The sequence below is a fragment of the Phoenix dactylifera genome, chromosome 12 (assembly GCF_051530095.1).
Source record: "Phoenix dactylifera cultivar Ajwa chromosome 12, Ajwa_hap1_PhDact_Kaust_v1.1, whole genome shotgun sequence".
Taxonomy (NCBI): Eukaryota; Viridiplantae; Streptophyta; class Magnoliopsida; order Arecales; family Arecaceae; genus Phoenix; species Phoenix dactylifera.
Window position 1 is genome coordinate 25,148,095 of NC_143201.1, and position 141,176 is coordinate 25,289,270.

Below are 141,176 nucleotides of genomic sequence, written 5' to 3' on the forward strand. Positions count from 1 at the left end.
CAGCCGAGCAAAAAATTTTCGTCATTAATATTGATGTCCATATAGCAAACAAGGAACACCACACAAGCTAATCCATATTAAGCAATGAACTTTTATGACTGATTAAAAACTCTTTATTATTTATACCAATATCCATGTAGTGAGCATGATCCAGTCAAAGAGAATGAAGATTTTTCTCAAGCCGTTCCACTCAAATCTATCAAAAAAAATAGAAATAAATGAAAGAAATGTAAAAATAGGGTTTAAGTCGTATTTTCTTTTATTAATAATCTAAACCTTATAAACTGAAGTACATAGCCTCTATTTATAATACTATTGAGATCCTCCCTTGTATAATTTGGGTTGGATTTTTCTTCTAATTTGAATAGAACTAGTTCTTCAAAAATAAATATGATCAATAGAGATAATTAAGAAAAAAATAAAATTCTATAAAAGTTAGTTCTTGACTTCACGTTAAGTTTTACTTATGCTGCTCTATCTAGTTCTTTATGGAATGGAGATAATATTTGATCAAAGTCTTTTCCTGAAGAAAAAAAAATTCGATTTGACCAGTCAGTTTCTGGCCCTAAATGATTGAACTTCTTAGGAGGTACATAACCTCTATTTATAATGGTGAGATTTGTCTTTGCATAATTGGAGTCGAATTTCTGTCTTAGTTCTAATAAGATTTACTTTCCTAAAAGCTAAAATTTTACATGAGATAGATCTCAACTTTTATATTAACTTTGTCTTTTGTTGTTTTACTTGATTTTTCTAAAATTCAGATATACGCATCAGTCAAAGTCTTTTCCAAAAAGAAAATTTTTGGTTTGACCGGTCTATTTTAGGGCCAAATGATGGAATTTAAGCCTGATCACTAGAAAACCATTTTTTGATTAAAAAAATTATAGAACTGAGGAGATATAGTATGAGATAATTAGTCCTGTATTCATGAAGAAATTATTAGATGGACAAAATCCAGTTGATCAGTCCAAAAGTTGGGGCACATGTACGGTGGATAGCAGGATAAATTCTCATATTTATTAAAAAAAAGTAATATGGCGAGAGACAATCGGGTCTAATCCATCTAATAGCTTCTCGTATTCATGTTGTTATTTGAGAGAGGTGGGCAAATGGTAACTTTTTTGTTTACTGCTAACTTGTACCAATCTAGTATGAGTATATCTAAAAAAATCAAAATACAATAAGTCACGAAATGCTGAGGCAGCTCGCTTTTGCTTGTCCAAAGAATGTAATTTGCAACAAAGAAGGCTAGCAGTCTGTGCAACTTCTTCGGCCTTCTTAAAAATATGCTTTGCTATGAAGATAAGATCACACTGGTGATACTTCAAATATTATGAAGCAAGGGATGGCGTCATCCAGCAATATTAGGGCACTTTCGGATCCAGCGGAGGCAAGTGGTAGCTCTCAGCCTCAGCCTTAACAAGAATCATCATATTCTTAAAACCGCGTGGATTTCTAGGATCGTCTAAAATCTCATCCCTTACGTTGAATATTAGAATCTATCAAGCCTTAACATCCAACGGCGGATCCAAAAATCATCGGAAGGCGAATTGAGATCCGAGTCCGTAAAGACCTCCATCTAATCTCCCGTGGAACAAGTTTCTACCCTGTTCTGTGGTCTGTTGGAGAGAGATGCGGCCTCGCGAAAGAGAGGAGGCTCCGCCGCTGGAACCCTCGCCGCCGCCTCCGGCGACTCGCACTGGAGGCGGTCTTAGCAGCATGGTGGTGCGGCCGTCCGACAGCAGCGGAGCGGGCGACGTTGTGGAGCCCGAGGAAGTCCACGCCACGAACGACCGCCGCGACTCGCCGCAGGGATTCCGCCGCCGGGGCTCTCCGCCCAATCTTCGGCTCCGGGGCTCCCCGCTGGATCCGCGCCGCCGCGTCTCGTCGGCGTACCGCCGCCACGGCAACTCGCCGCCGTCCCTTCACCGCCGGTACTCTCCGCCGCCTTTCCGCCGCCGCGTCTCTCCGTCGGATTTCCGCCGCCGCGGTAGTCCTACCGGCTTCCACCCCCGTTACCAGCGATTTAGTCCAGGTCTGTATCTAGTCTTCTCCTTCGGAAACCCTAGAGTTCAAGAGTTATGATGAACCTTGAAGTGATATGCTGTTTTATGTTTGTGATATCTGCTTTGTTTTTAGGTTTACATAAGGTTAGAGGTATGGTACGGAAAAGAAAAGGTGGATGCAATTTTTTTTTCCTCCCTAAAGTAAATCCTCTAAGAGGGTACAAATTGAGGGTTTCGGCAAACTAGGGTTTGAACATTTTAGATTTTCTATCCTTGGAATAATATTAAACCTAAACTTGAATCATATCTTAAAGAAGCCTTGGATCTTAATCAAAGAAAAGAAGCACTGTGGCCTCCTCCTCTATTTCCTTTCTTATTTTCAGAATGAACTTAACAAGCCGAGAAGTTGTAATTTTCGCAATATTTTTCTCAATCGATTACTCTTAAATAGACTATCTCCTTTCTTGGTTGTGCTGTTTGTCTTTTATTATTGCTATAGAGCTACAAGTGAAATGGTGAAGTTGATACATGAAAGTGGGGGAAAACAAAATTATGAAAGACAGAGAAGAAGAAGGAGATTGACGAAATCATGGTGAGGACGAACAACTGGGAAAGGCATATTTGAGAGCATTATCTGTCATTTATCTTATATTTCTAATGTTTCCATGATGATGTTCAGCATGTTTCCTCTTCAAGAGTAAATTTGGATTCCAAGTCTTGGTTTTCCTTGGAAGCATGTAGAGATTTGATAACACATTACCTGGTAACTGCAGTTTGTATTTCTTGTTTATTGCAAGAAACATATGCTAATTAGTTATGGATAACAGGTACAAAATGATTAGGTTAACACTTACTCCTTTAGTTTATTCATAAATCCTAGAAGTTCCTAGAAAAAAATAATCTTAATGGTCATATGATTCATGTCTTTCTCATTCCTATTTATCTTAGGCCATTAAGTAATATGGTCGACCGCATTATCTTTAAACTTGCTAATAAAAGCAAAGATGTGTTTTGGGCTAAACTGCAGTGGGTGGCAATGATATCTGCACCTTTTCTGTTGTTAGTTCAATTCAGACTAACTGCAAAAATATGAGAACTTAAGAGGGTTGCATTTATGCTCAGGATGACATTTAGTACTTTGGTTTAGTAGTTTTGAAATGGTGCATCTGTGTTTGCTAAATTTATAGGTGGTCTGTATCATTGTCTCGATAACTCCAAGTGTTTTTTAATTGAGAAGATGAATAAACCTTTAATTGGTAGATGGTCGGTGATTGTGCATTGTGTGAATTAAATTATTCAAGGTTGTTTTCAGTTTATGCTAATTGTACATTACTTGTGGGAATGAGTGATAAATGCATTCCTTACATCAAACCTTCTCTTTTCCTCTGTTTGCCTGAAACTTTGAATCTTGGTTGAACATTTGATATAGTAAATATTTTTACTGTCATGCAATGTTGCCCTGACCAGTAATATGTCACTGCTGCACGGAGACTGGTGCTAGGTTAAGAGTCATTCAGGTATTTTCAAACTTTGACAGATCATACTATTATCCATATCTCCTACCTCCGGCTTGTCTATTAACTCCCGGCCACGTTCTTTTTGCTTGATTGATAAGTTGAACATTAACATCTGAGGCAGCCCTAACTAGGAATAGCTGGTGAATGAGGATTTATAAAGCCAGTCGAAATAGTTGGGGCAGATCTGCAAGGTTGCAGCTTATATCTATTAATTAACATCTTATAATCAAATAAGCATGGTAAAATTCTATTGCTTAATCATAAGATTATACTGCACTGGTAGGGCATGAGCATGAACTTTTACATGAGTGTTATTCCACAGAATGCATAATATTCCAAGTTGTAAGCGACTTATCTTTTGTCTAAAACAAAATTTATGCATCATAGACAGATCGTAGACCTTTTTCTTAGTAATCTTATATTCTTTCTATTAGTCAAATGGCTAATGCCACATCAGGCCGTCCTTTATGCCACTCTGGTGCCATAGTGGCAGACAAACTTCAAGTAGATGTACAATCCCAAAATCAGTGCAAATCATCAAAGAAAGTCAAAAATATTTGATTCCCCTAGTTGAGTACACCAAAAGAAACATATCCCAGAACTCAAGCATGTTTAACTCTGTAGTCAATTGGAACCCTTAATTTTTCTCTAAATATTTGAGTAAACATTACAACAAAGGGAAACATAATATATTTTCTTTTTGGCATTAGGTTAAGCAGATATGGTAAACCTGTAGTTATTTGGGAGGGGACTGTGGCTTTCTTCTAGGGTGGTGAAGCAAAATCTATTTTTGATCCAGACCCTCATTATGAATCTAGTCAGTAAGTAAAGCTGCTCATTTGTTTCTTGCTCCTTGTCACGCAAACTACCAGCTCAGCTTTTGGTTGCAGACATAGATAAGAACTTGTCCTAGTACACCAAATGAGGGTTACATAAATATTTCAAGTTGGTGTACGAAGACTTAATAATAGAGAAGTTTTCACTACTTTCCCATCCCTGATTCATAGTCAGGCCGTTGGACTTTTTGCTTTGCTTCCTCGTGTCTTATGGTGGCTCACTTGAGACATCTGATTTTCTAATCACTAAATATTCTCTTCAGAGGCTTTTGACCTACCTTTACGTATTTGAGTCTATGTAAACACAAACTAGTTGAGGATAGCCTATAATGCTGGGATAATTTTTGAATGCTACATTTTAAATATTTTGATCATAAATTGAAGTTAGAACGGTTTCATTGTTAAAAAAAATAACAAAATGACCTGTGGCAAATGCTTAGGATGAGGGATTAATGATTTATTATGCAAGGATTCTGTTTTCCTTTCCCTTATTGTATGCCTTTTCCCTTCTCAGAATTGATATATTGCTTGCCAAGAGTGCTTCCTTGGATGCTAAAACAATAGTTCTAAGAATAGCATCTATGCATGCTATTCTTTTTTCTGATAATTTCTTTCACATTGTATTGTGGCTCGTATGCTTATGCATTTTGAGTGTATCGGCATATGCTCGCTATTTAACTACTTGAAGAAGTTTAGTGCCTTGTTTTCGTGTTTGTTATCTCCTGTGAAGCATTTTTGTACTTAGCTCTTACACAAGTCATGATAAAATAAACTGATTGGTGTGTTAGACCAATTTGATGACACAGTGGTGAGACTTATTATATATATGCCTCATGATCATGCATCTATGATTCATAACTAGGGCCTTTTGCATTGACCTCTTTCACACCTGTAAACACAACAAGTCTTCCTATATCCTTTGATTTTAATATTTGCATATAGTGAATTTGCAAAGATGAATCAAATGCCTGTATACAGTTTGTGCCAAGTGCTTTTTGTTTATTTATGCACTGACTTGAATGTTCAGTATAATGGTCAAGCACTACAAGCTCCAGAATATGCCAAATTGTGAATAAATCTTGCTGTTGTGCTGTAACAGTTTCCAAGTTGGCTGGCTTGGGTGCAAGATCACGGGTAATGAAGGCAGGATTTTAGTGTGGGTTAACATGCTGGAAAATGCTTTTTTTGGAAAATATGGTGGGTGGGTCATGTAATAGTAGTCTAAGGATGGATGTACTGGCTTAAAAAGACTGCTAAAGAATATTTGTGGTGACATACAATGTTCTTGATGGTGTTGCCATTTTGTGCTAAAAGGCATCACTGTGGTGTTCTGATCTTGTTGATGGAGCTGTATATGGACCCAGGTTTCACATCAGACCTTAACCAGTGTAATTCTACACAGCAAACAACATTACCAGCACATAATTTAGGACATTTTACAAGAAATTAGGTTGTGAGTTGGTTTAACATGGCAACACGATTTATGAATTGGTGAAGGTGGAGAGGAAGAGAGAGAGAGAGAAAGATGAATTGGTTTTTTGGGATTTGAGTTCTATTGTTTAAGTAACAGTAGCATGACAGACTCTATAGTGCATATCCTTGGAATGTTATTGAGTAGCAAGTAATGGTGCTCATGGGAATTATAACCTTCTCAGGCAGGCAAGATGGTTATTCTGAACTTCTTTTCTTGTTGCTTGTCAAAAATTTTGGATTATCAGGTGCATTATTTTCATCTTACAAAAATCTGCTTCCACCTTTATTCACATTTTAGCTTGGCATATCTTTTTCTGGTGTCTGGTAAAGGAAATAACAAGTATTTAGGGAATTTGAATGGTTAATATCTGTTGAAGTTACAGATAGTTGTATTGGTACTCTGGGTAAAGAAGCAGACATGTATATTGTTGTATGGAGAAAGGAATAATAAGTGAGTACTTATTATTGTTTGGATAAAGGAGCAAGAGGTGACTACTTGAAACAAATAACGGTTTAGGGTTGATGGCACTGCCAGTTTCAAGGTTTGGATGGGCAATCAGTTGCGACATGACACAGGCATTGAGTCAATACTGTGGGTAGAATCATGAAAAGTGGGTGCAGAAGAGATACTTTGAAATTGTTCGACCTCTGAATGGGATCATCGGTTATTCAATTATGCTGAGACATATTATAGAGAATCATTTCATGGCCTCTAATCAGCAAAGGATTCTGGCACAGGATAAATTTGGTAAAGAATTTATTTGTCAAACAAGGCTCATCTCCGAGATTCCCTTGATAGCTTACAGGGGATTCCCTTGATAGCTTACAGGGGATTCCCTTGATAGCTTACATGAAAATTGAATGGACCCTGTCATTAGTTGACTTGAAACTGCAAATTTAGAACCTTAATGCTTCATGAGTGGTCTCTTTCACTTGGTATCTTGTAGCTGGTCTTTTTGCTTACATGGTGCTGCCTGGTAGAGGATTAACATTGTTGATGCTTCAGTTACAAGACTTAGTTCATGCAGGGGATAAGCTTGATATTGCAATGTGCATCTAGGCATGGTCCCTAGGTTTTGGAGAAAGATTTTTTTGAGAATTTATCATTATTGGTAATGAATAATTGGCTCTGTAAAGCAGTCTATGGAAAGCCTATTGGTGTTGAGGTTAGAGAATGTTTCTTCAGTTGTTGAACTGTTGCACATACACTTTGAATTTCTCCTGCATCATTATTCTCACTGGGCCAGCTTGATGCCCTCAGCAGCAGGTGGTTCGTCTTGAACTTATATGAACAGCAGACTGCTTCTTGATTATGATATTTGGCATTTAGGCTAAACTTGAAGTCTATGGGGAATCTGGACCATGTCCTTTCTACTATATATGAAGCAAAATGGAATGCCAAAGCCATGTGATTGTGAGGATTATGGTAAATTTAACATCAATTTCTCTTGATACTTAGGTCTAAACTGCATAATGAGGTACAGAATAGATGGTTTTGGTTCTTGATTTACTGAATGATTTCAGTATTTACCTTCCATTTTAATTTGGTTACAAACCCTGTATATTGTATTGTTAGATATGAAACAAAGATGTCATGCTACTTGATGCATGTTTCTGCTTCTTCCTTGAATGGAGGAGAGCTTTGAGCGCAGTGAGTGCTCTTTTAAAGTTGTTTACCTGTTGGCATTGACTGATCTACAAAATAGATGGCTTCTAACAAACTTCTCTTTTCTGTTGTGTTGGTATATTACCATTTAAAGCTTACTGGTCTTGTCTTCAGGATATGCTATGCATGCAGGTTCTATTTCACCTCCACGCCGGCAAAGGCTGGATGATGCTCGTTATGATGTGGAGTTTGATGGCTCAGCGGGACAACGCTTTGGCCGTGGACTTCGAGGTGGCAGAGGAGGTGGAAGGTTTCGAGATGTTTCACCACCTTATGGACTTGGAAGGGGTGGCAGGTCATTTGGGAGGGGCTACAATGCATCTGGACGGGGTTTTCCACCCTTTGATGGAGAATATGTTCATAGAAATGATCCTAATTTATCTCCTCGGGAAGGTGACTGGATCTGCCAGAATCCCTCGTAAGTTTTTCTCCCATATACCCATGCATGCAGGTGCTCTTAAAAACAGATTCAAAGAGAATTGAAGGTTGTTATTCTCTTGATTATAATGATTTTTCTTGTTCAAATTCCTGTCCATTGGTGCTTTTTTTTTTAACACTTCTGGTTTCTCTCTTTTTGCTGTGTTTTTTGGTATTTCAGTTATTGTGCTTTTTTCATTTTCAGTTGTGGGAATCTGAATTTTGCACGGCGAACTTACTGCAATAATTGCAGCAAGTACCGCTTTGGACCTGAACTTCATAGTCACAGTCGCAGTCACAGTCGCAGTCCTCAGAGGGGTTATTTCAACACTCCTCCCCCTCGTGGGTCTCCACCAAGGATCTTGGGTCCAACCATTGATCGTGGCCTGCGGAGAGACTTGGTTAGATATAGATCCCCACCTCGTGGCTGGGACATGGATGGGCTCAGAGATTTTGGTGCTAGCTCACCACCCCCAGTTCGCGGGGGAAGGTTTGTGGATCACATGCGGAGGGAGAGACCTGATTACCGTGATGAACTCGATTATAGAGGGAGGGGCAAATTTAACTGGGCCGTGCTTGATGAGTTGGATCGTAGTGATCGCATGAGGGATGGGTTCATTCCTGATAGAAGAGGCTATGATCGACGCCCCCCATCACCCCGTGGTCGGTGGGGTCAAGATTCAAGGGAGAGAAACCGCTCACCAATGGGGAACAGGCCACTGAAGAGTTCTTTTATGGGCCGAGGTCGAGATGATCGACGCTTAGATGATTCATATGCAGGTCGAGGGCGGACTGATGATTTGAATGTGGGTCGTGGACGTGGTTATCGGCAGGGTGGTGATTCTTTTGCAGGTCCAGGCCAAGGTGATCGGCGGGGCATACCCCGTGGTAGGAATGATGACATGTACTAGGTGCCAGATAAACAAATGAATGGCATTCGGATAGGTAATTTTTGTGGGACCTGCTTTTGCTGAGATGACCCTTCATAAACTGAGACTTGGAATTTCTCCAGCTTAGCAAAGTTCTTCAGGCCCCTAGTATGTCCATTTTGGTGGTTGTAGTCTCTGTGGCTTCTTAATTCAGATTTTCTTCATTATGTAAGAGTTTTTGATGGGCTAAGGTTGAACAAAAGAGAATCATGTTCATGTTGAAATGGTCAGCTTAGTTTTTATCCAGACTTGAGGGTTTATCTAGTACCACCCCATGTTATTGATGGAGCTTCCTTCAGTTCTGCTTGATGTCTGTTCAGAACTTCAGATACTTCAGGTTGTTATCAAGGTAGATCTGTTGTTTGGCTTCATGCATATCTGAACAAGGCTATGCAAGATTAAGAGCTGCTATTAATGGGATCTCAAGTGAAGCATCACAGGATATGGGAGTTGGCCCGTGGTTGCTTTGGTTGCTCTGTTCGGTGCTGCATGTTTCCGTGGCCTTCTCTCGTCTTCTTCAGATTGGAAATTCCTCCCCGGACCGGCTTTTTAAAAACACTGCAGTTGATATTTCTAGAAAGAATAATCAGCACTGCTCATTGATTGAATGGTGGTCTTGTGGTGATCCTGGTTCTGAGGCAGTGATTAGAATTTCGATGCATGGGTGTCTTTTGCGTTGCCATTTCTATTCTAATCAACTGACTGTTAGCTTATGGATTCTTTTTCACTGTTTGGTAGTTTGCAGGTGACTTTCTATGTGCCGTTTTGGGTCTAACATTCCAGGGAATATGCAGCGAGTGAAATAGAAGTGCTTCTGTGGATAATGGGGGTGCATACCAAATGCAACAACCTTGTGAACGCGTATATCTCGTCTCTAATTAATTATCTTAAAGGTTCCCCTTTATGTTCATCATCCTCGGTTTGTTACTGCTCTAAGTATTTATGGCATTGAATATCTTTGATAAGTCATCCACTCATACCCTGCATGTAGCGTGCTTTGGAGATAAGTTATCTACCTTCTGTTAACCTGCGAGGACTTAATTATTGAAGGCTTCTAAAATACCAGGTGTAGGTGTCCATTGCAGAGTTAAGGACCGCTTGGTTTCCTTCGGGCCCCGCAGCTATCGCTATCCAATCTCATGCCCTCCTGAAAGGACTCTGGTCATCCAGAACAGTATTCCAACGTCTTGGCTGATGATTGCAACCAAAATTTGCACGATGTTACCTGATGAGCTTAAAACAATGACTGGTAGTGGATAACAGTGATCTGGTGTCATACCACTATTTTGAATTAAACCTTCTTTTTTGGTTCCCCAACTGCATCTCATTTTGACCACCTTCCATTCCTTTTTAATAAAATCTAAATCTGACACGAAACTCAATGTGCTTTTTTTTCCTCTACACTTGAGGTCCAGCCAAAAGCCCCCCCACCCCCCGGCGCCCAAAAAAAAAAAAAAAAAATCTTCTATTCCATGGTACGTGCCCTATTCCTCCATGTTATGCCTTTATAATTTTATCTCCCTTTAATGGCGTGTGGTCATGGCATTATAGCCAGAGTTTCACGAACCGGTCTATACCGGCTAGTTCGGACCGGTCCAGCCTATAACCGCTACATTGGAGCAGTGGAAACTGGTACAGGACGGTTATGTGCTGGAGACAGAGAAGAAGAGAGCGCGGGGAAGAGAGAAAGGGAGGAGACCTGTGGCTGCTATCGGAGAGTCGTGGAGGGACGGCGGAGGCTACAAAAGAAGGGAGACGGGGGAACCCGCAGGGATGCGGCAGAGGCCTTGATGCAACCTCGGCTTTCGTCGTGTTTCCGCAGGTTCTCCCGTCGCCCTTTCGGGCCTCCGCTGTCCCTCCGCGGCTCTCCGATGGCAGCCATAGGTCTTCTTCCTCTCTCTTTTTTCCGCGCTCTCTCTCGTTCTCTTCTCCTTCTCCGGCTCCGGTGAGAAAGAGCTAGTTGGTTCGTACCGGCCAGTTCCGGTACGAACTAGAACCGTATCGAATCGATAGATGAATGATATGCCTATCGATACTGGTACGACGAATCTTAATCGTAGCGACGTGGCATTTTCAAAAATAGAGCCATCCAATCACCTAGTGCCATTCCCATTCGGTTGCATCCCCGTACGCGGCCGGATGAGCGGGGATCCTTTTAGGAGCGCAACTCGTTTGCCAAGCAGTAATTTTAGCGGGAAAGCCCACTGATATCGCTAAACCCCTCTCGATGCTTGCGCGAGCCATCCAGAGTTCGTGATGGAATCAAACTCCACCATGTGATGCGTCTACCTTGTCTTTCTTGACCATCCCCCCTATTCTTAAATACCCATTTTAAACATACAAAACCGCTGTCCCCACTCCAATCCGACGGCCACCCACTGGCCACCACCCCCAAGCCTACGAATTCTTACCGTGTGATGCGATCTGGATACCCCATCCGTCCGATCAATTATTAGAATTTGATTTCAAAACTCGAGAGGGGGAGAGAAGAAAGGCAGGGGCCTTTCTTAGCTTCTCTTCCTTCCTTCCCCCACTTCTCCTCGAAATTTCTTCCCGCATAGCCCCAAAAATTTCATCTTTTTCGCCCTCCCCCTGATCCCCTCCCGGTCGCCGGATCTCCGCCGCACGATTCCCTCTCCTACGGCCGGGATCTCGTCCGGACTCCCCTGCTCTTCGCTCGCGCCACTCCCCTCTCCGTCGATCTCCCGGCGACCGCCCGACCGATACGAATGCTCCCGGATTCTCTTTAATTTCCCGCGCTGATGCTGGATTTGATGGTTCCTGGCGGGAGAGAGATCTCCTGATCGTATTCGTTGGCTTTTCGTTTCGATTTCCTGGGTGCAGGTTTTGGAATTCGGCCGCTGCGATGGAGCAAGGCATTAAATCCGCTGCGCCGATGCCGTCCGATTTCCCTCCGAAGAAGCTCGCCCGCCAGCTGGATTTCACAGCGGCGCACTGTGGATCGCTGGGGGCGGGGGCCCTCGAGCAGCAGTCGCCGTTGCTGCTGCCGGTGTCTCGCCCCTCGATTCAAACATCCGTGTGAGTTAGCTTTCTTGTGTTTTGTTTTTGGATACTGTAATTCAAAATTTGGGTTTTGATGCTTTTTTATTCCCATTCTTGGGTTTAATCGACTTCGGGTCGCCTTTTTTTTCATCTGGCTGTTTTTTTAATTTTATTTTAATATCATGATTGCAGTTCTCTTGATAATATTTCACTGTTTCTTTCGTCAAGTTCATTTTTCCCGTGAAATTTGACAGCCAGTTTAAATTTTCGTTTGGAGGTAATAAAGGGGACCCTTTATTTTTCATGTTAAGATTTTAAATTGAGGAGCAGCTGAGATTTGGAAAACTGTGGCCTTTATTATAAATAGAAAACTTGATGATAGTTTCCTCTAAATTTTTGAAATTGGGTATCAATTGTGTCACTACATCGGTTTCTTAGATACAAGGGTTTTAGCATATTTGGTAACTCTTGTATAGATGGTTTGATCTAAGCTTACTTATTTATGATTAACTTTCCTTTTTCTCCTGATGCCATTTCTTGTTTTAAATTCTGTTAATATCTCATCTTTACTTTAATTGTCAAATTGATTAGTTTTTCAAAGTTTAAATTTTGAAGTACTGTTTGACTTCATTGATTCTTCGCGAAAATCTTCATATAATTCAGTGCATATGTTCTTGGAAGCATGTTTAGATGTGGATGAAACTCAGTGAATTAACTGATTCTTCGATGACAATCGATGAATCTTCATAAAATTTTCTCCATGTGTTCTTGGAAGCAGCATGTTATGCATGAACGAAACTTGGTGCATTTTCTGAACTTATGTAGTTAGCAGCGTGATTGTTTATCCATATTCTACATAGTCAGTAAATATTAGAATTTGTTTTTCTATCTTCAGGAAGCTGGGGTCCCCAAGATCAAGGCCACTGCCAATATTTGAAGCTAAAGATGGTACTCCAAAGAAACAGAAGCAATGCAACTGCAAAAACTCAAGATGCTTGAAGCTGTAGGTTCTATGCTTCCTTTTTTTTTGTTTTTGGTGGAGATATTGCGTTTACTGTTTCAAATTTTCTTTCTTGGCTGCATCACTTCTCTATTTCATAGGCATGCTATGTGATCAATTTTGCTTTAAGATGCATTACAAATACAGTTCATTTATGAGTTAGCACATGCTTACTTGGCTGAAAGATCTCTGCATGCAATAAGTATACTATGATAAACTAATTTTTCTTATTAAAGGCTGTATCTGAGCCAACCTCATGCTGGAACCTAAGCTGTCATTTGCCTTTGAGGATCCTAAAAAGGTTTTTGACTTTTGATGCAAAAACTGACTTTGTGATGGCAAAAGCTAAGCTACACACAAACTGTTGGCAGTAGTTGAAGGTGAAGTGAGAAAGTAAACAAGATGGGAATTACATTGCTGTTTCTGGCTTGGGGAAGCTAGTTCTAAATTTGATTAATTCATAATAGAAAGGCTTATGTCTGATCTGATCAAGTCAGAGGCTTGTTACATCAGCAATGGATGTGTAGATATTGAGTTAACACTATGTAGTTTGTAAATATGCTTCCACAAAAAATTATATCTATTGACTTTTAGATAACTCCTAGTTTGATTGGATGAGTCATGTCTTTGGTAACGAGAACTTGTTGTACGCATGTGGATGTCAATAATATACAAATCTAATGATATGATCTGACCAGCCTTTCGGATTGGGTTGAATGCATTGGTGGCTACAAATCCAATGTGAGCTCGATGCATGGCATGGAGTGCTAAGACCTGACCTGTATTCTTTGCAAAGCTCTTGAAATCAACATTCAGGAGAAGTGCAAAGATGGAAAAACATGTCGCCAGTGGTGCAGGGTTACTTGTTTGCACCTACTTGGACTAGAACAAGATAATCTGGATTTGAGTGGGAAATAAAATTTGTCCCATGGTTCTTATTTGGGTCCTAAACCCAGTCTTTCTCTCAAATTTGGCTGATTTTAGGTCTGGAAGAAATGGGTATAACTGGACCCAACTAGACATGAATAGAAAAGCATAAATTTTTTGGTCTAGCTCATGAAAGTGAGGCTGCATCAAAAATTATCCTAACCCATTAAATCAATGAGTTGGTTTAGGTTTAAATTTGAGAAAATAAAACAATTTTGATTGTGTCTGGGACTTGTGGGTCATGTTAGAGCTGGACAGTTGGACCGAACCTGATTCAATTGATTGCCCTATTGCTTTTCTTTGGTGAAAGTGAGAATCGGAAATGAAATGGAGAAGGGGACTACAATTTTATGCTGCTGCAGTGAGGTGGAGAGCAAAGTTGAGAAGTGAGATTAAGTGATTTAGTATCAACTTTTTTTTTTTTTTTTTTGATTTAGCGTCTTTATGAGCTCTTAATATCGAAACTTTCTCTTTGGGTGTTTCCCACTTTTTCTACACTTTGGTTGCAATATTTTCATAGGATTTTCTTGTATTCTGTACCCTGAATTCCATGCATTTGATCCATTTGCTTAATTCTATTCAAAGTTATAATTCTTATCTACTTTCCTTTCTCCCAATTTAATTCTGATTATTCATGCAGGTATTGTGAGTGTTTTGCATCTGGGTTATATTGTGATGGTTGCAATTGTGTAAATTGTTGTAACAATGTTGAGAATGAAGCTGCTAGGCAGGAAGCTGTTGAAGCTACATTGGAGCGCAACCCAAATGCTTTTAGGCCTAAGATCGACAACAGTCCACATACAAACCGGGATAGTAAGGTATGCATTTATTCTTTTATTGGAACATATATTGGCTGCCATATTTGTCTGTTGTATGTATGCATGCCTGTATGTATGTATGTATGCATGTATCGTCTTATAGTATACATATCACTACATTACTCATAGTGTATATGTAGTATCTACATATGTAGTGGCAATTCACTTTATTGATTACTAATTGCAGGTTGGCAGCTTTAAATTATTGGTATGATCTACCTTTTTGCTTTATCCTTTGTTGTGTACCGTGTCCTGAGCAACAGCTTGCTCACCTTTAAGTAGGATAATAGTAGTATTGGCGATTACATGCATCGTAATTCGTGCATTTTCAAGACAATACCTTATGAAGGTTCAGGAAGCTGTTTATATCATTGCTTAAAAATATAAATATTTGAGGCTAATCTCGCCTCATGCCTTCATCGCGCTATTCAAAGATCCCTTAAGGTTCTTTACAATGAGTTATATCACATGAAGAAGCAAGTGAAAGCACACCCACCTGGTGTCTGGAGTTGCATCTTTTATGAGGTGCAGGCATAATCTTTGATTATTTTTCTATATCACCAATATTATTTCCTAACAATAGGCTAGACCTCAAATTTATTTCCTAGATATATCTTTTACTGTACAGAGCAAGCTCCATATTAAGTTCTTCGACTCTAATGTTTATCATTGCATTACCTAAGTATGACCTCCAGTCTCATCCGACATCAGAACTATCATATAAAGCTACCGAAAGCACTTTGATAGGAGATCACAATTAGGATCACGTATAGGGGCTAAGTCATCTATAAGTGCCAATAAACCTGTATGTTGTATTTAAATGCTTGATGCTTTAGCCATATTATGCCAATGCACACACATATAGATCATATATGAGAACTTGGTGTCAAATCCTATTGAGACATCCCATGGGACACCGGGATGGGGTACCATCCCAAGTGTCAGCATCGGACTGTCCCCCCATCATCCCAGTATCCTGATTGGCACATCCTGAAACATCCCTTGTCCCAAGTGTTGGGATGGGGCAGAACGGCAGTGCATGCTATTCGATGGAAAAATTGGGATGGCTCTGTTCCATATGATTTGAAACCATGCATGAAAAGATGCTATTCATCAAGATGAGAACCTTTTTTCCAAGTTGACATCATGATAAATTCAATTACTGCAAGCTGATGAGAATGCAAGGAGAGGAAAGGTGAAAAAAAACTGAGGAAAAATAACTCATATAGAAAAGCAAGCACAATTAAAAAGTAAGTTTCTTTTCATCTTTCTGGTATGCAAGCAGGAGATATAGCTCATAATTTGCTATTTCACTTGATCAAGAAATTGCTGTTTTATTGCCATGCTTTTGTTAATTTAATTACTGCCGTTCTCATTGCTTTTGAACTTATAATATTTTTTGTTCTGTTTGCATACTTGTAATTGTTCCTTTATATGCTAGGAGGAGGCAGGAGAACTGCCTTTGGTGGGAAAACATAATAAAGGATGCCACTGCAAGAAGTCAGGGTGCCTCAAGAAATACTGCGAGTGCTTCCAGGCAAACATTCTTTGCTCTGATAATTGTAAATGTATGGACTGCAAGAACTATGAAGGAAGTGAAGAGAGGCGAGCTCTTTTTCATAGTGAACAGGGAAATTCCCATTCGTACATCCATCAAGCAGCCAATGCTGCATTAAATGGGGCAATTGGATCCTCTGGTTTTGGATCCCCTCCAGCATTGAAAAAGAGAAAAAGTCAGGAGCTCTTTTTTCCTCCTACAGTAAAGGATCAATCCATTCTCAGGCTTCGACAATTCCCACAGGTATAATTCTGTAATTATTTCTTCCCCTGCTTTTTTTTGGGGGTACACAATTCCCCTGCTTTTCATAGTCACAAGTATTAGGTGTTTTGGCTCATAAAGAAATCCTTTAGCGCATATGCTAGCACCTCCTAATCTTTTAGAATCACCTTGCATTTATATCAAGTGCGCGAAGAGTACAACTCCCATTTAGTGCCCCCAATTCTTCGATATTGATGATAAAATTTTAGCGCTTACTGGAGCTTGAACAAAAATGCACAGTTTTTACTGTCACTGACAGTTTCTGATGCTTATTAGGCTAATCATATGAAGACATCTACACCTGCTTCTTTTGCTTCCACACCAGTAACCCATGGTATTAATCCTAATCAAGCAGGATCTTCTAAAGTCACATACAGGTGAGAAACTATCTTCGGATGATCTTAAGCTACTTAGTTCTTATAATTTTTGGTTTGACTAGTATTTCCATCAAGCCAAAGTTTTCATTTGTTTTTCTAAAATTAAGCTATTATTCATTCTGCAGGTCTCCTCTAGCGGACATTGTCCAGCCAGAGGATGTGAAAGAGCTTTGCAAGCTTTTGGTTATGGTATCAGGAGAGGCTGCAAAGACATTTGCTGGTAGGTTTGATAATAATATAACTTTTTATTTTTTTTTCTAAGGCACTTGGAGATGAGCACATCAGTTTTACCCGATCCTAATTGCCATAATAGATTTCCCTCTAATAACTTTAAATTAGATGTTTATTAAGTTGATAATATCTTCATAAGCATAGAGGAGTTGAAGAGATTGAAAAACTTGGAATTTTACTACTAAAATTGCTCATTTGTTTCCTCTCCTTTATATGGGCACTTAAATATTTCCATTGTTAATTATCTATCCTTCATTTCATTTTTTTCTCATGAAAAATTGCTGAGAATCAAGTGATCCCCCCTTTCTTTTTTCTTCTAATATGCAATCCTAACCTTTTTCTGTTGGTTTTCTTAAACTCTAACATTATCATTCTTCTGTATCATGTAGTGATTGGAAATAATTTATTCTTATAAGTCTTATTTCCAATTGTGAGTTAGAATCTCAAAAGATCTTCTATTTGCTTTCAAGCACTTGAATCAAGTTGTAGAGCTCGTGCTCCCTTAATTCCTATCTTTCTTTCTTTTTTCCCCAACTCTCAACGCTTTTATCTCAATTTCTTTGTATCTTCCAACTAAGTTTCACTCTTCGGCTTATCATCAACTCTGACAAGTTGGCTACACATTCAACTTTCAAGAGGGATAAAATGAAGAAAGGAAGCCTTTGTATTCATCTAAAAGGGACTAGTCATAGATTACCTCACATTAATAAGGTTCATAAAATGGTTATCTTTGTCACAAGAATGAACTTATTGACTATGTGATTGACATTCTATTGAGCGAGAATGAATGCTTTAGATATATATTTGGGGTTTTTTCTTTTTTTAAGCTAGCAACTACTAGGAACACATTTGATTAAAAAAAGACAATATTTCCAAGGGCTTTTTGCATGCATACCCTTACAAATATCTGAAATTACGTGTATACCCTCACAAATTTTCAATTTACATGTATACCTTTATAAATATCTGAAATTGCATGTATATCCTTGCAATTTACTATTATATATGCTTTTATAAATTATTTCATTTTGAATGTATACCCTTGCAGATTTACTATTTGCATTTATATCCTTATAAATTATTTTTTTTGCACATCTACCCTTATAGAGTTAAGGGTATACACGTAAATAGTAAATTGCAAGGGTATACATGCAACAAGAAATAATTTATAATGGTATGCATGCAAATTATAATTTGCGAGGGTATACATACATGTCAAATATTTATAAGGGTACATGCAAAAAGAAATAACTTATAAAGCACGTAAATAATAACTTTGCAAGGGTATACTTGCATTTCAAATATTTATGAGGGTATACATGCAAAAAGCTCTATTTCAAATATGGTTTTACTGAAGAGCTTAAAGCTTGTGGAAAATGGCTGCAAGTCACTTTAAATTAGATCAGGAGCGGCATACCTTCTTCCGTTTTCTTGTTTTTGGGGTTCTCCCTCTCTCTCTCTCTGGGTGCGCGCATGCGTGCGTGCGTGCGTGTGTGTGTGTGTGTGTGTGCGTGTCTGTGGGAGAAGGGGGGGGGGGGTATTGGGCATGGTGGGGTTTGTGAAAGGGGAGTAAATATCTTTAACAAACTATGGAGCCTGTATCAGCTTGTCAAAGAGCAAAGATGCACATCAAATAAGTAGGAAGAGACATTGCCTGCACCTGTGTGCTGAAAATAATGGCTAGGATGATAGTGGCTGCTCCAATGAAAAATCTTTGCGCGGAAGGTATACAAGGTAGAATGTCAAGGAGCAGAGATTAGGTTACTGATGTTGTCTCTGAATTGTGTAGCTTGCTCAAATCTGGGGCAGGTATTAGTTCTCTAGAGAAGTATAAGAGGATGGAAATGATAAGGTAAATCCAACATCAGCAAATTGATTGGTAGAAGTTATGTTTGCAAAAAAAAAAGGTTGTATACTGGAAATATGGCCTACTTGGCAGCAATAAACTTGAGAAAACTATGTGGAGAAGTTGAATATCAGAAAGCAAGGCATGGACATTGCCTCTGTGATTTAACTCCCAAGCCATTCAGATTGTTGATACCCTCAAGCATGTACAACAGGCCTCCACTAAACATGAAGAGGATGGGAGTAAGAAGGTAACTCCCGCACAGCTTAATTTAGTTCAGTTCACAGCAGAGTAACATGCCAAAACATGAGGATTGTGTCACTTGACTTTTGGAGTATCAAAGGATGGCAAGTCCTGGCCAAGAGATCGCTGAGGGGACCCATCTGCAGTGTGAATATTGTAAGAAAGAGAAGATAGGAAAGAAAGAATTTAGTGTAGAACTTTCAAATGCCATATGTAGAGGTCCTTAAGTCTGATGAACATGAGAATAATGAAGTGCTGAGGTACAATGTCCAAGACAAAAGGATCAGTACTTGAGCCATTCTAGATGCTTCGAAGGATAACAGCGTATGTAGGTAGTTCTAGTACATCTGGTCAGGCTGCTAGTTTAGCAAAAAAAACTGATGGGGTTAAGAAGAGGACTTGGAGAAGAAACTCCAAATCTAACAACAACAAGATGGAGTGAGGCATGAGTCAATCAACTACTTATGGTTGACCTCCTTTAGGGAGTCTACCTGCTTACAGGAAAACAAAATGAGAAACCATCTGGGAAATTCACCATTGATGACACGAGGCTGGGCAGAAATAGTCGAAATGGTCTTGCAGCCGATGGCAGATGCATATTGCATAGTCAGGTCTCGAAAGAAAGTATTTGTAACAATTGTTGGTTAGCAATTCACAATCACCTTGATTCATGATATGGAATCTTGATGAAAAGGTTAGACTCTGAAGTTTTACAATCTAGACAAATGTATGTCAAGAAGTTTGTTGGTCCATGTCCTACCCCATACACCATTAGCTGACAAACTTTATGTAAATGGACTTTCTATATACGGCCAGATGTGCAATCAACATCAAGAAACATCCTTTTTACCTCTGGCAAGCTATGGTTTCTGTTTTTTCTTCAATTTCTAAACGATATGCATGTGGGTATGTGTATTCAGGAGAGGTGCCATAATATTTGCTATCTGTGTGGGATGTGACATCTCTTTTTTGGGGAGGGGGTGGGGGGTGCATGCTGCTTACCTATGTATTTTTTTGGTCTAGCAAATCTGAGGACTACATATATGAAACTAGTTGAGGCAGTCCTGACTGATTCTTGGTTTAGTTGCCAATCAAAGTTTTCCTTAAAGAGTTATTATCTATAACTTAAGCTTGTGATAATTTGAGATAGACTTTGCTTTTTCTTTATGCATGACAATGCTTTACAAGAATTTTATTCTAATATTTCTAATTTCATTCTTTTGGAATCCTGATTTGGTGAAGATGTAATTTTAACATCCTATTTTATATGTTACAGATCAGAAAGCATATGAGGAAAGCCCAGCGGATAGGGAAGACCAAACAGATTGCTCCCTTGCCTTGTTGAACCAAGAGAGGGATGAGAACCGGAGTGAGCCAGATGTTCAGAAAGAACCAGTGGATGACTGTTCGAATGGAACTGATGTGGACAGAGCAAATATGGAGGAGTCTGAATCTGACCATGTCGATGTGCATAAAGGTTGTAGGCCTATGTCACCTGGGACACTAGCATTAATGTGTGATGAGCAAGATACAATATTCATGACATCCCAGAACAATAGCACATCTTCTAGATTTTCGTCCAACCAGAATGTTTCGGAGGTCTATGTGGAGCAAGAGAGGCGTGTGTTGACGGGACTCCGAGACTGTCTCCGAAAGCTCATAACTTATGGAAAGATCAAAGGTAAGCCAAACTACTCAGGAATATTCAACAGAAGTGATTACACGGATGTCCACTATTTAATTATTAATGCAAGTTCACTGGATCTCCATGGATGAGCCATTCCTAAAATGTGATGTCATTGGTTGTAATTATAAACTTTTCTTATGATTTTTGCATTGTGATCTTTAACAATTTCAGACGTGGTCTTTGCTGTATGTCATGAAGTGACCTGTAAATGAGTGAATTTAGGTCTATGTCATTCAAATTATCAATGGTGGCTGGTTAAAGTGAGAGTCTGGATATGAGCTTTATTGGTCTATCTAGTGCAATATGTTCATTATGATATAAATTATAACATTATTTAATGTTAATTCTTGAAGTGACTTAAAGTTTGAAGCTACCGAAAATAGAAACACCATTTGCATAATTGGTCATTCTTTAATGAATTAATCTGTTGTTAGTGCATCTCTTTATGTTTGTATTTTCTCTGTTATTTTTTGCAAAGAGAACTGATGTGTATTTCCATATATTGTTGCAGAAGCGCAGTACTCATCAATGGCCATGAAAATTGAAACATCCAACCACCAAGATTCAATCAGCAATGCTCCCATGCTGAGCAGTTCAGATGCAAGTATATCTATGAACTCAGTCCCTGCTTCTGCGAATTGTTCTCTGCCTCCAAAAGCAGGGCACCAATCTATAGCAAATGGCGACAGAACAACCAAGGTGGAGAATTCATAAATGTAGACGATAAAGCCCAAAGATGGAAAAGAAATTTCAGCTTCCATGGCAAAGTGCTGCATCCTTGTGTAATTTTCTGAACGCCAATGGATGTTGTTGGAAGCTTAGCATTGGTTGGTATTTTCTAGACCTCATTGCTTATTGAAGAATAGGTCAAGCTGTGCCAGCCCGGTCATTTTTTAACTGACTCATGATTAATGTGATCTATATATAATCATTCATCATGCTGCTATAGCGTAAAGCTGCATGGTGGGTTGTTCATGTCCGTTCATTTTTCATTTTTTTGTTGTCCAAAACCCTCATCACTTTCCGCATCGAATTAAAGGATGGTGAATAAGAAAAAATTATCTATTTGATGGAGGGAATTTTGATAAACAAGGAAGCAAATTTCTGAGGTTATTATTATATAGGGTCTCTCTCTGTTCAAGACGCGAGACGGATGCTTTTAAGCGCTGCAAGTGCACTGCTGTTCTGTATGCTTCATGGTTCTCTCTGTTCATATTATCAGGCTGGCTCGAAAGTGTTAATGGCAAAGTTGGTAAAGCCACTAGGGGTTGGATATAAACCCACTTTCACTCTAATGAAAGTAGGTGGGAAGCTCCAAAACGATATCAGGTGGGTTCAACTGCAAGATTAGTGAATTACTGAGAGTGTGGGTGAGCAGATTTATCACAAAAATGTTCTTTTGCATGCGCTATGGACAAAGTTATGTAAGCCTTAACGTGGTAGCCGGTGTCTTGAAGTAGCAGCCCATGAAGTACTGCCATGTGTGCACGTAGCCGTGCATGACCAGCCGCACACTGCCACATCATCTTGTAACCTAATATACATGTTCAAATAGAAAAATTACTTTTTTTTTCTCCGCTACTCATTTCATATAACTCTAGCGTGAGTACAGCCTGCTAAATCGTGGGAAAGTAAAAGATGCAAAGAAGGATGAACGTTTGATACAGACGTCTAAAGAAAATTCCCGGAATGCCGGACAACAAAGGAGGCGACTCAGTCTGCAGCCCTGTTCGTCTTCCTGAACACGTGTCCTATCTGAACATCACCTATCAACCGCGCCATCCTACGGATCTTCCGAATGAGGGGATGATCATTCCCAAACCGATCCACCCCTCGGAGCCAGTCGATAACCACAGATGTCTTCCTCAAGGCAGACCCACTCCACACCAAGTACCTGCCACGCATAGGACATACCCTCCCATGCTGCCCGCAGCTCTGCTCCGACTACTGTGAGTCCAGGCGTGCGCCGCCCTCCTGCTGCTAACATCCTACCAAAATAGAAAAATTTTTCACTATGCATTATATGGCCATGAACGCCGTGCATCACAGCTGGTCATTCCTATAATAGTGCATCAAGTTGAGCACCTGATGAATGGGGGGCTATAATTGGTTGATGCATGGTTGTGGTTGACGCAGTCTAGAAAATAACATCACTCGTTCAGATGCATGGGTGTGGGTGACGCAGTCTAGAAAAATTGCTGACCGGTTTTAAGTAAAAAAAAAGGCCAACCGTTAAAAGTTGGTAAAATATAAAAAGAATCCCTCCCGCGAGTTACTATAACGGTTTTATCAGGGAAGTGATGGCTACCGTTCCGCTTTCTCTCCCATCACATCCTATCCCACAACGGGCTGTCTCCTCTCACCTCTTCTTCCTCACTCGTAGGCTGCTTTCGCCGCCGCGTGCCCGCGATTCCACGAGCGCCTCCGGATCAACACCTCCTACCCTGATTCCGGCTACGCCACCGCCGCCGTCCGATTAGTCCGCGCTCAGGCTGCCGTCTCATCAAGAAGGGCCGCTCTCGAAGGAGAAGGTTGAGGTTGCGGGGGACGGGAACGTCGACGGAGTTCTAAACGGTGATACAATGATTTCATATATGACAATGCTGTCGTTCCTTTTTTTTTTCTTCTTTGGTATTGCATGGTTTTTGTTCTTGCACAAATTACCCTGGCAGGGAGCATAATCAAAATGACCGTCTGGTGCTGCATCATTCACAACCAAATCAATCCAATAAAGCATTATGGAATACTGGCAGATATGGGACTATAAAAATGGAGGATTATCTTTTTCAAAGGGAGGATGTTGATCCTTCCAGGATTAATGTTTCTGGTGAATCACCTGGCGGCTGGCTAAACAAGAGTTGAAACTTGAAACTTTAGTTGGTAGGAGATCCTGAAATTTCCAGACTGTACTGAAGTTCATTGACTTAAGACTGGCAGTATATTATAATTACAATATTTTTGGTATTATAAAATATTAATGTTACAACATAAAATAATCTATAACAGGTAATAGTTATGTCATTTTGCAAAAAATGGATAGTTTGTTCTAAATTCTAAGCTGTCTGAAAAACCAACCAAAGAACATCTTATCCGGGAATAAGATTGTTGACAGTCGATAGATACTAAGCACATCTAGGCTATTTTCTTATGCTCCCACCACACGCGACCATAGGATTGCTACGTTCGTGGAACGAAAACAACATAAAGTTCCATCATCCACTAGACGTGACATACAGCTAGACAAAGAGCAGATGAAGTATAATCTGATACATATACGAAGAACAAGAAGACAAGCTACCACTGATGGTCCACCTGTGCATTCATATGCATATGCCACTGATTAGAACAGGAATAGAGAGACATAATGCAATAATACAACTTTTTTCTTCAACAGACATCTAGGCAGTCAAGAAACATGTGTCACACACACACACACGAAGAGACTAGAGAGAGAGAGAGAGAGAGAGGTGGGGGGGGGGGGGGGGGGGAGCTGTAAACGGAAGAATTGAATAGATACACTTTATTGCTTACATTATTTTGCAGTAGCTGACTCATCAAATACCACAGACAGCAAGGAGAAACATGTTGAATTATTTGGTGCTTTTTATGGTCCAAGTGCTGATTGCGTTTGCATACTTGAAGCCAGAACAGAATCTATAGGCAAGCCCTTAAATCTTCTCCAGTGGTAGTAGAGCCAACTACATGCGCGATCTTGATACTTCCAATGGAGACATATCGTGCATGCTCTGTAGGAAGGTGGAAGAAGTTCATGAATTCATAATAGTGTAATGTATGTAGAAAGCCTAGAACCAACGATTGAATCACAACTCGACTAGTATAATTTGGTATCAGTAGTGACTCCAAGAACCATTACATCAGACATGTTATGTTATTTTATTTCCTATTTATGCAATAATAATGTGAGGAGAGACAGTCCATGTAGGTGTCCAGCCAGCACCTGCCGGTTGCAGGCTTTGCTCCCAACTAGTCTGATTTTTAATAGGGTGCTTGTGATTGTGCAGCCACCTCATGGAGGATTCTTTGTGATAAAATCATCAGTTTAGAAGTACATTTGTCATAAATACGTGCAAGTCATGCAGATTTCAGCAGCTAGTATAGAAATTATTTATTTCTAAGCATCCCAAAAAAATTGCTTCCAGAGGTGGGTGGGTGTACTAAGAGATTTAGTTTATAGTTGCCTAAGACACATTTATAAGAGGCCTAAAAGCAACATAAAATTGGGAGAAGATATCCACATCAACATGTCAATATTTCAGGGAAAATGAACATTCGCTGTAGCTTGAGCAACTTGAGTGGCAGAGTATCCTTCCAGGATTCTCAAGTAAAACTTCGATCTAATAAAAATAGAAAACTGGGGCTCATTTTGCTGAATGCTTAATTTATGAGTGTTTTTTAGGAAAAATTGGCTTGACATGTTCTGGAGTGAAACGTTAAACAGAGAAGAGCAGCTAATACATAATTATCATACAGAAAGCCTGGTAACATGTAAAGAATACAATGGAATAAAAAATGGGAAAAAGCTTCTTTTCTGCAGCCAAATCATCTCAAGTTATAAATGTAGGCTTTAAAACATACGCACAGGAATCGAAAAAGAATTAAGAATAATAAGAACTCCAGCAACTAATAGATACTCCGAAAAAAGCAGGAAAACTGGGAGAAAATATAGTGAAGTGAAGAGGGGTTGGACCAAAGGATGACAAAGTTCATACCAGTGGTAGGCCTTTGTTGGCTCTTTCCTCCAAGTAAGATGATGGTCTAAAGAAGCCACCATATATTTCAGCCCACTTTTTGAGTCTTGAATATATGTAACCAGCTCCAACAGTATCAGCCCAAAACACGATGCCACCCCTTCAAATAGAAGGAACCAAAAATCAAGTAATGTTTGTCAAAATCAATATGAACATAGTAATCCAAAGCCTACATAGAAATCCTAGGCCTACATATGTGCAAAAATATTTGCAGATACAACCAAAGTACAACAGCACAACTAATTAGAATCAAGCATGAATAATGCTGATTGGAACCTGAAAACATAAAACATGGGAGCATTATGCAACACATTCATGATAACATTTCAACATATTGGTGCAGATATTAATGTGGCAAATTACAATCTTGCTAATTCTGCAAAGGTTTGGAGATCATCGCAGCCTACACCATGGCAAAATCAATTGCAGAATACCAGACAGGACACCAGGCTCCAGAAGCAAAAATGAGTCCTGATGAGCTTAGCAGAATCAGATGCGATTATATGGTGACTACAAATCAACCCTTTCAATGCTGGATTACTGCATTACAAACCAGTGATCCAAATATTCAGTGGAGCCAATATGTGTGAGGAAAAATCAAATAGTTAAGGATACATGCTATTGCTAAGCATGTGCCATGCTACGGATAAGCAATGTGGTTTTTTCTTGCATATATTAACTGACCCATAACTACAAGGCCAAAAAGAACATCCACAAGCCTGTGTGAAATCTATACTTTCCCCTATCCTTACCCAATCCTCACTACCATATGATTTGTCTTTTAACTGCATTTAAGCACTTAGGTAAGTCCATTAATAGTTCAAACTACTTGCTGACACCTTCCTGATATTAACCACTGATAGCAGCTCAACACATACATCTCTGATATCCAGCACAGTGACAAGACTAAGCTCTTGAGGCACATCATCCCCATAGAGGCCACCTTAGGCATGTGGTGTGGTAGGAGTGCCAAAGACATAGCCTTCTGATGTTTTAAAAACATGTGGGTGGCAGACGGCTGATCAAGGGGCCACCTAGTGCCTAGGTGCCAGATTGGTGCCTAAAGGTCAAGAAAATCCAAATTTTCTAAAATTAAAAACAAATAAATAAAATGAAAACCTAAAAGAAATGGACTAAGTTCAACACATGAAACATAACATATTAAATAAAATATGGCATGTCAATTGGAACTATCAACTAGGCAACATCCACTGTTAACCTACAACATGATCTCTCCTCCATGCTCAAACAAGATGCAAAATTTTAAGGAGGGCACCTTGCCTTGTAGCCTGGCCAAGGTGGGCCATCTAGATGTGAAGCCAAATGAATTCATTATCACAAAGAGAATTATATGGCTCCAACCTAACTAGGTATAAACATTAATGATAACAAGCTCTTTTTCATTCTATGGTTATAGTAGTATTTTAAACTTGCTCACCTGGCCCAAACCATTTTTTTCAATGCCCTAGTCATAGGTCATTCATTAAATACTAGGTCAACTATGGCTGACTGATCCACCGCCCCTTTTCCATCTCCATATTCTCAATGTCCAGATTCCAAAACCCCCATCCTTTTCAAGACATAAGAAGAGAAGAAGAAAAGAACATGAGGATAGAGGAAGAAAAGGAGGACAGGATTTAGCCTAAAGCCCTTCTCACAAACATCTCCAGCTCTCCTTCCTGGATCTTGCTATGGATCCCTCTTTCTCCACAGATCTGGCGTTGATTGCCCTTATCCTCCTTAGATATGCGATGCTGACACTCCTCCTTGCATCTGGCAATTCTCTTCCTCCACCACCCAAAATCTGAGATGGTGGCCTTCTTCACGGATCTGACGAGTTTGGCCTGAAACCTTGCCAGACTGCCCAGATCCAACATGTCTGGTGACGACAATCTCTCTTCTCTACATCCCATGTGGACCTCCTCCCAAGATGGGAAATTGAAGAGGAATTGATCAGGAGAGGGAATATTGATCTAGCATTCTTTATTTATTTATTTAACCCTAGCATGTATAAAGCGGTTGGACCCAGTAGTTCAAACAGTTGAATTATCTGATTCACTGGGCTGAACAAGTTATATAATATTCCATCAAGTCCACTCGCTTCTGCCTTAAACACTGGTTCACTGCTTCTGCTTCTGCTTTAGAAAATCATCAACACTATAATAATAACTCAGCCAACCAAGACTGACCACCAGATGAGGTCTAAATCAGGTCGCACTGAGTTAAATTTTAAGGGAAAAATACATGATGTTTTACAGAAATGTAAGACCTGATTTGGACCCTAACATGATCCATGATAGTTTTGTAATTTGTGACTAGTTACTTTTCTGTCAGCCAATTTAAATCCTTTTGTTGAAAAATACATCTTTTTTCTTTAACAAAAAATTCAGGGTTCTGGAAAAAAGTTGAAGACCTGATTTGACACCAATGTGATCCATGGTGGTTTTGTAATCTGGAACTAATTAGTTTTCTGTCAGTCATTTCAAACTACCTTTTGTTGAAAAATACATGTTATTTCTTTAACAAAAAAGAGGGTTCTGGAAAAAGAAAGTTGAACCTAATAATAATTCAATCACTCAAAATTAGTCAGACATGAAAAGCAGGTCTTATCCCTTCTAGGTACTTACCTGTATCTCGGGAAACCCATTCCAAGAACAGATGCAATATCAAGGTCTGACGCTCGAACAACAACTCGTTCATCCATCACCCTACATGCCTCATTCACAGCTGGAAAGAAAACCATCTCCAAAATTTCTTGGTCACTCACAATTATAGGCTACAAGGAATATTAAATCATATCAGGCAAACTCCAATCACAAATATACAGGTTTATGCGAATAGCAACAGAAGAATAGGATGACAAAAAACAAGTGAAACCTTTCCACCAGGCATGACATTAGCACGCCTTCTAGATTCCTCAACAATAGCTTGTATGCTAGGATCAGGTTTTGGTTTGCTTCCCTTTTCATGAATGTAGAAACCCTTCCCGTTGCTCTTTCCTGTCGGCAAAAAGCTCCATGAAATGCAATTTCCATAGATTGGACTCTTGAGTGGAAATGTAAAGTTGCAAGATCCAACATACAGGGAAATTAAGATTCAGTTCTTACCATTTCGCCCATTTTCTACCAACAATTTTACCAGATCAGACCGAAACATACGACCCCTGAAGGCGGAATCATATATTTCCCCAACTGCGAAATGCAGTCCATATCCACCCAAATCCTGGAGTCTGTCAATGCAATTAAACACAGAATTTCAACATAGCTGGAACATCACCAATCAATTAGAGATCAGGTACATTATTCCACATGGTGCTGCAGAACCCACCGACATAGAATATATGTCAGGAAAGGTTAGCCTGCTGCATGGGACAGAACAGTTGATCTGGATCCCTAGAAGAATGCATGTACACAACCTAAACATGCTGCACTCGAAATATGGGGAAGGATACTTATTCTACATACTCTCCGTCAGTTTCTTTCCTTGGAACTACTACCATCACTAACAAAACAATGGCAGAAACATTAGCAATACATATGCATCCTTTGAAAATACAGGGCGCCATGTCAAGTTCAAGACCAGAGTACTATTTATAGAGAGAAAAGGACAGATGCCACCACAAACATATGAAACAAAGAATGTGTATAACTGAAAATACTGAACAAATGAATGAAAGCAAGCTAGAAGAGTAAGTACTACTTTGCAATGTAATGACCTCATGAGAGAGGAAATGAACTGACAAATACCAATTTCATCCAAACCCCCCTTTGCCTCGAGCACTGTACAAAAGGTAATTTGTTTTATTGTAGGCTAACCTATCATAGTACATAGCTAGTTTTTTTAATCTTTCATTGAATTCAGTGGTTCCTGCTTATAGGTCTACATGAAAGAGACAAAAATGAAGCAGAGGTGATAACTAATGGAATGGGATAACACATTCATCTGCCAAAGAAGCTAGGAAATGCTTGCTTTTGCACATGTGCCTTTAAAAATCTAATACAGAAGATGAGCACAAAAAAGATACCACTAAATAAAATGGCAAGAGGGAAAAAACCTGTGAAATCAAAATAAAGCCAAAAAAGGAAAGAGTGCATGAAAGAGCACATAACCAAAAAGAAAGCAAGATGGAGAAAAAGATTGATAGGGGAAATATATTGAGGATACAAGTTCAATTTATTTTGTAAATTCCAAAAGGAAAACACCTTTCTTTCAATAGTACTGATAAATAGCAAAAGGACAAATAATCTCAGAAGATGAAAAAAACTTTATCTTCAATAAAGTTTTCTCTGGAAAATAAAAGATAATGATCGGTCCTCTTCCATATCTTCTACAGCAGATTATTAAGAAAAACAATTGCTATCTCGTTTTCTTCTGTCCATCTAACATCATTGCAAAACCAGTATGATGGGTAGAGAGAGCTTACTGAAAAGGGCCCATTGGCATGCCAAAATTGCTGATCACTCTATCAATTCTGAACAGGTCAACACCTAGATGAACCAACATATTTGCTGCTTGGTTGTATGGAAAGAATGTGCGATTAACTGCAAAGCCAGTGCAGTTTCCAACTACAACAGGGACTTTCTTTATAGTCTTCCCAACTGTCATGAGATCAAAGATTACTTGTGGAGATGTCTTCTCTGTCCGAACAATTTCCAGGAGAGGCATCAAATGAGCTGGACTGTTCATTACATACCTCATCAGTACAAAAATGATGTTTTCCAATTGATAATAACCGCATGAAGTGTGCATAAAAATTTTGGCGCGATCCCAGTATAACTCACAATGGAGGTGTATTATGCAAATGATACGAACTCAGATAGACTGATCTCAAGTTTCTTTGCATATTCAGTTTTAAATGTGTAAGACACAAGAAAAAACACAAATTTCAAAACAAAGAAGCTCATTTAGTGGTTCAGAAGAGATGCTTTTATTTAACACTCAAATTTGAAGTGGTTTGACATTCCCGCGAAACTAAATAACAGATTACATGAATCAAGAAAGAGTGTTGTGCAGTAAATAACTTACTCTTCCGCAAGTCTTTCGTTAGTACCATGGCTACTAATGATAGCTTCTCTCTAAAACAGCTCTGGAACTACTTGTAAAGGTTATATGCATCTAGAAGATGCACCACTAGCTTGTATAGAGTAGAAGACAAGCTAGGCACCGTCTAAGGCCCGCCCTATCATGGATGTAGCTTGAGCTTGAATTAAAAACTTGAGGCCAGCCTATTCCAGCTAGACTCAATCCATTTAGAGCCCAACCATGCGAAAGACAATGTTACCTGGACTTGCACACTGCCAATTTAAAAACATGCTGACATGCATCGACATAATGTCAGGCACTTTAGATACCGAGGCTCTCAAACTGCAGATTTTTAAGATCAGGATCAACCTAAAATCGAAAAGACTTGGCTGAAACCTGGCGCCATGGGCCTCTGGGCCACCTAAGCCAAGCCCATTACTAGCCCTATTTTGACTCTTAAATTTGGATAGAGCATTAAAAACTTTTTAGTCATCTAAAAAACATGCTTAATACTCCTCCAGTAATATTTTGAGTCTTTTAAGTCATGAATATGTGAAACAAAAGCATAGATTAGTTACTTGAAAAGCCATTGTTCTTTAACTTATCATCATGTTCCTTTTCCAAACCACCTTACTTATTACTTCATCATATAGTTTACTACTTATGGTCAATTAAGGTTTCCAACAAATCTTGGTTTCTGGTATGGTACTTGTCTATTAAAATGAATCACCACTGATCTCTTAAGTTCATGACCTGAAAAAATGTGCCCCCAGAATCCGATCTTGAGAATGCGTTCTCTCTCCAACAATATTCAGATCAATCGAGGACGTGTTGGTTGCCAAAATGCATGTTGGAGGACACAACTTCTCAATATCAGCAAATATTGACTGTTTTAGTGAAACATTTTCAATAACAGCCTGCAGAACAAAAAAAGAAAGCTGTTAAAAATAGTTTTAGAGAAAGAATTTGGCAACACAATATAATAATTAACCACATCACATAATGACTGAAAATAAGAACCTTTAGCTAGCAATGCTTCTGTAACCTACGTAACCATTGTAACAAAACCCAAATTTCTGAAAGGTCTCTGAAGCAATATAGCTGCATATTTCATGTACACTGATATTTTTCAAGTTCTGAAACTGCTATGATTTAAATTTTAAACAGCCTCCATATTAAATCTAGCAAGCCAACAGGGTCTCTTGAACTATAAACAGAACGCTAACACCTGAAATATATAAATAAATTCAGTAATAACCGATAGAAGATCAGAAAATTATTTGCTATGATAAGTAGGCTTCTTTCATTCCATTTCATCAAACTATGAACTTGAATACAATTATACAGGAAAATTAGATGTAAATTACAGTATGAATAATCCAATAAATTGCCAGGATTAGTTGGAATTGAAACCTCTATAACCATATCAACATGCTTGAACTCTGAATAGTCCAATACACCCTTAAGAAGTGATAAGGCCTTATTCATCTTATCCTGTGTCAATGAGCCTTTCTTCATTAGACCTTCAAGATTGGCTGCAAGCAATAATATGGGCAGAAGTTCCTTAGAATAATGAACAGAAATCTGCATTGCATTTTAAAATACTATTGCTGGATAATCCTCTGCTGCAATCCTTACAGCTAAGGATCATAAACACACTACTTCGTGTAGAAAAATAGTTGACCTTAATGAGAGACAATTTGCATTTGGTGATAGTAACAGCAGAAAAAAAAAGGGAGGAACCATTAAGGTTTAACGCTTTACATACACACCTTCTATCATTTTCAGTCCCTTGTGCAGAAATTTGGAATCAATTTCCTTGAGAATGACAGATATGTTATTTAGTATAAGGGTGGTAGCTATGCCAGAACCCATTAAACCAACACCAATAACAGCAACCCTTTTTATCTGCCTAGGTCTGAGTCCAACATCAGTAACATTAGGTACCTGTCCAGACAATCAAATGAGTCCCAACCCAGATTCCCAAAATATTCAGACAAGCAAAAATTCAAGCACAAGACAAGATGATGACAAATAAAGCATATAGAATTTATCAATTGCATTGATAAGAAAAAAATATATAGATTTTTCAATTGTATTGATAGAAATAAAGCACATACATCTTACTAAAGAATGCTACATGCTGTAAAGGAAAAAAAAGGAACTGGAACACAGTTGAAAAAACAATGCATCTCAAGAAGAAAGATATGAGTTTTTTAGAGCGAAACTAAAAGTGCTTTTCTAGCACAAACTAGAAAGTGGCTTTTGAGAGAACAAAGGAAGTTTCGGCCACAACTATTCCTTTGAAACTGAAACTGATTGGTTTTGGCTGAGATCAATTCAAAACTGATCAAAATTTTTGGTGTGGTCTGTTTTGGCTTGGGAAGGCCTGCCTAGGCCCGATCCATTTGACCGGCCCAATCTCAGCCCAAAAGGGAGGCAAACCGCGTTTACCCCACGTACCAGCCGACGAAGACTCCTGAGACCTCTCCGGCGGTTTCGGCAGGGATGAGAAGTCCCAAGGTTGCGGAGACCCTAAGGCTCCTCTACAAAAGGCATCCCCTCCCCTCTATAGTCCTCCACCAATGATCATCGAGCCCCTTTCTCTCTCTTTTCCCAAGGTTGCAGAGACCCTAAGGCTCCTCTACAAAAGGCATCCCCTCCCCTCTATAGTCCTCCACCAATGATCATCGAGCCCCTTTCTCTCTCTTTTCTCCCTTTGAATTCACAGTTACCCATCTTCATGCCCGTCAGAGATCGAGGCTGGAGAGCTCGCCGGAGCCAATGTAAGCCTTCGTTTGCCTCATCTTTATTTTTCCCTTTGATAGATCTTTCCACTGGTTGAGAAATCCACTAGGAAACGGTGAAGAAAACCCCTCTTTATGCATCCCCTGTTCCGACCTTGTTTTTCTTCTTTCCGACAACCGCCACTGCCAACGTTCATCGCCAAGGCTTCGGCCGTTATCTCTGACCAAATGCCAGAGCCCCAACCGCCGGCAAGCTGACTGGTGCTTGGAGTTGATTGGATCAAAGACCCCCCGCTCAACCCTTTTTTGGGTTGAATCCAACTGGCCCGCCGCTCTCCGCTGCCCGCCACCAGCTACTTTCTCGCCGAACGACCATGATAAGCCACCAGTCCGCCTCCATCCTCTGTTTTGCCAAGAAAGAAGAAAAATGAGAAGAATAAGGAGAGAGAGAGAGCCCATCCTTCTCTCTATGGACCCCAGTGAAGGGTCCCACCTTCCTATCCTATAGATCCAGGTTGACTACCCCAAAGAGGCCCTGAACCGCCCAGTTGCTCGGGCAACCTATCTACCGATTTTGTAGTGTTCCTAAAACCCACTGATGAGGAATCATGTTGAACGACCTTGACCCCGATCGAATTCGTACCGCATAATTCATTATTCGGATCGTCTGAGCCTAACCCACCCGAAACCGTCGAATGCCATCATCCGGCTAATCGTCCATATTGCTTATTATTTTAATTCCATTCAAATCATTGAATAGAAATTAATGTCGCTTTTAATATTTTTAAATAGATTTAGCAGATTCGTCTAGCAAAATATGACAGTCTAAGGCGGAAGAGGTAAGTAGATCTTGCACTCCTTATTATTTTTTAAATTATCATATGTTCTATCCATATGATATTGCTAATAAAGATGTCATGTTTTTCTTATAATTATGGATCAAAATATGTATTATGAAAATCGAGCTTTATTATGAAAAATGGATCCATGAATGTTTTAAATAAAAATAGCTTTATTATGAAATATGAATCTGAGCATGCCATTTAGTATTTTTCATCTATTTACGCGTATGTTTTAAGAAAAAGATATGTTTTTTAAAGGCTCTGAGATAGATAAGTATGACCTTTAAAATTGAAAAAGATCGACATCCGAAGCTAGCATCCATACGAACACAGGCCCTGCCAGCGGGTATAAAGTTGGCATACGAAACATAAATCTATGTCGATTACAAACATGGGCCCTATCACGAGTACAAAGTATGGAAGCTTTTCTGTTTTGATGAGGTTTTGGATCCAATTTATGAGGTTATGGATTGGATTCAAAACCGGAAGCGGTAAGGCTTCGCCGTTTGAGAACACCGGGGGTTCGGGGGGTGGGCCCCCCGGCCTTTGACCATAGCACAAATATTTGTGAGCAAATATTTTGAATTATGATATGGCTGGCAAAAAATGATTTATGAATTTATTTACAATATAAACTTGGAACCATGTTTATGAAATATTGATAGTTTATGTATGCATGATTGGCTTTATGACTTGTTTTTATATATTATACCATGAAATGCTTTATTTTTGCAATATCTATTATTTTTTTAAATAATGCATTGACATGAAAAAACTTATGCTTGATTCGGTAAAGTAGTGTAAGATTTATTTACTGAGCTGTATAGGGTCAATAGGAACGAAGGATGGTCCAGGTTTGGAGTTCGCGCTAGCAAGCTTGGCAATTTTATAAAAAAAAATTAGTATTTTAATTGACTATGAATTTGTAGTTAATAATTTTCTGAATATTAAAGATTATGGGTTTGGTATTTATGTTTGAATTTAGACGCTCTGAACTAGTATTGGTTTTATTTAATGGATGATGAAATTGAACTTTTAATTATTATTTTTTTTGTGATGGATTTGGAAGCTAAGATGTAATGGTCGGCTTCGTGTTATCGTGGGTTCCACCCCTTTGTAATATGGCTGTGTTTGTCCCAGATTTAGGGCATGACATAGCTGGTTTCAGCCAGTTAGGGTTAGTTTTAGTTGGTTCTGACGGAGTTTCAGCAATTTCCATCAAAAGCAGATTTGTAGCTTTCATTGCTCGAAGCTATTTTCAGCAAATTTCAAATGACACATATGATATGCAGCAGATGTAAATTGCATGTACCAAGAGTTTGGAGAGGGAGACAAGATGAGGGTTTGAGCCAGCGTAACAAGGTTTCCATGAGGAACCCTAAAAAAACTGCATGCTGGAAGGATAGGTCCCTACCATGTCTTGTAAAGGATTGATGCAGATGCTTATGATTTGAATTTTATTAAAATAGAATGGATTAGGTAGATTGCAAAGACATAAGGTAGACGGCAAAATAGTGACGAGTTATGCTGGGTCCATGCATGCCCTTAGAAGGGCATCCATTAACCATGGTTTGAGACTTTCTTTGATTATCCCCTCCTTATTTAACATGCCATTTTTTGTTTTCACAAACAAATAAGCTCGCCCTTGCTATATCAGTTTAACATTTTGAAAGAAAAAAAATGCTAGCAATGTTTTTACATTTTGAAAAAAAATATTAGCATTTTTTTGCATTTTCTAAAAATAACATTTTGAGAGGGATCACAATCAATTCAGATTATATACCAATTAATTTTTTGCAATCGTTATCAAAATGTTATAGAAAATAATAGCCATGTGGGAAAAAATAGACAATGAAAAAGAAATAAAGAAATTGAAAGCACATAATCAACAAAACTACCTTAGAAGTTGCACGTTGTGCAAAAAAGACATGGACAAGCCCCTTCGAAGTGCTTGATAAAACCAACTCCTTAAAAACCTTTGCTTCCTGCAGATAGAAAATCAACGTTAGTACATTATAGTTATACAGATATAAAGCTTCAGCACCTCATAAACATGATCAAGAAAAATTTTACATCATAAAATCTAGTGGACTACACTGAAGGACCGATGTAATAGAATGGAGTTTTCTTTTTCTCTCTTCCAAACTTGAGAGACACTGAAGTCCTTCAGATAACATTGCTTTCATGCCAAGGCAGAAAGAATATGGAGTTACCTCATGGTAACTCATGATTACAGGACAGACATAACAGGCTACAAAATCAGCAGTATGTAACATTAGGCTCTGAAAATGCATCCTCATTTCAAACACATCACTTGATATCGATCGTTATTCTGGTTATCCATGTAGGATAGAAATTCTATATGTTCTGTCTCTTGTTTAATTGAAGGTTAAGGTTCCTGCTGAAATATCTGCCTTATATAATAACAAAAGTAGAGAGAGCTTCCGCTGTTTCATGCTCACCTCATCTAAACTCTCACCCAGAGCTATTCATTTGACATTTTGTTGATCAAATTTCCAATAAGCACTAAATGGAACACATAGTGGACATCAATTGCTTGAATTCAGATGATCACACATTACTAAAGAATGGGCCTACAATCCTGCTCGCTTCATGCATCGGACTCTAGAAAATGCTCTGCATTGCCTAATACTGCATGCTCATTATCATGGCACGTAGAGGAAATGCACACTTACCTTCAGAACACCAGCATATCCTCCAAAAACGACGCCTTCCTGAATTGCATCAAGGCATACTTGGTGCTGTGGCATATTTGGAGCTATTCTCTTAGCTTGTTGCCTAGCAACTTTCAATATTTCATGCGCTTCAGCAAGGGAACCAAGTCTGTCAGTTCGACGAAGAGAGTTAATCCAGGGTTTGCATCGTTCAGCAATTTCTAAAGCCCAAAGTCGTGATATCTTTATCAACTCTTCAGGGGGGACAATGGCATCAATAAGGCCATACTCTTTCCCTTCCTTGGCACGGATTGACTTTGATAGCTGCATGAAAATATTAGTAGTGTGCCTCATTATCAATTTTAAAATATTTAAGATAGCGAACTTTATGGATGTGAATGAAATGCTTAGAAAAAACAAAAAGAAAGGAAAATGTCATGTCAAGATTAATTCTTCAACAGCATAGTGTCATTTTCATTATTTATTAGAACATGCTCATTGAAAATAAATCAGTAGACTCCATTGTGCCAAGTTTGAAATGCAAAGAGGTGAACAGGAAAAGGCATAAAAAAATAATCAACATCACAATGGAGTGGGTTCACCTTAAATAGATGTCACAAAAACAGATTAGTTTCCAAAAAATTACAGGCATATTTAGGCTGTTAAAGAAAATCATTATGCAAGGTGATTGGTTGAAGTGTAAACAAAATATACTTCCTTTAAGACAACAAATCTCCCGGTGTAGGTTTAGCTGCGTCATATGTTGACCTAGAAACACCAGATCTTGGAAATCCCACTGTCTAACCATATGAATGTCACAAATTAAACCACAAATCCTTCTCAATTCTCAGAATATATATCAAGGGCTTTAGCATCAAAATGGCCCCATTTAACCTTTTGAACACCACGAATTAAGCCACATACCCTTCTTGATGCTCAAAAAAACACATATTGAAGGCCTTTCTCAAAACAATTCAACTAAGTTGAGACTTCTTTTAACTTTTAAAAAAAGTAGATTCACTCCACAAGTACAGTGGGGCACAGCAGAAGTCTGTAAATCATGACAACTGATAGAGAACCTCCAATAGGTTCAGTCATGAGCTAAAACATTGATGATCGACCAAAAGAACTTAAAAAGTTTGCAGGGAAATGTAATTAACCATATTTACAATGATGGAGTTGTGTAGCAACAAAAGGTTGATACCAAACCAAAAGGTTAGCAAGATCCTCAACTAAAGTGGGACGACCATAATTTACTAAATTTGGAAAACAAGGAAAGCAAACCACAGTTATTAGAAGACCTGATGCCCAATAATCCAATGGTATTGGTTGCTATTACAAGTTGTTACGTTACATCATATGATAGGAAACCATCCAGAATAAACGTCAAACTTTCTTATATTCATGGCCTAGAATATGGTGATGTCTAGAAGAACACTGACAGTGTTAGGACTTATTTTACAAAGTTCAAAGGCAATACAAAATACAAAGGATCTAATCACCTGATCAGATATTGAATAGGCACAGACATAGATGATCTTTTAACATTATCAAAGGAGGGTTTATAGCAGAGCACAGGCCTCACTGTCTATTTCAAACTTCAAAAAATGGTAAATATGTTTGTTTTTGAATACTTTAGTTAGGAGTCATGATAGGAGTGTTTTGGAATTTTCTGAAAAACAGGCACCTGTCTAATAGTTGGCAGCATCTTCTAGTCATAATTATGCCAAGATTTAGGTGGAAGAAGAGTAGAAGGGCATCAACTTCCACAGACGTATCTGGTAGTTGCATTGCAATGTTGGGAAATCCTATTTCAAAGAGAGCCTTAAAGTCAGTAAAATTATGTTTTAGAGGATCCTAGTAGACATAGTTCCACAAAGATTCAATGTGAAACCTAAAAAGTGACTGCTATGTAAATGAAAAAGAGTGGTTTAATAGATCCAAATCACCTAGATTAACTACTAGCTAGGAACACAGTTTAAGATTTAGGGTTCAATCCAAAAGGGATGAAATTGCTTACTCTTCAGAAGGATCGCTGCTTCATCTAGTAATAATTATTTTATAATGCTATCTCCAACAGAACCATAAGTTTCATAATAATCTTTAATCCTAAATCACACCCTTCAATCTCATAATTACTCTACCTATTCCCATGTAATAAAACCTTAAGTTTTCGACATTATCCTCTCAATTTTCATGTTATAGTCATTAGCTGCACTTAAATACCATACTCTGTTTCTTTAAGATTTTATTTCGAGCAATTCTTAGTTTGCAGCATGAAATCCACGTGAAGCTGGGCCAGATAATTTTAGGTTCAATCTGATAGCAGCCAGTCCCACGAGTAGCCAGCCCGAGAGCAAGAGCTTAGATAGGGAAATATGACAACCGAGAGATCAAGTATTATTGTCTGGTTTTGGAATGCTAATTGAGACCAATAATTTTCAAAGTAACCAGTTTTGAAAGCAAAGCAGAAAGATAAAGGACATCTCTAACAAACAGAGGCAGCTCAAACTCCACAAGCAGAGGGAAATGATGAAACAAATGCACGAATGCATATGGCTTTGTTCCTATGAGTGATCTGAGGTGAGAAGAAGACATGGAGATTTAAAATCTTCCTATTTCTAAGTCAACATGAAGCCATTATTACTTGTTTGGAGGATGCTGAGCATTTGTATAAAAAACAAGGTAAGGGTACAAAAAACATATATTGTTGATATTGGTTAATGGTATGATACCAGAAAAGAAGAAAACTTCTTGGAAAGCCACAATCCCATGCATACATTGCATGCATACATCACACCATTAATTTTAAATATCCACAAAGCTTCTTGTGGTCTGGAATAAGTAAAACTCACCAGCATCATTTCTATAGCCTTTGACAGCCCTACAAGCCTTGGTAGACGCTGGGTGCCTTAAAGTGATCAGTCTCCAAGTGAGATTATCATTAGTAAAATACACAAACAAAATAAATCACACTCAGCTCCAAGGATATATGAAAGCAACATTACCTCCAAAACCAGGAATAACTCCAAGAGTCAATTCTGGTAATCCAAGTTCAGCTTCAGGAGAAGATATTCGAGCATGACAACCCTAAAGAAAATTAACCGCAAGAGTTTTGAGAACCTATTCCAACAAGAATGGTCAGACTGCAGTTTGTACAGAGCACAGACCATTGCCAACTCCAAACCACCACCAAGTGCAAGTCCTCGAATAGCTGCAACAGAAGGCTTCTTGGCATCTGTGAAAAAACAGTACACAATTATTACAAATCCATGAAATAAAATCTTCATCAATGATCAGATTGAGCATCATAAAGACTTTTTCAAACATTAGCAACATAAAGAAAACTACAGAAGCACTAGCAGAGATAAAATGAAGACCTTCAATTATATTCACCACAAGTTCAACAGATACGTCTGGTAGACGTGATAGATCTCCTGCAAGGGAACAATTGCCCAAGTAAACCAACAGTGGTGTTCCAAATTAGTCAAATAAGAATTATCATAATCGTGCATTCGCAAAGGATCTCATACCCGTCTTGTGGATTTCAGCTAAAACATTGATATCAAAACCACCAGAGAACTTGCCCACATCGCCTTAATAGCAGATTCATGTATCAGCAACCATGCAAGATAAATTAGTCAGCTTGTTGCTTGCTGTGATATTTTGCTAGGATTCACCACATCAAATTAAAACAGGAGATAGCTAGAACATTTCATCAAGCCTATCTTTATAATAAAATGTCTAAGTGTCAACCTACACTCCAATAGTCAGCTACTAAAAATCATGATCTTGATCAGAAGACCAATAGGAGAAGTCCGCTGGCACGAGCTGGACTCTATCAGAAAGCCTGCCGTGCTTAAGCTAAGATATCTTTCTTCTTCCGAAACACGTTTGAAATTGTATAACTTCTGAAGTGGTGCACATATTTCTCTGATTTTGTTACTGTTTGACAGAAAGGAGAGATTCATGAAATCATTAAACATTTATGTTTCCTTACAAGACCTTTTTGTATGGATATTCTTAGCCAAAAATCTCCTGGCTATTTTTCTAATAAGCTTTAACCTTTACCAAAACTTATTGCAACAATCTGTTCTTCTGCGTAAATTTCTAGATTAGAAATAAATCTACAAGAAGAAAGGACTTCAAAGTATGAGACCATTCATAAGTAAAAGGAGATCCAAAAATAGTTTTATAATGTAAAGAACAATCTCTGATGGTAACGAATATTCTCAGGGACAAACGACAGAAAAAACAGCATACATACAGAACGACAATAAAAGATCCACGAAGGAGTATGGGCACTGCTTCTTTAGCATGACTGAAAATTTTAAATAACAGCTGATTAAATTAATTGAACTTTTTTAACTTTAGGTGAACTAGACTAACTGATAGAAAGAGGGGAGAATAATGCAATTGGATATCAGGAAAGCCTGAACCTCTATCAAGAACTTCAGGGATGACAAATGATGGAAGAGATACTTAACAACATAAATATTCTCCTTAATGTTCATTTAACATTCATCATTGTTTTCTACAATTATAACAGTCCTTCGCTTCATCAATAATTATTGACGCTTTTTTTATATGAATAAGTGGAAAGGCGCCTGGAAGGGAGGGGCACTCATGATACTTTATCAGGACTAACAGCTTAAAAAGTTTATTCTTTTACGGGTCAAAGAGAAAATACAAGAACTTTTGACAGAGAACGCCTAATTAAAGTAAACAAGATAAACAATGCACCAAAGATACAACTAATCTTCAAGAAAACCCTAGAAAACATCAGAATCTCACCTGTTAACACAATAGCCTTGACGTCATCTCTATTCATCGCTTCGGTGTACTTCTCCTTCAATCCAGCAATAACTACACCAAACCAATGTAATCCCAGTCCAAGAACAAGTGAGTCCACAAAAAAACAAAGGGAAAAACTGAACTATTCAATCAAGGAAACCCTCAATTCAAGAAAAAGCGTCCCTCGAACCCAAATTCAAGAAAACAAAGGGCACAATACGGTTCGCAATTGAAGAAACCAACGAAATGAGAAAAAAAAATAATCAAAGAATCAAAGGAAACGAGAGAAGCGAATCAGAAAAAAGAAGTGATCGGAATTACTCATGGGATGCAACGCATTGACGGGAGGATTGGAGATGGTGATCACCGCAACTCCGTCGCTCCCAACCTCCATCGAGACCCGAATCCCCGCCATATCTCGTCTAGCTAGCTAGGGTTTTCGACTCGAATTCTCGGGTCTCTAGCGATCAGCAGCAAGAGACCACCTCTTCTCCACAAAGCCGGTGACAACCGGGGCCAATTACTCGCTCGGCGAGATATATTTCCCAGGGACCGCCTGCGCGGCAGCCTTTTATTTGGTGCCGAAACTAACTTCGGCTAAATCGTGCGAGTCTACTACAAGAAATTCACTTATAGAGAACCAACAATCGATCACGACCGCACGACTGATATCTCCTGCCCGATCCCGCGTAACCGTGGCGGTCTGGATTGATTCCTGGCGGTCTGGATTGATTCCTGGTGCGAGTCGGAGACCTCGCGTTAATTGCTCCGCTGGAATACAAACACAACCGTCGGATCGTTTCTTTGAACGGCCAATAGATGCTTAGAAAGTTAGAGCCCAGCGATAAGTGGGAGGTAATTATAATCGTCCGCGGAGCAACGTACCGGAGCCTGCGTTGACGTCGGGCGCCAACTTCATTCGTATATATTTAAAAAAAAAAGTTAAAATACGAGGGAGATTAAGGGTGGAGATGATCGGCTGAAAGGTCCATTTCGAAAGGGACACGATTCAAAGCAAAAAAAAAAAAAGGGACACGATTCACCGAGTCAAAACGTCAAAACAGGCGTTTCCAAGTACACGCGGCATCCGACGGTTAGGAACTTAAGGTGTTCCGTGCGACAGTTCGTGTTACTGATCTGTGGCAGTACCGTATCGTGAGAGAGCAGGAGAGGTCCGAGAGGATCAGAGGATAAAGGTCGTGGAAAGGCGTCCGAATCCTTAGCTCTTTCCGATGAAAGGATTAGGTGACGGCGGTCATGATCCTTATGTCGTTGCCACTTTGCTAAACAGAACAGGGGAGATGGGTTCAGCAGATAAATATTATTTGATCTAAGATATTTGATGATCTTTCAAATTAGACAATGTCTATAGAAAAGCCAATGGAGTTACAAATTGAGTAGCCTCATACGCGACTAACCATTCTGACGATACTTTTTTGGTTAAAAAAAATGACATATCTAGTACATTCTGAAATATGTTGTATTTTAATTATTATTATTATTTTGATACATTCGTATATAATTTATCATTTTCAACCCAAAAAAAAATAAAGAAATGCATCCTCAAGTCAATATGGGGCTTTGAGATTCGTGTTTGGACACCATACAGACAGGTTGGTTGAGCTTGTGTTTCATCATAGCCTGCAATAGGACTAGAGTTTCTGCAGCATCACAAGCGCAAGACATGCCAAGAGGGATAAAATATGTGAAATATATGTGAAAAAGAGGCCTCACTCTGAAGCTTCAATTATAAAACAGCCGTACTTGAACAGTACTAACTTGTAAAAATAAATAAAACCTAGAGCTTGAATCAATATAGGCTAATTATTTGTCTTGTTTTTATGGTGTGGGACTTGGTATTTGGTTGGTACCGTAGCTCCGCAGGCATAAATTAGATGGGGTTTGTGCATCCAAGAGGACCATCACCTTTGTATAGCTTGCTATTATTCCATCAGCCGATCTAGGAGGGAGGAAAAATAAATTAAGCAAGGGACAAAGGTTCTATTGGCCCACCCATTTATCATGCTCTCGTAGGACTTGAACCAAAGCATTGATAATTTATTCATTTAGGACGTGTTGGAACCTAATACATAATCTATGCTCGTTGGTGCTTCCGAGACTTGGTTTGGTGTAATCTTTCTGGAGTTGAAGGTGGCTAGGAACCTCATCAACTTTTGGGCCTTTCACGTCAATTGGAGAAGAACAAGTCTTAGAATGTGCCTCCGCCTATCTATGATTTTAAAGTAGACGAGTGGGATCTTAAGAACTTGTTGATTTATTTCAAGTAAACATGGTGAAATTTCTTTTTTTTTGTGCTGGTAGCTGACCTTAATACAAAAATTGTTTTAGCAAGTGGGCCGTTCTTTGAAGCCCTTTCATCGGAGAATTGCTTCTTGTTCTTCACTTTTGGGCTTTATATTTTTCTATTAAGGATTCTTTTGGTTCGCAAGAAGAGAAAGGAAGAAAATATGATCAACAAAAAAATAAAAAAATGCCTCGTATTTGATTAAAGCTTTCAAAAGAGAGAGAGAGATGGAAAAGTGCTTGAATAAAATTTTTACGTTTCATGAAAAAGAAAAATTCATGTTGGATATAGAAAAATCAAATTCTCATTGATTGGAAACTAAGACTTTTTTTTTTTCCAAAAATGCTGTTAAGCTTTTAGATAAAATTGGACAAGATTTTTTTTTTTTATTAAGGGCATGGCAGATATTTTGCATATAACTTTTTAAGAAAACTAGATACTCAACCCAGCATAAATCACTTTATAATGATTTTTACATGGCCAACCAAATATGCAAAAAAAAAAAAAAAAAAAAAATTGAAGCGTCATATATTCAAACATGAATTTTATAAAAAAAAATATTTTAATCTAAAAAAATTCTGCAAACCAAACAAGTCTCAAGAAGGACTGGAGTTGAAGTTAGGCAGCCAACCTGCTTTGGGTTCGCAAAGATTCTTCCTTATTTTATGCCCCCGCTCTAAAGAGGATACAGTGAACATTACACGTTAGCGAAGACTTGCATTTGGCTGGCGTTTAACAAAAACTCGACCTAACATTAACACTGTTTAGCGTCATCCGGTTTCCTGTCGGCATCCACCAACTTCTATAAGTTATCGACTTCAACAGTTTGCATCCGTACTATATATCATGTACTTTTGACCTTTGCTCAGGTTGGTCAAAATTTCTTGAATCTTTTTTTTCCACAAACCTTTTCAGTTTTCAAATGAAGGTGCAACCACCGTGGCCGCAGCCACTGAAAAGCATCAAGGAGAGGGAACCAGTCCATGCAGGTTGAAGAGACTCATTTTTTTAAGGCTTTGCTAATAATATATCTTCTGGTCCTAGGAAGGGAGGATAAGTAGCTGGGCAGCTTGCACTCATTCAAGGTCACTTACCCAAATCCAACTGTATCCTAAAACTAAGGCTTTACTAATAATATATCTTCTGGTCCTCGGAAGGGAGGATAAGTAGCTCGGCAGCTTGCGCTCGTTCAAGGGTAGTGTATCCAAATCCAACTATATCCTGAAAATAAGAAGATCCAGCATGAACCGCTTTGAAAGGCATATGTTTCAAGCAACAAAACATTAGATATTATTTAAATTTCTTGATCCTATATAAGTATTCATGATCTACCCAGCAAATAACTGATATGAGTCTAAACACATATCTGCACGGGTCTTTACATACTCTCTCCATTTAAGCCCCGACGTTCTCGTCAAGCTTAGGGTTCAAATCTATTCAAATTTAATCACAAACATCATAAACGACCCATGGTCAGCTCCAATAGACCCGTGATGTAGTGTCTCCTAATTCACATAGGTTATGGGTCGGGTACGCTCTGATATCATTTATAACAACCGAAAACTCCGCCTAAAAAAACTAACCGAAAGGTATTATTTAGGTTTATTGATCCGGTATAAGTATCCTAGATCTATCCAGCAAATAACTGATGTGGAACTAAACATACGCCCCCACGAATGCTCACATAATAAATTGACGATCTCTGGTCAAAATCTTTACAAATTGTGCCATGCAAATGCTTATGCGCATTAATATAATTATTGAGGCCTAGAAAACGAGTTCATAACATAGCAACTATTGTTCAGAAGATTGCCTGCACCAAAAGGAAGATGTCACGGAAAAGAGAACAAGGTCCATAGAGTCTTCGCACAAGCAATGCGATTCATGGGAATTTTTGTACCACAAGGTCTGCCGATTATCCAGACCTTGATGTAGCAACGCAACAGATACCAGTTCGTTGAAGTAGTACACAATTTATATGTAGGCAAGTGAAGGTTAATTGTGATGCATCATGGTATGAACGGAAAGATGGTGAATCTCACAAAGATGGCTCAACAGATTTACATGTTTCTTGTGGAAGTCATACACTAAAAATCAGAATCCGAAGAAACAAAAACGAAGATGAAGAAGAAATGTTCCGTCAGCAAGAATGTAGCAACTGATGCGAACCGGTGAGATACGTTCTTCAACATTCCTTCCTTGCAAACAGTTGGCACTATGAAAATGGTCCGCTCAAAATACACTACCTGTGTACTAAACCTCGTATAGGTACCATCATGATACAAAAATCGGTATGCCTGGTATAGATGATAGTTCAGTGTATGGACACTTGGTACGCTCTCCATACCATGTATGAGTTCCGGTATGGTATGCTATGCACTATATGCTGGTAACATTCATATCATTGGAGAAAGAATTCCAAAATCAATTCACAAAAGTTTAACTTCTTTTAGCTCTCCTTGGATTAACATGAGAACAATAATATGAGGCTTGGTCTCTGAGTTCAGCATTTCTGAAATTTGCTTTCTACACCAGGACTTGGCACTTTCGAAATGAAAATGCAGTTTAAGTAAACTTTGAGTCTAAATCCTGATGCACTGAATTCAATGACTTACAACATTCTAAATAACATTATTTTTTAAAAAAAATACCCTTCAAGGCTCTTGTTACTAACAAGAGCTCTGAAACCTTCGTGTTTAACAAGAACAAAGGAGCATCTCAAATTGCTCTAATCAATCTATTTCACTTTTGCCTCTCTAGATTAAATGTATGTGATTAAAACCAACAGACAACAGACAAATGGAGAGGCGGAAAAGAAGAATATATATAAAAGAAAGAGCCAAAGTGAGAACAGCAAATCATTTAGGAAAAAAAAAAATCGAGAAACAAAATAGAAAAGGGCCCACTCACTGATTTTACAAGCTCCCAACATTATTACCAGAAGGTTTATTTGGCTTTGCTTTGGCCATATTGACAAGATCACCAAACAGCTTATCCTCAGGCTTGGGTGGTTTGTTGAACTGCTGCAGGTAAGAAGAGGTCATAGGTGTCTGGTAAGAGGGAGTCATGTTCACATATGGGCTATTATCTTGCATGGAAAGCCCATACATTCTCTGAGAGAGCTCATTTACACCAGCATAAGGGTACATGGGTCTCCTCTGATCATAAAACTGAGCCTCTGGCTGCTGTCCATATCCATATACTGTCAGCTGACTACCTTGCATGGGTTGTTGGTGCATTCCTGCCATCTGTCCTCCCATCATCATTTGAGAATATATACCCCCAAGCTGGCTGTTCTGCATCGGTGGAGGATACATGCCTGCAAACTGACTGCTCTCCGTAGTCTGCATTGGCTGAGGTTGCGGACCTCCCAGCTGGTTGCCTTGCAATGATTGGGGATGCATGCCTTCCAGACTGTTGCCCGGCATTGGTTGCGGAAACATTCCTTCCAGCTGACCACTTTGCACTGGCTGAGACTGCAAGGTAGGCAATCGGTTACTCTGCACTGTTTCAGTTTCCCAGGGTGGTGGGGGGAGAGCTCCAGCTTGATCATTTGCCCCTGTTACGAAAGATGATAGCAATCATAGGCCAGTCAATATGCCTATAGAAAATTATCAAAAACATCCTGAGTGGGAAACCTGTTTTCACAAGAAACAGTTTTGGAATCAAAACTGCTGCTTGTTATAAGTAACCAATCTGTAGTTTCATACAGCACTTGCTTCATTCTCTCTCGACCCATAATTTACCAGTGTCAATCAATAGAGATATTTAGCACAAAAAAATTTCAAGTAGGCAACCTTATAAAAAACATGTAGGCATAACTACAATCAAAAAGCGGAGTTGGAAGTCGAGGAAAAAAAAGGTACCAGTGTTTACCATAACCTAGTGCCTGCTGCTGTGGATTTAAGCCCAAAGCAACCTGACCATTCCATGTAGGACTCGCATGGTTCAATTGAGCTCCTTGATCATAAGCTGCCTGCTCATATTGAGGAGCACCTAAGTTTGGGACACCTCCATTAGGATAAAGGGCAGGCAGTTGTGGCTGTGTCTGAAGCTGGGGTGCAGCAAGATATGCCTGTGATGCTGGAAGTGTGGAATGTGAATCAAAAGAGTTGGAAGTATTGGCATTGCTACTGTTAGCGTTATTCTGGGGAAAAATGTCCACGAGAGCTAAAAGGTTCTGATCAGAAGCAGAACTGGCAAGCGGTTCACTGACAGAAACAAGGGCCAGTGGATTCTCATTTTTAGGTGAACTGTAGTCTTCCCCACTAAGAAGATCAATATGAGGATCAATTTTTGCTGCTGGAGTTGTTGAACCATTAGATGCTAGAGGTGCAGGCAATGATGATTGCTGAAGAGGAGGCTGGCTACTTGTGCTTGCACCTGTACTGGACCTACAGAATTTTTTCACAAGCATTAAACATGGAAATATGTTATTGAAATCAAAAGAAAAATCCTTTCCTTAATTAGTGACTCATATTTGCAATGTAAGCCAAAGACATCCAGGTTTTTCAAATATTTGGTAAATTACTTTCAAAGTCTAATCTTAAGGCTAATCAATAAACTGCACATAAGAAGTCCAAGTTAATAAATTTCATATTAATCCAACTATGGTACATGCCTGTCTACTGGAAAACATGAACATGTTCAGACCAATGAGATTTTTGTAACCCTTAATAGCAGTTAATATGTTCTGGGTTAACCAATGGTAACGTTTGAGATGCTTAAAATTGACACAACTTCATCACATATACTACGTAAGGGAGAAATAAATGACTTAGAGAACATGGAATACCTTTGATCTGGCTGTACTGCAGAATTATCAAGATCTACTAATGCCCGAAGTGATTTGGGTTTTTCCACACGAACAGCAATTCCTGCAGCAATGGCATCATGTTTTGCTAGCACACGCTGCAAGTCATCGTTTAGAGCAAGTCCTTGGGCAAGTAGTTCCTCATCCCTGTAACAAATAGCTAAATAACCTATTATACAAGTCGATAGGCCATAATCTTCTTTGAAGATAAATAAGTGCAAGACTTTATGATGCAATCTGACAAATGTTAAGTTCAGTATTGATAATTACAGAAAATGCAGCCATACGACCAAAAGCATGACTTCTGCACAACTCTTGTTCAACAACAGCGTTAAATGTGTGCATGCATGTGAGAGAGACAGAGAAGGGGGGTTCTATAGAAGAAAAAAGGTTAAAAAAAGAAAAAACTAAAAAGAAAGTATTATGTGTATTATAAGAACCAAAAGAGCTGAGCTTTCTCCTTTTAGTTGGAAGATATAAAAGGAGCACGTGGGGGGGGGGGGGGGGTGCAATCTTCCAAAATATTATGTATTTCTTTTTAAATTTATGCCGGCATAAGGAAAAAAGAAACAATACAAAGACTTACGAGGTTGTGTTCACAAGCTGTACCACTCTCTGTTTGTAAGTACGGCACTGTTCGACGAGGTCAACGATTACTTCCTGTCTCAGTCCCTGCATATCAGCATTAACACAGGTCAGCAGTTGTGATTTTAATGACTATACGAACTTTGTATTGAATAATCACTGGACAAATTGGAGCATCAATATATTAATCAACAAACCAGCATGTGAACATGAAGGAACTCTTGGGTTTTGAGAATTAAGTCCGATAAAAATACATGAATAAGTAGCCAAGTTAATGATTTCAACTGCAGAATTTTTATCATGATCCTCAAGAAAAAGTTGCATCCAACGTTTTCGACCATTGGCATATATTGTTGTCAAATAGAAGTAAAAAAGAAAAGAATATCAATAGTATTTTCTCAAAAAATTAATTAAAAAAAAAATCAAGATATGATGAAAAGCATCATAGTACAGGATACCTCTCTGTTTCCAGGATCTAAAGCATTCAGCATTTCTGCAAGAACATCCATGATTCCACGAGCATTCTGAATTTCTGTCACACTGAGAAAAAAAAAGAATTTCAACACAAAGCAAAGAATTGGAACTTAAAATGCTAATCCAAATGGAAGAAATTGAAGATAGAATTGCACCAATTATTGCATGATCCTAAATAAAGGAAAGGAATTTCTACTAGCTCGAGTGAGGAGAGGACAACCTCCAAATTGTAGAAATAACCATTGTTTTTATTTGATTCAAAAGAAACATAAACATGTTTTTGTTTCATACTAACATACTTGACATATCATTTGATAAAATAAAATTTACTCGAGACATAAAGTGATCTAATACTGAATCTTTTTTACTAGCTGCAAGTTTTATCTTGAGTCAAAATGAAGTTCAAGGAATCATAAGGTATAAACATGTTGACCACTTAAATGTTCTATCAGCAATTATTTCATCTAGTTCCAAAGAAAATTCCTCGACCTAATTTTGTCTATCAGATTTAATATGTGGAAAAACAACATAGTGAAAGTTAGAGATAGAATAATTGGCACCATAACCACTGATCATATGCAATTAGAAGTATCGTAATTTGTCCAAAATGTAGATGTCAGAAGTTAGAACTGCACCTCAAAACAGGAAACTCAGATCCCACTGATGACTCAGGTGCTTCTTGTTGATAATCAGGATTTTGCAAAGATGGTGGATAGGATCTTAGAGGTTGTTTCTGTGGAGGAGTAAATATAGGTGCAGATCTCTCAGGTCTCCGAGGAAATACAGCTCCAGCACGCTGATGGAGGGGGGAATTTTAAGAGAACATTTAATTAGAAAGAGAGTTTTTGCTGAGATATTATAATTATTAAAACATGAACCAACACCATGATGATTCTCCCACACTCAAACAAGACAGTAGCTTTTGTGAGATAGTGTAACTTGCTTGGCAACAGATTTGGATGGTAGATATATATCTCACAACCTAGCTCAAATAACATGAAAAATAGTCTAGCATACCAACAGCTCCTGGTAAGCTGCATAATATTGTGGATATCTTGCTCGTGGACCACCAAAAGCTTCTTGCCAGGTATCTATTAATATTAAAATCCTCTCCTTGACATGAAAATCAGGCTGCAGAATTAAAAAGATTGGGATCAGTTGAGATTTTCATCATTTTCAAGAAAGAAATAGTAAATAAGGAAAATTTTAAATTAAATATTTGTGACCTTTCTTTTCACTATCTTCACCATCTCATGCAGTATATCTTTCTCAGCCACATGCATATGGACTATGTCTCCACAGTTTTTTATCACTGTTTCCAACAGCTGAAATATGATAAGAGAACAAAGCCTATATTAGTGTAACATAATTACCATATGAGCCCTTCAACCAATTTAAGAATGACCATAGAAATTAATGATACTTCTGAAGTACCAAGAGCCTTTAAGGCCCTTAACCAACAAGTTTTGTTTGATCTCTATCATCTGACTTTGGTGGCTATCAACTGGACGCTCGCCACAAAAATGACAGGTTATCAACCAGATGGTAACCCTTTGAATTGGTGCAAAATTTCAGGCCATTGCATCTTTATACAAGAGAGATTGCCAGCCATAAAACCTTAAGGTCACCTAAAAAGACATATGGAAAAATTCTTTTCTGAAACACATGAAAACAAGTGTTTTTTTATTTTCTTCCCAAAGGGAACAAAAGTTTCTATTTTCTAGAAAGACAAAGCCCTTAAGATTGAGTGCTTTCTCCAGGATTTTTTCAAGCCTATCCTATTAAACAAAATTTTAAAAATATGGAAAAATGAAGTATGTGTATGCGTATCTGCAGGTCTAAGCAAATGCAACAGCATCAAATCAAGCAGAATTTTCTTCAAAATGTTAATAATTCTGAGAAGGCATGGGAATAACAGCACAGTGGGATATGGATACGAGTATAATTAAGTCTTCAAGCAATAAAACAATGGAGATGGAGAAAAAGTGGTCCCAAAAGACTAGCAAGGGACAAAAAATAAAACCCTAGGGTACTAGCAAAAATGAGGATGGAGGTGCTGCTATGATGGAGATCTTGGATAAAAATGAATGACTGAAACTGATAAACATTGCTAACTAAGATGATGGTGATATGAGTCAAACTATGCAAGGCCATAACTATCAATAGTGCTTATTAGAAAGAAAAGAATAACCCACAAGGAAGATAGGCGAAATACCATATACACACAAGCAAAGGTATCGTATCATGGTTTCTGAGAACAATTTCTAGGAGAAAAATGGTTGTGTGCAATGCCCACCGCAGCCAAAATGAAACTGTCACCTTTTAAGCTGACTTCCTCTGCTTAAATATCTCTAAGCACAAAAAGGCAAGTATTTCCCTAATAAATGGATGATTTGAATCATACCAGTTTCATACAAATAGCTATTGTGTCCTAATATGAAGAAATATATACCCCTAATAGCTAAACTCTTCTCAGAACTCTTACAAATATATGCACCAAACCAAACAAGCATTAGCCTTTATTGATCATTGAAACATGAAGCCATGTCCCCTTATTGTCAACCTTAAGGATCACTATTTGTCAATCATTTACACTAAGTAGTATGTCAATTTTATTACAACTTCTCAGAATCCTTTCTGACAACTTCCACACATTTTAGCTGAGGACACCTTGTCCTCTTGATAACCCTCTGAGGCTCTGACACACATTCTGTAGTGGTATGGCAAGCTTCGTGTCCAGTGAAGACCAGTAATGCAAGATAAAAATCAGGCAAGAACCAGGTGTGTGCACGTTGACCAGTAAGTATAGTTTAAATAAAATATGGCAAACTTAAGTATTTCATTAAGGAAGCACAAAAACCCATTACAAGCAACTCCAGACAGTCAGTAATCTCAAAAGCAAAAAAAGAAAAGAAAATAAACGAAATCTCTGTGGAACTTACTGTCAGTGCGAGAAGCTGAATCTTTGGATTCTTATGCCCAATACGTTTTTTGATAGTTTTTACGGCATCTTTTGCTTGTCTGTAACCAGAAGTAAAAGAAGAAGAAGAAGCATAATGATACACCGTACACACAAGCTTAATAGCATCAACAAGTATGACTTTACATCAGAACATGAGAACTATATATAATTAGAAAGGGATATACTAACACACGGGCATAACAGTGTCTTTTATGCGCATGTAGCATCATTGACATAGTCTCCATAATCCTTCATGATTTGAATTATGATCCTAGGGGTTAAATATGGGCAAATTCTGGAGCAAAACTCAAGGTCAAAAACCCCAGGGAACATATCACAACCTCATGCAATTCAGGCTCTGGTCAATTGTGCAAATAGGCAGCTAAAGTCTTCGTCGAGCACATTAGGCATGCCAGTGTTGTGGTATGTTTTTATAAGAAGTGCAGAAGTTAGTCATAACTAAGAGTTTGACTGTAGGCTAGGAAGGTAATATGTCGGTATCGTTGCATATAAGTTCCTCCAGTTCTTGATCTAGAGATGGAGATCTCAGTTCTTGCATATTCTTGCCTAAAAGATTATAAGCATGAAGCCGTTTGGCAAACGAGGATATCTGACCTGAAAACCTCAAAATGAGGGAAATTGCCTCGACTTCCACCTCAATTAATGAAGAACAACCTTCAAATTCTTTACAATGTTGTTGACAAAATAACTAGGGATCAAGTAGGATAAAGGGTTAATTATTTATCAAGTCATCAATTGCAGTCTAGCTAAGGGTGTGTTTGATGCTACTTTTTCTTCCTAAAAAAGGCCATTTTGTAAATTTAAAGTAAGAAAGTACTTCCTAAAAAAATAATTGTCTGATCACATGATCTGAGAAGTGACGCTACAAGTAAAAAGTTAAAAAAAATTCTAGGAGAAGCTAGAAAACTTAGCTTCTAGCTGCTGCTTTTTCAGGAAGAACATTTTAAAAAGTGTATGCAACACCAAACATGCCCTAAGTGAGTATAGTTTCTTCCATTGGTTAGAGATTGATCTAAAATTTCTTAACTTCTATAATAGCAAGATTTTTCAGAAGTCATGTTGGGGAGGAATTGCAAATAGACTTACAAAAAATACTTTGGCTCGTAAGCTAAGGCAAGCTAACGTCATTAGCATTTTTCATTTCATACCTCCAAGCATGAGGTTCATCAATAGTTCCACGAAGTGGACTTTTGCTTTCTCAGTTTAAGTGTTTGCAAGGTCAGGGTCAGGTTTTCTTTAATCCAAACCCCACGAAAAACCAGGTATACAAAATGGAAGTTACCTCAGCTGACATTAAATTCTTGTTGAAAAGGGAACTATCCCTACTCCAACTCAGTAAGTATCTTACTAATTCTGTCACTCTATATATTGCTGACAATCACTTAATTTTCTTAAGCTGTCTTCCAAAAAAAGCTGGCTCAAAATCAATTTCTGATGTAGGCACAAAGAACCTGAAGTGAAAGCACTTGATTTGTGTCATTGAAGATTTAAGAAGTGAAAGCGCTTTGCAACTGCATTAAGATGAAAGCAGATATACTATTTATATTATATTGATTATTCTAATCCAAATCAATACATTGAAGTTGAATAATTGGTGAAATCAATTAATTTTGTTTTTTGTGTTGCACCTATTCTTAAGTCTTGCTCCTACTCATGCACCAGCTTCCTAAAGCTTCCGCACCTCTTTCACAAGATACTTATATGAACACAGCAAAATTTATTATAATTAACCTTAGATCATATTTGTGTCATTTATTATCTTATCATTTTTGAATACCACCATCAAGTAATTATGTAAAATTTAATAACAAAATAACTAGATAACAAAATAACCTCCATCAATATAATTCGTTGAGAAGAATAGATCCAAGAGACCATATATCAATAATATTCAGATTTAAACATATTCCAAGTTTTTTTATGTTATCTCCTGGATCTGTCGAGATTGTGTCCTATCTGATTTGGGATAGATCATCATCTTTGAACTAGCAAACTTTGTTTTATCATGCTTCTTTCTCATGCAATATCTTTTTTAGTTGAACAGAACAAAAACCATGAATCATATGCCTTAACCCTAAAGACATAGGTCTTGCTGCATTAGGAACCCTTTCTCTAGGCTGCTGCCTTTCAAAACATTGCTGAAGCATTTGTTTGGCATTTAACAGTCAGGTCAAAAGTTATACCAAACAACCTTACGAGAAAGTCACAAAGCAATCCCTGCATAGACACAACTATTCTGTCTTCCAAGACTTGCATCCATATACATCTCTGGCTGTTAATTGAGATTCGGATGGGATTGATTCATTAAATGCCAAGACTGGTGCTTGTTTTAAAAAATTAAATTTATTAGCTTAGGGCTTATCTGATGAGTGGCATGCATCTATTTTGTACTAACCACTTTCACAACTGATCAGCTGGATTGGATACTTGCAAAGTTGCAATGCAAACGATCACAGGAGTGGTAAAAGTTGGCACACCATTAGTTTTGTAATTCTATTAGAACTCTTTTATTAGTGAAAATATAGGGAGAACTCAGAGCGGATTTATTCTTCTACGAAACTAGGAGGGTAGATGCCACTCAAAGTGAATCTCCGGAGGTTGGTTCCCTTGAAGCAGGCCTTCTTGTCTTCATCTCTATTTCACTTTCTTATTTCATATCATGTATGTAACAGCTTGATTCAGAGCATTGACCCGGACTACGACCACACTGCAAGGGATCTTGATAATAATGCGCAACAATTTCAAAATAACTAGGATACTTTTATAGGAATTGATAGGTGTTAGTAAAGATTTAGACAAGGATTAAACCAAATCAGAGTTTAATTAAGGATATGTATGCTCTGACTGTGGAGAATTTCAATTTAGCTGTAATGATGCTCAACATGACAAAGCTAATGAAGTTCATGGGTGATTTCTCAGTCACGTAAAATGTGTCATTCATGTGTCCTTTCATTTCTAGGAGTTTCCATGATGAGAAGGCATATTATAATATTGTTATAAAAGGCAAACAATTGACATTTTTTTAAAAAAAATAATGCAATAAAGATTCTTTATCTTGGAGGCTTCAATATTGATAAGTGATCTTTAAGTTGGAATTTTATGTGCTTATTTTCTCCAAAAAAATATCACTTACTAGGTTTAAGAGTTTTCAATTAAACGCATCCAGCTCTTTCTGGTTCTAACTAGTTAACTGATCAGTTGGGGAGGTTTTTTGTAGTAGGTCTAGTTGGCATCAGACTAGTTGTTGTGTTGTTCTAGTTAAACTCTTGTATCAATGAACATAGTATATTATTCATATCAAATTTTGTCCTTTCGGAGAACTAGGCGGTAAACGACCCTAGAAGTGAACTTTGGGAGTTGGTGCCCCTCAAAGCAAGGTTATCCTCTTATTTTTCTATTTTTACCTTCTTTATTTGAATCCAGAACCTATCAGAGTAGCAAGGCTTCCCACCTTTTCTCCGAGAACAAATTACTTTATACAATCCAACCTTATAATCCGAAGTTCTCTTACAAAAATATCTCACCTTTGCTACTAAATATTATTCGCCAATCAACCACGTTCAAGAATATGTCACGGTGAAACTTAAGAAAGAGATCGATTGGAAAAATAACATCAGGAAATGAATCAAGAAAATCATAAATTTAACATAAAACCCATCTCATCAAATGATCACCTCCAAGAAATCCAAGCCATAAGCGAGTATAACAGAAAATAGAAAACCATCAAAGAATCTGACAACCGAAAGGAGCAAGGATGAATAGAACCGCATACCCAGGGTCGTGATTGAGGATATCGCAGATCTCAAGGTTCATCGCCCAATCCGGACCGATCAGCACGTCGCTCGTGGCACGCTCCACCAGAGAAGCCGCCATCTCTCCAACCACACGAAACGATCCGAAATGGAAGGAAAAACCAAAGCCCTAGAACACGATGAAATCCGGCGCCTGCCGACGAGATCCCAACGAAGTTGAACCCCACGCGATCGGACGAGACTGGAACCTAAACAACCCCAAGAAAAGAATCCCTAGACGAGAAGGCCGTCGAATTCGAATCCTCCTCTTCGAGAGCCGTAGGTGTTATTTTCTCCCCTTTTTTTTAATTTTTTATTCTAAATCCCAACGGCGAAAAAAAAAAAAACATAAAAATCTCTCGTCTTTCCGTCGGCTATAATTCCCATCTCTTCGAAATCACACGCTCTCCTCTCTCTCTCACACACATTTTCCTCGTCGAATTACTCTCCGATTTTAAGAGGAAAAGGGCTGGCTTGACCAATAGTATGCCTCCACGTATCGCGTCAGCAGGTCTCCAAAATCCTCTGCTGTAAAAAGATTACAGCCTTTTCTTCGGTGGGGTGTGAATTAGAAATTACAGCTTTTATTTGGTATTGCGGTGGGTTAACGGATCATCAAAGGGTCTACTGTACGTACGGTAGAAGACGGTTGATTTAGGGATCAGGACCGTTAAAGATTGGGTGTTTGCAACTTGATTTTTTAGAATTTTATATTATATTATAAAAGCATCAATAAAATTTTGTCCAGAAAAAATATTAACCATTAAATTTAATACAACAAATTCTAAAACAGCTTTTCAATATTTTTACCAAATTCTTTTATTTTATTCAAAAATATTTTTGAAGAGTCAAAAATTACTTTCTCATCCACCAAAACTCTGCCAAACAGGATTTTAATAGCCAACCAGGTATCTAGTGCTTTCATTGCATCTGTTTATATGTTATTGTGACAATTAGATCTAAAATAGATCATCACATCTGTTCAACAGAAGCTGGGTCTCTTAGTCTAAGACAGATCATTAATTTGTAATATTTGATGTATTATATATCTATTATAATGTGATAAATAATCACAATAATACAATAGAGTTCTGTACCGAATTTGTATTTGATAATTCAAATTCTTGGATTTCAGTTTGATGTAATCATACTGATACTTTACATTAAAATAAATCATTAAAAGTGTCTGCAAATAAAAATTTCAATATCTTTCCCTTCTGCGTTTAAGGAGGAGAGTTTATTAAAGGGTGGATCGGGTCAACTTAGCAAATTAGTTTGAGTCATATGCTGATTCTTTTGTAATTATATATTTATATGATTAAAAAAAAGACTATCATAGAAAATCATCTATACCTATAAGAAAATTGCCTGCCACAAAAAACTGCAGTTTCTATGATGACTTTTCTCATCACAAAAATCTTTAATTATAGTAAATATTTTCCATCATCAAAGAATTAGGTGTGATATTTTATTTGATGTATAATAGTAAAATAATTTTATGGTGACAAAGAATTGATGCAAAAATTATTTACATCAGCGACAAAACAATCAACATAAAAATCTTTGATGCTTTCATGGAGTTCTTTTTTGTCGTAGAAATTATTTAGCAATAACAATTAAATTTCCATCATCAAAAAGTAAATTTTTATCTTCTATTCATAATTTTGCCGAGATGCCATCACTTAAAGATATGATTTAGTGATGATATTTTTCGTCGTCACAAAAGATAACACAAAATCATAATTTGCTACAATTGTTAATGACAAATTGGATGACAAGAACCCATCTAGTCCTAAATAAGTCAGCATACTAGAACAATTTTCTTATAGAGATAGAGAGTTCTAATTTTTGAAAAATATATCATTTATAGTCTCACATGTAAGCCACCAAGGCCCAGTAATGGCAAACACTGTCGCTTGAAAAACAAGATGCTTCCATGGAGAAAAAGGCCACAGATATATGTAGATTAGTCTCTTTCAAAAGCTGAAATATCTCTAGATTGGCCTCTTGCTTGGGATTTCCGACTCATTACATCCCATTAATATAAAAGAGTTTGATTTCGACGGCCCTCTAGAAATAGTATTCCAAAGCCGACTTCTTTGAAGGGTGGAGGACAATATCTATTCCAAGACAACAGGGTCCACGTACGTTGATATACTAAATATATACTTAATTTTCTTAGTTTTCAAGGCAGTGGCCTTTATGGAGGTGACCGCCATGGCAGCCCTTCATCTCTTTTAGGGAAAAGAAAGTACAAAGTTTAGGAGGTGCCATCTTATGTCAGCATGCCGAAGAGTCCTGCTCTTTTGTCCAACATTACTTTTCCGACCCTGGAATGCTGGTTTGAAAACACGGGAAACTTCTTCATTTCGTATTTGTGCAACATTCTCCGATGATGTGCTGATGGTGAGAGGTAGCCTCTGATGTAAGCGGAGGACTGGTTTGGTTTCTTCGGGCTAGAATATTTTACATAAAAAAAAACTAATGCTTAAATATATAATGCCTAAAAAATAATTTTTTATATTTGGTTGATAAAAAAAATACATCATTGACTTGTATTTGATTGAATATTAAAATACCCGCTATACCTTTAATAAAAAAAATTAAACTATTATTTCTAAAAACTTAAAAGTGTTTTTTCTTAAAAAAAATTATTAGAGCCCAATGGAAAAGTCACTTTTTTATATCCCACATTAATTATTTTTCATGATATATCAAAATCTTATTTTTATAAAAAACTATTTTTTATTTTTTTAATATTCACCTGAATTTTTTGTTGACTAAATTTTTTTCCTCTCTTTTCTGCAACCAAACGAGTCCATAGTCAGTACAGAGGTGGGCGATGGACTGCGAGTATATGACATGCTCGATTCTGTAGATAGGCAGTGGGACGTTGATAGGTTTCGATTGGTTTTTGGAGATTTCCTTGTTGAGCAGGTATGGTGCCTCTCGGTACCTGGGTGTGGGGAACCAAATGTTCGGGTTTGGCGGTCCTCATGTAGAACCAGAGTCAGTGTAGGGGATGTTGCTCGAGTTTTACAGGAGGATCTCAAGGCAGGCTCGGATTGTGCCTAGGTCTGGCGGCTCAACCTTCATCCACGGCTGACACTGTTCCTTTGGAAGGTGGTCTGGGACCGTCTTCCGACAAGATCGGTGCTGAGTGGCCGGGTCGTGAGGATCCCCCCGGTGTCTAATGTGTGGGGCTGATGAGACTGTTGAGCACGTGCTATTACAATGTGTGTGGGCGAGGAGAGCTTGGGCTCTTGCAGGGATCCCACAGGATGTATAGAGTTGCATGGATTAGTTTGTTCGGGTCATCCGACGGGGGGCTGAGAGCCCCTACGGTCTTTATAGTTACGTATGTTGCTTAACAGATATGGCTGGCTAGAAATGTCAGAACCTTCGCTGGACGTCGCACATCGCTAAGGTTTGTCGTGGAACGTGCGTAGGTACAGGTAGAGAAGTTTAGTATCGGTACCTCGTTAGGTGGGCCTTTGATAGCTCGAGATATCTGGAGCTCCCATTCCGCTCAAGTAGCGTCTCGCACGGTGTTTTTCACCTAGAAGCCCCCACCTCCGAGTTTCCTTAAGGTTAACTTCGACGGGTCAGTACTGGATGGAGGGAGTAGAGAGGGTGCCGAATTCATTATTCGGGACCCAAGTTCACAAGTGGTGGCGGCTGATGGTTGTCACCTATCGGAGACCTCGATCTCCAGTGCTGAGCTGAGGGTTGAATGGGAAGGCTTCAGATATGTACAACGAGTGTTGCAGGCTGGCTCCATTATTATGGAGGGTGACTCAACTACCATTATAAGGTTGATTCAGGAGGGTCCGCAGGTGGTGGAGTGGGACCATCCCCTACTCCGTGATATTTAGGCGATGGGTAGTGACGAGGAGGCCTTCCTAACTAAGCATGTCTATAAGGAGGCTAATGGGGCCACCGATTGGGTAGCCTCTTATGTGGCTAATCACTCAGGCGGTACTCCATGGATGCAGGAGGGTGAGCTGTGTAGGGCCCTCCGCGATGTTTTGTTTTCTAATTTTATTAGGTGCGTCCATACTCGTGTACTGTGAGGCGCCCGCTAAAGCTAATAATAATAATAATAAAAACAAGTCCATAGTTCAACTAAAAAATAAACCAATGCGAGCATGCACGATGGGACTTGATATTTTTTACCACATGCCTTGAATTATATTCTTGTCCCTAAAATTTGATACGCGGTCAAAACGACCATTTGCCGCTGCCGCACAGCCGCAGACTCGTCAGGTCCCTAAAATTTTCACTCAAGAATTTAAATTACTTATTGGTCCTTAGGTGCTCCTAAGATATTTTTAATCTACTCCGCCTTAGGCTGCTGTAAACATGAGCCAATCCTAGCAAGCAAAGTGCCGGGACAATTTCACCTTGATTGGATGGGCAAGGGTGGCAATTGAGCCAGACCGGAACAGACATGGATCAAGTTGAATACGGGTCAAGTCAAAAATTCATCAACCCAATTTTGACTTATTTATTAAATAAATCAAAATTTCAAATATATATCCGACCCAGGTAACTCGATCCAACCAACATAATCTATTTATTAAATAGGTTAAATGTCTTATTCGGTTTTTTAACAAATTAAATAGATTTAAAGAGATTATATAGATTAAGCGGATCAGGTTAAATAGTTCAGAAGCAAGTTAAGTAGAGTTGGGTCATAATCCGCTCCAATTATTAAACGGGTCAAAATGGATTAAATGGGTGGTAGGTTTAAACCTTAATCCAACCCATTTAATAAACATATTTAGACGGGTTGATCCATTTATAATCCAAACATGTTTATGTCAAACCCAAACTGGCTTTAGAGCCGGTCGTTCGCGAGCTAGACTGACGAGCCGGATCATAAATTGCCCCTTACTCATTACTCCTAGACCCTATTGTATCTTAAAGCGAACCGATGATAATCTGGTCTAAGCAATTATTTGGCTTTCCTCTGCCAATTCAATCGCTAGAACTAGCCCGTGTAAGGGGTTTTAGGAGAAATACTTTGATGTTCCGGATTCTACAACTCTAGAAAAAATTTGATGATAATGAGACTAATGTGTCTTGAATTTTTAAGTAGATACAAGCACTCGACCTTCAACATGCAAGACTACATTTACATAAAACTGGAATAAGTAAATAACTCAGATTTGAGTATTTTACTAACACATACACAGGTGCAAAACATGTGTTCAACTCATGTAAGAATGAAGGAAATTCCTCTCACCACCCATTTTCGTTCAATTCTACCTCTCAGGAATTTCAATCAAAGAATGTCTGAGACAGTGCAGAGTTTAAAGAAGAAACCCAATCTTTCTACTCCCTTCGTCCTCTCTCTTCAATTCAATTCCAATAGCACAAAAAAAAAACGGCAGACAGAAAGAGTATCTGCCAGAGATTAACGAATTCGACCAAACTCTTTCTACCAAAGCAAAACAAATGAATCAAAATAGAGAGGAAAATCCGGCACCCACCGGTCCAATTCGAACGCATCGCGGCACTCGCCATCCCCCGCCGCCTCCCCGCCATTTCCAAGCCAAAACCCCGAAACGAGACGCCATGAAACGCGGCTCTCGGCCTTTCAGCGCATCGAGCTACTCCAGAAAATCTGGCGATCTTCCCGATGGGTGTGTTTCCCGATACCGGTTCGCGCAGAGACGACGCCGAGAGAGAAGCCATGGCAGCGGAGAACAGAGAGCGAAAGCTCCCTCGAGATTCCTCGCCTGGAGAGTGGAGATCGAAGTAGAGGTCGGAAGCCTCGTCAACTGATGCCTTAATCTACCAAAAAAGAGAACAGGGGATTGAAAACAAAACACCCTCCGGACGGAATAATTAACGTATCGGCCGGAAGGATTTGGGTGAAGAGCATGCGAGTTTGTACGAGAAACGAATAGAAGTTGCACCATTTTGACGGGAATTGCACCACTTCGGCGTTTCGTTGGTTGGCAGTCGGTACATCTTTATTCCACTATTCCATTATTCCATCAAAAAAAACTATTCCGTTATTCCATTTGCCGGGCGCGGAGAAGAACAGCTGACAAGGGTGCAGCTCAATGAATTTTGAGGCCTAAGGCAGAACTCACTACTACCACTAATAATAATAATAATAATAATAGTAATAAAAATATTTAGAAATTATTTGAAGTCTCAATGCATTTATAGCTAAGAGTCTTTTTGGGGCCTCAAATATTTATAGCTAACTGTTTTTAGGCTTTGGAACCTCGATGCTGCATTTATAGCTAAGAGATTTTAGGCTTGGGGGCCTCAATATATTTATAGCTAAGAGTCTTTTGGAGACCTCATTGCGTTTATAGCTAAGAATTTTAGGCAGGGGCCTTAAGTGACCACCTCAGTCGCCTAAAGGTTGAACCGGCCCTGCCAACTCCCAGCGATGCTCAAAAATAGAGCAAATGACCCATCAAAAAAATAAAATCTAATATATTTAGAAATAAATGGTTTAATTAAAATCTAATAAATTTTAAAAATAAATTAGCCATGTCTTAATATGAAAACTTAGGAGGGTCAACCTATAGATGTTTCGGCGAAAGGCTATTAAGACATGAGATGATGCACAAGAGAAAAAAAAAAATGGACTTTCCCATGTATTGAAACATGAGGATTAAAAATTCGTGATGAACATATGAATTAAAATAACATGTAACTGTAGCTTAAAAAGGCAAAACAAATGCTGCAATTCTACTTGTGGTCATAAAACAAAAAAAAGTGTATCAAGCTACAGTAGTTAAGAGAAATCGAGAAAATTCAATAAGAAGCTCGAGAATAGCTACATTGATATGTATGCTGCAGTTTCAACTCGGTGCAAGCTCCACCAATGACCATCTTCAAGTACTTGCAACCAAAGAGGCCATGATGGGATTTGATTTCATCAGATGCCAAATTCAAAATTGTTGTTCTTTCATGACATACCAAGACATGTTTCTTCCAATACTCATTTGATGCTTTTGCCTCAAATGATGTTTCATAGATTAGTTTGAAATTTCGCAGAGCTTGTGAAATAATTAGGAAGTACCGACCATGCTCAAATATGTGTCTTTACATATGGTTTTGGCAATGCAATAATTTTTTGCCTTCTCGACCACCACTAGATTTATAAGTCTTTTGATTTGTTATCAACTGGCAAGAATTAGGCATGTGCATTGCTTCAAGAAAAAAAAGGAAAATACGGCAAGTTATGGTGTCATTTTTTTCATATATAGTTTGATAAATACAATGCCATTTTTAACTAATATTGATTATGTTTCCTCGAGAGAGCAAGAATACAAACAATAGTGATATATTTTCCCCCTAAAAAGAAAAAAATAGTGATATATTTGCCAAAAATGAACTCGTCAATAGACTTTTGGAGAAAGGAGAGATAAATAGGACTTGGGTGAAAGACCCTTTTGAGTACTTAACATTAAGTAACAGTGTGGAGTTTGTTTTGCCACAGAGGTTTAGGTGCGAAGATCCTAACTAACATCGGCAAACTGTATGCCGACTTAATGGCTCCAACTCTGCAACCTATTTGTAACATTTGTACTGTATAGGGGTTTAAACGTAAAAATGATCAATTCATGTATTAAAGGATATCTGCGATTGAAGTACCGGCATCAAGTCAAACATAGTTAAAGCATTTTTTACACAAAACTCCCCCGTGGAACGTTAAGGTTAGTCGACTTATGCTCGTGCATCGCACGTGATTCTTAAGCTCTTAATCGTTCACCGTCGATGGTTTGATCAACCTTAAGATCCTCAAAACAAACGGTGGAGATTAAGCGCTATATGTAACTCCTTTCCCGGTCCCAATCTTTCTCCACTTAAAACCCTAGAATCCTTTTTCCCCCTCCCCTCTCATCTCCTTCCCCTGCGTTCCGGCAGAGCGAGAACCCAGATCCCAAACCCTAATTCCTTCGTCTCTCAAAACCCTAGCGATTGATCCGCTAGGATGGCGTCCTCCTACGACTACGACGAACCGTCGTACGACAACCGCTCGTATCCGCCGTCGTCCCAGGTCTCGGACGTCGCCTACGACCCCAACTTCGTGCCGGACTCGGTGAAGACGTTCGTGGTCCACCTCTACCGCCACATCCGGGAGAAGAACGTGTACGAGATCCACCAGATGTACGAGGGGAGCTTCCAGCGCCTTAGCGAACGGATGTTCCGCGAGAACCCCTGGCCGTCGGTGGAGGCCGTGGCCCCCTACGTCGACAACGACCATGTCTTCTGCCTCCTATACCGAGAGATGTGGTTCCGTCACGTCTACGCCCGCCTCTCCCCCACGGGGCGCCAGCGGATCGAGTCCTGGGACAACTACTGCAGCCTCTTCGGCGTCGTGCTCCACGGCGTCGTCAACATGCAGCTCCCCAACCAGTGGCTTTGGGACATGGTGGACGAGTTTGTCTACCAGTTCCAGTCCTACTGCCAGTACCGGGCCAAGCTCAAGAACAAAACCGAGGAGGAGTTGCAGCTGCTGCGGCAATATGATCAGGTACCGGCAGCAAAAATTCTTGATCTTCTCCGTGTTTAGGGTGTCAACATTGTTATTATTCAACTTTGGTTTTGTGTCTGAGAGATTACCCCTTTGAAAAAATTGGATTTTGATAGGTTTGTGCAGTCTTGACTTTGTATTGGTTTCTTCAAGATGTTTTGGAGTAGATTCAGGTGCATTGAGAATGAATTAAATGTTCATGCCTTCTATTTGTAAGTATAACAGAATATTAGAAAATAGTTGAAAACTTCTTGCTTTTGTTGTGTAATTTGAAAACTCAGTAATTTGTGATTCAAAATTCAATGTGCGTATAAGAAAGAAAAAAAGGTCATAATAAATATCGTGTAATGAAAGTACACTCGGAAGATCTATTAGGGCTTGTGTTGCAAAGTTTTTATCAGTAGCAATGATCTCTAGAACTGATTAAGAATTATGAGAGAAGTTCCCAGTTGGAAGATCTAGTCAAAATAATGAATATAACATGTTTCTTTACTACCTCAATTATACAATATAATTCAGCATTTATGTATAGTGGAAGGAAGGCACACAGCAAGATTGTTTTGGCAGTATGAAGAAACATTTGGAGAAAAGACATTAGATGAGCTAGTTGTGGTGTGAGTATTAAGGTCCAAAAGGTGGTAAAATAAAACCAGGAGTCATTCTTAAGCTCATGTCCTCTGTCGTATATTGATGGAGAAATCACTTTTCAGCAGAATCTGCTATATGTATGATATTTGAAGATGATTTTAGTGTTATTTGATGAGATGCATAGTTGACCTGGTTTATGCAGTCGTTGTTATGCTAACATCCCCTTTCACATACTGACTGAGAAATCACGTTTTGGCAGAATCTGCATGGCATATGTTACTTGAAGATGATTTAGATGTAGTGAATTGCTCGGATGGATATTTGACTTAGTTTATTGTGTATGTTTCTGGTCCTTTTATATCATTCCAAAAAAGAGAAAAAAGCTATCACTTACCATATGCTAATACTAATGCGAGTTAGGAGGATTGAGTAAGATGAGACAAGGGAAAATGTGTGGGCACAAGCAGATGGTAAACATAGTAGTTTTCCTGAAATTTCTGTTTGAAGTGGGGATACGATTATGTTTTTATTGAGGGTGAGTTTTAGCACAATGGTAAGGTTGCTCTATTGTGAACTGGATGGTTTCGAAATGTGAAAATAACCTCTTCGCAAGCATGGGTAAGGCTGTATACATCTGACCCTCTCTAAATCCCACAATGATGGGAGCCTTGTGCATGAGGCCATCCTTTTAAAATTATGTTTCTAGTAATTTTAATCATCAAAATAGATGGAAAGTGGAAATCAGTTAATGTCTTGGTTCTTTTTTTTTTTTGGTACGAGATCTTGGTTCTTTACTGGACCCTTCTTTTAATTTGTTTTCCAACCAACTTCTAAATTAAATGGAACACCACTCTTAAGGTGGCAATCTTGAGAGGTCAGTGCATTAGTATGGGTCCACCACTTAAGAGAAAAAGAGAGGTGTTGGCAGGATCAAGGAGGTAAAAAAGGTCAAAAAAAAAGAGAGAGGGGAGACAGTAGTTCATAGTAACCAACTTCGAGAGGGGCCTAGATTGTCACCGAACTTCACCTCATGGGCATCTTTCTCTTTCTTGTGGGAGAATCTGAGGAGGAATCTATTACTACGAGGACCTCTGAGCATGCGTTGAAGTCTCATAATTCAGATTAGATTGGACATGGAAAAGAAAAGGTCAACCTGGATGAATCGTGTAAAATAGCATTGGATTAGGCTATTCGATTAGAGAGGAGAAGAAGGGGGGGGGAGGGTGGAGTGGTTGCTGTCCTAGATTAGATTTTTGGCAAAATTTAACTTATTGGAATGCATAAACCTAACGCAGATCATAAAGTTCTTCCTTTTGTATGTTCTGTTCAGAAGAAATTTTGACTCTATAAAGTTCGCACATTGACCATATGGCTGAGTTCATCTATGTTTCTGACAGAAGGAATTACTGGAATTACTTGTATTGTTTTAAATATGGTTCCTAGGTTCGGTTTTTTTGGTGGGGGCTGGGGAGGGTTTGAGCAATAATTGCGTGCTTGTTTACCAACTGGTTATTGCTCTCTCTCTCTCTCTCTCTATTTCTCTTGTGTTCTTCAGTTCTTTAGCATTCTGACTTTAGTTCTGTGGGGGGGTGCATATCTCTCTAGTGTTTGTTATTGATTTTGATGCCACATTGGTCAATGCAATGTAATATGATAGTCTTCACACGATGTTTGTCATGATCTGTTAATGCTTCTTGATGTTTTTTGGAATTTTGATCATGGTGCAAACTAATGCTTTTACATAATTGATAGTTTGGTTCATCCATGGGGTGCATAAGAGGAAGGTTTCTGTTGGAGTGTTAGTCTTTTTTTCATCTAGATTTGTATTCAATGTTAAGTTTGATAACATTTTTATGCTATATTGACTTGGCTGTCATGGATATTTCTTGTAACATTTGTAGTCTGACATTTGATGTGTGATATCTATTAGGAAGCATGTGTGCATGTATGATAGCTGTTGTACATCTCCCTGTATATTTGTCCAAGACTAATAAGTGAGATCCTCTAAAGTCAGTACATAATAATTAGACTTTTGTTGGCTGTTTGTGGACATGGATTATGTACGATGCATGTTTTCTTTTACATATATACAGTTATATCATGCTTGCTGTCATCTTATCAGCTGGTTCTTGTTAAATCTTGGTAGGCATGGAATGTGTATGGTGTTCTCAATTACTTGCAAGCCCTTGTGGAGAAATCCATGATCCACCAGATTTTGGAACGTGAGAAAGAAGGGTTGGAGCAATTTACTGCTACAGATGGGTATGACTATGAAGGTGGAAGCAATGTATTGAAAATGTTGGGCTATTACAGCATGATTGGGTTGCTGAGAGTTCATTGCCTTTTGGGTGATTATCGTACGGGCCTAAAGTGTTTGGCTCCGATTGACATTAGTCAACAAGGTGTTTACACCATTGTGATTGGAAGCCATATATCTACAATATATCACTATGGGTTTGCGAACATGATGTTACGAAGGTAAGGTGCTTTCTCAGCCTTCTTTTTTCCCCTAATTCTTCATCATTTTTATTTTTTTATCTGCTATGCTACTAGGAAAAACCCTTCTTTACTAGTTCTTTATTTAGGCATATTTTCCTTTTTTTCTTCCAAAAGGTTTAAATGTAGATTGTCTGTTGTTCTGAACCTTCCTTTTTGTTGTTTCTTTTTTTTTCCTTTTTGAAATGTCATTGTTAATAATATTGTACATGTTTCCTTTATCTCATTTTTGGCTCTCTTTTGAGCATTTCTATGGTCAAAGTTCTGAAAATATTGTAATATAGAATCTCAGTTCACTGTATATTGTATTTACTCTCTCTCTCTCTCTCTCTCTCTCTGCATGACCCTTGTTGTGGATAACACCTGCTTCTGAAATTGTATCATAATAGGTAACATATTATAAGTGCTTGTCAGCTGAAAAGTCTAGATTGTGATTAGCCATTTCTAATTTGAGTTCTAGAAATTGCTCCATGCAGAACTAGGATTCTTAGAGATGTGAATCATCGTGCATCCACTCCACACTGTATTACAACTGGTGTCCAATGTTAATTGTTTAACGATCATATAAGATAGCGAGGAAGTATTGTTTGGTGGATATGGCTCTTTCTGAACTGATATGATGAGCCTTGCAATGGAGAGATATCAAGTCAGCTTTTTTATGCTTCCTAAATTTAGATCATTATAAGTATGTGATTTATAATCCCTTGAACCATCTCCAGTCTTTTGAGGAGGTTAACTAAGCCCATAGTGATAGAGAAATGTGATGTTCTGACAATATGATAATTACTGCTGTATTGGTTACACAACATGCTGTGTCCTTTATTAATTTTTTAAAAGAATTTGTTTGTTCTAAGAATTTATTTGGTTTATTAAAGCGCTTGCATAGTGCTATTAATTTGTTTGGGCATACATCACTTTTTGAGTCATGGATTGGGAAATACTTTGTGTACCGTAAAGCAGAATTAGTATTCTTCATTGGAGATATATACTTGTTGATAGCGAGAACACTTCTCAGTCTCTGTTAAAATCAATTGCTGGTGCACTGAGCCTGTGCATAATTTAACCTATTTTAGTGAATTTGGGAAGTGTCTTACTATGATGAAGTTTTCCTGTTCTGATATTATCCCCTGATATCTCACTGATAACAGCTACTCCTCATGTTTAGCAAAAACAAGTCTGATTTGGTATTCTAAGAAAAGGGAACTTTATAGAAATGATTTGGAGATGCATAATTGGCTTTGTAACATGTAAAATCTACCAAGATATGTCTCAGAATTTTGCGACATTTTCCCCTGGTTTAGCCAACACCTGACAGAGCTTGCGTATTGTGGTTTCTGGCATTTTATTTTTGTATTCCTTGTCAATCTTATATTCTATCATTCTTACTTTTCTTTAAGCACATACTGGAAAGATTTTACACCTTTCATGAAGCTCTCATTTTAACGTTGCTAGGTTATGTGCATGTATTGTTTCCTTAGCCTTTTAGGTCTCTTCATTGTTGCAGTTACCTTACTTTTTTAAGTTGCTTCCATTTGATCACTAAGTTTTTCTGTTTGCTTATGGAAAGGTATGTTGAGGCAATACGTGAATTCAATAAGATCCTTCTGTACATTCTGAAGTACAAGCAGTATCATCAGAAGTCTCCACAATATGATCAAATACTTAAAAAAAATGAACAGATGTATGCTTTGCTGGCAATCTGCCTGTCTTTGTGCCCTCAAACAAAACTTGTTGAGGAGAATGTGAGCACTCAGTTGAAGGATAAGTACAGTGAGAAGATGTTGAAGATGCAGAGATATGATGATGAAGCATATGCTGTCTATGATGAGCTTTTCTCATATGCCTGCCCCAAATTCATTACCCCATCAGCTCCGGTTCTAGAGGAGCCACTTACAAATTACAACCAGGTAGTTGCTTACTTCTTTACATCTTATGTTGATTGTACCAAATCTGCTTTTGGTTTGTAATCTAGATAAATACTGTTTCGATTGTCATGACTTTGCTTTGCACCATTATTTGTGTTGCATGGAGGTGCTGAGCCATACTCGATTTTACTGGATTTAGTTGTCTGAGCTCCACATATGGTTTGCAACTGAATGATAGGTGTGTTATAATTGGTAAAAAGTAACTTCAAAAACTAAGCTACCATTCCAACAGATCTGCTTGTCCAATGCTATACAAGTGCATTATTACAACTTGTATCTTGAGAGGTAGCAGTTCTAGGCATCTTTAAACTGTAATTTGGTTTGATAATGTATCTAGTAATCTAGTTATTGCTTACAAATAAACTTCCTAATCAAAGTGGCAATTCCTTGCACTCTGTTAAGGCCTGGTAGAGTTACTGATCAGCACCCTGGCTTTCCGCAGGATGCTTATAGGCTGCAGCTGAAGTTGTTCCTTTATGAAGTGAAGCAACAGCAGTTGCTTGCTGGTGTACGCAGTTTCTTGAAGTTGTATTCAACCATATCAATAGGGAAACTTGCTACCTATATGGAAGTGGATGAACCCACATTGAGGTCAGTGGTTTGTCAAACCTTTTTTTGGGTTATTGATATCATCTACGTTGTTAAAAAAATTCATATCTTCATTATATGTTGTAAAAGGTGCATCAGGGAGAGGGGGTCGTGCATTTACTTTTGATTTCGGGAGACCAAATTTGATCATTCTTTTAGTCAGTGGAAGTTTTTTATCTTGTGAACTGTAACTATTCCACAACCACTTGCTGACAATTGCTTGCTGACAGAACAATCTTGATGACATACAAGCATAAAATGCATGCAGTTGATTCTGATGGAAAGATCATCCCAAATGCAGATGTTGATTTCTACATTGACGAGGTAAATTTTGTCCACATTCCTTGAATTTGCAATCTATTTTTTAATGATATCTAGCACTAACACATTTACATTGTAAGAATAGTCACTGCTCGGAAAATATTAAATTCAGTTGTCATATCCTGGTATTTTGTTCTTAATGCTAGTATCCAGATTACAATCAGATGGCTGATAGGTATGGTAATTAAGGCCACCACAAACTGTAGGGAACACAGAATTTATCTTTTGAGAAAGGAAAATTTTCTGTTACAATTGTCAAAATACTTGCTGTCTTGTTCCTGCTCACCCTTTTGTAGGCTTAGTGCCTTGTGATCAGGTATGGTGGTTTATTACTTTCTCATAAATATATATATTTTTTTCAATGCAGGATATCATTCATGTTGTTGAATCCAAGTCGGCAAAGCGATATGGTGATTATTTTCTGCGTCAGATCTTAAAGGTTGGTTGTCTATCTCTGCTCTTCCTGTTGTTTGCTATTGCTGCATCATCTTGCTGCTGCTACAACAGCTGCTGCTGCTACTGCTGCTATCAATGATATTTACTCTGCAGCAGCGCCAGCAGCTGTTATCAAGTACATAAACTGCCCCGGTTCTGTCACCTGTATGCTGATTCCGTATGTCTCTTTGGTGATGTGCAGTTTGAGGAGATGATCAGTGAGTTGGACAGAGTAAAGCTGGACTGAGTCTCTGTCCATCCCAGAGTGGTGTAACCACCTTGTTTTGTTCCTCTTTGCTACTCTGGAAGGGCTTACTCGCCAACTTCAGATGAGTTGTTTGACAATAAGAACGGTAGATATTTTGCTGAGATGTAGAGCAACATCTGCGAATGATTACTGAGCTTTCTTGTGGCTGAGTAATTTAGTTCACTCATTTAATGATTTTTAATCTTTTATTAAATGAATTGCTGCTGTTATTAATGTATCCAAGATTAGTTATTTCTGGTATTCCATATACTACATTTGGTAAGAGTGAGACAACTGGATATGAACCTGTATGGCCGGGTGTGGCTCATGATCAGTTTGGTTTCCTGACTTACAGTTTTGGCTCATAAAGTTACTGATTGGAATTGTACTTATGTTTTTCTTACCACCTCCTGGATGCTGTAATACCAAAGTTAGGCACTGCAATCCAGTGGCATGAGGCTTGCAATTAGGATGTGAAGTGGGTAAATAGGGTTCTGGACGCAAAACACTCAGGTCTCTACAAATTCCTTTTTGAGCATAAGACGATTGTTGCGTTTCTGTGGTTGAGCACAAATATGTCTGGACTGGCCACAAATTATTTTCAACAGCTTCAATTTGAACGGTATCAGATTGCACTGATTGTTTGCTCTGTTATGGGCTTAAATCACCATTTATGTCATTCGGGTGTGCAAAGATTTTCTTGCGCCGCCTCACGTGGAATTTAGCACGAGGCCTCTGCTGTACGATCTAACTCCTGTTTGTGATGAAGAACCTGAACCAGGTGGTGATCTAATGCAGGCTGTGCACCTTTTTATGTGATAATTATGTGCAGTGATAGGTTTATCTAATTGCTTGTGATTTATGTTGAGTTTAAGGCAATTAGCGTACCTTATAACAATTATATTAGTATTATACAATTGCCATAGTTAACCTTACTTTGCATGCCGTTAATTTCAGGGTAGACTATTATGTTTCATATTAGTACTTTTTTTAAAAAGAAATCTCAAATACTAATGTAGTTGAAAATTGAAATACATAATGTTGTTATTTATGCTGTAAGACTTAAAATAGCCATTAGTGGCTGTTATGCTGTAATGAAACTTGATTCGTTTTTCTTTTTAGAAAAGTCCAAATAATGATCCCTTCATGACATTATAGTGGCTCATGATAGTTTTGAGCTGCAGCTGTTGCATAGCCAGAGATGGAACAGCTCGAGCTTTACATGAAAAAATAGGGACCAGTGTCATTTTGCCTTGTATATATAGAAGAATACTGTTCACTGGACCTTCCATCAGAACATGTTACGACGGTGTAACATTAGAGGATTTTCACATGTTCTCCGCAAGATACTCATCATTTAGTGAAGTATGTGATAGGCATAAAAAAAACATCTTTATTGTACCAGGAACTACAGTTTTTATTATTTATGATTACAATATGTCAACCAGATTTTAAGATTACCGACTCATAGACATAGCTGTGAGTATTGAATACTATGTTCAGCTCAGATTGCTGTGACAGATGTTATCAAGTCCTAGTCATTTGCAACAATCTTTGGTACAAATTTCTTTGAGAAGATGATGGGCAAGGCCCTGTAATTCATTGCGATCATCAATTGTGGATCATTCTTCGGTAGCTTCATTATACTGCAACAATTAGGAGTCTTATATCATTACTAATTTTTTGTCTTGCAAATTTTTTCTCAGAACATTTGCCTTTTATGAACATGCAAGGCACAACAATGTTATTTACCATGTATGCACCATTCTTGTAATATTTGTGCCTCAATTTTGTCGATAGTTAATCATACCCTTCCATTTCTTTAAGAGGATTTAGCTACCACCTGAGGATCATCAGCTACAAAATTCTTGTTTATGGTCTACCATAAATCTCAGGAAGATTGGTGCCAGAAAAGATCTGCATAACTTTGTATGGTTGAGCATATAAATTACATGTTTTGTGTATGACTTGACTAGAGGTTTTCTGCAATCTGAAAGATTGAAAAACGAAAAAGCTATCTATAAACCTACAATATCAATGACTATTGAACTTATTGAAGAAATATGATAAATAGTTTGCATGAATTGCTAGAAGAGAACCTTCAAAGCCTTTATTACTCTTTTCTAAAAAGAGATTCATGCAATCCATGTGGTGCCTTTATGGTCGAAGAAATTAGTTATCTACAATCTCATTTAGGATGGTGTAAGTTAGAATATGATTAGTAGCTACAAGGAGGAGGGAAAAGAAAAGATGATCATTAGCTACAAAAGTATTTATGGCATTTGAGAAAAGAGGCAACCAGCATGTTAAACAGAACTAGCACTTTCCCATCTTCCTATTAACAATTAATCTATCAAGCTCTAATGCTTCTGTACTATCTACATTTAAATCGAAGCTCTCTCTCTCTCTCTCTCTCTCTCTCTGCGTGTGTGTGTGTGTGTGTGTGTGTGTGTGTGTGATTGAGTGTGCGTATATGTGTGTGCGTGTCCAATTTCATATCTCCTCTACTGTTAGGAACTCCTTAATGGCGAGCTGTCGGGCTTCTCAAGCCTCCCAAGTTCTCGAGCTTCTCTATATAGGAAAATTTCTTTGCCACAATGTTAGGAGGCTTCTTCAGTTTCTCCATGTTATTCAAATTCCCTGAATCCTTCTTTTCTGCTTCTGCATCTGGATCAAAATGCCAACCCATGAAATCTGACAGTGTCATTGAGGTGGGTGCTTCCTTCAACTTCTCCAACTCTTCTTTTGGGTCCAGTTTCTTCACCATTCCTGCTGTGTCTGAATCAGACAACAGCGAGTGTTTTCTGTTTGAGTCTATGTGTGATGGATCTCGAGCAACAGAGTCTGCATATAGGACATCTTCAATTTGCGACATCACTGTGAATGCTAAGCTTTCTAGAACCCTTGAGTAGCTTTCCAAAATAGACTGTCCAACATCCTGCAGAAAATTCAGCAGATGGTCCAGAGTTTGTTACATTGCTCTATAGTTGAGGCTGAACATGTTATTCTAGGATAATGAAGCAAGAGACAGTTTGTTTCTTACTCTGTTGTACTGGATTTTGCTTATGTCGAGGGCTGATTGAGGAATGCCAGGAAACCTTTGCTTGATCAGGTGTAGGATGGTCTCTGCTCTCTCTTCAAACTGCTCCCTCTTCTCTAAGCTAACAGCTGAACCCCAAGATGATTTGCCATCCTTATTGTGCATCTTCCTCATCCAAATGACAATGGATGCTTCAATCCGGTTTTTAAGGTCAACGACCTTATGCTCCGTCGATAAGTCTATTGATGCAAGGAATTCTTCAGGGTCAAACACTTCAACAGTAATGCTCTTATAGATTGCATCTCCTAGGCTTGACCTTCCATTCTGTCGTTAAGAAGGAAAAAGAACCCAACTTAAGATATAAACATTGTTAAAAAGAGAATTAGAGAGCGCGCATGCTTCTTTTTCTTCTCATGGTAATGAAAATCAGGAAAATGAGATAATACTATATCATTAGCAGGTTCTTCAAGAAATTGAATGCATATTGTTAAAGAGGGAAAATATCACATTTTTAATAGCCAGATGTTTAAATGTCTGGCATGCAGACTGATTCTTCTCTGGTACATTAAAACTTCACCAAAAATTATCTTGGACCAAGCATAATGTTGAAAGATATAATTTGCTATCCTAAATAACATTTCAAATCATTGAACGTGACACAGCAGAATAATCCTTTTCACTATTTATGCATGATTAGATGCCGGTTGGAAAAGCCGGAGTCAAAAGAACAGGCACGAGGATTACTCAGGGAAGAAGCATAACAATGAAATTCCTCTTGTAGAAGTCATTTTAGATGTCAAAATTCCTTCCCCAAAGTTTTTAATACTAGTTGTATTATTTAATACAATGGAAGCAGTGAAAATTGAATCTGCATTTATACCATGCAACCTGATTTATCTTGAGTGAAGAAAATGATATCATTCTAGGGTCGCTTCTCATTAGGAATTTCATGTTTATGTGGAATTGCAGAACATATTAGCTGGACAATAGAAATCAAATAAGAGTTCAAACCTTTGGAAGCGATTCAATATAAACCTCAGGGACCTCCATTTCCATAAGAACCTGAGCATTTATAGCCATAGCTGCCTTGAGAACTTGGTTTACAGAATCTTTTTGGAACAGCAGCCATCTTCTGGAGACCTCAGAGAGCCCACTTGGAGGAACTTTGACAGTGGGAAGCCACCACTTGTCATCCCTCCTCTTTGCATTCCCGTTCTCAGACTCATCAGCATCCCGTGATACATACCAAAATTCATTCTGGTCTTTGAAGTTTTCAAGATAGCCCTGTATTTCCATGGAAAAGGATATGAAATGAGAATTGAAATCTGCATGAGTAATAAAGATTTCTACCATTATTATTATTATTATTATTATACAAAAAAGAAAGAAGGATGGGCTATCTCACAATGAGCATTGCATCAAGCTTGCGCAAGGCAGGAACATTCATGAGAAGATCTTTGCGTTGCTGAGTTACCATTATCTGTAAAAGAAAAGCAAATAATGGCAATCAAATTCATGCAGGTTTGAAGCATACCGATATGTATACACATTGCTTAAATTTTTGTCTATTAGTATAGTGAAGATCATTTAAGAATGGAATAGAGAAAAAGGGAAAAAAAAAAACAAGAGAGAGAGTTCGTCTATAACCTCCATGTGTGATCCATCTTTTGACGTCTGTTGTGAAGGAACAAATTCTACAATATGATCAGTGACAGATAAAAGCCAATCAATTTCTTTACGCCACCTTGCTTTCCTTTCAGCAGACATGGGCTCCAAACGCCGTTGCTCGCCAAAAACAGAAGCTGCATCAACCAGAAAGATAAAAAACAAGAAGCTATTAAAAGTTGTCTTAATTTGTGCTTGTGATGAGTTGTGAGTTATCTAGTAGTGAAAGATGTTTATGCCAATATATAACTCCATTAACACTAACAAAAATAAGGATCTTGACAATTAGTCATCTCCCAACCCAGATTAACAAATACTTCACTTTTCTTATAAACGATTAATGGAACAAAACAACACATGCTGCCCAATTAATGATTGCATTATTTTCTTTAAGCAACAGTTGTAACCTTAATCTTCTTTCTCAAAAATAAAAGCCATTTCTACTAATATAACAAATCCATCATGGACGATTCATGTATCCACTTTCCCTGATTAAGGTTATAATCATCGTTCGACATAAAGAGACTAAGTGTTGTGTTCCAAAACAAATACATGCATCATGAATGAATTGATGACAGGAAAAATTAGCAATACCTGCAAGATTGGTGATGGCATTGGACAGAGCCAGAGCTGATGAAACTCCTTTTCCACCACCTGACATGTCTTCACCCAGAAGCAGCTTCACAAACCTCTCCTTCATTAGCTCCATTTCTGAATCGGATTTACCAAATTGGAGATTATCATCAAAACAAGCTATCATTACTCTACCAGATTATTGAGCTCTCTCCAACACCAACCTACACCTAAGCATAATTTTTTTGGAGGAAAAAATCTCCAGATAAGAAGATGATCCCTCAGCAGCAGGATCACAGACCGAAGGCCACTCGGCTCAATCTATTCTAATTCGAATTTTGATTACCTTCAATTTACTTACTGTATCTATTAGCATTGAAATCATATAATAGCTTTCCATTTGGATACAAAGGGCTTTTACCTGAAGGCATCCCATCTCGGCCACCCTTGCCCAGGCGAGACTTGGGGGCATTGCTCGACGACCGGTCGAGCGCCCAGCCGATCTGCTGTCCGTCGGGAGGGCAGCCCATATTTGCTCCGTGGCTCCGAAAGATCTTGCTCCCCTCGTTCCCACCCGTATCCTCCAGAATCAGGCTCTGCGCCTGGCGTCCCGAGATCTCGCACATCTCCTCCCTTCCCTTGTCGAGGCTTGGTCCGCGCTTGAGGAATCGAACCATCAGACGTTTCGGCGACTCGACTTTGGACGAGATGCTGTGGAAGGGAAACAGGTCATTTCTCTGAGAGGGAGAACCAAGAACTTTAGAGATCGCCTGTTGAAAGGAATTTGGAGAGACCACAGGTAACCCACCTATCAAAGTGAAGCTGGGGATTGGAATGGAAAGGAAAGGAGGGAACTTTATGGCTTGAAGAGCTATACAATCAATCTAGGAGACGGCAAGGATGGGCAAGGCAGGAACTTGATGGCTTCAAGACCTATGAAATCAAGCAAGGAGATGGAAAAGAGAGGAAAGGTGGAAACTTGATGGCTTAAGAAGAAGAAGAAGAAGACCACCTCTCCTCTAAGGCCAAGGAAAGAAAATGGAGAAAAAAGAAGGAAGGAAAGCTGGCAACTTTGCTGTTCTGGAAGACAGTTTTCAAGGGAATGGGAGAAGGAAGCAGGAGATGGGAGACAAGGTAAAGGTAGGACGTTGAAGTGGGAGATGGTTGAAGAAATGGGAGAGGAAACCCATCCTCCTAAAGCCTAAGGAGTTCTTGGGGAGTTGGGTAGGTCTGTTTCTCTTCTGTTGAGGAATGCCCTTCCTTTACTATTTTTAAGAGCTCAAACGTGAGGTGCATGCTTGAGGATGGGGTTTAGAGGAGGAGAGGTTGAGGAAGGGAATAGAATATAGTTAAAAAAAGAGTTCTTTTTTAAGGAGGGGAGATCAGAGGACGAGCTTATTTGGAGGGAGGGGAAGGGATGGGGATGGTTAGTTTTCTGTTTAAAGCTGCAACAATGGCAAAAAGCCCGGGAAATGTAGTGAGGTCATCACAAGTAGGAGACACCCAGGAAGAGACTCGAGATAGTAACCCAACTCATGGAAGCAGGATGTTACCAAGCGTGGGACACCAGAGCCACCTCTCATGGCACCAACTCCACTTGTATGTATAGGGTTTGGTTTCCTTTTTGGTGCACTGCATGTTGGTATTTAGACAAATGATGGATCTACGTGGTTGGCCAAGTTGTTTATGTGAAAGACACAGAGAAGGTGGTGGATTCCCATGTTCTTCAAACAGCAAAAAAGAATTAGATAATTAGGTGAGAGCTAATCATATTATCATCTTGCTTAAAAGATTATCTGATGCAAGAAGAATCAAAGTTTCACTAACGAATTATGAACTATTTCTAGGATGGTAAACTATACGAGTTCCGCAAAATATGCCAAGCTTGCATAAGGTATCACCTCTTCGCATGGAAGTGACGGTTGACCCAGAAATTGTGGGTTGAAGATTTCTTCAACTCTGATGAAAGGGTTTGACAGAAGGAAAAGAAATAAGTGATACTGCAATTCTCAACCGGCACAAACTCCAGGTTTCTTTCTGAACCTCATGATCTCTGGTAGGGTAGTCCTCGTCTTTCTTAGCAGACTTAGGATACAAACGTGTCTCCAAACACTATGCCTTTGACTTGCCAGAGATGCAGCATCAAATTATTGCGTCAACGCCATTCCTTTATCTGTCTCCTGAAGCGTTGCTCATAAGAATTTTCAGTAAACGAAAATTTTCATTAAGAGTTTGGAGATCATTTGGGAGTAGACAGATCCGATACTCTACTACACAAAAAAAAAAAAAGAACTGGTGAGGATAATTGATCAATATAATGGGTAAGAACAGGATTTAGCTATTGAAGTAAACCAATGAGATGCACCAATCCACAACCCTTCCTCATGAACAGCTGATGCTATCAAAGTTGCTCTTTTTCACTAGTAAAATTAGAGGAAGAAACTATCCAAAACTAATCCACATAAATAGAGTTCTCCAAGTCTGCTTGGCCAAACATGGGACGTCTTACAGATGCAGATTTCTCAGAACTTCGGTGGATATACATTTTGCTTTCATCCATTATAACTTGATAACTAGGAACTGCAATTCAGTTTAGATAAACCATTTATATTCTTGAGGAAAATTGAAGGTTCTGGCATTTTATCTAATATAGCAAAACAGGATCACAAACGTTCCCATGTTAGTCACATTTATTGAGAAACAAGTCAATTGTAAATTGGCTTAGAAATTTAAAGAGAACTTTCTCAAAAATTTAGAGAGAATTCCTCCAAAAACCTGACATCTTTTAATATGATGGGTCCAAAGTTAGGTAAACAAGACTTTTGAGTCCTTTTTTGCCCTATGTTAATCAACAAGGTCCATCATATAGAGTAATCTGATGGAAAGTTACCGATAGGTTTCAAGTAGCGCTCAATTGAGGGGTAAATAATGCTTGATCCAATTAACCTAACATTATAACCATTTCAAACACCCGCATTCATGCTTGGTTTTAAGCCTCTTCCACAACAGATGAGGACTGATTGGCTGTAAAACCTGATGACCAAATTGGAAACATTTTCTTATAATATCAATCCTTCTTCTTAACTTGGATCCATGTCAAATTAAGATACCATGGAACTTATGGCTGACTGCCAGTTTTGGAAAACTTGGATTTGGAGATGGCCCCTGTGCTCTCAGAATAGAGGAGGAATTGATGGATTCATTCATTGTGCCATTAGGCGACCGGAGATGGCATATTTTGCCTAGTCTAAGCTGAACATTATTCACAATTTCAAACTAAGCTATTCATACTGTGTTCCAGTACTGCTTTTTCTTCTCTTTTCTTTTGTTTCTTTTTTTCTTGATAGAAGAGAAGGGATAGCATATTTACTGAAAACTAAAAAATGTACAACTATAAAGAAGAGAGGGAAGAGGAGGGGGAAGGCGAGAGACAAAAGAAACAGGCAGGAGCATATACTGGAGAAATTCCAGGTCAGACAAACATGAAAACCCCATATTACATCTGTGTAGAAAGATCAAGGCTAGTAAGCAACTTGCCAGCCCTGTTGAAGCTTCTCTTATGCTTTATGTTGCGAAGCATGGACCAGTACTTAAGGAGTATCATAGCATAACTCAAAACAGAATGTTTCTTCAAGAGCTCCTTCCAAATGCTCCAAGTGGCAGTCAACACAAGTTGACCCCAGGCTGGTCGAAATAGCAGTTTGACTAGTACAATTTCACCATTTAGTCCAAAGAAGTGAGGCTGGTTGGTTGTCCACGGAGAGTATTCTAGTATTCTAGTACTGCATTGGAGTGGAGCAAGCAAAGAACAGATTCCATGGTTGTTCAGTAGCAAATTTTTCAGAGATGACAATTATTCAGAGATAAACATCTGTTCATCTGTATTATATCACACCTCTATCATTATAAGTTATTTGATGACATATCTGATGCTATTTATTACCCCTGGCTGAGATGAGAAGAAAAACCGAGTCCATGTTCCTGAGGCAGCCAGAAAAGAGTCCCCAGGTTGTGCCTCTTACAGAGGTATCAAAACAAATTGAAAAAAGAAATAGAAAGAACATGGGGTTTTCCATTAATGTGGAGCAAGATGCCACTCATTCCTGGGTGCCAGGAGTACTTCAGGACCATATAAGCCATTCGAGCAAGTCAGGACCACAGCGTATGCATAAAAGCAGATCACATAAAGTATACATAAATTTCATTCTGAAATCTGTTTCAAATATGACAGCCTGTCATGGAGATTGAATGCCGCAAATGATTCACCAATTTTTTGGTACCCAAGGAAGAGCATTTTGGTTCCAGAGTTGGTTCCCATGCCTTTTTTGTAAGGGTTGGTTCTCATATTAGTTTACAAGCATTCAGCATATGCATTGCACATGATGTAGGACGCACATGAGGATATACTACCTGTCAATATGCTTCCACTGAGCTCATCCCTCTCTGAATAATGCTTAGAAGGAATTCTACAGAGAAGGAAGATGTTTAATCCCAGCTTCATATAGCATTTTTGCCTGGTGTTTTATGCTGCTCTTGCGGTAATCATACAGAATAAATGGAACAAAGAAAATGTTGAGGTTTGTGGTACATTTAACTACAAACAGCTATACGATAGCTTTGGGTAGATGCAGGTTTATAAGTCTTCTAAGCAAAGAAAAGTGATATTTACAATTTTTAACCGACAATTTGATCTTCTGATCAATGACTTCTTGTAATACTTTATAATAACTACAAGCAGTGATGCTTCCTCAAGTTTCTCTCTGAGATTTCCTTTCTTCCAATAGCAAGCGAAAGATTTGCTTGCTCTTACTATTACCAACAAAATAAGACCATAATCTACGTGAAAGGGCTAGATGACAGGAATAAGGAAAGAAAGGTATCAGAGAAACTGAGCCGAATGGGAAAGTAAATAACATGGTTCAATGGAAGAACATAAAATTAAACATTATATATTTGGATGAGGCCCTTCATCAAAGACCCGGTTAGCTGTCTTGTAATTGGAAAAATGCAGGACCAACTTGAACTTGAAACACATAAAAATATCCCTAAAAACCAGAATAAGACAAATCAAGAGCGACGACAGCAACAGGCATATAAGTATTACTATAATAACATCAACACAATATAGATATTTACTTTTGGCATAACGGACAACAACCAGCTACCGGCATCCCTTCATAAGATAAGAAGATGGGCTTGAGAAGTTTACTGAAGTTCCCATATTGCCTACTTTCTTATTTTCTGTTTTCCTGACAGGTGTTGCACATGCACTGAAATCAAGAACTCGCGCCTCCATCTGGGAAACATTCAAAATGTTAGTAGAATAAAGTTAAATCATGAAAAAATATACAGAGGTTTACTTCTTGTTAAAAACTAAAAATAGCATGCCTAAGTGTTGCTTGTTAAAAGAAAAAAGAAAATAAAAAAAAAGATATTGATAAGGAGGAAAGAAAAAGCTTCTAGACAAAATGTATGAAGGAGACACAAATGTTCAGAAGTTACATTTCTATCACATATCATAAACATGCTAATAAGGTCAATAATGTCAAAACAAATATTATCTATAGTTATATGTGATACAAAAATCATAGATTTCCTTTTTTTCAAAGCCATTTTAATAATCTCCTTCCCTAAACTTTGGTATAGGTTAGATGCTTTGAATTCTAGATCCCCCCCTAACAATTTGACCATCTTCAGATAAACATGTTAGCCTTTCAAGTCATCACAAGGACATTACAAATATTATGAGCAAATTGCACTAGCAGATCTTTTAGTTGCTCCAGGTTAGAAGTAGATGATGCTAAGTTCTGAATTGTCCTCACACAACATTCGTGTTCAGGTGGCTAGATCTGTTGTCTATGTTGTCCCTTCATGTTAAGTATCACGTCCACCTAATATAGGAGGACAGTCTTGGTGGGGACGTCAATGAAGATGGCAGATCCATCAATGGCATTGAAAATGTGGATCCAGAATAAGAAAATTGCACTGACAGATTAAAGTCATCAAGAGCCTAGCAGCAAGACAATGCTAAGTTCAGCATTGTCCTCATACAAAATTTGTATTTGAGGGGGCTAGATCTGCTGCCCATGTTGCATATGAAAGCTTTGAAGCACTTTTGTGCAGTATCACATCCACCCATGCCAGAGGAGGATGACCCAGCGGGAATGTCAATGCAGATGGCAGATCAATTACTGACATAAAAAATGTGGACTCAGAACTAAGCCGGTCTAGTGAGAACTATAGCAGGAGGGGAGAAACTTAAAACATCAAGAGCATACTACCATGACTTTTGGTGTCACAGGATGATCTCCCAGTTCTTTGTCTGACTGAATATTTTCTTTCTGGAAATCTTCCTTGCCCGAGTGTCTTTTGTCAAAAGCCACTCCAGGGCTTCCACTTGCCAATACCTCCTGTGCCTCGGCCACAGCAGAAGCAGTGTGCTCACTTAACTGTCTCATCAGTCCAATGGCATCATAGGTTCTGTCTCCCGGGCTCACGAAGTACCCTATGTCCTGGAAAGATCAGAGACCAGAGCTACTAAAAGTGAGTAAAAGAACTTCAAGGTTCATAAGATATCGAAAACAAATGACAAAAATCAATCATGAAATGAAAGCTAAAATGTCTCTAGTTTAAACTCCATAAAACGAATCAATGAACTGAAATGAAATGAATGTAATGAAAACAAGGGAGCCCTACACTTTATCTTTTCTTGAATTCGAGGTAATTTGAGCCAACTTTTCATATTGTATCATTAAAATTTCAGGCATCATTTGTATCTTGCAAAGGTCATCCAAAGCAATTGGTCTTATTAAGGGTCTGTTTGGGTAATCCAACAGGATCTAGGCTGAATTTTTGCTGGATTCATAGATTGGGAAGCCCATATGAGCATGGCCCATATCAACCCAACTCCCCCACCAGACAAAATCCTGTAGGAAGAAAAAGAAAACCTCCATGGGTCATCTTTTTTTCCTGCAGACCAACAGGCCCACAAGCTAGGATTTAGGCTGGCACTTCAGCGGGCCTTTAGAAGATGCCGGGTTGGGTGGGCTAACAGGCCTGATTCTTGCAAGATATTCCTGCAAGAATATCCAAATAGCCCCTAATAAAGTTTATCCAAATAAGGATATTGGTGAACTTTTTAGGCCCATATATGACTCAGATAGTCACCAGTAATACTTCAGGTACCTCAAATGTTATATCTGTATCGATTCTATGTCCTGGAAGAAGTGAATTCATAAACCAAGGAGATTTCCATGCTGAAGGAGATTCTATCCCTCTTTTGATGCCCGGTGTGTCAGCAAAACTGTTAAAACAAAAAAAGGAAACCAGATTAAAGATGGCAAAGAGTGCAGGCACACCCACTATACCATATTAGTTAAACAAAATATGCCACTGTCTCTTAAATTATTTACTAAATTCTCGCATATCTAGCTGACTAAAAGTTGCAGAACCCAATATGAAAGCATAATTATGATATCTACGATTCAATAAAATTCATTATGCAAAAAACTTCCACCCATCCAGTTATTTGCTTCCACAGGCATTAGTATCTCGAAGTAAAACTCTAAAAATAACATAGAACAAAGTTCCAGTCATAATAGTGATATACAGTCAAATGCAGAGCTATTTGCAAAGAAAGTAATTGGGCAGAAACAAATTAAAGAAATAAATATGTGCTAAAGAATGCAAGCATCTAATCCACAAATGATATGTTGGAAGGAATTGGTCATCCAAAGAGATTACTCTCACTGTGAACAAAGAAGACTTGGTGGAGACAAAAATAAACCAACTATTCCATTTCATCTAAATAGCATGTCTTTCTTGCACCCTATAAATTAGTAGAATCTGATTCTCCTACTGTTTCATGATGCTTATTTAAAGAACAGAAAGAGGTCTATTAAAAGCAAGTCAGTAATTTCAGTTAGTATATAGTGTATCATCCTGGAGAACAATAGAACTTGACAAAACATTTTTTTTATACTTACCATTATGTACAAATTTGGTTCACACATACATATAATTCCATGCATTTTGTTTCCTCAGACAGTTGCTATTATACAAAATACTATAAAGAAGATCTGTGACAAACATAGACACCATGTAGCTATAACTAAAGCATAATTGAATGTAATACTTCCTAAGCAGGAAAAAAAGCATTGTTTAACTCACACATGGAACAATATACTGACAGGAGGATTATTTTTCTTATTGGTCCAAATATAATTATAACAGATTATGTATTGCTGTCCAGTTGAACTAGAGCATATTGGAAAACTGTTGCTCAGATGCCCACACATACCACAACTTGGCATACCTTTTTAACTGTTGAGAATGCAATCGAAATTGATTAGGATCTAGAAACACAACAAACTGCATATAGCGAAAAAAACATCGAACATTTCACTAATAGCAGACTGCAGCATGCAAAGTAACGATACAGTTCTCAAAAATCTTCAACTGTACAGAAAGGGAAAAAAAGGGTCAACCGCTAAAATTGGCATTAATCATGGGTTGCCTTAGTTGATCTTACATGTTTAAGTTTTCAAGGTCCATGTCAATCGATGAACCATGCTTTTCAACTGAAACCGCTGATGGATGCACTGACAGGGCACGTTGTGCTGATGTAATTGGAACCTGTCGCTGTTCCAGCTTACTTCCACCAACTCTAGGAGACAGGGGGGCAGAAAGATCAGATAAAGATTCAGATCGAGCATCTGAGTGACCCTTGTTTGATGTAATCTCAAAACTTGTGAAAGTTTGGTCTTCCAAAGACCTAGCAGCAGTTCTCATATGTCCATTTACAGGATGCCCATCTTGATCAGTTGAAAACAACAGCATGTCATTGGTATTATGTTCAACAAGAACTCCAGCAGGCGGCTGCATTAATAGGTAGAGCAGCAACATAAGATCTACTTACAAAACACTCACAATCATATCAAAAATCCCTCCAGAACAACTCCGTTATCTACTAAAAGTCATTTAGGAACAATGCTCATCAGTAATCAAGGTCAATGCTTTTGCTCAAGCTGAAGCATTCTGTCCACAGAACAAGTTGGACACATTTGGCAAACCATAATCACTAAACATACTTCATTTTCAGTTGTTAATCCATATCCGTAACACTAGGGCAGCAGCCATATACTACATATTTGGTCTATCTCAAATAATTCATTCAATACATTCTTAGTAAACTATCCATCCTCATTCTTCAAATTTCAACAATCATAAAATGTGAAATTTGAGAAGAAGACATTGGATTTAAGGTAATATATGAAAACCAAAACTAGACACCTAGTTAAGAATGTGAACGCCTACTCCAAACCAATTCAGCAAGCCAATTTACCCAGTTTACACATATAACATGGGAAAAGATCACCATCACTAACATCATTAACACGTTCTAAGTTACACAAGTGACTTCTCAACAAAATGCAGTAACTTTTCTAGCAGTAAACAGAGCATTACAGCCACTTGGAATTGGAAACAGACCCAGTTCTTTTCTAGCAAAAGGTAATGTGCATCCTTACAGAGATACACCAAGGGATCATAAAAGGATAAATGAGCATATGTACAGATGATGTGATTCGAAGCTCACAAAGCACACAAGATACAGCACATGATTTTAGCTATGCGAGCTTCACACAGCTTGGTCTAGGCACTTTTATCGGCCCAGCTAAGCTAGCCCATGAAAAACCTACCAAAAAGTCAGCTAATTGAATTTTACAAAACAAAAGTGGCTTTGCTCAGCTCGATTGATTTTGCACCAAGTAATCTCAAAGGCAACATAAACTATGGATATTTATAATTCCAGAAATATTAATTAAATAGTCATTATAACATTATATAATAGTTATTATATGCACGATGAACTCATTTTGCATTATATAACATAAAAACAAGCCAAAACTTAGCTGAGTTACTCAAGCTTGGCTTATTTTCCTTATGCGATGCAAGGAAACCGAGGTTGGGAAATCTTTTGCTAGTTATATGCTTCATGTAATGATATCATTGTGCATTAACATGAAGATGCATCATATGTATATACTGTGGAGAAGAGAAAATACTAGTTAGGAAATACTTACTTCATTTTCTGTAACATGAGCATCAAGTTTAGTTGGGGCACATATGGCAGTTGCACATTGTTCCTTCTTAGCTTGAAAAATACTGGTATTGGTTTCTTTGCTTGAAATCCTGGCTTTGGCTTCCATAGAAGCACCTTCATCCTTTTGATAACTATGAGTTGGGTCCAAATTTTCTTTCTGCTCCAAACAAATCTCATGTTTCTTTTTCTGATGATCTGAAGGATAAAGAGCATCGACCTCACTAGAACAGGAAGAAATTCTGGGAGCAACACCTTCATCGTTCATGGTATCAATTAAGGAATTATTAGTTCTGCTTATAGAAGGTGTTGACAATAACACATGATCCGTGTCTATCCCAGATTTCTTGTCAATTCTCCGTTCCTGCAAAGGTGACAACAGTTCACGTTGTCGTTTCTTCATAATGGAAGGGGTGCATATGAAGCTTCTGGCAGCATTTTTGAGTAAAGCATCAGGACTGTCATCATGAGAAGGTGAATCCCATAGGCTGCATGGTGTAGAAGACATCATCAGCTGCCGAATTCCAAGAGGACTGTATGCTTGCTGAAGATCACCAGAGGATATAAGGTCGCAACTGACAAATGGAATTTCCAAACTTGGAAAACGAGGAGGTTCATAAAATAGAGCTCCAGCATCCTGATGTTCTTCGGTCTGTACTGCTGGATTTTCATCTGATGATGTAATGTTGTCAGTGGCATTTGGAGGCTCAGAATCCATCATTTCCATATAGGTTTGCTCCAGAGTTTCATTTTCTTTGTCCTGGTCTTCAGGCACACAAATCTTAGACCTAGCACCACCATACATGCATGTAATAAGTTCTGAATCTTGAGTTCCAACAGAAATGTTTCTGGTCACAGCATCATCACTTCTATAAACTGGTTTTCCATTATCTGGACATATATAAGATGGAGGAACTACAGTCATCAAACTCTGACAATATGAGTTCCCCAGCATATCTGATGAATTGGCTGGATATTGAGGCTGTGAGCATGAAATAAAATTCCTATAAGCCAAAGAACTGTAAAAATCAGGTTGGGAACTTACAGATCCCAAGTAGTAATCCATATTTATAATGTTTGGCGCAGTAATAGGATCTGCCATGCTAATATCTTGATGCATTTCTGCCCCAAAAATATTTCCACTACAGCAAGCAGCTTCAGCCATCAAAATTTTATCCTGGTTCTCAGATTCTAAACCACTGTTTGTGATACAAGTAGGCATTTTCAGTCCTCCAGAATCTGGAAACAAAGCAGATTTGTTTTGATGATTTTCAACACAGTGTGTATGGTATTCTGATGTCCTTTTTAACTCTGGTAATCTCTGGGTTGCCTCCAGCAAAGAGTTGGGCAATTCTTGTGAGACCATTTGGTTAGCCAATCTTTCTGATACTTCAATCTCATGTAAATTTTGACAGGGAGCAGTTACAGAAACCATAGGTTCACATTCTATTTCAGGAACAATGCACTCAATTTCCTCCATGGAAGTGTAATATTCTTTGGAGCACATTGACAACTGAGAATCTTGTATATCTTTCTTCTTGGCAGCCTCCACAAGTTTTATATCATCATGAACTGAAATTGCCAATTCATAATCAGATTGATAGCAACTGACCAAGGCTGATGATGACCCTTTGCTACATTCTGATGAATCTTCAACCTCTTGTCTGTCTTTAACGCCACTATCTTCGCTGCTTTGTCGATTCACTACAGATGAAGAGATGCACTGGGCAGGATTTTCTGCATGAGGCAGGCCTTGGAACTGGGCTAGCAGACCTGATGCCAGATATGAGTCCAATTTCTTTTTTACAGAGCTGTTCCAATGATTCTTTATAGCATTGTCTGTCCTGATGATGCATAGCACAATGGTTTTCAATATTCACCAACAAAAGCAATTTGAATAAAAAGAAAAAAATGTTGAGTTCAGTGAGCAAAGAAAAGTTGAGTGGCACCAATATATAGTCACAGGAATAATAAATTAAATAAGATAAAAAACAGAAAACAATATGTGTTTATGTGCAATGGTATCATAATGCATATCTGACACCAATACAAAAAAAAAAAAATCAAATTCTTAAGAAGATATGAACAAAATTGAAGATATTGAACAAATGTGGATATGAAGCACATTTATGATGCACCCCACTGCAATAGAAAGCATGCATGCGCAGACAAAAGAATGCACATATGGTTCTCTGCAAGGCTGCAAAAACAAAAATATACACACGTACATAAACATCAATTTATTGCAGAACATATTTTACGAGGCAAGAAATAAAGATATATAAATGTCTAATTCCAATATAGCAAATTGGCAGGAAAGCCCTGAAAAGAGTGCTTGCAAGGAATTTTTACAATTTCTAACATAAAAAAGGGGGTGTCCAATGCACAAGGCTCCTGCCATTATAGGTCCGGAAAGGGTCAGATGTATGCAACCTTATCCTCGCATACTGAGAGGTTGTTTGCGTATTTTGAACCTATGACATCCAAGTCACAATGAAGCACCCTTACCATTGCGCTAAGGATTGCCCTCTTTTACAAATTCTAACATTTGAAAATTGGGTTCATTACCTTCAGTGGACAGCTAAAGTTTCAGATACACACCTGCCTGGTAAAAATTTTGTCAACTCTGCCCACTTATTTCCATAAACTTGATGAGCATGAATCAGTGCTATCTCCTCTTCTTGAGTCCATGCCTGCTTGTTAATAGCAGGGTTAAGATGATTGTGCCACCTAAAATGTAATACTTTCACAATCAGTAGATTCATTGACAGTGAAATGACAAATCAAAATCAAAAGGACTGAAGGTTCAGAGACTGGGAAAAAATGGTTTTAAGTTCAAAATCTAATGAAGCTATGATTCTGCAGTTTCCAAATATTAGTGCAGTATAAACCAAAAAAAGAAGTTTCAGTTACCAACTAGTAGTCCAAACAATCACTTCATGGTAAATTCAACAACTATTACAAAATGAGCTTGATTCAAAGTAAATTACATTAGTATCAGGGTAAAGAAGCTACTAAATGCATATTCAATATGTAGAAGTCGATCAGTTTAGAAGCTTGTATTCCATTTAAAGCATTCAAATCTTTACAAACCTAAGATAAGCTACTGAACACAAATTTAGCATGTAAAAATAGTTAAATCATGCAACATTAACTTACAAGCTTTACTGGATTAACAATTCACTTCAAGTATCATAGTATCATTTCAAAAATTGCACATAAAATCTTTGAGTGACTTCAAAGATGAATCTTCAAGGATCTGGGCATACTGTAGTTGATCAAAACAAAAGGTCGAATCCATGCAAAACAAAATCTTTAATTGCCTCTGCCTGTGCCTAAACCATCACCAAAAACCAGTAACTCTGTTAGTCGGCAGACACCAATAAAGTGACAGGTCCCTATCCATTTCTTGGGAATTTGAAGATTCTCCAAACTACCACCCCTGGTGCACACAGAAAAGCATCACAGTAAGAACTTTTACCATATACCTTTTTTGAGAATCAGAAGTTGAAGCCTGGCTGAATACCAGATCAAGGGTAGAAATGAATTGGGTGTCTTGTATCAAAACAAGAGACTTCACCAATCAGTCAGTAGGCATCCTCTATTTTATTTATTTATTCTCTTTTGTGTACTGATAACGATGCACTAAGAGGTTCAAATTTCATCAAAAATTTGAGAAGCTCTAGAGAGGTCAGCAAACATGTCATTTCTTGGGCCCTCTGAGAAACTCCTTGAAGGCTCTCTTCTAGTCCTGTCTAATGGTTGTAACATCAGGACAATTAGGAGTTATTTTGCTACTTTTGCGAACAACGATGAATAGTAATCTGAAGAGATTTTTGTTTGGTATCCTCCAAACTATTGATAATTTTATGTTCTGGTGCTGTTTAAAAGGTCATCTACACTCTCTCCCTCTATCTCTGGGGTCCATCAGGGTCATCAAGGTTTTTGGAGCCTTGCTATGCTTGATGTCAGTTAAAGGATCAGCACCCTGATTTTTCACTGAGAGCAGGTCAAATTTGTGCTGGATCTACCTCTCTTAGCTCCAATAGGCCTACTCATGGTCCAGTAAACCCTCAGACTCTTCCTCCTTTCTGCTAAGTCACAATCTGCACCTCATTTTGTGAACATTAGCATTCAATGTCTCCAGTTTGCCCCACTTTTGTTAAATTTGCTCAGTGATACCCATTTTAAGAGAATTTGCCCAAATCCATTATCTTGCTAATTTACTAGTCATATCATGAGCCTATACTGGCCCAAACCATCCAGTGCTTCCCATATTTGATGTTTTACTCTTTATTAACTAGGCTTATTGTTTTATTGGATCCTACTCATCTCATAGAATTAATGACCATTCTGCTGGTCTTAGGGTCTAAATCATCTTTGTTACTCTGCAGCATTACTGCAAATGGGTCAGTCCTGTACTCGTAGCTAACCCATGGCTTGATAACCTACTAGAACCACACAATACTTACTATTGGATATGTTCACCTTCTGGGTTTTTGCTCATCTAAGAGTTCATCAAACCTTTAATCGACTTCGCCAAATCCAAACACCCCTTGACACAACCATGCATTTTCATAGTTCACGATTCTTGACTTCCAGTCATTGTCATTTACCCTCAACTGACATCATCTTGACCATCTTCTATCTTCTTTTCATGTGAATTAACGTTCATCACATACTAGACACCATGTCTAAATTACCTCTGGTTCCTCCTCTCTAGGTGAGTACTGGGATCCTTTGTCATTCAGACATGTCTTTGTTCCAACTATCAAGCTTAAAATCTTCCTTGGCTGGGAACCTACCTCCACAAAGGGTCCAAGAATGCTTTTTGTCCCAATTTCCTCATATGTGGTGAACATGTGGATCATTTGCCTTTCATACTTGTCCTCCATTCTACTAATCAAGCTTAAAATCTTAGCTTGGATGGACACCTAACTTCATCACATGGTTCGTTTATGTGCTTCTAACTTAATTAGTGGAACAGCAGGTCTTTGCCGTTAGCAGTAGATTGCATATCGAACTTTCCCTTTCAATTGAGTGTTTGCCGGCCCAGCTAAAATCAGCTGACTTTTATACATACCTACACCTATGGAATGGCAATCATTAAACCACTATCATCTTAAGATGCTCACAAAAAGACCTAACTCCTTAAAGCATCGTAGCATCCATTAATGGAAAAAATTGCCCTCAACATTTGGAGCTACTTCATTGAACCCATAGCTAAGCCACATCTTCTGTCGATTCTACTTGCTGCTACCAAAAGAAACAAAGGGTCGATACCTACGGTTTGAATCCAAAGGGGCATTGTTGGCTCTGTACATGATCCAAGCTCAATAAAGGACCAAGGACCTAACTCCATTACCTGATTGGATATGGTCTCAAATTAGGATAAGATGGGTAATTGGAGAATAGGGAGGATATGCAAGGAAATATGTTGGAAGTTGGGAAAGGAATCTGGGACAAGGGAAGGAGTGAGACAATGGCAATAAAAGGGAACAGTGTAAAGGTGGGAAGATGGGAAAGGGCATGGGTTTACAGAAAATCTGTACAGAGGCAGGTGGGATCATGGTCTAGGTAGGTGCCTAGGTAGCCTAGAGTACCATGGCATCAAGTGGCAAGGAGTGGAGTTAGGGTTAGTGAATGCAGTTCCTACTAGTGGTGCCATTACTCGATAGGGCCATCGAGTGGTTCCTGTTGCGAGTTTAATGTTGCATGTGGCATCACCATGTAGGAGTGAATGGGTAAGGGAGAGGAATGGGAATGGGAGTGAATGGGCTTAGTCAGGAAGAAGGTACAACGGATGGAGAAAGAAAGGGAGATAGGACAGGCAGAACTCAGTATATAAGATCATGTTATCAGGACTAAAGTTTGGACTTGCATGTATGTAAAAGAAATTGAACGTCTTTGGATCTGTTCGGTGGGATCTGAATCCAAACAAAGGCAATAAATTAAGCACAATTTCCTTGATTCAAACCCAATATGGACTGGATCTGTATTTGTATAGGGTTTGAAAGATTTTGGCCTACATTGCCGCTCCTTACTGTTATACTACAACCTTTGCATGCCTCTTCTAATTTCAAGTACTATTGCCATGTGCACTATTCTACATTATTTAGCAAATTCTTTGTGGAGATCCCTCTTAAGGTTAAGGGCAATGTTAAATATAGATAGTCACTCCATTGTGTTCGTCTGCAAAGTTATCCAAGTTGTCTTCTTTACTAGTTATATGGTTATGTGAATGTATGCACATATATTCTACAAATATAAAACAGCTTTATATCATGTGTTTATGCTAGGCTGGTACCATAATATTTTAAAAACTCAACACTTGCTCAAATCTTAATAGTGATCAATTTTAGTCAAATTTGGCACCAAATTTTTTATTAAAAATTGAATGTAACTAAAACTAATCATTGGATTTTTAGAGATGTAATAGAGAAAGAAATTACAAAATCACCAAGTGGAAATGATAAAAGACCGATATGAATTCATGTGATCCTAACTGGCATACCTTTCCCGGCATTGTTTTCCGATGCGTCCAGGTAATGCTTGAGCAATGGTGGACCACTTCTTTGGTCCATATTTGTTTACCATTTCAATGATTTTCTCATCTTCCTGTTAAAGGAAAAAAGCAATACACTACTTCACTTAAGGACAGGTCAATCCAATGTTTTCTGAGGAACAGTTCAACCAAATTTGGAAAAAAAATAAAGCAGAGTAAATAATGGATAAGTTACATAATTATATCACATACGTCTAGAACATGTTACCTCTTTTGACCATGGTCCTTTCACAAGCTCAGGATTTAAAACCTTCTGCCACCTGTGCAAGCACTGAACATCGGTCCGGTCTGGGAAACATTCGGCTGCAAAGCATAAAGACAAAACAGTAACAAAGCATGCATATAAAGTTCAATATATGAGAAGAAATAAGAAATATTTTGACATATATGCAAGATATAACCTCTAATTGCTTAAAGTAAACTGACTATAAGAACATCTGCTGAGGTAAAATAGAAAGCTTAAGTTTTCCAAGCAGAATAGAGTGAACTACTAAAATCTGGCAAACAGAATAAATAGACTCAAGAAGGAACACAGAATTTCATAATTTCCCACAAATACAATATATATATATGTATGTATGTATGTATGTATATCAAGACATTGAGAGAACAAGCATATGTTCTCAGAATGTATGTGTTTCTCTCTTATTCCAAAATTAAGAGAGCGAGAGAAAACAAAAGAACATGATAAAAGGTTCATTCATTTGCTGACAACAACATTACCGGGAGCTAAATATGCCTACAACACTGCGTACATGTTTTCAGAGTAAGTTCAAAGATAATGCACTTAGGCATCCAAAATTATAGCTAATAGTTTGCAATTAAAAGAATTAAATATAATTTCCATTTATAGCCAAAAATGGAGGTAACCTTCCCTGTAAGACTTGCAAACCAAATTGTAATCAACTTGGTAGTACAGGCCAAGAAGAGAAAAGGCAAATATACCAGATCCATAGATAAAAATATGGAAAACAGCAGACTTTCAGAAGGAAAATTAGTTGTTCTGCACCATTATATACTGTACATGTTTTTTTAATCATGATATTGATGGAAGCCATGAGTAGGAAGAAAAGTGCACTGAAAATTTTCAAAACGTAGCAGAAGGTCCAATTATCAATGGATTCAGTATCAACTTTGACTCCAATTCCCAAAGTTTCCTAGGAAAAGACTCATATTGGAAAGTCAAATAAATGCGATCCTCGTATAACTGTCAATAAGCCCACAGATAGATGTACCATGAATGGTATTGAGCATGCCAGAGCTCAGGAAGATAGAATAGCATGTTTAAATGATTTTTTCAAAAAAATATATATAAACTTAATTAATATAAAATTCAACATAAAAAAAGAATAAGCCATCTTGACCACTTTCATAATCTAGCATTAGGGTATAAGTTATGTCAATTTTTCATAATGAATACCTATCTTTTTCCAATTTTTTCCTCTAAACTTCTGGACAGCTCTTCGCAGTATTGCATCCTGCATGTATAATCAAAATAATACATCACATTAACTATATAAACCCAGAAAAACACGAGTTTTGAAAGCAATAGAAGAGCAAAATAGCCTGTCATAGATGAGAGTAATATATATATATATAAAATATGCACATTAATATGCTCAACAGAATTCAAAAAACCACTCCCAATAGACTCATGCTTGCAGATAATGTGTTAAAATAAGGTTGAAACAGGAAAGCATTGGGCATGACGAAGGAGCAAGTTACTTGGTAGATAGGAGATAAAAAAGACTCTGCCACTGTAGGGTCTAGAGAGAGTCAGATGTACGCAGCCTTACCCTCACATGCAAAGAGGTTGTACTCAGTAGACAGGAGACAAAGTAAAAAAAATATCATTGCTCCAGCGTTGTTTGCTATGTAACATAGTGGGCAATTACATTTTGTAGGACTACAATCTGCAAATAATTTGTTGAGTAAGATCACATTTTCCTGAAAATAAAGAAAAATGTGTAATCCTTTTAGGGCTTGTGAAGTTTTGCATTGGACTTGGGCCTCAGCTGACTTTTGCTCCAATACTAGAACTTGGACCCCAGTTATCAAACTCGCTCATTGATGATATCCTTGGTGGGATTTTGAAAATCATAATCCCATGTTGGGATAATTAAATCATTTGGCCAATTTAGAGGAGAATTCAAAATAAATAGATGATCATTAAACAAGAAAACTACTGTTAGACAATTTAGAGTTGATCCAAAAAAAACAAAAGGATCAATTGTTCAAAATAATAAAACATAAGATTTGCATTAACATGAAAATATCTTAGCATGTGACATAAAATTTGAAGGAAAACAAGTAGAATAATCATAAAACATTTCCATGGAGCTAGATCATAGAAAGCCGGATATATGCTTGTGATGGTACAGAAGTATCAGGTCTCTGTAACCTCAACATTTACAATCTACATAATGCAGAAGTGTAGCAAAACACTTCTATGATCACAATTCCTTCCATCATTTATACAACTGTTTAGCTTTCATCCAAACACAATGAGTAATAGGGCCAAGTCTATAAACATGTAAAATTACCTCTTCGGGCGTCCACTGCCCTCTGGTTGAGCGACGCGTTGGACCAGTAGTCCTCCTGCAAAACAATCCAACCGATATATTAGCTGAATCCTCCTCTGTAATAGCCATCAATCATTTTCCATCATCCTAATAAAACTACATTGCTGATGGACTGATTAATTGGGATATACCAGACCTCAAACCTCGACCACCAGAGTGTGGAACCCGAGACAGAGTTTCCAGATGTAGAAAGGAAGATAACCCAGGTCTCAACATCATTAACTTTGAGGACTTACCCATGGAAGGACCGCTGTCTTTGAATCTCATCACCACGCCCACCCTGAACAGCACTAGAAGTAGATGTAGAAGCAGATGTAGAAGCAGATGCAGAAGTTTCACCTTGCTTAAAGCCCTTTCCCTCTTCGCTTGCCATCGTCCCTTAACTGAGAAGTGAAGACAGAAGCCCCAATCCCCAGTTGGTCGCAAAACTCCAGAGAGAAAGATCTCCAAACCATGATCAGGAACACAAGAAGGCGATGATATATTCCTCTAACAAAAGAAAGACTGCAGACTGGAAAAAGAAATGGAAAAATATGATCCTTAATCTACCTAAGATCCAGCATATCCCAGCAGATTCACAACAAGAACACCCATTTGATGGGCGATGAACAATAAAACTCACGAATTCAATACCAATCAAAATGAAGGTCAATCACCGATAAAGAATTTAACTTGGCAAGATAGATATAAAGTAAAATTTCAAATTGGCAAGATAGGCTAAGAAAATCCAATCGATAAAGGACCCAAGCTGCCAAATTTCCTATACCTATCTAAATTTGCCCCACCAAATACACCCAACCATCAAAAAAGACAACTTCTTGAATCAAAATCTTCTCCAAAACCCAGAAAGGAACAACTGAAAGAAACCTAACCATCAATGCATCAAGAATTCAATATTCAGCGGAACAACCGATCGAGATCTCCAGCAACTCGCCTCAGAGTAAAGCCCTAATTGACGATGGCACTCAAGAAACCAAATCCAAAACAGACGAAAAAAAATTCAAGAACCCACCGTCTCGATGAGGGCAGAGAGCGAAGACGCAAAGGATAGATGGCGCATTTGAGATCTCCGCAAGCTGTGCTTCGAATCGAGAGAGAGATAGAGAAACGGTCCGAAGACTGAAGAGGAGAGGATTTTATTCTTCTTCTCTCTCTTTATTTTTTCCGCTTAAAAAGGGCATACTGGCCACGGGAGCAGTTTCAAACCCTACCATTAAACCTCGAGCAACTTTCGTCCAATCGGACGGAGGAGGCTTCTCTACAAAGTGCACGAAAAGATCTACGCCGTCCTTTACGAGGGCGTCCGTGTCGGGTTGCGCTTCAATATTTTGAATCCCAACGGCTGACAACCGGCTATAGGCGGTGGGAGGGCGGATCGGTGACCGGCCGGGGGGTCCCGGGGGACCATTAACTGCTAATTATTGCCGTCCAACCCAAGGAGCATTTGGCTCTGATTAGCCCACTAATCGTATGGATAAGTGAGCTAATGCCATAGAAACCTAAAGAGCGACTTAATAATTTTATGTTAAAAAAAATCATAACTATATTGATAACTTTAGCCCTTGCTTATTTCACCATTATGTGGCATCACATGGCACTAAATTGAATTTTTTGTTTAAATTTATTATGCAGCATTAATTATCTGATAATTATACAAATAAGAGACAAAAAAAATATCTATCTTGAATGGGTTAAGAGATGTTACTGCTTTGGTTCTCGAAAAAGATCAATGCAATGGCTGTGGATTTTATGTGAATGAGCTAACACCATAAAAATCGGAAGAGTGACTTAATATAGTAATCAGAATTACAAAGACAAATGAAATACACTATTTTCACAGGCATAACATTGAAGTGCGCGCATTTATATGATGCTCATATAGTCATGATTTTAGAAGAGATTAATGCTACAGAAGAAAAACCACCCATTTTTGTTTAAACGTTTAGTACGTGATTGCCAGCTAAGATTAGCAAAATATTCCTAACTCATGATGTTTCATGTCAGATAAAATAAATTTATAATTATATTTATAACGTTTACCTTTGTCGCATTTCACTATGATTTGGCATCTTATGGCACTAAATTAATTTTTTTATTTAAATTTGTTATGCAACTTTAAATGTTCGATAACTACATAGGGTAAGATCGACAAAATATACCTACTTCGAATGGACTAAGAGATATACCATTTTACCGTCATGGCTATAGATTTCATGTGAATGAGCTAATGCTATAGAAACTTGAAGAAATAACTTAAATATAGTAACCTGATTTACAAAGAGAAATGAAATACGATATTTTTATAAACATAAAATTAAAGTTTGTACATTTACGTGATGTTTATATAGTCATAATTTTGGAAGAGAATAATGCTATGAAAGGAAAACCTCCAATTTCTGTTTAAACGTTTAGTGCATGACAGATAGCTATGACCGACAAAATATTCCTAACTTATGATGTTTCATGTCAGATAAAATAAATTTGTAATTATATTCATAACATTTACCCTTGTCGCATTTCACCATGATTTAGCATCTTATGGCACTAAATTGAATTTTTTATTTAAATTTGTTATGCAACCTTAAATGTCTGATAATTGCACACGTAAGACCGACAAAATATACTTATTTCAAATGGGTTAAGGGATAACTTTACCATCATGGCTATGGATTTAATGTGAATGAGCTAATGCTATGAAGACTGACTTAATATAATAACCTGATTTACAAAGAGAAATGAAATACGCCATTTTTATAAACATAAAATTGAAGTCCATACGTTTACGTGATGTTTATATAGTCATAATTTTGGAGGAGATTAATGCTATGGAAGGAAACCTCCAATTTCTGTTTCAATGTTTGGTGCACGACAGGCAGTTGTGATCGACAAAATATTCCTAACTCATGATGTTTCATGTCAGATAAAATAAATTTGTAATTATATTCATAATGTTCACCTTTGTTTCATTTCACTATGATCTGGCATCTTATGGCACTAAATTGCATTTTTTATTTAAATTTGTTGTGCAACTTTAAATGTTTGATAATTGCACAAGTAAGACCGACAAAATATACCTATTTCAAATGGATAAAAGATAACTTTACCATCATGGCTATGGATTTCATGTGAATGAGCTATTGCCATGAAGACTGACTTAATATGATAACCTGATTTACAAAGAGAAATGAAATACGCCATTTTTATAAACATAAAATTGAATTCTATACGTTTACGTGATGTTTATATAGTCATAATTTTGGAGGAGATTAATGCTATGGAAGGAAAACCTCTAATTTCTGTTTAAAAGTTTAGTGCATGACAGATAGCTATGACCGACAAAATATTCCTAACTCATGATGTTTCATGTCAGATAAAATAAATTTGTAATTATATTCATAACGTTTACCCTTGTCGCATTTCACTATGATTTAGCATCTTATGGCACTAAAGTGAATTTTTTTTATTTAAATTTGTTATGAAAACTTAAATGTTTGATAATTGCACAAGTAAAACTGACAAAATATACCTATTTCAAATGGGTTAAGAGATAACTTTACCATCATGGCCATGGATTTCATGTGAATGAGCTAATGCTATGAAGACTAACTTAATATAATAACTTGATTTACAAAGAGAAATAAAATATGCCATTTTTATAAACATAAAATTGGAGTCTGTGCATTTACGTGATGTTTATATAGTCATAATTTTGGAAGAGATTAATGCTATGGAAGGAAAACCTCCAATTTCTATTTAAACGTTTAGTGCACAACGGGCAGCTATAACCGACAAAATATTCCTAACTCATGATGTTTCATGTCAGATAAAATAAATTTATAATTATATTCATAACGTTCACCCTCATCGCATTCACCATATCTGGCATCTTATGGCACTAAATTGAATTTTTTATTTAAATTTGTTATGCAACCTTAAATGTTTGATAATTACACAAGTAAGGCTGACAAAATATACCTATTTTGAATGGGTCAAGAGATATACCACTTTACCATCATGGCCATGGATTTCATGTGAATGAGCTAATGCTATAGAAACCCAAAGAGTGACTTAATATAGTAACTTGACTTACAAGGAGAAATGAAATACGCCATTTTTATAAACACAAAATTGAAGTCCATTCATTTACGTGATATTTATATAGTCATAATTTTGGAAGAAATTAAAACTATGGAAGGAAAACTTCTAATTTTTGTTTAAACGTTTAGTGCACAGTGGGCAGCTAAGACCGGCAAAACATTCCTAGCTCATGATGTTTCATGTCAGAAAAAAAAAAAAAAAAACTATATTCATAACATTAGCCTTTGTCACACTTCACTATTATCTAGCATCACATGGCACTAAATTATTTTTTTTAATGTAAATTTATTATGCAACATTAAATGTTCAATAATTGTGCAAGGAAGACCAAAAAAAAAAATACATATCTCAAATGAGTTAGGACATATACCACTTTACCGTCATGGCTCTGGAAAAGCTCAAGGCTGTGGGAAGGAAAGCCCCGTTGGCTTCACTGTCATCGTTGTAGATTTCATGTGAATGAGCTAACGTTACAAAAACCTACAGGGTGACTTAATATAGTAACCTGGCTTACAATTTACAAAGAGAAATGAAATATACTATTTTTTAAAGCATAACACTGAATTATGTGCATTTATATGATATTTGAACGGTTATGAATTTGAAATAGATTAATATATACTATGGGAGGAAAACCTCCAGTTTTTGTTTAAACATTTAGTGCGTGATAGATGGATAAGACCAGCAAAATATTCCTAGCTCATGATGGATAAAAGAAATTCATAATTGTATTCTTAATTGTGCAACAGTAAATGCTTAACAATCATACAAGTAAGGGCAAGAAAAAAACAATACACATCTCATGACATCTCATATCATTTATAAGAAAAGCTTTGTGTTATGTAGCATTGCATGGCATGGCCTAAAGTTCTCTGAGATTAGGACTTGAAGGCATATACAACTACAGGACAAATAGGAGTAAGGTGGTAACTATTTTATTCAATCTAGATCATGTCAATAAGCAAATATTTGAGCTTGGTTCCAACCTTGCAAGACTTCATTCTAGTCCATGAATCATAACTTCAAATGAATGCCAGGCTGCAGAATCAAATCAGTTGGTGCTAGATTTTACTGCATCAATCACACTTGAGCCCTGTATAAAGTGTACTAATATGGCAACTCAAAAATATCAGAAGGAAAAGCTAATGTGGAGCTTTATGTTGCTCAACTTGTACTTATACTGTTTAACCTATTTCGCAGGGGAGCAATGAGAAAATTCCCCACCAGTTGTGCTACTCTTAGGTGAGGTTCATGGATTACTGAATCATCTCCCCAGTATAAAAGACTTCCTGTATGAAAGTAGGTGAACTGCATCAAGGAAGAAGTGCCCAAATTGGGAGGTCGTTTTAGCTTTTGGCCGGAGGATGACATGGGAATCTCGATAAGTGAATTTGATTTTTCATAGAGAGGAAGCATGGTATGTTCATAAAAGCAACTAGAATCTATTACATCTTGCTAGAACCTTTTAAAAAACTTGTAAAATTGCAGATATTCCAAGATGACAATAAGAGTAGGCCAGACCACAGCCTTCAGCATGCATTAGGCCAAAAGAGTCAGAACAAGCCGAGCGTGTTTTAACCTAATCTAAACTCAGCTAAAAGTATTTAGATGTGATGAACTTGCAAAAATCGACCTCCAAAGGCGACATAATCCTATAAATTAGCGCTTATCCCAATGGTCGCACCATTTAGAAACTAAAGCTTCTGGGTTCAAGTCTTAGATAGTGCATCACCAAGTATTTGAACTTAGCTGTTAATACTATAGGTATGTCTTTCCCCCTTTCTCTCTCTCTCAAAAAAAATACTCAGTATTTTCTCTTTATAGTCAACCTTCATGAGTATAAAAATATTTTTTTCAAAAAAATATCCTTCTCATGCATGTGTTATGTTTATTTTAATTTATTATATTTGATTTAACCATCAAGCATTAGCGCGATGATCCTATATATCTTCATTACTCTTTGAGTCTTTTGATAAGGAACACAAGTAAGATTGCAAGCATGTCAGGTTGGATCAGTGACGAGCACAGCTCAAATACAATCCCCATTGGAACTGGACCAAAAAAATTAAGCCGAAACCTAGTTCAATTCCCTTCAAGTTGAAACAAATTGGGTTTAATATTAATTTTATTGATCCATAGGATTTTTTGGGTAAAAGTGGGATCAAAATTAGTCTGAACATAAACCATAACACACATATATAAATTGGTTTCCTAATTACATCATATAACATAAACAATTTTTTTCCATAACATTTCCATAAAAAAATAATTATAACTAAAATACAAATTTTAACAAACTATATTATGAAAATAAAATTAATTTCTCATATCCAAGAAGAGTTATGAAATATATAGTGTACTAGTTTTGGATCATTTCAAGTTATCCTATTTATTTTCAAGGCATGCATGTTTTCGAATCCCAACCCAATCCGAATAACTTTGATTTGGGCTAAGACTAAATTAATCTCGAATCAAATTGAGATAGGAAGCAGGTCAATCCGATCTACTTGCAACCTAAAACCAAATAACTCAATAATTCATCACCCTAAGATATATACAACATAAACAAGTTGCTATTTGTTCATTGTTACTAAGACTAATAATTTTGCTGAGCTCCATACAGTACATGCTTCTCTCTAGAGGCCTCTGATGATAACCATCAATCTAAGCCAGAAAGGAACATTGGAGCTGTTACCCAGCTTGTGACTGGTATTTGCCAAGACATAATAACATTGATGTCTTCCAACAGGGATAGGCCAGAACACAAGTTAATAAAGGGAAGCTCTGCAGGTATTCCAAGATCTAGCAAGGAGAACAGCTGCTGCTAGCACTTACATAATAGAGTTCTTCTTCAACTTTTTTAAGATTTAGAATAGCAAAGCCCCCCTTCAATCTGGCTCAAAATAAGGATCCCCACTTGAGAAGATCAAGGCCTATGGATCTTTATGCGCCCATCCACAAGGATGCCTTGATGGGCATGAGCATAATGCCAAGCAGGCCTCTCACAATCGTTTCCAATAAAAGAAATTTCAATGCTCTAAATATAGAGGGCAAGTTTGTCCAATGATTTCTAATTGCACCATATGTATATACATCATGTGCATATTTACTATATTCTTTTTAGAGAGAATAATAATGTGTACTTGAATAGGAATGGTAATTTACTTTGCGCCATCACGTATCCAACCCGACCTAACCATAATAGAGCAGGTTTTATCGAACCTGCAAATCTAGAAAAAATATGAGCAATGGTAAAACCTATTCTAAATTCGTTCTAGATATATATAACTTTTCACAAATTCTCTCACCAAGACAAAATAAAATTGATTTGCATGGTAAAAAAAAAATTGTAGCTTTATCCGACCTAATCCACCTATAATGGCCTATTCAGTTGCCATCCCTATATTTGAATGAATTGTTTGCTTACTTTTATTTATATACTTCTTTCCTAACTTTGGAGTTGTTTCAATAGTGATCCAATCATCGACCCGTCATCATATTTTTGAAGTTGCTTGTGATGAGAGCTAGTAGCTGTCTTTTGTTTTGAATGGAAAGGACGAGAGGGAAATGTACCCAAAAAAAAAAAGGGGACAACTAATGGTAATTAGTATCCGTAGAAGGATGACGCATTATATCGAGAGACCCATTCCTTGGGGTGAGAGCCAATAAACTACAAAAAAAAATAGGGGCTTTAATATAAATTCCTAAGGGAAGCGAAAGATAGACACATGAACGGGCTTTGATAAAATAGATGGAAGCGAAGAAAATGACTCTTGAGCCATTCAATTTGGTATATTATATCATTACATGACTAATCGCATTAATTTTCTGCATGCTGACGTTGAATTGAATAAGCATACGAAGGGTTTGGATTTGGACAGCTCAAGAAGCTGACTTATTCTAATCATCATATCAAGACATCCGTGCTTTGAGTGGAACACGCTTCTTGAAGAGACACGAGATTTCTTTAGTATATTACTGTGTCATTTTCTTGTCACCTTTTGTGATGAACTTCGGTTGTCTTTCGGACTTTTCATGTATAGTTTCACAAGTAACATGAGATTCGAAAGCCAACTCAACATAGGCGCCTTGTGATTACATTAAGCTATCTTCTTGTATGTTTTCTTTTGCCATATGTTTTCTTTTGCCAGACCCTTTTCCCTAGCCAATGCCCAAAGTAACTCTCAAACAAGACAGTAGACACAAGAGAGAGAGAGAGAGAGAGAGAGAGAGAGAGAGAGAGAGAGGATGAATCTAGATTCCAATAAAAGTTACAAGTGTGGCAAGTGTATTGCCCAAGTGATCAAAAGGAAGAGGATTGCTTAAATGTTTTGGCATCTAAAAACACTAACGACATCTTTTTTCCCACAGGACTTGCCCACAGAGAGAGCATCCTTTGACAAAGTCCTCTAGAGTTTCCTTGGACTCGCTGATCAAAACATTTAGGTGGACGGTGGACCACAACAACAGCGCTCGCTGTGTGCCACGAAAAAAGTGTCGTCTGGTCTCTTCAAGGAAGGAAAGATGGCCAAGTGACAAGATCTGCGAACCGTGTTTTACTTCGTTTCGCCGTCTGGGCTTCCTCAATGCCTTCTTCTAGTCGGCTTCCACGTTTGCTCTTCCTCGGCATTTACTCACCTTTCCTCTCTTCTACTTAATTATGGAGTGGTTGCTTTCCTTTTCTCATAACCAGATGTTGCTCTCCCTTTTTTTTTTTTTTTTTTAGTAAAAGATGTTGCTCTCCTTTAGTAGTCTTTTCCATGCACTCAGTTCTGCTATTTTCTTGACAGCTGACAGACTAAACATATTCATTCAGAGTAAATGAGCCATGCTGTGAAGAAATCCAACCAGCGAGCCATCCTTTATTCTTCTTCTCCTCCTCCTAAAACACTTTTGAGTTTTGAAGAAGTGCATGCACATGCACCAGAAGAAAGCAATTGTACGTCTCATGGAAAAGGATCTGCAGTGCATCTCAAAGAATTTGTGGAAGTAGGAGTGAAAACACCTGGAATTCCCTTGGGTTTGCAGGTGAATCTTCCATTTTCCATTCGCCTATTCAATTTTGGCAGTTAACCGTTTGCATTTAGGACCTGTTTGATCATAGAAGGTAGAGGCAATAGAAATCTTTACGATTTTTAACGCCTTAGGGTTGATTAAATCGTTGCCTTTTTCTTGTTCTTGTAAATCTCTTACTTTCATAGCGTTGGGAATCACAGAGTCTCAAGCTTTATCATGTTCTTCATTGAATCAGACCCTTGCGAGGAGGAGATTATGAGTCTTGGGAGCAGTGCTATGTAAGTTTCATAGAGTGTGAAGTTTCCTTTCTAGAAGTGATGTTTGGCTTGGGGAGTTAGATTTTGTGTGTGGCATCTGAGGATTTTTTCTTCCTTCTCAACTTTCCGCAGTGGAATATGCCTCAAGACAATCTAAGATCAGCTGTTCACAGACGTTTAACAAAGACGCTTCCTGTTGGATTTTGAAGATGGGAATGAAACAGTCCAATGTGGGACAAGCAGAAGGTCCAAGACCTCCCTTTCTCTTGCATTAGAGCCTGCAGATGGAAGAGGCCGCCGTGGCCGAGATCCGGTGCCCTTCATGAGTAAGGAAGAAGAGGCCACGGCCTACCGAGATGACAGTGAGTTGCAGCTATTGCAGGTCTTTACAGGAGCTCGCAAGCTGAACCAGATGATCGGCTCGTGGTCCAAGGCACCAAATCCTGATGGGCGATGGAAATATTTTGCAGAAGATCTTCTGAGAAGTGCTTTGGATCTCCAGGAGTCGTTAATCATGCTCGAGAAGCTTCAAAATGACTCAAAGCTAATGTCCAGGATGAATAGGAAAAAGAAACCAGAGTTCATATATAAAAGAGAGCAAGAATTAGAACGAGAAAACCATTTTGATGCATTGGGTTCTAAAATATTTGCAGGTGGAAGCTACCACAATAGATTGCAGGAACCACGACTTTCTATCGATGGGTCTTCGAGGAATCTAGTTGAGGAGCTGAAGAAAGTGATAGGAGACTGCCTCTACAGGCAGAACCTCTTGTCATTATCTTCTGATGATGAGAAGGCTTCTTCGAGCAAGTCGCCGAGATACACTCAAAGCAAGGGTTCCAGGGATAAGCCAAGCGAGCAAAAGGTAGAGGTAGCTGGTTCCATTGTTGCCTCAGACCAACCTAAGAAGCCAAAAGCTCCAAATTTGATTGCTAAGCTAATGGGTCTGGAAGAAGTCCCTTCTTCAGAACCTGTTCAGCCAGCCAAAAAAGAAAAGAAGGGGAAGAGCATAGATTCCCCAGGACATAGTCTTGAAATTGAAATGCCTCAGGCAAGGAAGCTGCAAGTTGTACAGCAAATTCCATATCCAAAGAGAAAGGCACTACGCGGAATCATAGAAACAATGCAATTCAAAGGTCTTTTGAGGAGCAGCCAAGTTGACGACCGCAGATGTCGGCCTAGTTTCTTTGACACTCCACAGCTGCAACGGTACGCCAGAGATTTCTATAGGGATGATGATGTGCCACAAATTGTGATTGTGAAATCTCTGCATTTACCACGCCAGGGGAGAGGCGAGGTCCTGAAGGAACTTACTTTAGAAAAGGTCATGGTTAAGGAAGGGAGAAGATCAACTAAGTTGGTCCAGGAAGAGAAGGTTTCTGAGCAGACAAGTGTCGTAACCAAAATATTAGGAAGAAAAGAAGTGAAGACCAGGGGGAAGACTAAAGAGAAATCATCACCAAATGTTAAGGCCACAACTTCTTCATGTCAGAAACAGAAGAGGGAAGAGGCTTTTAAGGCTCATAAAAAACCGACTGAAGAACGGAAGCCACTGCTGCTGAATAAGAAAAAACAGGAAGAGAAGAAGAATGACAAGGCCACAAAGATGCCAATATCACATCCAACTACTTCTACAGCACTGGCAAAGCCTGATAAAAGACTATCAGCAGCAAGGAATATTGCTTCCACACAAATAGGTACATCACAAAATCGAAATCTAAAATGTTCATCAAAATCGGCGGCACAGAATTTCTCTGATTCCACAAAGGAGAAGAAGATTGCAGGAGCAAAACCAGCCAAAACATCTAACATTGTCAAAACAGTTAAGTCTCTCCTCCAAATTCTTCCTTGCATAATAACTTGTTTGTTAGGTAAAGGCTTAGATTTTCAAGTAGTGACCAGTGGGACTTTGGTCTGCTGTTTTGCACCACTACCCTTGGAGAATTCACCGAGGAGAAATTCTGGGTTCAAACCGGAAAGGTGGTAATCCCGCCATATTTCGAAAAAAGGAACAAAAAAGAAAAAGAAAAAGATTTTAAAGAAGCAAGGAAAAATGGCATCAATATATTACATAGGTGACTATCTCAGTAGAAAGATAATGAAGGAAAATATGTAATTTTATAAAAAATTTTTTGCCATTATATTACATTTATTAGTAGGTTACCATGCACATGCAATCAAAATTTATCAGATGACTAAATCACTGACTGGTAATTTTCTGGTTTTGGCGATTATATCATATTTATTATAGAGTGATGGTAATAAAAGCAAAGAAGATGGCAGAGAGTTCAATTCTCATAATAAAAAGGATAGTGTTTCGGCAAGAAGCAGCAGTGTTTCTGGTGATGAGCTCCCTGAACAGTCTGACCAAGACACAAAACCACGCAACAGAGGTAAGCCATTTATATAATTTCCAGCTTTAGCTACAAATCCTTTTCTTTTAGTCATGAGTCTTGCTTCAGCTTGCACATTTTTACCAACACATCTGCATGCACATACTTGAATTCAGATTGTTCAAATTGTTGGTTAGTTAGTTCATAACTTTACATGGAACTTGTCATTTTAGTTTCAAATTTTAATCCATATTTAGCATCTTTTCTGCAAAGATGAGACCACAGCAGAAAGCATATAATAATTTAAAACTTAGTTTTTTTTTTTTAAGGAATAATTTAAAACTTTTTTTTGAGATAGGAATAGTTTAAAACTTATGGTAAACTAGATGCTTTTTCCAATTGCAGATGACACAATAAAAACCGAGAATGTATTATGTGAAGTCATGCGAAAGACCAAACGAGTTCGAAAAATCTCTGAATTAGAAGAAGCAGCTATTCAACTTCCTGAAAAGAAAGCAACTACGGGAGAAGCAAATGCAATAGAAGGTGACCTAAAACTGTTGCTTTTGAGCCGCCAATCATTTCTTAACCGCGCACGAGAACTTTTCAGTGTTGATGCTATCAGACCTGTATGCTATCAGAGTAAAGGCAAAGATAAGGATGGAAAAGGAAATGCTAAGCTCTTACTGGACATTGCAGAAGAGTTAATGGTGTGCAAAAGCCATCATCAGAAGCACTTGATTCATTCTTCGGTCCAAACCAACTTGTGGGGCAGAATGGTATATCATTCTTTAGACCAGTTGGTGAAGGAAATCAGTAATGAGATCGGCGAACTGACTAATTACAGTATGGTTGATGATGATGCTACCGCCGCAGATAGTCTTCATATAAGGCTGGAGAGAGATCTCAAATGCAAGGATGCAATGCTAAATGCTATGTGGGACTCTGGCTGGGTTAATTGGATTTGCATGGAAGACACAGACCAAATTGTAGGTGAAGTGGGGGAACATATCTTGGCTTGGCTTATTGAAGAGGTTGCTTCTGAATTAGTATACCAAATAAGCTTTTTATGTATCTGAGGACCTTAGGTTCTGTGTGTATATCGACTGCAAAGTTCTATTTTATACATGATGCTGTATATGTTGTGGCCAAAAAATGCTATTTTATATAGAAATATATCGAACAATATAATCAATAGAAAAGAGCACTAAACATCAGCTGAGGTGTTGTCATTGTCAAGGAGTGCTATTTGAGTAGGTTGTTGTGACTTATTTATAATGTGAGAGTTTCTTTTGCAGTCGCTGGTGGCGATCGATAAGCATAAATCTTGATGATTCTTGTTATGTTATGAAAGTTATGTCCTTTTGGTTTGGACTAAGTATTTTATTTCTTCTTCACAGGCCTAGAAGCTAATGATAGCCAGAGCTTGCACTTCTCCTTTAAGAACTCTTGCTCTGTCAGTTTATTGTGTTTTACACAGTTTCTCCATTCACAGGAACAACAGCCTGGAACAGAATTCATTTTCATTTTTGCTATGAGAAGGATAGTTTATTTTACCAAAAAACTGTTTTGTTTACCGTTATTGATGTCGCAATGTTACCTCCATCAGTAAACATTCTCATCTTCCCACCATGATACTACCATGCTTATTGTGATTGCATCTATAGCCTCAATTTCACAAAGAGAGGTAAATTCCATGCAAGCAAAAACCTCTTTTTTTTAGTAAGAATTAATTTGTTTTAAAATAATTCTCTTCTAAAGTCTATGCCTCAGAGCTTCCTAGATTTTGCAAGTTGAATTGGCCTTTGTAACTTGTGAAAATGGTGCTGCTTTGACAAAAAAATGACAGTGGCTAAGGAGTTGATTGGAAATATAGTATGTTTTAAGAATTGGAGGTGAAAGTTGGACTGTCCTACCAATTTGGTTTCCAATGGTCTTTCTCCTGTACTAGTAGTTCGTAGGCTAAAAACTATTGAGGTGCAAAATGGTGTTGCATTGATTGAAGCCAAGATACTGTTTTCTTCGGAAAGAGAGTGATACATGAAGGCAGCGATAAAGCTTTTCAATTCAAAGTGCAGTGAAGTGGTAATTGGGATGGCTCGAACGAATGAAGTGAAGGATTTTGATGGAAGATAGTAGCATAAAAGCTTTGGTATTGCTTACACAAGGAAATTTATTAGTTATTGAACAACCATACTGAAGTGGTCGATAACATTACATCGACCTAGACATGATTAATAACTCGTATCCCGACGCTCGAAGAGGTCGCGGTTCACCACTAATCACTTACCCAAGAAGCCATATTTGAATAGTTGCTTGTCGGAAGTAACTCTCTAAAGGAACTTTTCAGATGATAGGGAGTTATTTATGCATGTAACCATCAAAAATCACCAAAGAGTGAGTTACCAAGACAAGAAGCATATAAGAGATGATAATTATTGCTGGAAATAACTATATTGATGCGGACAAAGCTTCGACGTATCTCTTATATACCATGATAAGCGTCGAGAGGATTTCACGTTCTTAACTTTGGTCCAAAGTTCTGCAGCACGAGTATCGTTCCATTTTGAGGAAGATCGACCGAATGTAGAGAGAATTCATCTCCACAACTCTTCCCTATTGAAGGATTTCTATTTGTTACCAATTATTGTAAGAAAATATAAAATATATAAATAAATCCACCTCATCCTATTAACTTAAGCTTTTGGGATAGATGGTGATTTTAATATGGTATCAGAGCAGAGGTCCTGAATTCGAACTCTATATGTGAGTTAGTATATTAATTAATACTATCTTTTTATGCTATTTTTTTCCTACCATACTCATCCAAGTAAATATTTTTAGCAAACGCGTTAGAATCTAATGGGATAGAATACTACAGTTAGTAAAAAAGAGCACTCAAGACAATAAGCCATAGCGGCCACGGAGTGGATAGTGTGTATCAAATAACAGTTCTACTTGGAGCAGCTGATCCGGAATTTAGTATTCAGTCCACTCTCGCCGGCAAAACTGATTCAAGCGCGGAGGAGAAGAACGAGGACCGCAGGGCGACCAAAACCCTAAACCTAGTTCCTCTCTTCCTCCGCCGCCGCCGCCGCCGCCGTCTCCACCGGCGATGGAGTCCCTCGGCGTCCTCCTCACCTACTCCATGGACTCCTACCTCGAGGAGGAGCTCAGCAAGCGGTGCAAGCTCTTCCGGCTGTGGGAGACCCCACCGGAGAAGCGGCGGGAGTTCCTCCGGGCTAATGCCGCCACGATCCGGGCGGTGGTGGGGAACACCGCGGTGGGGGCGGACGCGGAGACGATCGACGCGCTGCCGGCGCTGGAGATCGTGGCGTCCTTCAGCGTGGGGCTCGACAAGGTGGACCTCGCCAAGTGCCGGGAGAGGGGAATTCGGGTCACCAACACCCCAGATGTCCTCACCGACGACGTCGCCGACCTCGCCATCGGCCTCGCGATCGCCACCATGCGCCGGCTCTTCGCGGCCGATCGGTACGTCCGGGGCGGGGCATGGAAGGCCAAGGGGGATTACAAGCTCACCTCTAAGGTTTGAGATGTATTCTTCTTCTTTTCTTATGAGGATTCTTTCATGGAAGCTCCAAGTCGTATCTTTTATCAATAAATTTGCATCAACTAGGATTGTTTTGTTTGATATCCTTGTGTCTTCTTGTTACTGTGGTTTCTATTATTGATGACTGACTACTGTTTGTTATAATGCCGGAAATTAGTAACTGGCTGGAAATGCTCATTCATATGGGATGTATCAACTTATCCATGTTGCCAAAGCGAGAAGAATGAGGTGTATGGACACAGTGAGCCTATGTTGCCAAGGTGGTCTCGGGGCATCTGGGAAAGTTAGTGGGCAACTAGGTAGTAATCCGAAATTTATACAAAGTTATTCTTAGCTAATATTTAACATTTAGTTGAATCAAAATTGATGAAGCTATGTGATACTTCCAATTAGTTTCTAATTATACATGACTTAGAATATTAAACTTCTTTGTGCAATTTATGTCATTTTTATGTCATAAGAATAAAAATAACTTATCACATATGCCTAATTAGTGTCCCCTTCACCAACCACTTCTTCTTTGGTTCAAACCCAACCTAAAATGTTCTAGCTCATTAAGGGACAGGGAGGTGTGCCCTGATGTTGCCATCCATTGCCATATCCCATCCTCGAGGAGAAAGGAAGTAACACCAGCTCGCAGTGGATTTCTGATCACTGGCATATTCCTGATATTTTTCCAGTTCTTTCTTGTTTCCCCTTTTTATCCAATTTCCTTTTATCTTGCCTCTTCACCTCTATGTTCTTTAGGCCTCTACCTTCTGTCTTACCCCTATTCTTCCTCTACTTTTCCCCCTCTTTTCTTTTCTTTTGTGTATCATGTGGGAGATGAGAAGATCGAACACAAAATGTTATCAAGATATTAGCTATTTGAATGCAGTATTCCCCGTAGTTGAAGAGGTTTGTTTCTTGGTGTAGCTTTGTGCAAGCTTCTCTATTATGACAGTTTTAAATTGAGGAATGTGTACAATCTCAAAAGGCTATTAAGGTGGAACTAAAATTGAATGTTGCTAATAGTCATCTGAGGTAGCTTTTGCATGGCATATGCTAAAACTTGGTCTTTATGATGCTTATTGGATAATCCAGTGGTCCTAGAGTGCATGGGGTATCTGACATAGTCCTTTAAAATTACAAATGGGTTCTTTTGAAATGGTTGGTTAGATTACTAACAAAGGCAAGCAAAGATGCTTCTTTGTGGTCTTTAAGGCTTTTGATATTGTATATAGAGCAACAGGATGTGAAAGGTCGACCTGTTGGTGCTAAACAATGATATCCCTAGAACTAGCAGATATTGAGGAATAGCTCTCTTTCCTTCCTGTAGAGATGGCAATCACTTTTAATCATCGCTTGGTATCATATGAAGTGAGGATCAGATTTCTAAAACTATTGGATATGATCTTCTTTTTTATCATTTATTGCCAGTGAAAATCCAAATTGATAAAATGATATGTGCTTGGTCTTAGCTTTATCCGATTATGAATTTGTTTTTTCCACTAACTCTGATATAGTGATCAATGATCATTTTGTGGCTATAGACAATTACTGGTCACCCACCTCCATATGTGCCCAATCCGGTATAAAGATTTATAAACTTACTTAGCCTCGAAAGCTCACTTACAAGGCCAGCATTAAATGAGGGTTTTTTTAGTGGGTTTCCAACAGTCATCTTCGACTGGGTTGAGTCTACATATAGTAGCTATCTGGTGTAAACTGACAAGTTTACCCACAACCTCTTGTATTTGGTGTCATTTTGAAGGGATGAGTCATTTACATTTTGGGTGAGTGAATCCCCAGTTTCATCCGTCCTGAGAGTCCCCAAACCGTCCATGTAATTCCCATTTCTATTTAAAAAAAAACAAGAGAGAGAAAAACGTTCCTCTCCCGGTAATCGAAGTTCCAGCCCAATCAAATTAGGCTCAGCCTGCCCTGCCTGGCATAGAGCTTGAGAACTGAGTTTCAGGCCAAGCTCACGCTTCATCCAACATAGACCACTGGCATAGGCTAGTGTGATGATTTTATATAATATAAATTGCATGTCTATATATATATATATATATATATATATATATATATATATATATATATATATATATATATAAACTCAATCCTTTCCTATCTCTGATCCTTTCTCGATCCTTACCCCATTGAGATATGTTAACATGCCCCTTTTTCTTCCTCTCTACTGACTGTTGGCACACTGGGCATATCACCTCCTTATTCTCTTTCCCATCACCTACACAGACCACACTGCCAATTCCAGCCTCGCCAATGTGAAGCTTTTTCTTCCCCCTTTACTTCTTCTAGGTATGTATTTCCCCTCTTTGTATTCCTCCCTGGCTTTCTTTTACCTTGCCACTGCCCTTTTGTGTGCCTTCCAAGTCTCTGTTTGAAAACCAGACTAACATACCATCCTTGCCCATTTTCCTCACCACAGCTGTGCTCACCAACTGGCCCAAGCCCCTCCCTCTCCCTCCCTCCCTCTCCCCCTCCCCCCCCCCCCCTCTCTCTCTCTGTCTCTCTCTAAATGGAGGGAACAAACACATTTCTGAGGTAGTTGAAGGAAGCAAGCTTATTCTGTTCTGATGTAGCTAGCACCATTTGTTTATTGTAGGGGAAGAGATTGTGTGTAACTAGGTTAAAAGAGAACTTTCTTTCTTCTTAAAATATTTAGTTGTCTTGAAATATGACTGTTCTAGGTACTGGCAATACCTTGAAAATAAGCAACACAAAATAAGATAAATACAAGTTATCATTGCATCACATTAGCTAGTATATTAGGGATCATATTGTATCCAACTGTTGGATCATAAATATACATGATCAAGCAGATTAATTGACTGAGTAGCAACTAACCAGATGACTAAATGGCTAATAGAACTAAATGGCCACATTTTGGTTAAGTGGATACTGCTTCAATGGTATGGCATCACATGACTATTTTAGCGGACATTTTTGACAATCTTACCTTCTCCTATTTCTTGGTTATATTTAAATAAATAGCCCAATTATTACTAATTAAGAAGTTATCTTATTTGTCATAAAAGATAATTGAACGAATGCCATCTTAAAGCTCAGAGACATAGTACATATCAAAAATAAGGTAGAACATTTGTGGAAATGTTGGTGATTTGTTATTTTAACTATTTCTTCTTTCCCATATTTTAAGGAGTGCTCCTAGCTTACTAGACTACTGAAAATCATGAATTTTTGGACTTCTATATGTTTGTGTTCTCATCTGAACAGTGGACCCTTCTTTCATCAGTTCCAGATCTTTGGTAGGGTAAAAAGGAGGGAATATTTGAAGATGTGTAAGTTGTGAATCAACTCTTAGTCTAGGATAGATAGACCTCCACCTGACGAGACAGATTTTAGGAAATTTAAAACTGTTACTACCAGCAGAAATTCTAATCAGAATAATTCAATCGAAAATTATAGAATAGGCAAAAGTCAGAAGTACTTTATGCATCTTGTTTATACATATAAGTATGTAAAAGCTTAGAAGATAATTCAACCAACTATGAGAAATCTGAAACAAAAGGATTTGCGTATAGCTACTAGATAGTATCATAACCCAGTGCATTGTCCAGTTGGTGTTTGGTTTATAAAACTTTACCGACCAGTGGTTCCAATTAATGGCTAACTCAAGATATTGCTGCAAGCTTTTGTAGGTTGTCTCTAGCAACTTCTTTTTCTGTTGCCTTATGTTTTTCCCTCTACTTTTCATACCCTACGGCATAGGTCCGAGCCCTTCGTCCTCACTCTCTCCATCTTAATTTGGCAAAATATCCATTCAACATTTCTATCCCTGCCTCCTTTGTCTTGTTTGCTTAGATGCTCTCCATTCTTTCGCATCGCGACCTTATAACATTGTCATATAAAACCCAGAAAACATCTCTCCGCATCAGCTGCCTAGCTCTGATTTTAATAGATACACCTTCATCCATATCTCGGTTCCTTAGCATATGTATAATGAAAACAATCCTAATGTCCTTGTTCTTGGCCATCAGTTCTGAGGGTCGCCTCATTTGCTTTTCAATGAGATTGCATACTATCACGATCAATTTGAGTATATGTGCAACAATTGCTTTGCTGGTACCCAAGGTTTAACACTGTTTGTCAGGAAGCTGATAAGAATCGCCGCACGAATCTCAGTTTTACTTGGAAAATCAAAAACTATCAAGATAGATCTCTGTATGCTAATTTGAGTACCATGAAAACCATTTCCAACAAATAAAAACCACCACCAAACATGCTGGAGTGACAAAGAATTCAGGTTACACATCCTCTGCACTTGCATCATTTAATTTAAGAAACTTGAATTAGAATTTATAGAACTCTCACCATGCGATAGTCTTTTTCTTGCAGTTCAGTGGTAAAACAGTTGGTATAATTGGGCTTGGCAGGATTGGTTTGGCCATAGCCAAAAGAGCTGAAGCATTTGGTTGCCCCATCAGCTATTACTCAAGATCAGAAAAGCCACAGACAGATTACAAATACTACTCAAGTGTTGTTGCTTTGGCAGCTAACTGCAATGTGCTGATCGTAGCGTGCGCACTGACAGAGGAAACTCACCACATTGTCAACCGTGAGGTCATTGATGCCTTGGGCCCAAGGGGCGTGCTTGTGAACATTGGACGGGGACCTCACGTAGATGAGCCAGAGCTTGTGTTGGCTTTGCTCGAGGGCCGCCTTGGAGGGGCTGGCCTCGATGTGTTTGAGGATGAACCAGATGTCCCTGAGCAGCTGTTTGGCTTAGAAAACGTGGTGTTGGTGCCTCATGTGGGGAGCAGCACCTGGGAAACCTGTAAAGCAATGGCGGACCTGGTTCTTGGGAACTTAGAGGCCCATGTTACAAACAAGCCCCTGTTGACTCCAGCGCTGTGAGAGTGCACACAGAAAATGCAGGGGAAACTGAGAAGAGGATTATGCTTCACTTAACCATGCTGTGTGTATGGCAAATTTTTTGAAATATGATAGTTATTTTGGGATGTCATGTTTAAAGATGAACATGATTACCGAACATTTCAGCTGTTGATACAATTTTTTTCATCAATTACTGCATGATTGCCAAACTTTTCTAAGCTGTTTGCATTCTCCTCTGCTGGGTTCTTGATTCGAGAGGTAGATAAAAAGCTGGCATACACACACAGCTGATGTCGCTTAGCTCCTGCATGTTTATGAATGTATGCTTGTGATCTACGCTTCTTTTATAGCGAGAAATGTGATGCTCAAGAAAAGACTTGGGCCTTTGAAAGATCATCGTATTCACTTTGATTGGCATCTGATACCATCTTGTGCAGTTCCGAAACAACTTTCTCCATTTGCCACTGCTTTTTTTCAGCTTTCTTGAATGCCAGCATTCTCCATTCAGAATCAAGATGACGAACAGGGTAGGTATATTTATATGAATTCATAACAATTTGACTGTTTTGCTCGATGCAAACGGAAAATTTATTATATCATTGCGATACATCAACTTTTTGTTGGATGCACAAAGGGGGTTTTTTCCTGCTCGAAAGACACCCTAAGGAGGAGGAGAAGAAAATATATTCTGTACAAGAAGAGGAAAGATTCCCTAAGAAGATCTGATAGCGTTCTATTTCCTCCCTTCTCAGCTAAGCAGCAGCAGCAGCAGCAGCAGCAGCTTGGTAAGATGAGGAAGCAGAGAGTGTGGAGGCTGGCTAAGCAGCAGCAGCAGCTTTGAAGATGAGGAAGTAGAGGGTCTCAAGGCAGAAGTAGATGAAGGTTCCTTCTCTGTGGGTGAAGAAGCACCCGAAGTTGGACCCCACCACGCACTGCCATCCAGGCCCATACCTACTGTCAAACTCCTGCCACCAGCACCACCACCACCAACTTAATAATCCAGGATGGGAGTTGTGAAGAAGAACAGAGGAAGCTAGACAGGAAGTGGAGTCGGATCAAAAAGGTGGTATCCTTTTAATATATCTCTATATATATATATCTCTGTCTGTAAATGAAAACAATTTGATGGGAGAGGGAGAGAGTGAGACCTTTTTGATGTGGGCGGCGATGCTCTTGCAGTCGAGGACATCAAAGAGGTCCAGGGCTTGGGAGGCACAGGACATGGCCTGCTGCTGCATCTTTGCGGGCATGTCCGTGTCCTGGATCAATGCCTTCCCTTCCAGCATCTCTCTCTCTCTCTCTCTCTCTCTCCCTCCCTCCCAAAAACCAAGCAAATCCGACCGAAGGAGGCTTGCTATATGTCTGGAACCGAGGGCCCCTTCGCTCAAACCGATGCTTTGATGCAGGGGAATCGATTCCTCTCTCGAGGGATCACAAGTAGGGGGGGAAATCCCAAGACCCCTCTCCTCTTTATCACTATAAAACCCTTCCAAATGTAGAGGAATCAATGGAAGCAAGCCTGCCGACTAAAAGCTTTCTGCCGGCCACTTCTCACAGGAATGCCATGGGTTAGTGTTGGAATTGATGGCATATCTATCATCCATATTTATTTTATTTGAGAAATATAAATATGAGATAATAAAATTAGATAGTATTTAATGAGCTATAAAGTGTAGTTTTTAAAAATCATTAGTTCTTGTGCCCTTTCATCATCAGCATGCCGAGTCACTAATATGTGTACGTTACGGATATACCAATACATTGTATGGTTATATCACTGACATCATGCTTGCTTTATGTCTATCAGAATGGATTCGACTTTTGAGTACCATACAAGTAATATCACTACTTTTACTAGAACTATCTGGACCCTGGATATAGAGGTGAGTGCCCCAAATAGCTCCGTAGAGCAAAGGTAAGATAGATGGCCATCACAAAATTGGGTTGCTGAGTGGTCATAAGATCAATAGTGTAATGTGATTGTGTTATGATGTCTTGATAGGATAAAGCATGCAAGTGGGCATTCTTACGAATCTAATCCTTCCTTATGTGATGCTTATCTTGGAATGAGTAAAGGGCAGATGAAAGAAATTGGCACTTTGCACATCGACATGCAAGTGGCCCATGTATCATTTCCCATGTACAAGAGAGTGGGGGCGTGTCAGAGCCTCGAATCTTCCTCGTCCTCATTGGAAGGGAGCCGTTCCATCACTCAAGATGATCTTTTCCTCAACCGTAGGATGCCTTAGAAAAGATTGCCCTCAGGTTCATGCATTCCCCATTCTATATAATTCAAAAAAACAACAAAACAGGCGCACGGCGCACGCAGGATTCAGCATGAGACACATGGTTTGATCTAGTATGGTGTCTATGATCTAAATTTGAGACACATGGAACTAGCTGATGTAGACCTAATGCTGAACAATTTCAGAATAGAACCTATACCACACATGAAGTGGTGTGAAGCCTAATTAGGTTGAATTGCATTCTTTTTGTTAATAGAATTTTCTTTGACAAATCAGCATGCACAATTTTGTTAGTGAGTGTAAACTCGTAGAATAACTATTGTTTTAATTTTTATTCACTACCAAACACATATGAAATTACATATATCAAACACACAAGGAGACTGCCTCACAACCAGTTTCTCCCTGAAACTCTGAAATTCATGATCAGGCCAATATGCTTGTTCTCCTGAACCCGATCAGCCATCCTAAACATGTCTAAACTTTCAACCCCAGTCCAAAAGTGAAAACAAATCGGATCGTAAAAAGTCGGGCTAACCCATTTCTCCTCATGGCTTCTCTCAGCAGTCAATTGAGGAAGGGCTCACCATGCCATCTCGTCCTCAAGAGTCGGTTGAAAATAGCAACGGGATGGAGATGACCGAATGGAGTCAAAAAAGAGTGGGGCCCGAAGCATAGAAACAAAAGAACGAAAGGTTCCGGATAGAAGAGAGCCCTTGGAATCTTTCAATGCCGCAGACGCAAAAGGACAGCCTCGGCCTGGCAAGTAAGCGGTGATTTGGCCTTTGATAACGCGGCGTGGCGGTGGAGTTTGGCGCGGTGGGTGATCTGGCCTGCCATTACCACGCGTGGCGGTTGGGTTGCGCTGTGCTGAATGCTATTTTGTTGCATTTCCTCTCTCATCACTTTCCTTTCGTCAGCAATTACAGACTTGCAGTTGGGGTCCTTCGGAATTCGGATCCATATCCACACCCCATACCCTATTTAATTTGGCCCCAACCTGTATCCATAGTTTCCGGACATGGCCACATGGGCTAAAAATAAAGAACCAAACCTTCCGAAATAACCAATCAAAACTACTTTTAAAAGAGAGAAGATTGCACCTGAAGTGAAGCGAAGCCAAGATACAACACCATAGCTCCTTCCATTCCCCTGTTAAAGAACCAGACCTCTGAATGGCATTTCTTTGGGGGGAAGGTATTTGACCCGTATAACATCAAGAACTTTCAATTTGAGTAAATTTTCTTGCTTCCAAATTGGATCAAACGAAGTTCATGAAATATGACTAGCCTCTGGCGTTCAACAATAATTTACACTCATAAAAGGAGAGAAGCAAGATAACTCTCGGTCTTGGCTCCGCTTGGCTCATTTGGCTTATAGCAAGGGTAATCATCGAGTATTCTCCGATCAAGAATGGGATAGGAGGTCAAGGTACAACTGAAATAACATTCTAATAAGAAACAGACGATGATCTAAAGCATTAGTCTTTCATCATGTGTAGTAAGGGTACCTGTATCAACCAGAACTGACAAATGATCCCATTCCTTGTTGACAACTTTGTGATATCAAACAGGTCCGAGGCTGGTGCCTTGATGCAGTCCTTAGAACATAATTCTTGGGTCCGGGCAATCCGTATCATTCACCTTGATGCACTGATCAGGTGTAGGCATAGCTTTCAAAGTTTGAGCTTTCTATCAGCCTGAAATTCCCACATTTACATGAAATCCTCTTCCAGTTCTTGCAGGTATTCATTGGTGGATGCAATTTGTTTGTTAGACATCATCTTTTCTGAGACCATCAGGCCCTTGTAGCATCTTATCTCTGCCTGTCTCACCCTCTAGAGCCTCTCCATCTCCTCCCTCCGTTTCTGCAATGCCAGTACCAAAAATGAGCTTTCTGGAGAAAATTCTTTATACACTGCTAACTTTTTCCCCTGAAACTAAGGATAGCATCCTCCTCCCCATAATAAAGCATCATCCGAGCTTTTTTTCCCATTAAGATGGGGCTTCCTATGAATCGAAACTCTTAAACCAAGAAGGTTCCATTAAAGGTTTAGGTAATCTTTATGACACGAGGTCAGGTTGATGTTGAACCTCTGATAATTGGTCGCCAATTCCACTCTAGGGCAACTTAAAGGAGAGGTCTCGTAATGAAAACTAGAGACTGCTTGAAAGGAAGGGACACCTGTCTTGTTAGTTCCTGCTTATGCTCATGCAACCAAGGAGGATCCAACCCTCCAAGTTCCTTTGGAGTTGGAAGGACCAAATAATTAGTTGTGGTTAAATATCGCTACAGGGCTGTTTGGTTGCCTATGAGGCATACTAAAATAGATCTATATAAAACATGAATTCTGTAAAACAGGTTTTTTAAAAAAACAAGGGAAGAGACCTGTTTTTCATGAAATTGACTTTTCGGATTTATGAGTTATCAATTTTGCCAAAACGGATTTTTGGAAAACAACCAAACAACCATTTTTGTAAAACTCATCCTTTTAGGGTTTTTTGTGTACCCGTTCTGATAAAACTTGTCAACCAAACAGCCCCTCCAAGATATTCCTTAAACATGTGTCTTCTATCTAGGAGCCATGTTTACTATAAATCTTGGTCAACAATTATAATGTTCTCCAAAATTTTCTTGCTGATCTACTTAATGCCTTCATGTTAAAAAGGGATTCAAGGACATACTTTCTCCCATAACTGAAGCTTTCTTTCTGCCTTTTCAGCTGTATTAACAGCTTCTCGCTCAGCTGCACAAGGAAACAGGTACAAAGAAATTATCATGTGTTATGTAAAGCATAACTATTAACCATGCTTTGCTACTTTATAACCAAAAGACAGAAAGTAAAGTCCAAGAAAAGATATCATGTTTTTACAAGAAAACAAAGGATGGCGGCTATTTCTACTTTCTAGAAATATAAGCAAATAGTATCCAACTGTATAGATTTGAATGTGCATGCGGTTTCAACGCACTCCAACCATAAATAGGTGCAGCAGAAGTTCTCATTCTTCAGATTGAGATCATATTCCATTCATGCTTTCTAGACCCATTTGAACCACCCACGTCACAGTTTGAGCAGCCAAGATAAGAACAAGAAGGCCACATTAACATATAATCTATACAATAATTTAACCTAAAATGTTGTATGACAAACTTAAGCAAATTAAGTTGGAGCAACAGCAGATGTTTTTTGACGTTCTCCCTTCATGATGGCTAAGCCAGCACAAACTTGACCATCCATGCCATAAGAATGGAAATCACCAGATGAGCCCAAGGCATGCCATGTCCCATGGCTCCTTTTCTACCAGGTTTGCAATGATAATCCACCATTATTTGCCAGAGTATAATCTTAGTATGCCTACCACACATCAAGTAACAGATGAAAGAAGTCTACTTGCTAATTCCGCAAATAATTTGCTCAGCCACTCCCAAGCATGAATTGCATATAAACAGAAACACCATAATATAATTTTACTAGAATGTCTCCATGATATAGCATGCAAATTTAGATTGCAATGTCAGAACTTTTCCAATTGCTACTTTGGAGTATACAAATTCATTAATCTACCCTCTGTTCATGAAGTCACCACAATAGATGTCCAAGAAACATCCTTTCCAACAAAGTTAGACAATGAATATTTTTTGATTATGTTGTGTATCTATTAATAATAAAATTCTAAGAGTCCATCTTTCTTATTCATGGGATCAAATGACCTAGCATCATCGTGCAAAGTCATTGAAAATGAAATCATAAAATTGCCTATTTACATACCACAAATCATTGCAAACCCTCTAGCAAGTCTTCTTATAAGAATTATTTGGAACATTAATGACAGACACTTCCATCCTCTGACAACATGCATTATGGTTTTGTTGGATTGGGTTGGCTTTGGATGTTTTTTTTTTTTGGCGCTGGGCAGGGGGTAGGAAGGTTGGGCCAGTGTTGCAGAGATTTCCATTTTATAATTTTTAGAAAATCATAGACCTATCCTCCTCTAACTGACACCCCTATAAGCATAACATGGATGGTTCGCCGCAAGATGTTGCATCAATATTCCAAGTTCTGACGCATATATGATTTGCATTTTACAACATGCTCCATAAAATGTATGAGTACATATGCATCACCTGGCATAAGCTACAAGGCAGTGTATGAAGTCATAAGTAATGATATAAGCCAAAACAGGCCAACAATTGGCCGGTCTACATGCACACATGCACAGCGGGCACAAGCAAATATATTACTACCGCACCCTAGTTTCTGCGCTTAGGTTATTTGGAAGTACACCAAATGATAGGAACTATTTATCGACAATCAGGACAAGCCGTTACCACTGATTAGAACGATATATTCCTTTAACTAGATCCAATAGCGTAATAAAGTGGTCGAGGCATACCTACCTCCACTGGAGATCAATTCGAAGCACTTTAGGTGAAAAAATGATTAGAAAATCATATTTTACTTTTAATCAGTTGAGTATCATCCAGTGGTGCTGTTTATCTTTCTGAACTATGGTAACATGTCAAACTTCGGACTGGCACAAACTAGATAAAATAATGTTTAAAATCCTTAGCTAATGGTACTACTTTCATGTCATTTGCGTACCTAATGACCTGTCGATCATGAACAATTTCATATTTAGTACTCTTGATCATTACATCTTCAACTTCAATGCATTCTTTCATTCTCTTTTGTTTTAGGGAGTACACCAGCATTCATAGAGATTTCCGACTCCATCTATATTCTGCAGTATTAATTCTAATGATGGTATGCCTCTTAGCAGAGAAGCAACCAACCAAGACACCTACCTCCTATCATTTCAAAATTCCCCACCACAAAAGAATAGCAGAACTTATATGTCAAATGACCTCCTGATCCTCCAGTAGTGTCAAATTTATATCGTTCTCAAGCATAAGTTCTCATCCTCTTATAAGTATGTCAACCATGTATTCAGACAAAACTAACCCAGTTATTGCATGTTCTTTAGGATTCCCCTGCCCTGACAAAGAAATGGATAAGCATAGCCATACACTCAGAACTCCCTATAGCTCCAAACAAAACAGCTATACCTGAACCACCAACACAAGCAATAGGGGGCATTTTTTTTTCAGTATTAAATGAAAGAAACTGAATATGACTATATTATGACAAGCATGTTGTATTATGCTGAGCATCTAAATGCACTCATGGCTTCAAGAAAGCGAACCTTAATTACTACTCAAACCCAAAGCCTAGTGCCACTCAATGAGTATGTGATCAAGAAAAAAGCATAATGAAAATGCATGGGTCAGAAGGACATCGCATGAAGTGCATGACCAAAAGAGAAAACTTGTCTAGATTTGGATAATGGATATGTGGGACAACCTTGATAGCAAACTGAGAATGAATTATGGAATCAACACAACAAAAAGAAAATGGCAAGAAAATATAGTTGAAAGAACAATTGAACTGAAATATGGAATTACCAATAAATCATTACAATACTTCGTTCACACAAGCAATCGACAGATTGTAACGAGAAAATAGAAAATCCGCGACAAAGAAATCAAATTAATGTTTTAAAAAATACCATATGTCCTCCGGAAACCCGTACTCGATGAGATCTTCGTTCTCGTACTTGTCCAGCCCCATGAAGATGCTATAATCGCCCGCCTCCGGCCGGGCCTTGAAGTAGAAAACCATCTTGGCTTTCTTGGCCCCGAACCAGTCGACACAGAGATTTAGGGTTTCGTTACTCCCTTCGGATTCGACGAAGAGACCTCGAATTGAAGACCAGCGTTTGGAGCAACAATGGAGGATTCCTTTTGGGTGCCATCGATCAAATTCGAGAAGCACAGGTTGGAATCCGAATTGGTTCGAAACTCGGTTTCCTTGGGCTGGACGGGTCGTCGAGGGGAATTTCTTGCCTGCAATCGTGCCAGGAAGCAAGAATAAACAGAGGAAGAGAAATTAAACTTTCGGTGGGGAAGAAATTAAAATCGAACAAGCCTTTCTGAGCTAACGTTGATGAAACTTACTGACAGGTCCCTGAATTTCTACGAATTACTTTTCCCTCTGGATTACAATTGACCTGCCGGATATTATGTTGAGGAAAATATTTACAAGTCCTTGGTTTAGCAGTGAATTACTTTTAGTCTCCGGGTTACAAACTTCCAGGTTGCGTCAGGTCATGCCGATTTCGTTTTGGATGCATTCTGTTGAGGAAAATTGTTTAAAAGGCCCCCGTTTGAACAGTAAATTGCTTATAATCGCCTTTTTCCGGGTTACAATTAAAAAAGTAAACCAGTCCTGAACTGCTCCGCTGATCAATTGGATTGGAATCACAAGTCTCCAGAGAGATGCTTCAAGCGGCGGTTTATCAACTGGCATGGGCATGCTTGGCGTGTGCTATGGGCTGGTACAATTATGTTAAAAAGCAATTCAACTATGGTGATTGACTGGATCCAAAATGGCACCAGTGGCGCAAGAGGATATCATCCTTTGCTTCAGGGCATCCAAATTATGATCAATGGCAGGGTGGTTTTTTAGGCCAGATACGTATTCAGAGAGGCTAACGAGGTTGCGGACTAAGTAGCCTCATATGTGGCTTGTCATTTTGGAGGTGCCTCGTGGGTTGGAGAGAGAGAGAGTTGTCTAGAGTGTTTCGCAACTTGTTATTTTCCAATCTTCTTGGATGTATCCTTATTAGAATAGTATGAATCATCCGTTTTAGCAAAAAAAAAAAAAAAAAAACCAAGTTGGCCAATCTTTTGAATACTTACAAGGTAATAAATTAATGCATTAGATTGAATTACCTTTCATTTTTTTTCGGGAGATGTGAGCATTTGTAATTTCATCATCAACAAAAGAATTTTTTTTAAAAAAAAAAAATCACAAATGAACCTCCAAGTGGCTTAATTGCCTTTTTGATATTTTAAACGAGGAGAGCTTTAGTGTTTAAAAGGTCACCTTCTTCCCTCTTCCCATCAACCCATTAATCTGCCAAACAGTATTGTTGTAAGCAACAAGAATGGTTATAACCCTGGCAACAAAAACAACATCAACATGCATGGAAGTCTCTTTCTATTACCATCAATAAGGGTATGGACATCCATTCCTTCAATTGTGCTACAAGCGGAGTTGCTATTGAGGATGATGATGAAGTTGCAGTACCAACATGGTGGTTTATGCCACGCATGCCCATCGCTATGATCCTAATTTTTAAAAGTATTATTATTTATTTCAAGATTCCTCTTTCATTCTCTGGATTTAGGGTGAGATTCAAGTAGAGCTATACAGGGCAAAGATATTCAGAATTTTGATGAAATTGGCCTAATGAAGCAGCTCTGTCAATATAAATTTTGGCTCGTGCCAACCCATTTGCATCCCTGGCTCAAGGGCTGCCTTTTTGAACATAGATGGATCTATTGTAGGCTAGTTGGTGATCTATGTCCCCAAAAATACTGTTTAATTAGGCGTGGTTGCACCGAATAAAATATCCTTATTTTATAATGACATATAAGACCTGAAATGCAGTCATTCCACCTATGGTGAGAAAATATCTATTAAGGGGACAAAAGGAAAGGAAGAGAAAAAGATGATAGACACGACGACCTTACAATATTTCTATATCCCAAATCATGTCCATTTATGTGTAAATATATCCAACCTCAGGAAGACCACATAAATGAACGGAGGTGATTATCCAATCGGGGATAACGGATGGCCCATAGAATCCCTAGGATTAAAACTATAAGCCATGTTAATAAGAGGATGAGAGAGAGACAGAGAGGAAAACAAAGGGAGTACTTCATCAGTTCATAGCCTAGTGTTGTCTATACCTTCCTAGCAAAATGCTATTTGGCTTGCCTTTACTCTAACCGAGAAGTCCTCATATATATATATATATATTCTTATAAATAAATATTTAAAATTATATGTATACTCTTATAATTTTATTTCTTGAATTATATACCCTCTCCTAAATTATTACACTCAGCATGACTAGACATGAAAAAAAAATAATTTGTAAAGATTATATAAATTATATATTTGTTTCTAAATTTTAGTTAGTTTCTATTTTTTTTTTTACTGATCAATGGAGATCAAGAACTTTGCTACTGTCTCTGTCACAATAGCTCCTGCTAGTTTAGATACTCCAATCTGCTTCAATTGATGTATACAAGATCAATTTAAATTTTTAAAAATAAAAATAGAACTGAAATTGCCGATACCTCGTACCAATATTTCATCCGATGTTTGGCGATCCAAGATATAAAATTTATATAATTAATAAATTTTTAAATATATATAATTATATAATTATATATATATATATATATATATAAGGATATAAAGATATGTACGAAAAATCCTCCAGGACTCTACGGGGTCACCTCTCCCCTTGGCGATGGAGCCGCCTCCTCTTCCCCAAAACCTTCCCTCCCCTCACAATGGTGCGGCCTCATCTCCTCCCAAAACCTGCCTTTTTGCATGTAGGCGAAATTTCTTTCTACCATAGAGATAGAGGGTTACCCTTCTCCACCCCAACATCTCCAAATCCCCATGAGGGCTCCCACCCAGCACTCAACAACCATTGCGCGACTCTTCTCTACCCACCGGAACTCCCCCTCCCACGCGCCCAAAATTCAATCTTTCGGCTCCCCCGGAAGATCCCCATCCATCAAAACCCTCGCTAGTGCCGGCCGCCTAAGGGACGCCGTCCGATTGCTGATCCTCCGCCGCCACCTCGGCCTTCCAGTCCACCCGGACTATTTCGTTGCCATTATTAAGCCCTGTGCCTCTCCCGGGACACTGATGGAGGGGAGGCAGCTCCATGCCCACATGGTCATCTCTGGTTTCAATCAGGATCCCTTCATCTGCAACCATTTGATCAATATGTACTGCAAATGTGGTTCCTTGGACGATGCCCACTGGGTTTTCAGAGGGGTGGGGAAGAAAAAGTCGCATTCTTGGAACATCCTGATTGCTGGCTTTTGCAGATTTGGATTTTTAAGTGAAGCCCAGCAGTTGTTCGATGAAATGCCTAAAAGGGTTGCGGCTTCTTGGAATACGATGATTTCAGGCTATGATCAGTGGGGTCCTTGTGAGGAGGCGTTGGAGATTTTTGTCAGGATGAGGCGTACAGATTGTAATGTGGATCATTTTGGTCTTTCAAGTGCGATCAGTGCTTGTAGCAATCTCAGATTCTTGGGGAATGGGAGAGGGCTACATGCATGTTCTGCAAAGATCGGACTCGATTCACATGTACAGGTTGGTAGTGCCCTTATTGGATTGTATGCAAAGTGTGAGGAATTGAAGGATGCTAGGAGGGTCTTTGATGAGATGGGTGCCAGGGAATTGTTTACGTGGAATTCTATGCTCGCAGGTTATGTTCAGTGCTCAAAAATTGATGAGGCACTTCTATTCTTCAAGGAAATGCCAGAGAGAGATGTGGTTTCTTGGACTACAGTTGTTGCTGGTCTTGCTCAGCATGAAAGGAATGAGGAAGCAATTGGATTATTTCATAAAACACGGGAAGTTGGTTTGATGCCGGATCAGATATCTTTTGTTAGTGTTTTAAATGCATGTGTTGGGGTTTTGGATTTTGAAGAAGGGTTTAAGATTCATGGACAGATAATGAAAAGTGGATTTGGAACTGATGTTAATGTTGGAAGTGCCACTGCGGCATTCTATGCAAAATGTGGGTGTATGAATGATGCAAAAAGAGTCACAGATGGTATGCCTTTGGTTGATGATTTCTCATGGAGTGTATTAATAGCTGAATATGCAAAGCATGGACAAATTGATAGTGCCCATGAATTGTTTCAAAGTTTCGAAGTAAGGAGCATTCCATTGTGGAATGCCCTGATTGGGGGTTATTCTGAACTTGGACTGCATGAAAAGGCTTTCGAAACATTCGAAGAGATGCAGATGGATGGAAAAAGGGGCGATGAGTTCACCTTTGGAAGCCTTCTTATGGGTGTTGACCTTTTGGGCATGAAATATGGTGAACAACTCCATTCACAAATAATCAAGATTGGCATTGATTTTTCTGTTTTTGTGGGTAGCGGTCTCATTGACATGTACAGCTACTGTTTAGAGTGTGAAGCTGCTGTGAGAGTATTTAATTCGATTCGGCAACCAAATCTTGTGTCATGGAATTCCATGATCTCTGGGTATGGTTTAAACAACTTGGACAAGGGGGCTATACTTACATTTCGTCTAATGATGGCTTTAGGTGTAATACCAGATAATATCACATTGTCACTTGTTCTTGATTCATGCTCAAGTTTATTGGCACTATATGAGGGAACACAGTTTCATGCTTTAGCCCGTAAATTGGGATTTGATTCAGATGTTGTGGTTGGAAGTGCTTTAATAGACATGTACTCAAAGTGTGAGAACATGGACTGTGCAGCTCAAGCATTCAGTGACATACATGGGCATACTGTTGTTAGCTGGACTTCACTGATTGGTGGTTACATAAGATGTGGAATGTGGGCTACAGCAAAGAAGCTTTTTGAAATAATGCCAGAGCGGAATGTTGTTTCTTGGAATACAATGCTTTCAGGATATGCAAAATATGGCTTTGGATTAGAGGTGCTAAATCTCTATCATCAAATGAATAAATCAGGTCTGCTGCCAGATCAAGTAACTTTTTTTACTGTCCTATCAGTTTGCAGCAACTTTTTGCTGGGAGAGAATGGGAAACAGGTACATGCCCAGATATTTAAAACTGGCTATCATATGAATGCACGTGTCAGCTCTGCCCTGACTGAGATGTACCAGAAACTCGGAAAGCTTGCGGATGGGGTGGATTTGTGTTCTGGCTTCATTGATTTCAAGCATGGGAACGTTTTGGATGGAACAGAGCGTGATGCTATATCAGGGAACAATTGAACTTTTGGCATGTTTCTGTTTCACTTGCTTTCATTGGATGAGATTCTGCAGCAGCAGAAGGTAGCTCATCTTGTTTTTTGTTTGAATGAAGCACCTTCTGCATCAGATCACTTAGAGTGGACATGCTGGTCCTCTTTAACATACCATTTGAACATCTAAATATTGGCTCGGTCAAAAGGTGATTTCCATCAGAAAAGGGCTTCTTAACTCTTCTTGCTGGATGCATAGTTAAATTTCAGTTTTCATCATGACTCTTAATATCAAACATAAACATCATCTATTTCACCTTTTCCAGATTTACCCAGTTGTTTGAAGGGCAAACAGATAGCCAAAGACGCTGATGCAAGTGGTTGATGAAGCATGTGACTGCTATGCATCTGGAAGGCAAAGGCAAACTGCGGATCTGATTTGCTCGAGGCAGTTTCTTAAAGGTACCAATATCAAACTAGTTCCAATGAGATTTCTGATGGCTATTTTCTTCTCATTGGTGATTTCTGATGGGACATTTACCGACATTAGTTACTCATTTGAAACTAATTTTGTCAAAATTTTGGATAACTGTTTAGTAATTCAATGTTAACTAAAAGCCAGAATGTGCGCCTTCACCTTTTGAGCATGAGAGTTGGATGATGGCACTCCTTATATTTAATTTGTCTCAGATGTTGGTATTTATCATATCATCTGCTTCATGTCTTTTAGTCCATATGTTGTTTGGAAGTAGGCCTCTATGGTCTCTCCTGCATCAGAAGCAGATGCTCAAATAAACTCAAATAAGTCTTTTTTTATAATTTTAAGAAAAAGTTGGCCCCGTTCTGTCTAACAAAAGATTCTGTGTCAAAGTATATTGAAAGTAACCATAACATCCATTGAAGCTTTACCTAGTATAGGAATCTGATGTGATTGCTTCAGTATATTGTCCTGGGGTTTTCAACAATATCTCTTCAATCTAATTTTTCGTAAGTATTTTTAAAAGGTGTGAGGAAACTTTAAAATGTTATAATCTCTTTGGATTATTATGGCCTGTATTGGTGCACTTTAGGTCGTTTCTTCTCAACTTATCGGCATGTCCTTTATCAAAGTCAGCTATTCCCAACTTGATTGCTATTTTATTTTCTGAAAATTTTCTAGCTAATATGTGAGGATTTGGAAGGAATACAATGTTAATAAATGATACAATTATGGATCCTAGTGAACATTGCGCGCAAAGTAAAGCAGGCCTGCAACAATATTTTCTCTACTGAACATTCACCTCTTCAATTTTAGCCATGTGGCTTGATAATGCATATGTTTTTAATCTGTTTCAACTCAGTATCGCTTTGTGAATGAAGTCTCACAAGTTGTTTAATTCAGGCTCCATAGCAATTATGTAATGTAAAGCAACATAATCTTTATTCATATAAAACGTTTGCTGATTTATTTGGAATTTTCCTGCAATTACTCATGTAGTTGTGCATATTACAGTGGCTTGTAGAGCATTTCCTCTGGTGTTGCGTTCTCCATTAAACATCAAATGAAGCTGTACGAGATGGTACAGCAGCTGAACATGTTCTTATTGGAAGGGGAATCTTGTTTGATCTGAGCTATCCAAACATTTGTTAAGAGTTCATATGCAAAAATATTGGCAAATTCAGTTAAAGGGATCCTTGAAGGCTCCTGGTGTATGTCCTGCAGAAGGACAAAAACAATGAGAGCATCATTGTTGTGTAACAGTCTGCTGAGGAAAAAGGTGGAAGCTTAGAAAAAAAGAAACAAAAATTTCCACAAGCTCCCTCATCTCTCTCATTTTACGATGTCTGGATAAAATATGCATGTGCAACTACAGCTGTGGATGTTTTTATTGCTCCCGTTTATTTGTTTTCTGGGAGAAAATAACCACCTTAATTACAAATAAATTTGAAGGAAAAATAAGGTGTGTTCATAACCTGTATTTGATTTATAAAGAAAATGTCAATGTACATGAGTACAAAAATTGAAATTTTATTAAGTGGTTCGAATATTTGGTTGTGCCATGAGTAACAGTATGGCATCAGGGGGACTGATCTTCTATAATAGATTATCCTCTTATTTTTCTGATCAGAGCTTTTGGAAATGTTCTTTCTTTTTCTTTTCTTTCTTCCCCTCACTTTCTTTGCCTTCTTTTTAGTAACCACATCCAACACCATCGAATGTTGTCATGAGCTGGGAGGGAGTCTGGACGAATTGTGTCTGAAAATTCTTTCAACATGTTTTCAAATCAGGTAATGCAGATGCACATGGATTCTCTTCAATGGTCATTAATCTGATGCTTTTTTTTTTGTTAGGGTTTTCCAACAAAGTCCCAGGGATATCAGGGAAGTACAAACTGTTAAGTTTCTCTTCCTTTGGTGCTCTTCTCCGTGGCTCTGCCTCTGGATTTGTTGCACTCAGCATCACTAAACATACTTTCCAAGTTATCTGATATAAAACTGATTGTTGTGCATTTACATTTGCAAAGCAAAGGCATCCATATTGGTTCTCTCTCTCCCTTTTTTTTTTACATCTATCTAAAACAAATTCACTGCAGGTGTATTTATCCTTCGATATGGAAAGCTTGATTAGCTTCTGATTTATTGGATGTAACAATATAGCGTCATGTTATCAATACTGTTTAACTGAAGGAGGAGAAGAGCACGCGGATTAGAACGTATATTTTATTAATAAAGAAGATTCAACCTCTGCATGGGGATTGGGGCCTGCATTGACATCTATTTTTTTGGTTCCTATAAATCTTCATGGTCCTTGCTGCTTGTTAATATTATATACATTCTACTTTAGTGGGTCTTTTTTCTTATTTCATATTTGTATAGATTGAAGTTTCCTTTTTATGGGAGCAACCGATTGATGACGTTTTTGTAGAAGAGGAGTTTGAAACTCGGTTTAGCATTCTCTCTTGATTAAGAATCCTAATCAACATAGTATATAAAACTCCATTGCTTTCTAGCCTTTCCTATCAATTAAACAAATAAATAAAAAGAATTAGAATCCAAGTCTATAAAATTTTCTAGAGAGCCTGATTGATAAAACCAAAATGATCACAATGAATATTTTATACTCTTAGAAAAGATGAATAAATATTTTTTTTTTTTTTGGAATAGTCATGAGATAGGAGTCAACTTCTCTACGTTAAACGATCATAAGAGTCCAAGAGCTTGTTGTATTCAATTACAAAATCAGTCAGCCCTATGTACTTCACAAAATGAAAAATGTTATCTTTAAAATGAGAACTTCGATAGAGCGACAAAATTTTCTTTGTTGTATCACCAACAGTTACTCTTTGATGCGAAGCTGGCATCCAGTTCATACAGAACAAAAATTCAAGAAATGCAGCATGCAGGGCTTTTTTTTTTCCTCTTTTCTTTTTTGATACATAATGCAGCATGCAGTTAACGTAGTTAGTGTTTAACGTATGTCATGCACATATATCTTTCACATTTTCTGTTGTAAAAATAGTTTTTCAATTGCATTATTCTCTATGTTATTTGATACGTCCATCATGCATTAACGTGTTCAGATTGGGTAAGAATTTCGCTAATTGATGTGCTCTCTCTCTCTCTCTCTCCCCCCTTTATCCATCCATGTTATTCCATTTACAAAAACGAAGCAGTGTAAGATCTAACCCGTTTCCCATGGTATCCCACTTTGAACTAACCTTCCCTCTCCTATGTATATATTTCTTGTTTGTTTTTTGAAAATTACATAAACACCTTCTTTACTTTGATCCATTTTCACCCGCACCCATTCAACTTTAAATTTTTTTAATTAAATCCTTTAATTATCATATTGATCTAAAGCGATCCAACAGTCCATCCACAGCCCAACATTATCGATGATGCATCATCTTGAAAGACAAAAATGCTCTCTATTTCTCTCTCTCTAATTTTTTCCAAAATTATTTCCACTTCCTCCCAACTATCTTGTTCTCAATTGATCCTCCACTTTCAAAATATAATAAACACATTTAGATAAATTAATTTATCTATGATCCAAACCCATTTATATCAAGTCTAAACCCATTTAAAAGTATTGATGGATCGAATTATAAATTATCATTCTGAGTTGATCTTTAAGGTGGGATTGAATTGAGAACTTTAATCCTAGCCCCCTTTTTTTTGGCATAGAATATAGTGAAATATTTCTTTGATCTATTCTTTAGTCTCCGAAGATGGAAGGAGAGGAGAAAAAAAGATTTTCAAAGGTCAAATGCATGTTTCTTCGCCCCGCTAGGAGAAAGAGAGAAGAAACACTATCTAGACGCCGAGAAATTCTAGTTATTTGTAAACTGCTAAAAAAGTATTTGTAAACTGAGATGAACGGTAAAGTTAGATTTGGTCGGTATGGTAATTCGAAGGATTCAATAAAAAAAAATTGAAGTCAAAGGTGAGGTGAAACTAGGGGGAGGTTTCTGTAATTTTACTTTTTTTTGTTTTGTTTTCCTGTTTTCCAGAGAGTGGAGGAGAGAAGAAACTCCCCCCTGCGGCGCCTTTCACTCCCACCTGCTGCCGAGAGAGAGAGAAAAACAGAGACGAAGAAGCCAATACGTAGTTGTCTTCGATCCGTTCCTCTTCTAAAATGCAAGAAAAAGAATAAAAGTGGAAATCGAGAGAGAGAGAGAGAGAGAGAGATAGAAGGATTTGCGATGGGAGGGTGATGGGAGAGGAGACGAGGGCGTCGACCGCGATGGGAAGCAGAGAAAGAGGTCGTGAATTGCTGATCCCGGTGGCGGAGGACCCTGCCGATGACTCCGATTCCAAGGCCTCCGCCTCCTCGTCCGCCGCCACCCATCACCACTCCCGCCGGGAGGTCTGACCTAATAACCCTTCCATTTTGTTTGGTTCATCTTTTAGGGTTTAGTTTTGTTGAAAACCGGAAACCTGCGTCGTATCTTGGCTGCATTGAGGAGCTACTAGAGGGCCTGTTTTCAATTTATTCGCGGGTTCTTTTTTTAATTTAAGTTCTCTTGGGTTTGATATCTTGGATGAGGGTTTCGTAGAGATCAACTTTTTCCTGTATGTTTCGATTCGTTTTGGTTTGATTGGAGCATCGACTGTTTGAACAGTCGATATATCACATGGAGAGAGGAATGCCAACCAGCTGAGCTGAGGCTGGTTGGCTATTGGAGTATTCCCCTGTTGGTTGAATGGTTGTCATGGAATTGAATTCATTTTGGTCTTTCCTTTTTGCCTTTTGTATTATGATTGTCGCGGTGAAATTTGTCAGTTTTTGGAGAACTGGAGCCTGTATCTTGTTTTTCTTTTTTCTGGATTTGTTTGTTGGTTGGGGTGGACTAGTTATGTGTTTTTTCAAAGGAAAGTTTTCTCTCTGGTTTTGGTTTTGTTTGTTTTAGCTATGAATTATTCGATGAGTGATTACAATGGTGATGCACTTTCTGTGTTTGTTAGTAAGGATGTTTGACTCCTGTAATGGCTCTATTCAGTTGAAATTATATTAGAAAATTCTCCTCCTATTATGTTTCTTTATATGAAGCTCATTTTTCTTTTCTCGATATCTTTTCTGATGTCAAATTGATTGTTTGAATGGCACTAACATGTTAACGGGTGATCTAATTTTATGGCTATAGAAACATTCGTATATCCTTACTAAACATAACTTTCTTCTCCATGTTTACTTTAATATCTGTTTGAGTTTTCGAAGATGACAAAACTTTCACGTGCATTATGGCCTATTTCTATGGCTGTTACAAGGAAGAAAAAGCAGAAACTTTATTCATTTCTCTTCCTCCTTTACATATTTGGTTGAATTGTATGCAGATTCCTGATATATGGTTGGAGTAACAACATAATGATCTGATCCAATTTCATTTTAATTTACCTTAATGAGAAATTGGATCTAACTCTATTCAGTTGGTACATCACCTGCTACCATCATTGGTTTAGGTGATTCATATGTACATGGTCAAACATCTTCAGTTTGGATCAAATACACTATTAGCTCCTTATGTAACTTGAATATTTCTCCATCTGCAGTATCACTGCATTGATTTCTAGTCATAACTTGGCTATAATGGTTCAAATGTTTGCATTATCTGTTTTGTTTGACATTGATGCACACATTTATGTCTGCAGTTTATAGTCGCGCTTGTATAACAGAGGTCATGGTCCCGTAGATTGTATTCACAGGTAGTCATAGAATAGCAAGCAATCCTTGATGGCATCTTCATTAAGGATTTGAGTACCTACAAGGAAAGGGATTTTTCCAGTTTTCTTTATATATTGAATAATTGAACAACTCAAAGGAACACCATTTAACAAGCGATTTCTAACAAAAGAAAATGTTTAGTGTCTATACTGAGCTTTTCTTTGTATATGGAGTTAAAAGATAACAAGTGAAGATTTTTGTCACATATTCTTCAGTTCCTCGGCATCCTTGGTTGTGTTAGTTATATTTTGTAGGATAAATTGTGTTTAGGCTCTTGACCATAAAGTTGCACATCTCCTTTTGCTCTCATTTAAAAGATATTTTTCACATTAAGCCCCAAAATCTTGGTTGAATTCTGCTGTCATTTTCTTTCGCTAGAAGCAGTCTTAGGAAATGTGAGAATCACTAGTGAGGATAATATTTCTTTACATGATATTATACATGTGTTATGGCTTGAAGACTATCTTGTTGGAGAACATTTGCTAGTGCTTGGGGAAGATAGAGTGACATAAGGGTTTGGAAAGAAGAGCTTATCGACACGACAACTAATGGAATGGTGGCAATATGAGGCTTAGCCCACCTAATGGATATAAATTTATGTTAGATACAATATAAGATCCATGCACCTTGGTCTGCTTCCGTGGCTTATGCCTCATTAAGTTCTCTATAGCCATGTCTCTTAGACCCTTACCTAGGTATGAAAGTTGTAGAAGGTCTTTTTTCTTTTAGTTTACAAAGGCCCAACAAGTGCAAGTGGATGCTTGCAACCTACACGTTCCACTAACTACTTAGAAGATTCATGAAGTTCCCCTTAAAAAAAAAAAAGAAGGAAAGAAAAGAAAAGAGAATAAGTGGTCACTTTCTGTGGCATACAGCTACCTCATTCTCCACCAATATTGCATAGACATAGATACGAGAATTGAATATGGACACATGTCCAAGTATCTGACTTGGTAAGTGGAAAAGATTAGATACAGGGACACAGAGAGAAAAATAATTTTAAAATATTGTATAGAAAAAAAATATTAGAAGCTATTATTTGTTAAGGTATTTCACTATGTGTTTCCGAAACTTCCTAATTTGTTGAGGGTTTTAGGAAAAGGGATATTTAGCAAAGCTATGTCAATATCTACATCCTTGATTAATCTTTTTTTAAAAAAAGAGGGTCACTTTCAACATTATTATGAGCGATTGAACTCATTATTGGAAGAGTCAAATTATCCATCTATCTGTAAAAGCTGAAAAGGAAAAATATATGTATCCAAGTGTTGACGTGTATCTCATTTTGTTTTATTATTCGACGTGCACTCTTGAAGTTGGACACGAGTATCCATGTAAGACAACTTACTGCATTTCCCCTTCTGACTTTATCCAATATTTCAACTTCAACAAAAAATGCAAATAATGTAGGCCAAGACATTGATATAACAAAAGACAAGCATTTCTACTCCCTTGAAGAAAAGGAAAGAAAGAAAGAAAAAGGACAAGCATTCCCAATAAACTTCTAGCAGTTGTTTTCTATTGTTCCAAATGCTTAAGAGTGAATTTTGCTTTCAAGGGACTCACTTCCAAGGAAGCTACTCTCATTATCTGCATTATGTTAAACCAAACATATCCTAAATTTGGTGCTCTCAACTTCTAGTTGTCTAAAGTAGTTTGCACTATGAGAAGTGATGGCATTTCTCTTGAGTCCGACTATCATGTCAAAGTTTTTCATCGACCTTTTAATTACTATTAATCAAGATTTTAAATACCAGTGGGATGGCGGGCTGCCCTACCATCCTAAATGTTGAGACAGGGCACTGTCCCAAGTATCGAGATGGGATGAGTCGGAAAATAGACCGAGATGAGACATCCACTATCTAGAGTGTCGGCATGCAGGATATCCCACTTCATGGAAAAATTGGATAGCCCCGTTCGACGTTATTTAAGATCTTGCTATTTTATGTTGGCAATCTCTTGTGACCCTCGTCTATCATATGGTTCATTTTCTTAAAGATTTTTGATAGCTCATCGTGCTATTGAATTTGATTATTACTTATCAAAGGAGATCTTCTAGATGCTACCATTGTTTTTTTTAAAAAAAAACAAAACTTTAGGCGTGAGATGAGTGGCCAAGGGACCGAAGCACTAGGCTGGCGCCAAGCAGTGACAAGCATTGCTAGCAGCACCATTGGGAGCCATAGTTATTTGAGACGTCCCCAATAGCACCAGCAGCACTTGTGATTGAGGGAAATGACAAGACAAAGAAAGAAAAAATATTACCACTTTGTTTGAGCCACTAATCCCTGAGTATTGCACCTATCACTCCAAAGAGCAATGCATCAACAATTGTTGAGTGCTGCACCAGCATTTCTCTTCTCTCCTTTCCTTCTCCACTCTCTTGTTGTGTAGGGCTAAACACGTGTGGAGATTATCCGTTGGGTCTAAGTTTTACTCTAACAACTCTATTTCCAAGTTATGAGTACTGACCTGCCCCAATCCAACCCCAATGTCTGAATCACCTGCCTTAGATGTGATTGTGTATACAATCATCTACCTAGAAATGGCCCTCCTAGGCCCATCTGGGCACTTTGGTGCCTTGATCCACCTAGGCCGTGCTTATTCTGCCCTTTAAAATGATGGGTGCTAGACCTATTCCAGAGTCTTGTCAATGTGAAACATTAAAAAAATCAGTTGTTGAAGGCTAGAGATAAGCAAGGATTGAAGGAGGGGGGTTAAGAGAAAATTGGCAGAATTCCTGTGTGAGAAGGATTTGTCAGTGTTCATTATGTTATTGTGGAGTTGCAGACAATTTTTAGATCTTATTCATGTACATCTAGTGGCCTCCTTGTATTTGGTGTATCTAGTAACTAAATTGATGACTAGCCTATGTTGTGATGTCTAAAATAGTTATAGAGGTCATTAGTCTCTATTGTGAAAGCCCATTTTACTCATAAGAGGATTAGAAGTGGCAGCTTGCGAAAGGGGATCAATCTGAAATGTTTTATTTTCTGCAGCATCTTGCCTCTCTTAGGTTATGAAATGTAGGTTTTTACATATTTCTAGGAGGTTTTGGCTATCTGGACCTTCTGGGAACCTATGAAGCTCACCCCCCCCCCCCCCCCCCACCCTCCCCCCCTTCCTTCTTTCTTCTTTAATGGCTGACCCTTTGAGCCTGTAATTTCATTTCAGGAAAGTTGGAGAACTATAGCTATGTTGTCTTGGTTTATATAGGGACTTGAGTTTGACCTTTTCTTACTTCTGAATCTGAATATTTGTGCCTGTTTTTGGCACCTCATATGAATGTTTTGCCTTCATCTAGCACCTTCCAAACTAGCCAACTAGGACAATTTGTAAGGAACATCTGACTTGTACTTGAAGCTAATCTCTGTTATTTATAATTGGAACCCTGAAGTAGCCGTTGAAGAAGGCTAGAATCTGCAGATCATTTCCTATAAATATCTCTTTTTGTTGTCTGCAAGAATATTGCTATATTACATGATTCTGCAATGTAGGTCATGCATATATAACATTTCTATCAGATATTAATTGTTGGATAGCACTCAAAATATGATACTTCTTTGAAAACTAAGGATTGTGATGTAAACTTTGTGCTAATTTTTAAACAAAAACAATCCTACTATGCAGGCATTTTGTGAAGTCATCCGTAGTTGGGCTTCAAAAAAGTTTATGACTGGGTGGTATGTTTCTTATATTATCTGACTTTTTTATTTCATATATATTGAGCCAAGCACATGTATTTTTTCCTGCTTCGTTGTTTAGCTCTACGTGTATTTTAACATCTGTCATCTATGATACATTGTAATTTCATTACTTGAATTGTTTAACAGGACATGTTAGACCTCAGGACTTCTGTTATTGCTTCTGTACCGGCTTTTTACAATAGTTTGTTGCTACCAAATTCCATTAAAACCAACTTTAGTTGTATAGTCACTAGTTTCATTTTCATGTCATCTTTGAATTTCTATATCATGCTTGCTACGACAGTTATAATATTTAAAACTTGTTAATGTTTCCATCAATACTTTTCGGCATTTACATGACAAGTAAACTTCAAATTAATTATTTCCGTCAGCTTCATTGATCCTATTTCACTATTTATTTCTATTTTTAAGCTAAGTCCTTTGACTATGTTAGGTATTCTGTGGAAGTGGCATTCCTAGAAAGTGATGGAAAGTGGAAGTGTTCAGGAAGCTTTTCATGAAATGTTACTAAAAGTAATAAAGCTTGCAAAGTGGTATTTTAAGAAAAAATAGTAAGGTTTAAAAATAGCGGACGAATTTCTGGTTGTGGTAAAAGTCATTTGAGTGGCAAATGGTAGCATTAATCCATGATATGCCCAACAGAAAGCTTGGAACATGTTTAAAAAATTAAGTTTAAAATAACACCAAACTGTTTTGGTTGTAAGATCTATAATAGTTTTGGTTGATATAAGAAAGTCACAACACAATTTGACAAAAAAAACCTTTATTAAGAAGTTTTGGCCATCCAAACCAACATCCAGTAGTATCAATCACCAAATGACTGTCTCATGGTGCATCATTTGTTGATGTTTATCTAAAATGTAGTCAACAACTACAATCGTTTTTCAGAAATTTATATCATGTTTAAGACTTTGTGGAAATCCAAGTATGCAACCAATGATATTTTTGTTAGAAAAAAAAAATCATCTCTGAATTATTGAATTCAGATTATATATTTGTCAAATGTGTATTTATCATAAATATGCTTTTTTTTATTGACAAAAATGATATGGTAATTGTGTTTCATCCATCCACTTAGGAGACATTAGAATTGACCGGTGTTCCTATCATATTTATTTTGAAGAAGAATCTGAATGCAGTTGAGGATGATTTCAGAAGAAAGATGTGCAAATGCAGCAAAGTGGTAATACCTCCTTGTGCAGCTTTGATCAAGACTACCAAAGGCAGCTTATAATGAAAAGTTTTCTTCTTGTTAGGGTTTATTATGCTTGTATGAAGGGGTTAATATGGTGCAGTACCGCTGTGTTCCAGTCCTGCTTGATTTGATAAAATAGGAATGGCTTGCACTTCTAAATGTATAAAACATTGGATTCTGTAAGAGACTGCCAAAAGATTCCTAAAATTACATCAGGTTTTTATGATTAATATAAAACTTAAGTTAGCTTTATGCTGTATCATTTTTAACTTGTTTTTTGTTTTCCTTACCTCTTTTTTGCATCTTGCAGTGTGATCTTGTTTCCAATAGCGATCACCGTCTACATCACCTGGTGGTTTATCCATTTTGTGGATGGATTTTTCTCTCCAATTTATGCTCAACTTGGAATTAACATATTTGGTATGCATCATTGTTCATATAGTCCTTCCATTTAATTATGACATTCTAGTTCAGTAATTTATCAATTTGGGAACTCATCATACTTTAAATCATATGATCCATAGTTAAGCTGAAAATGTTCCTTATTTTCTTATATTTTATGATACATGCTATGCAACTTTTGCTAAATATTTTCTAGATTTATCAGCT

The 141,176-nt window shown here is 38.2% G+C and overlaps 11 protein-coding genes and 1 non-coding gene across 30 annotated transcripts in view; 6 read left to right on the forward strand and 6 right to left on the reverse strand.

Annotated features, from left to right (window-relative positions):
• The first annotated feature begins 1,309 nt into the window (after positions 1-1,309).
• On the forward strand, positions 1,310-9,760 carry LOC103715207 (uncharacterized). Of its 2 annotated transcripts, none has more exons than XM_008802798.6 (3): positions 1,310-2,038; positions 7,616-7,919; positions 8,124-9,760. In XM_008802798.6, the coding sequence occupies exons 1-3, from the start codon at positions 1,636-1,638 to the stop codon at positions 8,827-8,829; spliced, it is 1,413 nt and encodes a 470-aa protein (XP_008801020.4). In that variant the 5' UTR covers positions 1,310-1,635; the 3' UTR covers positions 8,830-9,760. The 2 variants fall into 2 exon arrangements, with proteins under 2 accessions (XP_008801020.4, XP_008801093.4); XM_008802871.6 differs by having other exon boundaries at positions 1,370-2,038; positions 7,634-7,919.
• Positions 9,761-11,323: 1,563 nt separating this feature from the next.
• LOC103715122 (protein tesmin/TSO1-like CXC 5) lies at positions 11,324-21,777 on the forward strand. Its single transcript, XM_008802689.6, has 8 exons — positions 11,324-11,886; positions 12,746-12,853; positions 14,418-14,595; positions 16,037-16,396; positions 16,691-16,791; positions 16,917-17,011; positions 20,388-20,792; positions 21,310-21,777. The coding sequence occupies exons 1-8, from the start codon at positions 11,714-11,716 to the stop codon at positions 21,510-21,512; spliced, it is 1,623 nt and encodes a 540-aa protein (XP_008800911.4). The 5' UTR covers positions 11,324-11,713; the 3' UTR covers positions 21,513-21,777.
• A 1,960-nt stretch (positions 21,778-23,737) lies between these two features.
• LOC103715010 (peroxisomal fatty acid beta-oxidation multifunctional protein-like) lies at positions 23,738-42,253 on the reverse strand. Of its 2 annotated transcripts, XR_605327.6 has the most exons (19): positions 41,969-42,253; positions 41,648-41,719; positions 40,387-40,449; positions 40,234-40,290; positions 40,024-40,091; positions 39,862-39,943; positions 39,709-39,764; positions 36,875-37,177; positions 36,077-36,163; positions 32,362-32,536; positions 32,003-32,124; positions 31,343-31,506; positions 29,991-30,245; positions 28,675-28,796; positions 28,445-28,566; positions 28,195-28,343; positions 25,529-25,667; positions 24,330-24,544; positions 23,738-24,110 (listed from the first exon to the last, which is right to left on the reverse strand). XR_605327.6 is itself a non-coding variant. In XM_008802540.6 (18 exons), exons 1-18 carry the CDS (start codon positions 42,060-42,062, stop codon positions 24,497-24,499), a joined length of 2,178 nt encoding a protein of 725 aa, XP_008800762.4. In that variant the 5' UTR covers positions 42,063-42,253; the 3' UTR covers positions 24,051-24,496. The 2 variants fall into 2 exon arrangements, 1 of the variants encoding a protein (XP_008800762.4); XM_008802540.6 differs by having other exon boundaries at positions 24,051-24,544.
• A 4,505-nt stretch (positions 42,254-46,758) lies between these two features.
• LOC103714876 (TOM1-like protein 9) lies at positions 46,759-57,036 on the reverse strand. 5 transcript variants are annotated; one of them, XR_015972336.2, is made up of 11 exons: positions 56,580-57,036; positions 52,767-52,845; positions 51,051-51,149; positions 50,842-50,955; positions 50,460-50,620; positions 49,809-49,890; positions 49,352-49,437; positions 48,748-48,912; positions 47,829-48,346; positions 47,591-47,677; positions 46,759-47,511 (listed from the first exon to the last, which is right to left on the reverse strand). XR_015972336.2 is itself a non-coding variant. In XM_008802358.6 (10 exons), the coding sequence occupies exons 1-10, from the start codon at positions 56,678-56,680 to the stop codon at positions 46,868-46,870; spliced, it is 2,049 nt and encodes a 682-aa protein (XP_008800580.4). In that variant the 5' UTR covers positions 56,681-57,036; the 3' UTR covers positions 46,759-46,867. The 5 variants fall into 5 exon arrangements, 3 of the variants coding, with proteins under 3 accessions (XP_008800580.4, XP_088565437.2, XP_088565436.2); XR_015972335.2 differs by having other exon boundaries at positions 47,378-47,511; positions 47,819-48,346; XM_008802358.6 differs by lacking the exon at positions 47,591-47,677.
• A 7,398-nt stretch (positions 57,037-64,434) lies between these two features.
• LOC103714794 (RNA polymerase I-associated factor PAF67) lies at positions 64,435-72,099 on the forward strand. The gene is made up of 7 exons (XM_008802241.6): positions 64,435-65,107; positions 67,842-68,173; positions 69,759-70,098; positions 70,559-70,707; positions 70,935-71,028; positions 71,393-71,464; positions 71,663-72,099. The coding sequence occupies exons 1-7, from the start codon at positions 64,565-64,567 to the stop codon at positions 71,705-71,707; spliced, it is 1,575 nt and encodes a 524-aa protein (XP_008800463.1). The 5' UTR covers positions 64,435-64,564; the 3' UTR covers positions 71,708-72,099.
• Positions 72,100-74,046: 1,947 nt separating this feature from the next.
• LOC103714718 (rop guanine nucleotide exchange factor 9-like) lies at positions 74,047-77,662 on the reverse strand. Its single transcript, XM_017844828.5, has 7 exons — positions 77,407-77,662; positions 77,007-77,123; positions 76,395-76,549; positions 76,153-76,227; positions 75,759-76,031; positions 74,751-75,071; positions 74,047-74,645 (listed from the first exon to the last, which is right to left on the reverse strand). The coding sequence occupies exons 1-7, from the start codon at positions 77,660-77,662 to the stop codon at positions 74,229-74,231; spliced, it is 1,614 nt and encodes a 537-aa protein (XP_017700317.3). The 3' UTR covers positions 74,047-74,228.
• Positions 77,663-81,885: 4,223 nt separating this feature from the next.
• Positions 81,886-97,421, reverse strand: LOC103714531 (transcription factor MYB3R-1-like). Of its 2 annotated transcripts, XM_008801925.6 has the most exons (13): positions 97,244-97,401; positions 96,468-96,742; positions 96,193-96,247; positions 95,070-95,127; positions 93,858-93,952; positions 93,599-93,702; positions 89,686-89,814; positions 87,068-88,928; positions 85,516-85,862; positions 84,171-84,288; positions 83,267-83,497; positions 82,122-82,281; positions 81,886-82,030 (listed from the first exon to the last, which is right to left on the reverse strand). In XM_008801925.6, the coding sequence occupies exons 2-12, from the start codon at positions 96,602-96,604 to the stop codon at positions 82,147-82,149; spliced, it is 3,270 nt and encodes a 1,089-aa protein (XP_008800147.4). In that variant the 5' UTR covers positions 96,605-96,742; positions 97,244-97,401; the 3' UTR covers positions 81,886-82,030; positions 82,122-82,146. The 2 variants fall into 2 exon arrangements, with proteins under 2 accessions (XP_008800147.4, XP_089782541.1); XM_089926415.1 differs by having other exon boundaries at positions 81,886-82,281; positions 97,244-97,421.
• Positions 97,422-104,364: 6,943 nt separating this feature from the next.
• LOC103701453 (uncharacterized) lies at positions 104,365-109,152 on the forward strand. 3 transcript variants are annotated; one of them, XM_039130257.3, is made up of 6 exons: positions 104,850-104,997; positions 105,120-105,357; positions 105,581-105,623; positions 105,735-107,424; positions 107,854-107,995; positions 108,341-109,152. In XM_039130257.3, the coding sequence occupies exons 4-6, from the start codon at positions 105,925-105,927 to the stop codon at positions 109,012-109,014; spliced, it is 2,316 nt and encodes a 771-aa protein (XP_038986185.3). In that variant the 5' UTR covers positions 104,850-104,997; positions 105,120-105,357; positions 105,581-105,623; positions 105,735-105,924; the 3' UTR covers positions 109,015-109,152. The 3 variants fall into 3 exon arrangements, with proteins under 3 accessions (XP_089782816.1, XP_038986185.3, XP_089782817.1); XM_089926691.1 differs by having other exon boundaries at positions 104,881-104,997; positions 105,546-105,623; XM_089926690.1 differs by having other exon boundaries at positions 104,365-105,357.
• Positions 109,153-110,864: 1,712 nt separating this feature from the next.
• Positions 110,865-116,762, forward strand: LOC103714445 (hydroxyphenylpyruvate reductase-like). Its single transcript, XM_008801736.5, has 2 exons — positions 110,865-111,482; positions 115,869-116,762. The coding sequence occupies exons 1-2, from the start codon at positions 111,051-111,053 to the stop codon at positions 116,385-116,387; spliced, it is 951 nt and encodes a 316-aa protein (XP_008799958.3). The 5' UTR covers positions 110,865-111,050; the 3' UTR covers positions 116,388-116,762.
• Positions 116,763-116,922: 160 nt separating this feature from the next.
• LOC148700505 (dynein light chain LC6, flagellar outer arm-like protein) lies at positions 116,923-117,827 on the reverse strand. The gene is made up of 2 exons (XM_008801581.5): positions 117,515-117,827; positions 116,923-117,331 (listed from the first exon to the last, which is right to left on the reverse strand). The coding sequence occupies exons 1-2, from the start codon at positions 117,650-117,652 to the stop codon at positions 117,185-117,187; spliced, it is 285 nt and encodes a 94-aa protein (XP_008799803.1). The 5' UTR covers positions 117,653-117,827; the 3' UTR covers positions 116,923-117,184.
• A 1,095-nt stretch (positions 117,828-118,922) lies between these two features.
• Positions 118,923-124,584, reverse strand: LOC103714341 (uncharacterized). Its single transcript, XR_005513393.2, has 5 exons — positions 124,180-124,584; positions 121,297-121,358; positions 120,123-120,479; positions 119,716-120,049; positions 118,923-119,612 (listed from the first exon to the last, which is right to left on the reverse strand). It is a non-coding gene; the product is annotated as an uncharacterized LOC103714341 (transcript).
• A 2,359-nt stretch (positions 124,585-126,943) lies between these two features.
• The window catches only part of LOC103714050 (protein LIKE COV 1-like), a 19,068-nt gene continuing 4,835 nt past the window's right edge, over positions 126,944-141,176 (forward strand). The window contains exons 1-5 of one of the 10 annotated variants that reach the window (XM_089926522.1): positions 129,488-129,669; positions 129,787-129,922; positions 133,954-134,309; positions 139,296-139,348; positions 140,878-140,987. In XM_089926522.1, the coding sequence (XP_089782648.1) occupies positions 134,157-134,309; positions 139,296-139,348; positions 140,878-140,987 (316 nt within the window). In that variant the 5' untranslated portion in view covers positions 129,488-129,669; positions 129,787-129,922; positions 133,954-134,156. Of the gene's footprint in view, positions 129,670-129,786; positions 129,923-130,952; positions 132,440-133,953; positions 134,310-139,295; positions 139,349-140,449; positions 140,556-140,628; positions 140,747-140,877; positions 140,988-141,176 lie in introns of those variants that run through there. The other 9 variants (XR_016398008.1, XR_016398003.1, XR_016398004.1 and 6 more) reach the window with 9 other exon arrangements.

What these genes read in the sequence shown, in the direction of transcription:
- LOC103715122 (XM_008802689.6), top strand. Translation starts at nt 11,714, where the DNA reads ATGGAGCAAGGCATTAAATCCGCTGCGCCGATGCCGTCCGATTTCCCT. An exon ending in ATACAAACCGGGATAGTAAG is followed by an intron (nt 14,596 to 16,036) that starts GTATGCATTTAT and finishes TTTATATGCTAG; the next exon opens with GAGGAGGCAGGAGAACTGCC. An exon ending in GGCTTCGACAATTCCCACAG is followed by an intron (nt 16,397 to 16,690) that starts GTATAATTCTGT and finishes GATGCTTATTAG; the next exon opens with GCTAATCATATGAAGACATC.
- LOC103715207 (XM_008802798.6), top strand. Translation starts at nt 1,636, where the DNA reads ATGCGGCCTCGCGAAAGAGAGGAGGCTCCGCCGCTGGAACCCTCGCCG. An exon ending in TTACCAGCGATTTAGTCCAG is followed by an intron (nt 2,039 to 7,615) that starts GTCTGTATCTAG and finishes TCTTGTCTTCAG; the next exon opens with GATATGCTATGCATGCAGGT. An exon ending in TGGATCTGCCAGAATCCCTC is followed by an intron (nt 7,920 to 8,123) that starts GTAAGTTTTTCT and finishes TTTCATTTTCAG; the next exon opens with TTGTGGGAATCTGAATTTTG.
- LOC103714718 (XM_017844828.5), bottom strand. Translation starts at nt 77,662, where the DNA reads ATGGTTCGATTCCTCAAGCGCGGACCAAGCCTCGACAAGGGAAGGGAG. An exon ending in ATATTGAATCGCTTCCAAAG is followed by an intron (nt 75,072 to 75,758) that starts GTTTGAACTCTT and finishes TCTTAACGACAG; the next exon opens with AATGGAAGGTCAAGCCTAGG. An exon ending in GCAAAATCCAGTACAACAGA is followed by an intron (nt 74,646 to 74,750) that starts GTAAGAAACAAA and finishes AATTTTCTGCAG; the next exon opens with GATGTTGGACAGTCTATTTT.
- LOC103714794 (XM_008802241.6), top strand. Translation starts at nt 64,565, where the DNA reads ATGGCGTCCTCCTACGACTACGACGAACCGTCGTACGACAACCGCTCG. An exon ending in TGCTGCGGCAATATGATCAG is followed by an intron (nt 65,108 to 67,841) that starts GTACCGGCAGCA and finishes AAATCTTGGTAG; the next exon opens with GCATGGAATGTGTATGGTGT. An exon ending in TTCTGCGTCAGATCTTAAAG is followed by an intron (nt 71,465 to 71,662) that starts GTTGGTTGTCTA and finishes GGTGATGTGCAG; the next exon opens with TTTGAGGAGATGATCAGTGA.
- LOC148700505 (XM_008801581.5), bottom strand. Translation starts at nt 117,652, where the DNA reads ATGCTGGAAGGGAAGGCATTGATCCAGGACACGGACATGCCCGCAAAG. An exon ending in TCGCCGCCCACATCAAAAAG is followed by an intron (nt 117,332 to 117,514) that starts GTCTCACTCTCT and finishes TGCTGGTGGCAG; the next exon opens with GAGTTTGACAGTAGGTATGG.
- LOC103714876 (XM_008802358.6), bottom strand. Translation starts at nt 56,680, where the DNA reads ATGGCGGCTTCTCTGGTGGAGCGTGCCACGAGCGACGTGCTGATCGGT. An exon ending in TAGATCCTGGAAACAGAGAG is followed by an intron (nt 49,438 to 49,808) that starts GTATCCTGTACT and finishes GCTGATATGCAG; the next exon opens with GGACTGAGACAGGAAGTAAT. An exon ending in GCAGCAGGCACTAGGTTATG is followed by an intron (nt 47,512 to 47,828) that starts GTAAACACTGGT and finishes CTTTCGTAACAG; the next exon opens with GGGCAAATGATCAAGCTGGA.
- LOC103714445 (XM_008801736.5), top strand. Translation starts at nt 111,051, where the DNA reads ATGGAGTCCCTCGGCGTCCTCCTCACCTACTCCATGGACTCCTACCTC. An exon ending in ATTACAAGCTCACCTCTAAG is followed by an intron (nt 111,483 to 115,868) that starts GTTTGAGATGTA and finishes TTTTTCTTGCAG; the next exon opens with TTCAGTGGTAAAACAGTTGG.
- LOC103715010 (XM_008802540.6), bottom strand. Translation starts at nt 42,062, where the DNA reads ATGGCGGGGATTCGGGTCTCGATGGAGGTTGGGAGCGACGGAGTTGCG. An exon ending in AGGCTATAGAAATGATGCTG is followed by an intron (nt 37,178 to 39,708) that starts GTGAGTTTTACT and finishes ATTTTCATGCAG; the next exon opens with CTATCAAAGTCAATCCGTGC. An exon ending in CTGGGGGCACATTTTTTCAG is followed by an intron (nt 30,246 to 31,342) that starts GTCATGAACTTA and finishes TGTAATGAACAG; the next exon opens with TCCAGCTCATTTGATGCCTC.
- LOC103714531 (XM_089926415.1), bottom strand. Translation starts at nt 96,604, where the DNA reads ATGGCAAGCGAAGAGGGAAAGGGCTTTAAGCAAGGTGAAACTTCTGCA. An exon ending in AGACAGCGGTCCTTCCATGG is followed by an intron (nt 96,248 to 96,467) that starts GTAAGTCCTCAA and finishes ATTGTTTTGCAG; the next exon opens with GAGGACTACTGGTCCAACGC. An exon ending in ACAAAATTTTTACCAGGCAG is followed by an intron (nt 88,929 to 89,685) that starts GTGTGTATCTGA and finishes ATGCATCATCAG; the next exon opens with GACAGACAATGCTATAAAGA.
- LOC103701453 (XM_089926690.1), top strand. Translation starts at nt 105,925, where the DNA reads ATGAGTAAGGAAGAAGAGGCCACGGCCTACCGAGATGACAGTGAGTTG. An exon ending in CATCTAACATTGTCAAAACA is followed by an intron (nt 107,425 to 107,853) that starts GTTAAGTCTCTC and finishes TATTTATTATAG; the next exon opens with AGTGATGGTAATAAAAGCAA. An exon ending in CACAAAACCACGCAACAGAG is followed by an intron (nt 107,996 to 108,340) that starts GTAAGCCATTTA and finishes TTCCAATTGCAG; the next exon opens with ATGACACAATAAAAACCGAG.